Raw genomic sequence first — 114,734 nt, 5'->3', positions numbered from 1 at the left:
AAGAAAAGAAAAGAAAAGAAAAGAAAAGAAAAGAAAAGAAAAGAAAAGAAAAGAAAAGAAAAGAAAAGAAAAGGAGAAAAAAAAGATCACCAATCCTGGCTTCAGCATTGATCCAGCTGATGATGTGTCCAGGGTCCTATGGGACACCTGTACCCGGATTGATGGGAGTACCCTTTAACAGATAAGTTTTCCCCACCCCAGAGGGAAATTAGTTTTCATGTGCAGTCCATTCTTTTGGACCTTCCTTGAAAAGGGTCAGAGGCTTCAGGGGTCTTGGGTAGTCTTGATCTCACCCTGCAGTCCATCCCCACTTCTTGGCCTCATTCCTGTGCTTGCACTGTGCTGTGTTGTGCTTATCTCCAGCAGCCAGAACAAGGATATTTGTCCCAAAAAGTGCTGCCTTACCTCCATATGGGCCTTCTCCAGCCACATCCTGTTCTTTCTCACAGCTTATTATTACCAACAATCCACAGCTATCCAAATATCAGTGACATACGCATTAGCCCCCTTATCTTCAAGACTTCTACAAATGTTCCCCAAACATTTGTATTGCTGAATCTGTTTAGATAAAGAATAATTTTGTTCTCTCAGTTTATACTTTTGCTAAGTTTATGTCTCTACAATGTTACCTGAGAAAATATCAGCTTTGTCACTTGAAAAGGTGAAATATATTATGTTAAATAAATCTCATTAACAGGCTTAATCCATTACACCTTCAGATAACAATTATGGAGAGTCTTTCCTATGTACCATACCATTACTATTTCCATGTGATAAGGATGTGGCACCTGGTGACTCCCAGCTATAGAGATGTACCCTTTCAGATAATTAACAAATGCCACAGTCAGAAAGGTCCGAGTCAAGGCCTAAATATCCTTCAAATGAAATCTACTTGAAATGAAGGTCTTGGGAGATCAGTGTGGCATTTCCATTTGCATGGTAGATTTCTCATCTGCCACAGAACTATCTTATGACTCTGAGCATTTCTTATCGATTTTTTCTTGCCTTTTGGTTCTCATACTACAGTAATAGCATTCTGGGGGAACATATTGGGAAACACAGACAGAATATTATCATCTCTTGCACGCTTACTGCCACTCTCTACACAGAACAAAGCACAGGAGACCATGCTGGAATCTGTGTTTATACCCTACATCGGTCTTTGAAGAACAGAAGAAAATATTCAGGCACATTCAAGGACTTCAGGTCTGCATTTACAACAGTAATACAATCTGTTGAACACGATTCTGATGACTGCTGAAGCAATCGGTGTTCAACTCAGTCAGTGACCTAACACAGAAGAAAGGGAGCAGGAAACATAGGCAAAATTTGTCAACGTTTCTATGAGGTTCATTCCAGGAGTGAAATCCTGATACCTTTACCAACTGCATGGGGTTTGTCACTAAATTCAATGTCTTGGGGCAGGTTATTCATTGTACGATAAATGGGAAAATGTGTGAGGTCAGAAGAGAAGAAGCAGAGAAAGGAGAATGTTTAACCACTTTTTCAAACACCTTTTTCAAGTTCATCTATAGATCTACTCTTGCTTTTCAGCCATTATTCAATAAAGCAGGTATGCTTCAATATAAAGCACCTCTATAGGCTTTCTTAAGCACCCACAGGTTCACAAGGATTCCATTTTTTTTAGCTATTATCCCCTATGTGCCCCCACGTACCTTACCTGCATTATGTCTTTCACAACAGCTGGCCTGCCTGGCTGTGAAGTCCCAATCACCCCATTTGCTGTTGAAGGTTCACAGGAGAGTGGGCCAGAGATACTTTGCTCACTTAGTGCCACAAAACTGGCCTGGATGAGGTTTGAACGTAGCAGAACTTGGCACTGTGGAAATAAGGCAGTTTCATTGTGTATCTTTTTGTGCTCATTTATAAACTCCTGTATAACTTAAAGATCTTTCATCAGACATTGCACCATTGCCAGCTCTCTATGTTCCAGAACACTCTTTGGAATTTTTTCTTTCCCTTGGGAAGAACAATAAAACCCACTATGTATCTTGATAAGTGGGATTTCTGTGACCATCTGTCATATTTCAGTCAATCATTACTTCTAGTAGCTTAATCACAGAGATAATGAATTTATCTCCGCATACAACCAAGCTTAAGAACACGGCCTAATGCTTGTATTTTAATTATATTAAAACATGATGTAAGGATTGAAGTTGGAGAATATTTTTTCCAATAAAAAATTTATTAATACGTGTGTAAATTCATCTGTCCATAGCAGGGTTGAGTTTTACTGAGCTTGCCTCAGTTGTCTGCAGAGCTGTACACAAGAGTCATAAATAGCATAAGACATATACACAAAAAGACATAGATGTGATACAGGAAGATTGCCAACTCAGATACTGCAGGTAGGCCACTTGCTCGTTTTAAGAACACTCATAAAGATTAGTGTTACTATCACTACCTTCATAGGTGCATAGAAATAACAGCAAATGCTGAGAAAGTTTAAAAGCTTAAGAGTGAGATATTCGCAGGCTGAAATTGTACTTTCTGGAATTCTCCATACTCTATTTTGCGTCCATGACACCACTGACTTCACAAAAGCAGAACTGGACCACTCAGCACCGAATCTTCCCACAAGCCTGTTCAGTGGTAGAATAAAAAATGGAATTCAGGTTGACAACCAGCACTGTTCTAGATATTTGTCAAATAATTTGCGGGTTTCTTGATGCACTCAAAAGCAGACAGTCAATTACACATTAAGCCAGGCTAGCTTACTAATGCTTTTTCAATTTGTTTTATTTTATTTTCACTATTATTTTTCATCTTATTCAATTTATTATTTCTTTCTGTTTTACCTGGATTTCTAAATCAGAACAGATGGAATATTTCTGTCTGAAAAGGTAAATCTTAATACTAAATAATGCACTATATAGATTAGGGATCTTTCTGCACCTTCCAGGTGTTTGATCCAAACTTCTGCAGAGTTTCACTTTTTGGACATCTAGTGCCTCTCTCTGCATCAGTTTTCTGTTGTATTTTAGGCAGACAAGAGTGTACAAAGACAAAAGAGTAATTTTCTCAAGGAAAACTATAATAATTAAAATTTTATAAACCTGTGAGTTAATTATGTGTATCAGAATGATAATGTTTCTAGATAGCCTAAGTATTTAAAATTCCCCAGTGCCTGAGAATATTTGTGCACTGGCAAAAATCTAAAAAAGCCTATTTGAAGCAATGGAAAGAGGTCAAAGAATCATTATTTTTTCCCTCAGTACTTCAACTATATGTTACAGACCATGCACATCTTAAAGAGAATTTGATTGCTTTCTTATTTTTCATCTTTGGGGGAAAATATCATTAGTCTACATTTGGTAAAGAGCTCTTAATGTGTATGGTTGGCAGACTACGTGTTCCAGAATTCACTGCAGCAGAAACTCATCACGCTTACCCTTAATTTTTCACACTGCAGTACAGAGGAAATGAAATCCCTGTTTGATATCTTTAAAATTAGAATTTTGATTACTCATTCCAGGTTTCCAATGCTTACACATTTAAAACACATTTTAAGTTACTTAATATGTTATTAAAGACATTTTAGTTATTTAAAATTTTATTGTTGCTTTCTAAAGACATGATATCGCCCATATGGTGTCTTGGTTTCTGAAATTCACTCCTTATATTAGTGCACCAGAAGTAGAATTTATAAGTCTCGTAGGTATGCTACAAATTCTCACTTTTACAAAGGGCATCAAGCAGTCAAATCAGATGGTTTGAATGTTAAGTGTGTATAACATTCATTATTGTTAATTTAGAGCTATTATCTTTAAGCAGACTGTTCTGGTGAAGCAGCTATTTGATGGTTTTGATCTTTCCTACATCTGTATTTTAATCTACCTGAGGTAAGTGGTAATACTTAAAAAAATATATATAATGAAGGGGAACTGGCCAGGCCAAGGTACTAAGAAGATACTAAATGGGGAAAATGGATTTGGAACAAACCAATTTTTTCATCATTTTTATGCTCTTTCACAGCTTAAGTCAGTTGGCTCTCTCTGTGTACTTCTGCACAAATCAGAACCTCAGCTGGCATCAAATCATGATGTTTCTGTTGGAGAAAAACAGGTCTGAACACTGAGTAATCAGAAGTGCAGCATGTGGAGCAATCCTGGGAAGGCTGTGTTAAGCATGTCTCTGCAAGGCTCTTCCTTTCAGCTCCATGTTGTCCTGCCTTTTTTTTTTTTTAATTATCCGTATCACATCTGTCTGACTCAAGAAAAGTTCCTTAAAGGAAGAGCTTGTTCTAATTATAAAGCACAAAGCACTCTATAAACTCAAACATATACTATGAAAAGGAACTACATTGGTCACTAGTTACACTTTCTTGTTTAGTTTAAAGCAGGGAAATAAAAGGATAGGAGACTTCCAAGAGATCAGAAGAAATGAATGTGTTCTGTCATTACTCCTGGATTGCTCCATGTCAGCTTAAGCAAAATAACCACAATTCTTTTGTGAATAGGCTAGAGGGAAAGAAAGGGGACATGTTGCTCACAGTCATCTGCATCACGGGATCCAGAAGCTCTGTGTGTAGAGCAGAAAGTGAAGATTAGGGACACCTGAGCTGTTACAACACAGTTACTAATAAATTTTTTTGAGCCAACCAGGCTGCTGCCTTGAGGTTCCTCGCTAGCCATGGAATAACTCTGCTACTCTATGAAAATGTCCTCTAATCCTCATGAAATTCCACTTCATCAGAGTTGTGGGTGATGTGAAAGGAAATATGAAAGGAAATCATCCAACAATGCAGCAGCAGACATGCTAAGTCAAGTGCACCATGTGGGAAAATGCATTAGCTAAAATGAAAGGAAGCTCAACTTATCCTGTTTTTTTGTAATGAAAATATTTTAAATGCAGTGCAACACCAAGAGTGTAAGATTCATGGCATAAAATTACACATATTAACAAGATAACTGGAGGATGAGCTAGAGAAATGCCAGAAAAATAAGAAATACAAGGGAAATGTCGAAGTTCCCATATTAATTGTTGTGTTCAAGTGAAACAATGTACTTCGTGTTAGAACAAATCCCTGTTGCTATCTCCATCTGTCTGAAAGATAACATGGTTAGAGAGGTGCATTGAATTTACCTTAGTGAGAGACAAGATAATTATGAGAAATAAATCGCAATACTAGAAAATTACTTTATAGGAAAAATAGCCTTTTTACTACAAGGGCCTATAAGAATCTCTAGTTATTAATAGACTACAGTTATACACCAACACCTTCATGCCACAGAGACATGTCTACATCAGAAACAAAACTAACTACAGTTGTTCCCTTAGAATGCATCTCAAGAGTGTGCTCTAATATTGCTTCTCCCATTCATTCCCCCAAGCTGTGCTTGCTTCAGATTTTTTGTTCTCATTCTATTATCTGATGGCATCACAGTTATACCTTCATAGTCCTGTTTTTTTATTACAACTTATTTATCACAATGCCTGCCTACTGAATTCTATGTTTTTGCAACTGCATCTAGGATGCACTTACAGGTTTTCAGGGGCTTGGCTTGCTGTCTTCTGTGCAGAGGAAAAAACTATTCCTCGTGCTTGAACAGTCTAAGCAGTAGTTAGAAAGACAGTGTGCCCCACAAGATGGCAGTGGCAGGGAAAGTCTGAGTAAAAGGTATCTGTTGATATCAGAGACAGACTTGGTCCTTAATGTGCATAGTCCACAGGTAGTCTGTTCTGACAAAGCCACAGGTGGGAAAAGCTTAGCTGGGAGTGGTAGGGAAGCATCAGTAGGTGACAGGAGCATCTAAGAGTAACCAAAGTGAGGAGACCATCAAGAAAGCAGTAGGGTGAGAAAGTTGTACATCTCACTACACAGCGTATGTTTATCAGCAATGAAAATGAGAAGTAGATTGGAAAACTGATTTTCCCATCAAGAACTGAGGAAAGCTGTAAAAAATTACAGAGCAGTTTTACATTCCCAAAGGCTGTCTTATTTATTAAAAAGTGTTTATAGTAAAAGTCGTGGAAGGAAGCTTTTGAAAACAAAATCCTATGGAGATAGCCATCTGGATCTCTCCAGGTTTTCAATACTTTTCCCAACAGAACAAGGGTTAGCAGAAAGGATTTCTTTATGGCAGTGTAAAGACTCAGTACTAGCCCTATTCTTTACAGGAAAAAATTCATAGCACTCTCCAGCAGTCAAGTGCACAGTTCTAGTGAGAAGATAGTAGGAAGCCCAAAAGTTCAGTTTCGCTAACGTCACAGCTTCTTGGAATTTCAAAGGAGCTAAGAAAATGGTCTGTAGTCTTAATCTGAGTCTTGGGTGAGTGTTTTAGGAGCAACAAGGTGTTTCCTGTCCACCTCCCCACTGATGCATGGTGTTATTTCTCTATCATGAGCCATGGGCAGAAAAACGATGGCTTGGATTACACTGTGGAAACAAAGACTTGCAAGAGCTGCTGTTCTCAGAAATTGAGTCTCAAATATCAACTGACACATCCAAAAGGTCCCAATACTGAATGCAATTACAAGTCTTTCTTTAACCTAAAGTTACTTTTCCCCCTTCCTAGATGAGAAAGAAAGGCTTGTAGTTAAGAAAGATCTCTGGTTCACTGAAAGGGGACAGGATGAGGGTTGGATGCGGCTACTTATTAAACATGAGATAATAACATTTTGCTGCAGATCTGATTTGGACTCTAAGGACCCTGGCAATCTGAGTGGCTTAATGTGATTTCCCAGTATGAAAATGTAAAGTAGTCCTAGGATTAGGGCCAACATTTCTGGTGTCTTGATTTTCTCTTTTTGTTTTCTTTTGCTTTCTACCTTTTAGATAGATAGATAAGAAGAAAATCATACACACTAGTAGTCAGCTAAATTTCATGTCTTTTTTACCATGGAACTTAAATAAAAAAGTAAGAGATAAATATGAAAAACTTTCTTAAGGGTAAGAGTTTATCCTTTCCATGGAGAAACTGTGTTGAGTCATCTTCATTATGGCACAACAGAACATTACTTCAGACCTAAAACAATTAGTGTTATGAGTCAGTTCATCAATTGTTTTAGATCTTAAATTCATGTTCCAGCATTGTCATGTAATGCAGTAGGCTTAGCTAGCTGGGGAACCAGGCAGAATGGTTGGACTAGGAAACAAATGTAACTGTCATGGATATTTCTTCTGAAAGAGAACAAATACCAGAGCCATGTAATTCCCAGCTCTGTGTCATACCCAAGTATCATAGCTCAAACACCTCTTTTCTTTCATGAAACAGGGACTCCTGCCTAAACACAGGACCTTAGTACAAAAACAAAATTGCAGTTCCTACCAAAAAAATATATATAACAATATTTATATAAAATATATACTTCCAATAGCTGTCTTAAATAAACCCTGGGGCAAACTTTGAAAATATGTCTTGGGAAATAATAGCTTCTAAGCAGAAAACGAGTACACAGCACCTTGTCACTGAGATGTTGCTGAGTCTAGCAAACTTCAGCAAGTATGGTAATTGAGGGTTACAACCCCATGATTAACGGCAGCTAATTTTGAAGTACAGATTAGACTCTTCAAGCATTAAGCCCTGAACAAAGCCTTGTTTCCAAGATTGCTTCCAGGTAGGAAAAGAGCTCTTATTCTCAGCTCCCTTGAAAATGTAGCCTTTTCATTTTAAAGAACACACATGGGATTCTGACCCTAGTTCTGCTATACTTGAGAAAAAGCATTATCAAATTACTCATGGAGTTTAATGTAGCTCTTTCAAACGTTTCAGAAAAAATTTGCCAAGAACTCTGCTTGAGGAAGAGAACAAAGAAATGAGCCTTTCTTAAAGAGCTTGCTACCCCAAATATGAGCCTGCAAATAAAAAAAAGGTATGAAAGAGTATAACATAAATAAAAATTTTAAAAGGCTCTGAGTTCACAGATACTACATACACAACTCTTGATAAATCAAAGTCGAGTAATCTTTTGATTATTTCAAGTTCTACTTTCAAATGAATGCATTTCTTCAAGGTGGACTACACAGATCTCTGAATTGTACCCATTTGTGATTTCCATTGCAGATGGCTGAATTAAGGCAACTTCACGCATAACAATATACACTTGTCAAACCACTCAGTGTAATATTCGGCAAAAGCAGGAGTAACTCAGTGTTCATTCATAACAAACTCCCACTCTTACTAAACCAGTAAGACTATCTTTGCAACTTAATTTCAGTCATCTGATTTTCAGCTTCAATAGTAGGGCAGAATCCATTCTCCTTGGCCCCTTTTGCATTCACTTTAAAACAGGATGTTTCAAGTTGTTTCCTCATGAGTAAATTCCACTCCTTGCCTGCAAATCTCTACATACTGGGGTGTGTCTCCAGGTGAGGCTGAAGATTAAGACAGGAATTTGCCAAAGCCCCAAGGCAGCAGGGTTGATCAAACAAGAGCATGTTCCCTTAGCTGAGATCAGAGCACCACTCTCTGGACAAATATTTACAGCATTTTCTTAACACCCCATGTAGTTATTCCTCTGCAATTATTCTTTATATACTGCATCATTTCCAGAGTTACTGATGAGGAGATGTCATATCTTCAGCACTGACTACTTTTCTCCAAGTCTGCTTTCTTTGTGTAGCAATAATCTTGAGGCACATATCAGCAGGACTAATAGAAACCACTGGCTTCAATTAGCCAAGCCTTTTCTGGATATTTAATTCTATGAGAACAATTGTATCATCTGAAAGGTTTGGCAGTTAGTGTACAAATTTAAAAGGGAAAAGAATGCTTTTCCTTCTCCCCCTTGGAGAATGACAAGTTGTCTTTAGTAGAATCAGAATATTTTTCTTTCCCAGCCTGATCGTAAGATGTATTAAAACCAGATTATTTTTGCAGCCATAGGCGTTGAATGGTATACTTCTGATGTTTTCCTACATATGTACATTTGCTGCTAAAATATCTGAAAAAAACTAAAGTTGAGTTCTCCCATGGGAAAAATTAGAAGATCAACAGTGTGGGATTGGCACAAAGTAGAGTGGAAATCAGTTCAAAATTTGGGCTGTCTACGGGATAAGATTTCTGCTGCATTGGGCACAGCTGCTGAACAATTTGTGCACAAAGAACACTGTGCAGGAAGCATTCCATCAGTACCACAGCAGTGTTTTGAAACTTTCAGGTGAGATGATGGGTAGCAACGCATTACAGCACCATGAAGAGCAGACAATATGAAACACATAAAGGAAGACATGAAAAGAGAAAAGTCAGGGAGCACATCATGGTTGAGTTCATAGATGATATGACATGGTTTGGGAACAAAAGATGGTAACAGGCCAGTTCTTTACTCACTGAAAAAATATACAATCACACTACAGTCAAGGGAAGTACAGCAGTTTTCATCCTACTCTAATGATCTCACCCAGGATGTGAACCAGATTGTATGAGGCAAAGCCTTGAATGCAAAACAAAGAGCTCAAATTTGAGCTCAGTGGATGGACAGCCAACAAGCCTACTGGAAGCAGGAGGTGGCACGTGCAGGGGACAGAGGAAAACTGTCTCTCTCTCAAGGGACAGCAGCCTTACCGCTCCGTTCTTTTGTCACACAAGATGTAGAAAACCAGAGCTGCAAGTGCTATGCATCCATGGCAGCAGAGTAACAGGAGGGATGTTTCCCATAGAGCATGGCAGGAGGCAATATTGAACAGATGTAATTTTATTTTCTCTTCTCTTGAGAACAAGAAGGATGAAAAAATCATCTTATAAACCAAGAAACATTAACACATGTTCAATAGAACAATTAGCTGTTTATTCCAGCTGTTTATGACTCCCAATCCCAAGCCCTACTGTCCCATCACCACGTAGAGTTTTACTCAACTACTTGAAAATTTACACACTCCTTTCATGGGGACACTTTTGAACTCTGACTCTGAAAAAAAGTGAACATCAACTGCCAAACCATGACTGAGCATATAAATAAACAATGAAGGAAAAGCAATCTACCTCTGAAGATTATAAATGAGGATATGAAAAGGGGACTTAAAATAACAATATGGTATTGAATTGGAAGGGAGGAGTGTTGGTATGCTGGTTTGGTTTTTGGTTTTTTGGTTTCTGGTGGGTTTTTTTGTTGGTTTTTTTTTTCTAGTTTCAACAAAATTAAAGCTTGTTCAAATCTATTTGACGGTTTATTATTCAACTCAGAAGTAATGAAAAAAATATTTATTTAAAGGTGCACCAACTGGTACGTTTCTTTTCTTTTAAACATAACAAAAAAAAGTGTGATTCAATCCTTTTGCCTCTATAATGAGTTTAGAAGTGCTAGTTTGTAATTTTTTAAATTTTTTGTTTTAGTGCTCATAAACCTACATGCTTCACTGTTCTCTTAGAGCTATTCTAATGATCTGGAGCTGTATGTGAGAGGTGACCAAATCTCTCATGATTAAGTACCCTCAGCTCCTTTTCCTCCAGGAGAAGTTAAATTCATTCATTACCATCCATATAGGTAAATAGGAACTAACCTATACGAATGAGGATCTAGCATCTAGGTATTGTCAGTGCTCAGTCCAGAACTGATGAATACTCCATCTCTACTTCCTTGGAGAACTAGCCCTGTTTCAGACTCCTGCAGTGACAGAGCAACTAAAAAACCTTCTTGGAAAGAAGGTGGTTTCGCTAACAAATTAAACCTGAGGTCTGGGAAGAAAGAAAATAAGATGGTTTACCAAGAAAACAGAGGTTTTTCCATGAGCATATGTATGGAAGCCCATGCTGCTGTGTTGTTACCTTAGCAGCCCTGCAGTCTCAATAAATGTCATGACATTGCTGCTGCAGTACAGAAATCCACTGTTGTTCCCCTTTCAGGAAGTTTAAGTGTCTGGGAAGACTTAGGGGCTCCATTTCTGCCCATGAGTGAAATTTCTCTGATGCTGCAGTTTAGATGCCAGTTCTCCCTGTCTTCTGGGAGCTCAGAAAAAGAAGGTCCCCATGCTGTTTGGTGCCTTCAGTCTTTGCACTCACTGTACATGTTCAAAGAGCATGTGTGCAATGTTTGCTTTTTCTCCACACAGCTTCCATGTAGTCTTCAGGAGAGAGCAGGGGCTGGGAACAATGGTCCAATATGCAATTTGACAACAGTCCACATGCAGCATAGTGAAAAACACTGATGCTAACTGTTTTAGGCCAGTGTTATACATACCCTTATAGACCACATGGTCTCATGAAGCACACATTGTCCCACAAAAGTCTGGATTTTGATCATTAGAAAAATACATCTGCTGTCTCTTAAAAGACATTGATATTATAGGTAGAGAAAAATAATAGAAGCAAGGTAAGTTGTTGTTTTCCTGCTCTCTCATAAATATGTTTCCTTTTTTTCCTGCCAACTAGCTAAATATACTTATTTTTGACTTAGAAACTGAGCAAAACCTGTAAGCAAATACAATTTAATTAAGTGCAATAGAACTTTCGTCTACCCATGCTACTGGTTTATTTTGAAGATTGAATCATAGCCATTAAAAAAGATTTTTAATTAATAAATTTCATTTAGTTGTCTTTATGATGATAATTCCTGAAAGTAAAGAGAAATTATTTGACATGTAATTCTGAATACTGTCTCATTAAGAGCAGTTTTTAAAATTTTTTATGTTAGGAAAAATTACTTGCTAGAAGAGCTAGCAAATTAAGTGAAACACTACAACAGGAATTCTTGCTTACAGCAATCACAGTATTGCTGTGAGTCCACACCAGCTATGGGTGCTTATGAAGCATTTTAAATCTCACAAACTGAATTCACAGAGGGCTGGCATGGGCAATATCCCATATAGGCATCTCACTCAGCCTCCTGTCCATTTTTGTCAAAATCTCATCTCATTTAAAATGCAAGTTTCTGGCTACTTTGCAAGGAAACTCCATGAGCTATGATGATGTACATAATCCTAACTCACTTAATCTGCAAACGTAATTCACACAGATCTTAGGGTGTTTATTCAGCAACATAACATTTATGTGTCAGTACTGTCTGTCCCTGTTTAGCACAGATAAAGCAGGAAAAACGGGCATGTGTGACAGGTTACACACTTGACCGTGAATATCCCTCTTTGTCAAATGGGAAGGGCAGGTGTGACTGGCAGCATCTTCCACAAAAAGAAGCCAAATCTAAGGAGCCTTATAGAACCATAGGACTATCCAATTCCCATCAAGGAGAGTCAGTGTGGGGTACTAGCCTAAGAAGAGTTCACTCAGTCTTGAAATACCTGCTAAAAAAATGAGAGCGGAAACCGTTAGTGCACATGCATGAACTGTATTTCGGGGCAAGAAATGTTTTTATTGCATTGTCAGGAGTGTTTCAGCATTTGTTCAACTCGTAACACTATACACAGCGACTGACTGGGCTTCTACAGAACTAAAAGGAAGAAGCTAAGCTGGGCACCAGCCCTCCACCCCATACAAAGGAAGCAGTACATGCCATTGGACATGCTGTAGTGTTCTAGGAAAGGCTCTGTCAGAGGATTCTCTGACATAGGACTGCTTATTTTCACAACTTACCTCAGGGAGCAGAGAGGGTTTTGTTATATCTGTGGTGTATTTCCAGTAAACACAAGGAGGTAGTTTTCTGACTGTGTTTTCAAAATCAATAAATGACACTGAGATATTTAAAGAATAACTTATTGGTTCTTTAAGAAAAAAACCCAAACAAAACAAAACAAACAAACTATAGAGTAAGAGTAAAACCTCTATGTGTTTTTCTAGTGCTCCAACTCATGAGCTCCTTTTATTATCTAATTAATTTACCAAAATGTTACAGCTAAATTAATCATAACTAAGTATATTTAGGCTCCCCCCAAAAATACAAAGCACTCCCCCCAAAAATACAAATATTCTACACTATACTTTGTGAACCTCTCATTCTAAACCAACCAGCCCCCTCTTTTGAGACACGTGCTTTGCAAGGCTGTTGGGCCATGTGCCCTCACAGAGGCAACAGGAGGGTCAGGGAGGTGTGAAGGTACCAAATACAGCTGCCAGAATCATAAAGCTCAGGTTCAAGGAAATAGAGCAGACTACCCAAATATATTGGCAGAAAACTGTATCAGAGCAAAGTAAATAAAAATAGAGGAGATGAAAATATTTTTGAAGTACAAGTCAGTAGGCTGCTAATAAGCAGCAGATAGAGAGAACCTTCTGCAACCTCTTAGTAGGTTGCAGAATATGCAGAAGTGCTACTTCTTTCTTTTGGAGAAAGGTAGACCATGGTAAGGTACCCATTTATCACTTTTATTGAGTGTTAAGCTGACATTAAACATCAGTTTTAAGCAGGTTACCTTCAGAATAAAATAAGCAATAGTAAGGGTGCAATGTCATGTCTTAGAAGGAGGAAGCAGAGCTTAAGTAAAAAGTACTGTCTCACTCTTCTCTACCTGAGGACAGGTAGTAAATATGGACTACCTTGTGCAAGTCCCAAAGCATTGACTCTGACACTGAAACTTTCCTACTTTACTTACAATCTTCTTGGAGATACTAAAAACCCGGTAGGACACAAACCTCAGCAGCATGCTCTACTTGACCCTGCTTTGAGCATGGGAGTTGGTCAACACAGTCTTTCAAAGACCTCTTATATTTCAATGATTTTTGTCATTCTGTGAAAATAATGTTTTGACAGACAATTTTCTTAAAACCTCACTACTTGGTGACATGTGGTGATACAAAATTCACTTTCTTGAATAATTTTAATTTTAATGAGTCAAAAACCTGAAAAAAATAAAATTAATCCAAAGGCAAAATTTTATGATCCAAGATCACTTGGTTTTAGACTCAAGATCTCTAAAAATCTTATGATTTGCTACGTTAGTACCAAGACAAATTTCTTTGTAACTAGTACAGACACAAATCAGAAATTTTCCTTGTGATTGAATAGGGGAAATAATTACATTTAAAAGTGTGTAGAACAGATGTAGGATGCTCCAAAGCCTAAATAGGAGCACATGTTTTAAACAATGCCTGATTATATGATATTTGTTGACTCTTATTTTAGACTGTCCTCTGTTCTTGGATAATCTGTAAACACTAGCCTTCCTTTAATACTAACTTTTAAGAAAAGGAGGAATAAATATACAAATTATTGTGGCCCAAACAATGGGAACACTTGCTTGTTGTTTGAGGATGGAAGTTCTACATCTGTTTGACAGCTGTCCTGCTCTTCTGTTTACTTGAAAAGCATGTAGGTTTGACAGTCATTCACAAACTGTTGCCTAAAGCAGAGTATTCTAGGGAACTCCGAATTGTGTCTTTATTCTGACACAAGGCTTTGCAATTCTTTACAAACAAGATACTTCATCTTAGAAGCAACTTGTAAAATGTATTATAAAGCATATCCTTCTCTTACCCTGGTACCACACTAGATAAATTCGTTACTTAGAAAAGGCTTTGGGAGAAAAATTAACCAGTTATTAAAAGCAATTAGTTCAAATCCTTAAGCATCAAAGATCTGTATCTTTAATCTCCTTGAATTAAGTAACACAGAAGCTACAAAAAGCATGACAGATAGCTAATAGAGGAGTTTCTATCTTCTCTGTGATTGGAAGCTCTGTGTTTTATCTTTAGCAGTCAGATAGAAAGCAGGAAAGTGTCAGATACCATTTGCTAATCTCAGGTGTACAAGCACCACATGACCCCAGGAAAAAAGTGCCTGACTTTCAGATTTAAGTTTCTAGTAATTACATTTTCTAGTTTCTTCCACAAGTCTTGTGATAAAGAGGACTCTGCATTTTGCTTTTGCTATTTTGATTGCAATGACCTTGTTATTCATCCCTTCTCCTTTTCTTCACTCTCAGCCATTTAATCTTGTATGCCCAAGGAACAAAACCCTTACAAAATTCATCAAGGTTGAAGGTAAGACTGTAGTGGGATAGATTCCAGTTAGTCCCACCTTCTCAAGTCCTCAACCTCTTTTTCAGCCAGAAACAATAAAATTTTTGGTGGTCACTCAGACCAAGGCAGGATAATGTCTTTTGTGCTACAGTTTGTGTGGAGTGCAGTTGACTCAATAACTACTCTATTTACAAATATGTTAAAAATAATAACATTATAAATTTTCTCTTTTTCTTTTCAAGCTAAACATTGCTTCTTCCCACAGTTTCTTTCCTATAGTACTTTACTGCTCAGTTCTCTCCATTTTCCATTTACTTTCTAGAAAGTAAGACGTTTAATTAAACTAAGAGGTGTACTAGGATCTTCTTAGCTAGTAGCATCATATGTATGGCATGTGGCATGGCCTAAATGATGCTCAAGGACAGTATCAGGACTATAATTTCAGGAATCTAAAAAGAATTCTACTATTTAGGTGTCATGTGGACCACAACTACCAGAGACAGTGGTTATCACGGTTTCTTATTTCTGTGTATGAAACATTTCTTTCTTCCAGAAGTCTCTACTTCTAGATCCAATAGACAACATCTGCTCATACAAGAGATTATGCAGACATCTCCCATTGTGGCATCACTTCTTGTTTTGAGAAAGAGGGTCTTCCAAATCAGTGTACACCTGTGAGTAAGTGGGAATGAGTTGTGGTCCAGAGACTTACCTTTATACTTATACATCTACTGATCTTGAGGAGAGTGAATCAATCAGAACTTACATTTCTCAGATTTCACTACACTTAAGCCATGCCTTTGTAGGCAGGAATACCAGATGAGCCACCTAGGTCATCAGTGTAGCAATGAGAGCACATCATGGAGAGGATAAAACATGTCTGGTAATCCAGATGGTTCACCTGACATCCCAATGAACATTCTGATTAATCAAATTAGTTTTAGAAAGTTGGTTGTATTCATTTAAATAATTATAGTTTGTGTGAATTTTGGTTAAAGTAAAAACTTCAGATAAAATGCAGGGATAAAATACATACCACACACGTATGTAGAATTACTTTTTCATAAAGTAAACAAAGTAATCATTCGGGCTTCAAATAGCTACTGGTTTGATGTAATCTCATTGCTTAAAACACTTCAAAGAGTTGCAAAACACTTCTGGTATTATCAATGAATTAATAGTTACAATAATTTCCAAATTAGAATGCTAGAAAGCTAAAGAAAATGTTAACCTTAGCTTCTTCATTCATTCCTAGAGACATAATGAATAAAGGACTTTCAAGAGTTAATAAAGAAGTCAAAGAGGGAAGCTGTAGCTCTGCAAACTATTTCACCATTTCCCCTCCCCTCCCTTCATCTGGATTGGATCGTGTTGTTGTATGAGTCAGCTAATTATGAAAGATTTCTCTGAAATGAATTAGATGAACACAGCGTCTTTAACAGAAACAGATCTTGTGACCTGGCAGAGTTCCCATCATGGTCCAAATAAAGCCCACCCAGATGTGACCACTTCCTCTATTGTAACTCAAAGAACAGAGTGAAACATCATATGAACTTCCTCAAAGAAGCATCTTCCTGGTATTCCTGGGGGATAGGAAAGTAACCATTTGCTATTCTGTTGAATCAAATCATACGTGGCACTAGATCCAGCGATAAACTAGTTTAATGCTATTGAGAACCAGGTTATGGCTCTGTAATAAGATATACCAGTTCACTGTTTTCTGCAAAAGCATGACCAGGACCTCCAGACAAAGTAGGTACTTTAAAGTGGCAGTTCTGATGAAGTTAAGGGTTGTAAGGTTGTCCAAAGGCACTACTAAATTATCCCAAAAATGCTTTCCAGCTTCAGTGTTTTTGAAATGAAGGGCAGTTGGTACACTTTGATGTTAGTTTCTTGATTTCAGTTCAATGGTGACTTCAATAACCATTGACCTGAAATTGTGCTATAGTTCACTGCTTTGAAAGAATGACTGAAAAATTGTGTAGCTTTAGTTGGTTTTGCTTCTGTCAGTGACATCAGTAAATCAAGATATTAGTTTCACAATTAATACAAGCCATGCTATAGCTCAACCACGGATTTTCAAACCTAAACCCCTGAAGCTAAGAAAGTGAGGCAATATAAGTTGTACCCTGAACCCTAAATGAACATTTAATTCACCTACCAAGTCAGATGAAAATCTTGCTGAGAAGTTCAATTTTTCATTTCCTCTTCATGTAGAGCAAATAAATGTTTTTAATGTACTGGTTTTCCAGTGGGATGCAACAGTGTGAGAATACCAAATCAATCAAACACCTTTTACTACTTGAGATTAGAAACTGACTTTCAAAGCCTGAACAATTAGCATTATTTATAGTATAAAACATGTGGCCATGTGCTAGTTAAAATCAACATATAAAGGTAGGTAAAATTTGACTTCTTATAGGACCCAAAAAATAAGATTCTATTTGAAAAGATTCTGTATATCCTTACTAGTTTGTAAAACAATAAGTATTGCCAATCAGGATTTTTCTGGTGTTTTTTTTTTAAGCATGACTCTTTAATAGTTTCCCTTATCTTTTTTTTTCCCCGTCTAGTGGCTTATCTACTCTATTTAACTTTTCCAGTAGTTTTCACACATATTTACTGAGCTTTTCAGTTACATTTGGCCTAATATGTGTATATATATCCTTTCTGTTCTTTTAAGCGATACCTCATGAGATTGACTGATGTGATGAAAGTCTATTTACTTGGCCTTGAAGCTACCCAGGAGAAAGACACATGTTCATTATTAGGTCATGATTTCTGGTAAGGACACAGAATAATATCCATCACCTATTCATTTCATTAATTTTCTGCACTAGGTCTAAACTAATGCCTGTTAGTGCTCTCCAAAGGGTAATTAGAACCAGGTAATGCTTTCTCATTAAATGTTTAATTTTCAATATGCTCAATCAATTTATTGCTGCACATATTTTTAAGATGAAAAATTCTGTTTATCCTCTCTATCTTTATTATAGCAAGTTCCTGTGAGGAAATATTCACTGATAAACCACACCAAAGCTAGCTGGAATTAAGCTGGTACAAATTTGATTATACCTATCACTTTCACCTTTAAGTGTTGTGAGCCTTGTAAACAATTTATTGCTTTTCATTTTCTTTTGTTGCTACAATGTTCTTATTCAGCCTAAAACTATTGTCTTCCAAAAATTGTGAGAGGGGAAAAAAAAAAAAAAGGAAGGTTTTTGATAGAATGTAATATTCGTAATGAGGAGTCCAAATTCAGGATTTTTCTGAGTGAAATTTCAGTTTCCCAGTGGGCCTGTGAAGGATTTATCGACTGTACTGAGTACATGCTAAATAGCCCAGGGGTTACAGCATTTTCTGACCAATAGGATATATCATTTTCAAGCCCTCTCTGATTCAGAGGCTTTGAATGAGTTCTCTTAGAGACCAAACTCAGGACATTGTTAACCACAAGCATTCTAGAGCACAAGGTTGCGTGTAAGAACCACGTTCTCTCTGCCAGTTTTGTCAGCAGTAATAAACCTTCTTTAGTAGCTGAGTATCAAGAATCTAAACAGAAGAAAACTGTTTCTGGAATGCTGAAACTTCAGGGTGGTTGTTTGGGCAAAAATACTACTCAATACCAATTGAAGTGGGTAAATAATGTTAGTAAAGTAAAACTGCATTTTTCTATAAAGCGTTCTCAGAAGAATCCTGCTGATCCTGACAAACATCTCTGCCTCTGCACCATGTCATCCATTCAGATAAACATCATTCTGCACTTCAGTGTCTTTTTTACCTGAATTATCAGGTTCTTGTACAGAATGGAGATGGTACAAAAATCATTGCATGAAGCTATTTAGAAAAAGAAAGGCTTCCCTTTTCAAATAAAGTTAATATTATAGAAATTAAGTTACTTTGTGCGAGCAATAAAAAAGGAAAGTCTTTTTTGCATTTTGGCAATGGTTTATTTTCTGTTTAATCCAGCTTCTACTAGTTTCACACAGCATTTCTTCCTCTTACATGATTTATTATTCTTTTCAAATCCCTCTTCTTGTTTAAAAAGAATCTTCCCAAGTCCTCTGTAATTCTGCTATTTGAACTATATCACGAAGTGGTCAAGCTTGCTTAACACTCTTAAACAGTGTTAGCAGTTTTTAAAATTGAACTTATTTGAAAGTCAACCCTTTTGGCTAAAACATTCCATTAAGCAATCACCACAGAGACAATAATGATTTTAATCTGATCGTATTTATGCTTGTATCCAGATTTGTCCCAGCATCCCACTACAATTTCATTATCAGGGCACAAAGAGCTGGAGACTGCCCTGCACAGCACACTGCGATGTACAACATGTTAACAACTCCATATGCACATGTCCAGGTGTCCATCCTGACCAGCTGCCAACCTGCACAGCCCCTGTTCCTGCTCTTCTTGCCAGACAGAGGAACTTGTAGCATTTTTCATCTCCCAGAAGAGACAGTAGCTGTCTTCTGCAAGGTAAGGGTAGGATAAATAAGTTTGGTTCTCTCGGTTTTCCCTCCAGCTCTGTCCTAGACCAGTCCTCTCTCCTATTCCCCCAAAACAGTAGGAAGACCTGCTGGAGGAAGAATAGGTGAATATAGGCAGTTGTGAGCTGCTCGAAAATGGCAAATACAAGGTGAATGAGAAGGTGGGCAGTGAAGCAGCAGAAGAAATAGATTCCCAGCAAAGAGAGAGAATATACACCCCTATCCTTCCTCATATGGATCTTTCAAACCACACAGTATATTCTGGATTTACAGTAATAGCCTTAATAGTCCTTTTACCCAGTCTCATCAGTCCCTTCAACAAAACCTACCATGTCACAAGCACAGAATCATAGAATTGTTAAGGTTAGGAAAGACCTCTGAGATCATCAAGCCAAACTGTTTGCCATTAAACCATGCCCTCAAGTGCCATATCCATACATTTTTTTAAACACTTCCAGGGATGCTGACTCTACCACATCCCTGGGCAGCCTGTTCCAATGCTTGGCAAACTTTTCTATGAAGGAATTTTTCCTAGTCTCCGACCTAAACCTTCACTGGCACAACTTGAGACCATTTCCTCTCATCCTGTCACTTATTTTCCTGGGAGAAAAACCTTAACCCCACCTTACTACAACCTCCTTTCAGGTAGTTGCAGAGAGCGATATGGTCTCCCTTGAACCTCCTTTTCTCCTGGCTAAACAACCCCAGCTCACTCAGCTGCTCCTCATTAGACTGGTGCTCCAGACCCTTCACCAGGTCTGGACATGTTCCAGTGTCTTTCTTGTAGTGAAGGGCTCAGAACTGAACACAGCGATCAATATGTGGCCTCACCAGTGCCCAGTGCAGGGGGACAGTCACTGCCCTGGTCCTGCTGGCCACACTGGCTTGCTGATACAAGCCAGAATGCCATTGCCCTTCTTGGCCACCTGGGCACACTGCCGCCTCGCGTTCAGCTGCTGTCAGCCAGCTCCTCCAATTCCTTTTCCACTGATCCACTTTCCAGCCACTCTCCCCCCAGCCTGCCCAGGGTTGCTGTGACCGAAATGTAGGACTCAGCACTTGGCCTCAGACCATTGTCCTTACCTCATCAGTCCAGCCTGTCCATATCCCTCTGTAGAGCCTTCCTGTGCTCCAGGAGGTCAACATTCAGTTTTGATTGATTTTGCCTGCTGAGAAGTTTTGAGCCAGCTCCAAGCTCGAAAAAGGACATCATGTTGCTTGATTCTGTCTTGATAAAAACAATATTGACCATAGCCATTACAGGATCTTGACCCCTCATTTGTAAAGGAGAATCATTCAGTCTTCAGAAGAAGCAGCAATAACATGGGTCCCAAAGAAGATTGTCACTAAGAATCTGTTCTAAAGATAAAAGTGTGGCACAAGAAATAGCTCCAATACTTCTATTCATAGTCTACCGTACTCTCACCAAGCATGTCTTATCTGCAGGACAACACTTGCAAACCTCATTTAATACTGTAAATGTGGATACTAATAATCCTTCCAGAAGAGACAGCATTTGCTTATGCTAGGTTTGTTTGTTCTAACAAGAAAACCATAACAGTTTTAAATTTTCATTTTCTTAAATGCAAAATAGGGTCTTGATGTAATTCAGGTAAGAATTCCAAACGTAGCTAATAATTACACATGAATCCAAAGTAATTTCTGTGCTTGTTTCTGGAAATGAGCTTCTCCTCAAGCTTACATGATACAAAAGAATGTTAAGGCTCCAACTGGGTTTTTGGCATAAGAACATTTAACTATGCAGCTAACATCTGCACTGTACTAGTCATTTCTTGTCCACTTTCTCATGGATGAGACATTAGAAACATACATAACTATCTAAGGGTGATTATAATGTGGTGTCATGGCCACCTTCAAAACAAATAGTTGTGCAGCCAAAAACACATATAACGTTGAGGTTTGCCATAATGGATCATAATCCAGCAATCTGTTCATCTGTGGCCTCCAGGCTCCCTTCTTCTAAACAGCATGTGCTTCTGCTGTAAAATGAAGATCAAATTCAGGCATGTACATAAAGGCAGGTTTAACCTCAGTTTTAGAACCCATGTCTAAAGTTTCAATCCACAGGCTTACCATGTAGCTGACATTCACTCTGGAAAGAACCTAAATTACCTGAACAGTTATTCCCCTGCCACAAAAACATCCTTATTTAAATGTAAAGATTCAGGTAATGTATCAAATCCTGAGGTCAACAAGCTACTCAGGGGGCAATAATATACCCAACTATGTCTCTTGCAAATACTGACTTTTTAATGGAAAAAATAATGGATATAGTCCATCTTTTACTCAACAGCAGAGTAGTTCCTGTGATCATGTCTGTAGGAAAGACAGATATTCAAATTATCCTTTCCTAAGTAGAATAGGCATTTGACCTTAATTTTCCCCACAAACAGGAAAAGTGAGCTAGCTTTTATGAAAGCTAGTGTTCAGATGGGGTCAGTCTCTCCCTGTCATGTTGTTCCATTTTACATAAAGCTCGTAAGTTATCTACTGAAGAAATAAGACTCCATAGAATCTTGATTAGGGCATACATCTACTGATTAGGGCATACATCTGCTGTTAACTGGAAGATGTGGAAGTCAACATGAAGCAAAGAGATTTTATCTTGGACTATCATTTCCAAAATATGGACATAAAGAAATGAGCCCAGTGGAGGACTAGGATGGACAAGGGCTGAAGCACAGAAAATACAAGAAGTGGAGAGAACTGTGTTTATTCAGCCTTCAGAGGGGAAGGCAAAGGGGAGACAGCATCACTATCTATAAATGCCTGATCAGAAGACATGAAGACAGAGCCACAGTCTTCTCAGAGTAGCACAGTGATAGCACAAAAGACCACAAACTCAGGCTGGAGCATGGGAAATTCCAGCCAGATGTAATGATTTATTTTTTGTTTAAGCCACGGGGTTTGTCAAACACTACATCATGGCCCAGAGAGGCTGAATCTCCATTCCTAGAGATGTCCAGGACAGAACTGGACACAGCCAAGGACACTGGTGATGCCAAGAGCTGGGGCTGATTCTCTGATCTCCAGCTCCCTGACTGGATGGGACAGGTCCCAACTGCCAGGCCCTAGCTTGCCACCCTGAGGAACCCAGCAGTTCTCTGGGATATTCTAATCCCTGCAGTGCAATGGCAAATAGCAAAGAACCATTTGCAGAAGTAGATTACTAGACAAAGACAAATATTATAAACCCTATATAATATATAAACCATGAACTACACATAAACTCCAAAGCATATTAGCTCCATGCTTTGAATGCCACCACAAAGTCCAAACTGCAGCATATGCCTCAATATGTTATTACTACTTTACACATTCAGACTTTAATATTACTCCATTAAGTGACTCTGACTACTTCTTTCTCTTGTTGACCATGACACAATACTGGACTTTCCTCCTACAGCCAGCACCAAGTGTCACAGGATGTAAATTACAGAATTTGCTCCTCTAGAAATCTTTGCTTCTTTAAAATTACCATCTAAACACAATTTGCTCACTGTTGAGACTCATTGAAACAGAATTTACTTGAAATTAATTTCTTTATCAGATTTCATAGAAAGATAAAATAACCAGATTATTTAAAACTGTTTAAACAGGCTAAAATATCAATCTAGTGAGTGGAGTGCACTGGGCTATTGGGAATGCTCAGCAGATTATTAATGTTCATCATAGCAGTTTTCCACTATTTATAATATCCTGCACTCTTCATGTAGCATCTTCACCTGTTTCTTACAGTCTTTCTTGAAAGCAAATTACATCAAGCCCGAAGCTTAGACTGACATTTAGAAATTCAGACACGGAGAACAGAGTTTTTCCCATCAAATAAAGAATTACTGTAAAGCCCAACTTGAAGCCAGAGCAAAGAGCAAACATCTTTAACCAACATTCCCTAAGACAAAGCACTACGCACAACACAATGTTCCCAAACAAAACTGCCACAATAAGTCTCGTCCCTGGAGGATGGCAGAAAGAACAGAGCATGTATAACAGACTTTTCTTAGTTTGATTAAAGCACAGGTTGGTGATCAACAATACAAAGAGAACTTCTGAAAAGCCACACGTGATCCATGCTCACAGCCCGGGGCTTCAGTGTGACTCTCCAATTGCTGTCTTCTGCTTTCCTCACTTTTTAACTTTGGTTCTCACAGTAGAGGGACAGGAATCCAAAACCCCAGTTTCAACATAAGACAGCACCTTGATTAACTCCCATTTTACATACCAGGCAAGAGATAATTCTTGTATTCTGCCATTAAAAAAGCTGGGAGAAAGAAGATCAGCAGCCTGAGCTTCCCATCAATACTATTTCTCAACTCTCATTTGGCTTTGCATACCTTGTGTATGTGCGTATGTCTATGCATTTTAATTTTAAGTAAATTATGGATTTTTACATGTGCAACAATAATATTTTCCCACACACACCTTAAGGGAAGTTGAATGAATGGTTCAAGCCAAATCATTGTCACCTAAGACAAACTATTACTTCATTGAGTATTATCCAACGGGTGAACAACTAGACAGAATTCTAGAAAGAAATAATAGATTATTGTACAAATAAGAAACTAATGTAACCATCTGCCAGTTATACAAAATCTTCCTTCACATAACTTCTAGCTAATCCACACAATCCAATATCAGATGATAGGACTCTTTCATCAAAAACTTCAATTGGAAACTGATGGACATGGGACCAGGAGAGACAAAAGTAAATTGTTGTCCTTATTTCACTTAAGCAAAATAAGGGTTCAGGGAAGGAAAAAGTGGAGAGTTTTCCATCAGCTGTCAAAATAAAGCCAGGCAAGAGCAGAGATCAGAAATGGAAAAAGTTTCTGCCAACATAGTTAAATTTTGGCAATATAAAAGCAGCTAAAATAAAAGCTTCATACTTTTATTAGGAATTATTACATACAAACATCCACTACAAGCAATCTGACAGCAATCTCTTATTATGCACATATAACTAATAATGTCCCTTTGCATGATCATAGAAGAGTCAGTTTTGGATGGGAAATGATGAGACTAAAGAGAGTTGACCTTGAAGAGGAAAATGGACTAAATTTAAATATTTTTCCTTGTTCACAATGGAAAAAACATGAAGTGATAGGAAAAGCATTTAATTCTCAGAGTCCACTTGAAGGTCTACCAAGAAATAAATCACTGGGACCCATCAGAATGTCTCTCAAGCCATATCTTTTGGGAAAACTCCGGGGGGAATAATATACTTGAGCAAAGACATCCATAAATGTCAAGGACATTCAGATAAGTTAAGCTGATTAGACATAAGATAACGCAGCAAATTACACCACCATCATTCAACTCAATCAAGGAATTGAGCACAAGACAGTTATTGTCAAATTGGACAAATTAGTTAATGTTAGAACAATCCAAACCTCTCAGTCATAATACTTCATCTCTGATTAAATTTGAATGATTTCAGTTTTCAGTGTTGAGCAGCTTATCTTCAATTGCACAGGGATGTAGTTAGCCTCTCTGAAGAGCATATAAAGAGCCAACTGGCGTAAGAAAAATTACTGTGAAAAAATTCCCCTGATTAGCCATTTCATACAATGACATTCTGGTGTTTCTGATTTGGTAAGACTCCAGCAATCACCATAAAACTGCTTTAGATAAAAAAGAAGCTGTATATCAGGTATTCAGAAACATTTTCAATTTCTTCATCCATGCCTAAGTGTTAATGTAAAATACTTTCTTATCTAGAAAATAGATACACTAAATAAAGAAAGGAATGAAGCGTCATTTGTGTGTAATAAGAGACTTTATCCCAGCTTTATGGCCAAACCACAAGTAGGCTAATAAATTATGTTCATCTATAATTCCCGTGCAGCTTTGAGATGATAATTTTATTCTTTATCTCCTTCTCTACATAGCTGAATAAGTGTTCAGTCAAATTGCTACTCTACAATCACAAGAATCCCCAGGCACTAAAGATCACTTAGATGGACAAACATGAATACTTCTTCAGATAAGCCACTTCTCAAAACTCATGTTCAAAGGATAGACAGCTAAGCAAGTTAATTGTCAGAAGGAACTGATTAGCAGTGTGGAAAAGGGGGCCAGAAGGTAAAGGAGAATGAATTCAACCATTTCATAGAGTGCAGAAAGCATGTCCACACTACAGGAAAAAAATCACTACAGCTTTATTAACAAGCTCAAGAAGGAACTTTGGATTAGGTTGACTTTTGGAAAAGCATCATTCTTACACAAAAATGAGGTAGAACTTACAGTGCAAGATGAAGATTCTAAACCGGCCTAGACAGATTACTTTATCAAAAAGTTTTAATGTTGTGACACACATTCCAGCTTATTTTAAACCCTTTACTGAAAAGCACACATATGCTAGGACAGGGACCTATTAGGAGAAGAAAGTGAGGTCATTGCAAAGAGCAGATGATCCTTGGCTGAAAACCATTGCCAGTGATGGGTTGAATCTGAATGTTTGTGTCCAAAGACAGACAACAAAGCTGATGGAGGGTCTAGAAAAAAGTCTTTAGAGGAGTAGCTGAGGGAACCGAGTTTATTAGGCCTGGAGAAGAGGAGGCTCAAGGGGTACCTCATTACTCCCTACAATTACCTGAAAGGAAATTGCAATATACTGGGGGTTGGCCTCTTCTGACATGTCTCAAGTAAAAGAATGAGAGGAAAGGGCCTTAAATTACACCAGGGGAGGTTCAGATTGGACATTAGAAAAAAAAAATTCACTGAAAGGGTGGTCAGTCATTTGAGTAAGGTGGTCAGGTTAAGTAAAACTATTCTGAGTTTTACTACCCTCTCTGCTGTGTCAAAGTAAGTATCCTTTGATATACTGACTTAAAAATGTAAGTCAGCTGAAAGCTTTGTAGCAGTGTAGATATATTGCAACACAAGACTTTAATTTATTCTTGCCACAAGAGGAATACTGAAGCAGGGAAACAAGGGTAGACAGAATGAATAAAGGCAACACAGAGCACCCTCAGAACTTCCTGAAGGCAACCATGGAGCCATGGACTGCCACCCAATGTCGCTTTGTGCTGAGCTGTACCAGAACAAGCATCCTCCTGATCAAACCTGCTGTGTCCTGCTGGGGGAAATGGCCGGACTGGCAAAGGTGAGCAAAGGTCCCTTGTTGTGGTAGGGCACATGGCAGGGAATGTTTTAGTCAAAAGACTGTGAGAAAAAGCTTAGCAAGAATCTCTATAAAAAGTTCTGCAATCTGGTACACATCTTGTACATGTGTTATGCCAATGTAGTGGACTGAGAAGATATATTTTACATAATATTTGTTAGTGTTCTTTGCTTCCAGAAGTGATTTTTTAATTTTTTTTTTTTTAACTGGCATGAATTATGCATGAATAGAGGATCTATTCAGGCACATTGTCATTCATTATCAATTTCTCAGGATCCCAGTGACAGACTGAAGGGTACAGTAGTCACAGAACTACAACTGTTTTGATACATTTACATAATCACAGATAATCAAGGTAGGGGGCACAGATTATTTTTGAAGGAAATGTTGACATAAACTAGTGTTAATAATTTAAGTTCTACTTTCTCTCTGTGTAAGAATGATACCTTTTCAAAAGTCACTGAAATCCAGATTCTAATCTATTTTCACATATATCTATTCTGAGACCTTGTTTTTTATGCAAATTATATAGCAAGGCATATCTAACTTTTTTTTTTAACAAGTAAAGGGCTGCTCTTATGTGTTTTCTGAATAAAGCTATCACTGCAAATCACTGCAAACATGCATGACCCCAAGAACTCAAAGTGCATTTGTACTGCAAAGAAGAAAGTTTTTTATACTTTTTTTCTTTTTTGCCTTGGTGATTGTGGATGACACTTCCTTTGCAGGGAAGATATGAAAATATGAGGTTTAATATCAGCTAGTGGTTAGTTCAAAGTAATAGAGGACTTTGGGTGAAACTAAATTTGGCTGTTGCCTCTGTGTGCAAGTTTGAGCAAGCTTGAAATGAGAACTCCTCCCTTCACTTTTCTCTGACATTTCCAATTATATCAATATCCCCAAATTGTTATATAGATGTCTGACAGTCTCCAAGGGATTTAGGTCTACACCGTCCTCAGGTTTTTTCCAGTAACTCTTACTCCATATGACTAAAAAGAAAATACTAAAATTATGAGATGAATGAGCTATTATGAAATTATAGAACCAAAATGCAGATCTCATCGTCTGCAATGATTGTGGTACCATCTAGTGGAACAACAGTAGTTGTACAAGCGGTAACTGCACACTATATTTCAAATGGTAGAAGGAGAGTTTGAATCTATAACTGTGTGCATGTATCCATCCAGCAAAGGAAACTACATAGCACATGAATATTTTGGAAACTCCATGAGATCTTCAACAGCAGCCATGTTACAGCAGTAAATTGGTGGGACCTTAGAGAAGGACGGTTTCCATGCCAAAATGGTGTTAAATACTAATGCAATTTCAAGAAAGTGAGGGGTGCCCTTCAATCATTGCCACTCCCCTAAAAAACTATTTGTTTAAAAATGCTGCTGAAAAAATCAAGTAGCTTATGCATGCCAGGCAATGTATTACAAAATGGTAAACTGCTCTGCTGGCTCAATATCAGAAGTTTTAAGAGCTGTATATCACTCTTTGAAAGAAAAGCTTGTAGATAACTGAAAACTGGAATAGAATTCCATGTGGAGTGCTTGGAAGAGGATTGTACCAAATTGATCTGGTAACTGGACTTCCAGGGAAAAAAAAAATCTGCATAAAACCAGAATCATCAACTAGGATTGACCAAGAACAAATGTAAAGAAAATGCACTGAAATACATTAAGTTAAAGGATGATTAAACCACAATTTTGGGTGCAACCCCAGCAAGAAAATGGCAAATTTTTTTTACAGAGAGTGGAGAACTGTGTACAATTCTGAGCACTGTCTAAGAAAACACCAATTTAATCTGAAGCAGTTTCTACTAGGATGATGTCAGAAGCAGAAGTAAAAAGTAGTATCAAAAAATAACAGTATAGTGTACATATATATAGAGAGAGAGTATATAAACGCGTTATACGTAGCATACATAAAAATACTATATACACATATATGTACATAGTAGAGTATAGCTCTTTAGGAACATAGCTCTTTAGGAGGCATAAAAACTCAGATGGAAGAAAAGCTGCTAAAGAGTGAAGTACAATGATGGCAAGTAACCAAATCGCTATGAATCACTCACGAGTGCATTATAAGCCGCAAATGTGCCTAACCCTCCGAGGGCTGGGGCTGAGGACAGTCTGTAGAGTGGAATGAGAAACAATCTAACTAGCTCTAAAATGTAGCTGGAAATGCTCTTATAGCTGTCCACAACAGATGGAGGTTGGAACTGATGTCCAGGAAGTCTCTTCTCTTCGTGTTGTATTTCCAGATCCTTCATTTTATCCCAGATTTGCAATCAATCTCTAAGCAACACCCTGGAAGGAATAATTCCAACTGTAGATCCTGCATCTGAACTGGTCCTACAGTGAACATATTAAATCCCAGCTTCTGCTTATCAACTTTCAGGCGACCAATGATTTTTATAATGCGTTTGATTTTTCTCTCTGCTGCAATTGCTTTAGTGATGTAGTATCTGTTCACACATTCAACTTCCAAATGGTGACGAAACTTCCCAGTCACTCTGGGACCACTGGGAGGCACTCCGGCGGTCACACTCGCACCACCAGAGACTTTTAACGCTGAGACCGAAGCCTCATCACCGCGGGCAGCTCCAGTGACCTGACGGGTCCCCGCTTGACTCCCTACACACCCCACTCACACAGTCAGACCAGGTTTCCTTGCCGACTCGACCCCAAGTTTTCCATAAAGGAGCGTCAGACGTCTGGATGCTTAAAATTATTTAATCGCGATGCAACAACACAACAACAGCTCGAGCTGGTGCCTCCGGGAGGGGCGACGAACAAGGAACCGCCCGGGCTTTTATATCCTCAGAGGCTGTGCATGTCCAGGGTCTTCCTGCTGAGTCCTCGACTCCTGCCAGGTCTCTCAGTGTCCGGTGCCCTGGCCGGGCCACAGATCCCCCCGCCCTTTGTTATGGAAAGGGTGGGCAGTTCACGGCCCCTTACCTGAGAGTTTCACCACCCAGATCTCAACCTGCAGCTGCACACCTAGCTGCAGCTGCCCGCACCAAATGTGTTCCTCAACACAGAGGGACCGGATTCATAACTTACATACTTAAATGGGCCTTTAACCAACTACTTTGATCTTCCCTATCTGGAGCTTTATGCATTATGCACATGTTTTCATTATTAAAGAATGCTCTAAAGGACAGCAACTTCCTAACCTCTGGAGCCCTGACAAGACAGGTTTGTACAAAAGAAGACAGAAAAATGTCTCCTTTTCTAATCTCCTACAAAGATCAGTTATGCAGCCTGAAATGAAGTATTTGTACTTCTCACTACAAGAGGTTGATTTATAAAATACTCTAATAAAAGTGTATAGGTTTGAACACTAAAGGATTCTTCTTTTTTATGCATAAATTGACTGCAATAAAGGGGAATGGAATTATGTTTTCTATCTGTATCTGGAAAATTTAGCTACAAATTTATGCTAATAACTAGATGGTTACATTTGGAAAGAACTTTTAATTATTAGGAGATTTAAAGAGTATGCACCCATTTTTTTTTCTAATTATAAGATTGTTTTACCAGGTGGAAACTAACTGGCTTTCATTATCTATAATTTTTTTTTTCACTGAGTAAATGTGAATACTCACTTCTACAAAACAGACTTAATCTTTTATAAACACAGATAAAGAAACTAAATACCACTGAGTATTTTGACTTCTGAATCAAGAAAAACAACTCATTCATCACATGTTTTTTCCTCCCCTTTATCATGTGCAAAGAACGCAAAGAGCCCTTCAGGAGTATCTTTTCCACGTGTTGTGGGGCACCCAATGCCACATTTATTTGTATTCTGGGAGACAAACTGAAGCAACGTGTTGCAAAAAGATCTGGAATTTTTTTCCTGTGAAATACCACATGCCTCTCCCAATAGAAAGAGAGCTCAGTTGAGCTGGTTTTGTATTTCTAATGGAACTAGAAGCAGAAATAATAGAATAAATTACAGGAGAGGGTGATTTATTTCCCAGAGGATGGGGGGGGTTTGCCTCCCCAGCTCAAGAGATTCTGTGACCCAAACATTCAAACAGATCAGTACCTTAGTTTTTTTCAGCAGTAGCAAATGGAGAGAAGTGGGACTGGACAGCCTCTGTTCGAAGGTGTAAAAGGTCAAAACGTGCCTCCCAGCCCTTCACTGGAGAGCATTGTTTGATCCTATAGGATAAGGCATAGACAATCACCTGTCAGAGCTGCAGGGTTGTACTTGTTTGTGGTGCTTTTCCATGAGTACTGCTCACCGTGGCTGGCTTTGCAATTACACAGTGATACCCACAGAGGGTACTCACGGATAACCCAGGATAACTCCATACCAGAACTGGGATGCTGCTTCTTACCTACCTGTAGAAGCTGCAGTAATTTCACTGCAGTTTACAGTCTGTAAATCTGCTTTGAGGCACATGAAACAGACATATCAGTACTTGTAAGGGTTTTAATTCTAGATTTAGAATAGTCTACCCTAATTCAAATACTTAGATTGGAAACATTGTTGCTGTAACTTACTTACACAGAACTGAATGGATGGAGACTTGCTCGTGCTACACGTATCCCCTCCACCTCCTTGCATTCCCTTCTCCAAAAGAGCCACGTGCCAAACCTTTCCAGTTCAGAAACTGAGCCGCTTACATCTCAGAGTATTAAATAGACACCTCTTAGAAAAGAAACTTCATGAAATACAGTGCCAAGCCGAAGACCTGTGTTTAACCTCCCACTTTCTCCAGAACCTCCACAGTACAAACTTTATTTCAATCTCCAAACCTACCAAGTAACCATAACTGGGACACACACACACACACACACACACACACACACACACGCACGCACGCACGCACGCACACACGCACACACACGCGTGTGTTTCCTTGTTTTTATTTATTTTAATCTGGTTCTTTGAACAGCAACAAAACCTCCTGACTCTCAGCCCTTTGGCATTTGGTTGATTCACTCAGGATACCAGAATCTCTTTTCTGTTTTTCTGCACAGTCTGTAGGTTCTCTTTCCCTGTTTCTGCAAGGAAAGCTTTCTATAGCCTGCTACAAACAGCTTGCAAAGCAATTTCTGCTACTCTGGAGTAATTTAATGGAGATTATATGAAATAGTAAGTTCTTTTAGCTCAAGTACTCTGTCCAGAAAACACACTTGCCAATTCATGTCACCACACTGCCTTTCCTCAGGCATGCCCTCTGCATGGAATTGCTGGGGCTTCTGCTTCTGGGTGACACATCCCATCCCTTCCTTTTGCTGCAGATGAATAGATGTCAAAATGAAATCGAAACAAGATATTTACATAATTATTCAAAACCCAACTTCTTGAATTAGTAACATCCTACCTTCAGCATAACATAATCTCATTATTTCTGAGACATCAGCAATACAGACCAGAAACTTTACTATCCTTGAAAATCAGGATCTCAATCTGCATGTAAGGCTCTTGAATTTAATCAGCTGGGGAAAGAGCAAGCTTAGTGGAGCCTTTGCCTTTTTATTGCAGGAATAAAAAAAAACTATCTGCAGCAGATAGAATCTGTAAATTAATTGTTACACAGGTGCCAAAGTGGGCCAGACCTGTAAGAATATTAAGGAACCATGAGAAAAATATCCTTCAAAGTCACAGAAACCATTGCAATTGCCTAAAGGTATAAACAATGAGACGTACCAGGACGCTCCCAAACCTTCAGATAACTGAACACCCCCCTACACCATTCTCACAGGCATTCTCATATGGCTGCCAAAGTGGGGGATCAAATAGAGAAGTAGTATATCTTAGTCTTCCCAAGCAAGCAGGGAGAAAAAAACATCGCAGAGTATCTCTGGCCTTCAAACAATCATGTTTGGGCTGGAAAGGACTGATAGGGGTAGCAGGCAGGACCTTTCCCACATACTCCTTCACACAGGGCTGGAGGAACTAGAAGTACTGAGGCAACGTGGCACTTGCTGGTTTGAAGGCCTAACAAAATTGAAGTACAGAAGTTTATGTGGACATGGGGGCTACAGGCACACCATGCAGGTCCACTTGTCTTCTACAGAACTATGCAGCTATCAGAGGTTTCAGGGTTTCTAGTCTACTTTCCACAGGGACTTTTGTGGTCAGCACCATTTAACCGCAAAGAGAAGGACAGAGAGTGATGCCTGAACATAGCCTGAGCACAAGCATACAGTTTACCCCATCATTAGTACAGTGGAAACAGAGCTGAAGTGTCCCATTTGGTGAAGAGTGCCTGCTGCTGAGAAACTGGCTATCCCCTAATTCAAAGGTTTGAAGTGCTCAGTAAACATGTTAGAGCAGGCAGCTGGAGCTTGTAGACAGGAGGGTAATGTGGGTGTAAAGACAGGTGCTTACCTTTAAAGGTCAGCTGCAAGTTGACAAGCTCAGCAAGCCACACTCTTGTCTGAAAATAAAACAGCAGAAAAAAGAAAGCTATTCTTGTTCTGTCAGCACTGATTTCTAGTGCAATAGTGAAACACTTTAATTTTATAACTGGATTACTTGACTTTTGATGTTCTCAGGAGATCCCACATCTTGCAGCTGGCTGTGTCTAGGTAAATGCATTATGAAGAGTTCCAAAGTAACTCCTGTATCCACACAGGACATAGTAGCCTGACTTCGACTTCCATGTATTTTGCAGGTTCTTTGCTGTTTAAGCACCTGAGTTAACAGAATGAGGGTCAGCTAATAAAGAAACTACTATTTATTTTCAAGCCTAGACTCCTTTAAAATTAAAGCAAATCCACCGTTACTGCAAGAAGTTGAAGGTTCTTGCAAGTCATCCACAAAGATAACATTGAGGATGTTTTTGCAATCCTAAGCAAAGACTGGGGATTTGGAGCTTGGATAGACCAAATCCTCAGCGATGTCTCTTTTCGGGACAGAACCAGCCTCTGTTAGGATCAAGCTGAGGTCTTCAAATTTGGGCTAGCTCACAGGTGCAATACATCACTGAAAAATCTGACTTTAGCCCTAACCATGTCCTAGGTGAGCAGCCAGCAGCTGAGCCAGTGATCACAGGCACTGACTAAAAATTTGGGAATAAGCACTTAACTCAAGCTCTTCCTACAGACCTGATAAAGCCAGAGGCCGGACATAGTCTTCTTCTCTCTCATGGTCCATGAATAACACAAATGGTCCAGTTAGAAACATAGTCATGAGATCCACACATCTAAAATATGTACAGAAACAGAGTGGTAGGGACTTCCAAAATATGCTGGTACTGCATATCTGTGTGTAATGGCACACAAACTGTTGAGATACAGTTTGGATAAGTGGAGAGTAAGGGGAGTTAGCAGCTGGCTGCATTGTTGAGGCCAAAGGGCTAGGGGTGTCATCAGCAATACAAACTGGTGGCCAGTTAGAAGCTGAGTTCCTCAGGGGTTGATATGGTTCAGCATTTTCCTTAATGAGCTGGTCAGTGGGATAAAAAGCAGTTTCAGCAAGGTTTACAGTGTTTTGGGCAGCATTTACATATTGGAGGAAGGAATTGCTATTCAGAGGGATCTTGACAGATAGAAGAGAGCAGCTGACAGAAACCTCATGAAGTTCAACAAAGTGAAATGCGAAGTCCTGCAGGAAGGGTGCAATAGCCCACACAGTGGTACAGGCTAGGAACTCACTGGACTGAAAAGAGTTTCTCAGAGTGTTGGTAGACAAAGGGCAGAACATGAGTGAGTGGTGTGCCCTGGCAGCAAGGAAGGTCAACTGCAGACTGGGCTGTCTGAGCAAGTGTACAGTCAGTAGGCTAAGGAAGAGACTAGACTCCTCATTCAGGCCACACTTGCAGTACTGTGAATTCTGTATTTATATTACATATAAGGTACTAGTACTTTTACTCTCTTTGGGAGCAAGTTTTCTAGTTATATTTCTTCAATATTAGCAACAATGTATTATGAAGATGCCACTCAGCAAAAGTAAGGCAACCAGAACCTGATCCTTGACTTAAGAATGCTATTTATTGTAACTGCAGTTAGCTTAATTTTTTTTATAAAGCATGAAATAAAGGAATAGAAATTTCATGCAAGCTCATGATGACATTCACATAGGAAAGACAACTCAGTCCAGTTGGATTTATGAAGTTATCACATTTTAATTAAGCTCTGGTCAAATATAACTATTATTCAACTAAATTAAAGAGTAAATCTAAAATAATTTTTTCCTAAAAATTATACATTCCATCTGCAAGAGGCCTTGTTAAACAATAATGGGCTCATGTATAGCAATTACATCTGTATCACAAGGATGCTATTACTTTGTGAAACAAAGCAGAAAAGCCTGCTTTTAAAGCCATATCACTTATGAACACAGAACAAAGAAGTGATGACCTTTAATATGTCTCTGTTCAAAAATAACCTCCAAGACCAAGAAAACACTGATGAACTGTCTTACTAGGGGGTCCTATGAACTCTCTCTCCATTGACAAGAAAACAGAAATGACATCTACAAATGCTTTGGCTCTCTTGATAACTATACATATGTCTGGCATACCCCTGGCCCATAATGAAATGATGTTTATCCTCAGCACTAGCTCTAAGCATGGTTTCTCTAATATCCTGTCTATATGATCCATTACAGCTCCATTTTTCTCCCTCACAGCTAATACATGCCCCAGAGAGCTTCCTCCTGAAAATGTCTTTCCATTCAGCAACAGAGAAGTGTGTTGTACTTCTGTATTATATAAATATCTTCCTTAAATGCTGTTATATGCACAAGGTGTTTCACATCCAGTTCCTTCCCCTTTCCATTTATGCAGGAGCAGTGAACAAGACACCAACCATGTGGTCTGTGCTGCTGACCAGAAAGACATTTTTGTTTTGCTGCTACTGGCTGCTTCAGTTACAGTGCTTCAGAATTTCTGCATAGTGTTCCAGAAAAGACAAAGCACATGTCATTGTCTTCCCCACCATGCATATACACATATTCTGCCTCCCTGGGTCTGCAGAGAGCCTGCACAATATCACTACAGGAGCATCTCTTCCCTCTGTTCATCACTAACTTCAGAATCCCTGCTGCAGGGTAGTATGAGTTTTGTCTTTGCATGTATCTCTTAATTTTTAATGTAAATGTGATTTTTGTGCATCATTTCAAACATTATTCCCTTTATGAGTAGGTTTGAATGCAGACTTTAAGTTCTCTTGTAGCATTGCTTATACCTACATTCATAACACGTCTAGAAAGAGTTCTGAGTTCAACACCAGCCCCTATGAAATGAACTTTTGGAGGAAACCCAAGAGCCCAAGAGCTTTGAATGACTGCACCTACCAACAGGAAGAGATTAAGTCCTCTTCCCCAAAGTCTTAAACCTCCTCAGAACAGAGCATATCCCATATGTGATGTTCTTTGCTCAATAAAGGAATGATGTGATTCTGCAAAAAGCAGCCTTTTTATTCATCGGTAAGGAGTGTGGAGCATAGCTAGGTTTTCTGATGAAGCAAATCTATAAAATTTACTACTTTATGAAATTTGCTCACTGGGCTATCAAAGAAAATGCAGTAATTGGTGCCCTCCACCAGCTCCCTATGATGAAGTCAGCTTCTCACACTCTGGTTTATTCGAAATTAGTAATTTCTGAGTTCTTTTTTGGAGAAAAATTTTAAAATATCCGCTTAACAGGCAAGAGACCCGAAACATGGCTGAGCAGGCCAGAGGGACGCATTTGAACCTAACTTCTCTGAAATTTGGGTGGGAAAAGACTATTACTGATGCCAAGTCATCAGTCTGGTTATTTTAAGACATGTTTGTCTCCTCGTTACTATAACAAAACTTTCGTTCTGCAAGAGGTCTCTGCTTCATCCACTCCAGGCACAAACTGGAAGTTTTATTTACCATATATCCAGGAGGCAAGGTTCATCTTTGTACCAAGAGAATAGTGCCCACCATAAATGAAAACATACTCACTCAGAGGTTAGGCATAAACATATGTAGCTTCCCTACCTGTGTTTAATACTCTTATGGAGTTATCCATGCAACAGGATCATTTCTAGCTATAACATAAACTAGGAGAACTATACTTATTTCAGGGAAACAACTCCAGAAAAGCATCAATACCAGGGATGCTTTTTCTAGGAAGGTAGAACGGGTGGTTTTTGAGCTATTTCCACCTTTGTACAAAAGAAAGAACATCTAGTTTATGCAGAAGAACTTGCAAGTATATATGAACAAATGTAAAAGGACTGAAGAACCAGAAGGAGAAAAATAATCTGTTCCTAAAACCGCTCTGAGAATCAGGGGAATTGAAAATACAAATTTAGAAAAGAAATTTAAGCTAGATGGTATTACTCAACTGCAGTGGTATGACTCACATGACTGGATATTAAACTCATTGGTTACTATTAGGACTATTTAAGAAAGACAGTGGGGATATTGCATGGTCTAGAGTTGCAAACGATTCAGAAAGACAGAACCTTGATTTTATACTAATTCACGTCTTAAATTATAAATCACAAAATGGGATAGTGCTAAGACAATGTAATAGGTTATTGAATAGGCTGAGGAAATAGAAATAGCAATCCCCCTGTTTTCTAAAAGATTCAGGAAAAATGTATCCATCCACAGAATGTCAGTTTAGGTGCTGTGTAAGTAAAAATAGATCAAGTAGATGTAATTATACTGATAATTTCCCCATGTGGAAATAGAATACAGAATAGTTATGACTTATATACATACTAGGTTCTTTAAAAGATCCAGTCTCTCAAATCTGAAGACAAAAACTGAACAGAAAAATATATTTAAGTAGAAAGAACGGTTAGCAATTACCTCTGCTGCTGCATGATCTTTCCAGCATCACAGCAACCAAGGACTTGAATTAGCTGAGCATGCTTCACCTACTCCATATGTTACAGGCTTCAAAAAAATACAGTGGTTTCTGCCAATCTGATATGTATGGAAATTCTTTCTTAACTTATCACCTGGAGGATAAATTGATTTTGAGTACTTGAGAATATACTAAGCATCTATAAGGTCTGTAGTACTAACTGCATCTTGTCACATATACCTCCTGTATTTGTAGTCACTTACCAAGTCTTTATAGGAACGCGCCATTTACCTTTCTCTGCAGCTCATATACAATGAATAAAGAAAGAAAAAAATATCTCCTGCAGCATAGAATGATCAGTAGAAACCCTGAGATTCATATAATTTGGTTTAACAACCAGAACAAATACTGATCAGGGATCCTTCAAACCTTCTTTGTGATACCAAAAAAAATTTTAAAGGCAATTGGAAATCTGTAAAATGAGGCTTTCCTAGGTGCTCAAAACTGATAATCATTACTAAAGGTGGCTAAATTACATAAAATAATATCAAGAGGAACAAATATATTTTTAACAGCTTAGTATGTATTTGAGTGTGGAAAATACTGTGCCACCAGAAAGTATAATATTGGATAAAAACACAGATAAAGAAAAGAGGAAGTTAAAGAAATCGCTGAAACTTCACAGCCATTAGAATTAAAGAGAAAAGGAGAGAATTACTTTAACTTGCTACAGAAAAAATATTTAGCCAATAGTTATTAATATGGTAAAACTATTGAGCACATTAAATTGTGATAGTAACAGAATAATATATACATCAGTGTTTTGTATTGAGCTTGGAGTATTGTATTGAGCTTGAATTCGGAATAAGTGCATCTTTCAGTAAAATTATATCATTTTTGTTCCAAAAAAATGTATTGAAAGGATCTTAAACACTCTGTAAATTGCATTTTTATAAACTTTGAAATTGGGAATCTACTAGCAACCACAGGCAAGATCATGGAAAGACTGTTCCTTCAGAAAAGTATTGTGATGTAACACAATGAATATAACACAAAAAATCTTGGTTTACAAAAGACCTGGTTGACTGATACACCAGAAGAAGTATTAGAGCAAGGGAAATGGGTATTAGTTCTTATTTATGGAAATATATAAATTAGTTCTTATTGATGAAAATATATAAATTTCTAGCAATACATGCACTTATCAGAATAATTCACTGGAGAGGTAACTGAGATGTGAACTGATCAGTTATATAGGTTGGCCTGGGTCACTTCTTAAGATATATTTGTTTCAGCAGCATCACTTTAACACAGCTAAATGCTATGCCAGATGCCTAGAAACATAGCTGCAAGGTACACTTAGGGTAGAAGGTTGCATCCTGGAAAGCAGCAACACTGAAAAGTATATCTGAACATAGCTGTCTGTGCAAGAAGCTAAATGCAATCCACAGATGCATCAGCAGGAAACCTGAAGGTGGGAGTAGGGAAGTAATTTCATACAGAAATTACAGAACCTGTCACTGCAATAATCTTACCAGAGCTGGTATCAACAGTTTCTTTTAGTAAGGAATGACTTTGAAAATTTACAGAGATCTGCAATAGTGATTCAAGGAATTACGATGAAAAATTGAGGAAGCTCAATTTATTTTGTTTGTTCGAAAGATGTTGTAAAATTGGCGGGATGGAAAACTTTCCAGTAACCTCAGAGTGTGTGAGAGCATCGTATGTCATGAAAGATACAATCCATCCAGGTCTGTAGTGCATGGAAAAATTACTTGAACTTGTGAAAACAGGATTTTAAACCATTTATTGCTTTCTAAATTTCTGTTGGAAAATCAAAACTCTTACGAATTTTTGACTGGAACTAGTCAAGAGACAAATTCTTCATATTCTACAGAAGTATCAAATGAAGATCCTTCTGACAGACAGTGATTCTGTAGTTCAGAAAAAATAAAAAAGCTATGCTTTGATTTAAAAAAAATATTTTTTGTTTTTGGTCTAGTTTTGAAAACACAGGAAATTTCACCAGTCCCCTATGTTTTGAAAAGTTCCTTGTCACACACCTTGAGAAATGGAGGAGAATTTTAGTCAACAGTTGGTGTATAACTAATCAATTTATACCCTGATAGTGTATCATCTTTATATCATATTCAGAACTTTTACTTGTAAAGATAAAGCTCTATATTACCTGAGTTAAAGGAGTAGTTACTAGTGTTCTTCTTCTGATCATTCAGAACAGGTCATTAGTAGCTGAAAAAAGCACATTTGCATATCAAATGGGTCCTATTTCCTTTCCTGTAATGACAAAACTGTCCCATCCCACCTGTATCATTATACCACTGAGTTTTGGTGAGTTAAGTTTACTCCAGTTTTTAAAAACGTCTTAATTTTCCCTGGAGCAGAATTAGAACGTCTATAGCAAAAGAATTGCAAAAGCCTGCAGGAAGAATATGAAGTCACTCAGTTTAGGACTTGTAAAAGAGCCCTAGGATCTTGGATTTGTAGTCAGATGCCTGGAAACATAAGTAATCATAATCCACAGGGGGAAAACAGGAGAAAGCAGCCTTTTGTGGATATCACAAAGGAAAATCTTGTAAGAAACACTTCCTTTCATGATTTTTCCACTCTCAGGATCTGAAAGCTAAGACAGGAATTAATTTGCTTATGTATGTCAGCTGCTACTCATTTAATAATCACTTTCACAAGCAATGAAAGAGCAGTGAATACGTGTTCTCAGACTATCAAATTAGCTTAAACCAGAATTTTTATTTATTGGAGGCCTTTGTCATTCACTACAGAAATATTTGACTCATATGATTGGTTGTTTTTCCACAAAAAGGAAGATGCGCTTGTTTATAAAAATCATGCAAAGTCATTTAAAGGTATATGTTATGTATGATGAATGGACCCTGTCTCTGCATATAAAATATCCATAGTTTTTTCAGACAGACTAGGAATTGACACTGTCACCGATTTTTTTCAACAGTAAGGCAGCCTGCTTCATATAGTACAGCACCTGTGAGTGATGGTGAGTCTTTTATCAAGTACAGCAGCAGAAATTCTGGATTACTTCAGTTACAAACCAGAGTAACTGGGTGTAGTATTCAGTTTATCATACTTTTGTTTTTGAGAATTTTCTGTATCTCACGAGCCCTTGAAAACCTCCTTGAATTGTTTTCTTAAGAAAATGTCACTGCAGAAATGTAAGATAGCAGCCTAGGAAGGCATGTTAGCTGTGTCCTTGTGAGGGATTGCACAAACAAAAGGACATAAAGCCTTCCTGAAATGTTTATCTTGTTGAAATTCAGAGTCTGAGACTACAGACATTTTCTGTGATGACTTTAAACTCTGAGTTATTTCTATTTTGGTGGGAAATTACAAATTTACTGTTTAGCTATTTTTCATTCTATATTATAGTGAATTTTCTTATTATATTTATCACTGCTTATTTTCTGTCCTGTGGGGAAAAAAATACATCTGTGATCCTGTCTTATTTCTTCTAAAGCATATGGGTTTAAATAAGCAATGAAAGGGAAGGAGACATATATTTAAAAAAAAACCCAACAAAAACCAAAAAACATAAAAATGCTCGTTAGTTTACTATCTTTTAAAGTGAGATAACAGGATGGTTTTCCTCTGTAGGAAATAGCATAAAAGAATCCGTGAAAAATTATCTGCTGAGAGTGCAATCACATGATTCCTGTGGGGAAGGAAAAAGCCTGGTTGTTTTAGGTCACAGTTCAAGGGACAGACCAGTTGATGTCTGTATCCCATCAAAGCTGAGAGCGCTTATAAGACATTTTAAATTTATACCACAATGATAAGGTGTGACTGCATGGTTGGGCCACAAGGCTAAGATAAAAACTGAAACATTTTGTATGTCAGTTTGCTTCTGGGGAAAGCAAATTATTAATAATATAGCTCTTTTTTTTCAAATTTTAGCTGAAATGTATTACTGTAAGGAGTAAGATTTGTGCAACTGGCTGTGATAGCATTCTCAGAGACATGCACCTCCACTTTTTCTCCTATATAAGAAAACAATTTCAAGTGGCAGCTCTACAACAGCTTGAAGAACTCTTTAAATAACAGGAGTCTCTAAAAGAAACTAATTGGGAAAAAATATGGAGGTTATGTCACCTAATTCCCTCCATAGGTATTTTGGATGACACTGAAGCTTCATTTAATCATATATTATAAAATTAAAATTGAGGACAATGTGGTGGTATCATCAGTTGTTTAATAATATTGTACTTCCACTTGAACAACAAAGTAAAATTATGATACTTCCTTATGAACTTTGTTAAGCTAGAAATAATATTTCCACTGAAAATACACCAACTGATCATGTTCAGTAGATCTGTTGCTGGTGGGCAGGACCACAATTCTATAGAGGTCTCTGGCGCACATTTTCCTGGACCACAGACCCATGACCATTATTTTTGGAACTCTTCAAAGAAAAGGCAAAGGCCTGGGGCGACCTCTGTTCCCTGAGATGCCTCTTTTCTAATCTCACAGCACTGATTATCTCAAAGCATTGCTGCCTCTGAAAGCTGAAGTTCAATTCATGCTTATTCTCTTAACCTGATATAAATTCCTCCTAATCCAGAAGAAAAACTGATTTATTGTGTTGCAGTCCCTTTCTTGGTGCTGTAAAATATTTATCAAAGACTCTCAGAGCAAAGAGGGAAAATCAGAGTAACCAGTGAAATGAGATGGTCCATGCAGCAATAGTTTGAGATCAGCCAACGTCTCTCAGCCACTAAGTGCCTGCCTCCAAAGATTTAGCTCTGCTGAGAGCTGTGTCCTTTGCCATGGACTCTCACCCCACTTCCATCTCCTGAGCATAAGGAGTTAATGAAAAGAGAAAACGGTAAAAGACACAACCACAACACTATTGCCTGGAATGAAGGACGTTGAAGAGTCAGTTTGTGATACACTGAAAAGGTGAATATCCTCCAACTCCTCTGTTCTTGCAGAAGACTCCGTTGTCACCAGTGCATGGTGACAACTGACACCTGTGCACTCAAATGGATAACTGATGAGCTGACCTAGTGAGCACAAGGGGAAAGAGACAATAAGGCAGGGAAAGAATGGTGTATAGAAGATGGTCAATGAAGACCATCTTAATTCCTTCTCTTCAACATCTGGATCTGGTCTTTAAGCTCAGTGGTACCTCTAGCTCTGCCTCTAACCTTTGAGACTCAAATCTCAACTGCTTAACTGTAGGAAAGAGAAAATCATTAAGAGAAAATATTTTTAACAGTGATCCAAGGAACACACAACACTAACGAGGAAGGACTTAACTAAAAATAAGATAATCAAGTGTCCTAGAATAACTTTCAGATTATTTCATTTTATAAATGAGGACTGCTGGCACAATGTCTGTATCTCAAGGCATATTGTCTAATACATACAACTAAATAAACATTGATAACCTCTAGCCTGACAGAACATGAATAGGAAAGCGTATGCTGCAACACTAATTTGATATATTGTTCTACCTTTTTTTTTCCCTTCAAGTGCTATTTGCAGCTTCTCCTATTCTGAAAGGAAAATTTCCAAAAGTCATTTTTGCCCTGTTTATATTCATGCTACAACTTGTTGGCATATAATACTGAGTACTGGGAATGATTATGCATGATTAAATTTTTTCTTAATGAATGGGGTACATTCACAGAGGATTAATACTAGTCTTTAATTCATGTCCCAAAGTTATTTTTAATTTTATTTGTGCAAAATATAGGAAATTTATTTTTTTCAGCAGGATTCTCCTTAATTAATATTAGCCATCTCAAATTAGAAGTTTAGTATAAACCATGTATATAGCTTCCCTTTATTATCAGTGATCTATCCATCTAAAAAGGCATGTGAGGTGACTTTTCTTCCAACAGCTCCCACCAACAGTTTTGGTAGAGGAAACAACTGTTTCTGCGTACCCATTCTAAACTGCTAAAGCTATGTGAGACCCATCCCAGCTAGCAAATGGGATCTGTCTCACCCAGTTTTAGCAGTTTTGAATGGGTTCTCAGAAATGGTTGCAAATGGTAATGGGGTAATATATAACAATATACATAATATATTAGGGGGTAATATATAACAAGAGAAAGCTGTAACAACATACAAATTATATTCATTACCTCAGGATAAGACTGATTTTCTTTCTTGAGGTTCATCAGTCTTTGTCTGGTAAATTCCTACAGCGTGCTAGAAATTAAATGAGAAAAAACCCTATTTGAGTTCATTGAACAGATCCTCCCAAATTCAGCTTCTTTTTCAACAAACCAAAGAAGCGATGACCAGCAGAATGATTTTTCCTGAAATACAACCACCAAAGTATTAGCATTATATAGAATGAAATAACCTCTACAGTGTTTTGGCACCTAGCAACAAAGACAGTATTTCCATCATTTAATTTGCGGAAATACATTATCTTAGAAAACACATTGCTAGTTTGGATTCTTTAGGTCTATAAATTACATGAGAGGAATGGGCAGTGCTGATTGTCTGATTCTCTAGTGGCAGTTCCCCACAAGAAGTGATACTGCAGGGGAAACTAGAGTACTTGAGGAATAATTCATGTCTACATGAACACAGGCAAAGAAAGTAGCCAATGGTGTCCATGCTGTGCTCTTCCCATTTAACTGTCTGAGTTGAAAAAGGCATTTGGATATGAAAACATGAATGTATAGAACCAACTGGCACCATTCATGTTCACAGATACTTGCACTAAGCCACCATGTATTTCCTGATAGCTGGAGCCCTTTCCACTGTCATGCACTGTTCCTTTACAACCCAACAGAAGTTGATGACATAAACATATCCTTTTCCCAAACACTTGGGTTGTGTGTGATTTAACCTTTAACTCCCACTTGTTGTTATAGGTTAGATGTCAAATATTTCTTGAGAGCCTTTGGCAAAGGTTTGAAAATGTTTTCGTCACTCTTCCCCTAAGTAATGTAGGTTGCTGTTGGAGAACCATCACAGCAAGGTTTCCCTTCCCCCCATCCCTCTGGCCACTTCCTCCAAGCTCAAACAGGAAAGCAGGGACAATGCAGAGGGACCAGCCATGGGCTCACAGTAAATCTGCAATTACTTGAAGTGTCACTTCCTGTTTTTGCAGCCTACAGAAGAATAAATACCCCTCTGGGCTGGGCTGTGAAGCCAAGGGGCCCTGGCGTGTGTGCTTCTGGCGCTGCTGGGGCGGGAGGCAGCAGGAACACAGGGATGTGCCGTTCAGCCAAACACTCCAGCACTTCCAGGGGTGACAATCAATCTTCCTCTAGGGACACATAAATGCTATTTGACCTGTGTAAATGGGATTTTATTCCCACTAAGACTGCTACTTTTGCCCTAGAAAACAGGGCATTGACATGGCAGTGGTTTTACATGTATTAGAGGCCAATTCTCACTGCTAATTTGTATGGAGTTTAATACATCAGGAGTCTTGGGCCACGTCAGTCCCTGCCCCTTCCTCCCTTAGAAACAACTGTATAACTGTTTTCATAGGTCTTGATGCAAAATACCCTACCACACAGTATTCCCCCTAATGTTTGGGGCAAATTTTTCCCAGCTGTATGCAGTCTTCAGTCAAGTTTATCACAATGATAGCCCAAAAGTGGGCTTGAACATAGGCTATGGAAGTGGCAGGAATGGGTTAAGTCATTCTAGCTTAATAGAAAGCTACTTATAGAACTGTGGTGTTAGTGTAAAGGATATTTCAACCCTGTAAGCAGTATTCAAGCTGTTGAATAAGAATTTACAGTGAGTTTTGGCATCACATGAATGCTTTCCCAACTCTATGTGTTTGTAGACCAAGTTCTGTTCTTTTGGAGAACGCAGAAGAAAGCTCTGTGAAAATGCTTCACACCTCTAAGAAACATGGCAAGGTGCACTTCCATGTCTAGCTAATCATGTTTTGCCAGATTGAAATACACTTAATTCACAAAGCAATACATATACATGTTTAATTTCAACCCATGGCCTGAGAACAGCAGATCAGGCATAAAAAGGAAGCCAGAGCTGCTAGTTGTGAAAGGCTGACAATGGAAAACATGTTGCCAAAGTGAGCAGATGCTGCATAAAGTCAGAAACTGTTCTGTGAAGTAAGCATGTGTCACTCACTGCCTAAACTCTTTCCAGAGAAACAGTACTTCAAGAGAATTGCTTGTAGTTCTTCAGAAGTATTTAAAAATGCTTTCTGGATGTTGTTCCTGAAGGACACTAGTGAACTCAGAAATTCACCAGAATTTGTAATTTCTTGCTGTTTTCTGCATTTGTATTTGCTATTTTTTCTTGCTGCTTTTGTCTAAATAGTCATTAAAGGAGAAAAAAACCACAGGGATTATATGAAAACTCTCAGTGATTTTGGGTTTTTTGCTGTTGTTGGTTTTAGAATGTGATTGTTTTTCTGATATCAAAATTGCACAGGGAAGAAGATCTGTGAAGCTGTCCGACAGAGAAGGACCTGGGGGAGCGGGTTGACAGTGGCTGAACGTGAGCCAGTAGTGTGCCCAGGTGGCCAAGAAGGCCAGAGGCATCCTGGTTTGTATCAGCAATAGTGTGGCCAGCAGGACCAGGGCAGTGACTGTCCCCCTGCACTGGGCACTGGTGAGGCCTCATCTTGAACACTGTGTTCAGTTCTGGGCCCTCATAAGAAAGACATTGAGGTGCTGGAATGAGTCCAGAGAGGGGCAACAGACCTTGTGAAGGGTCTGGGAACACAAGTGTTATGAGAAATAGCTGAGAGAACTGGGGTTGTTTAGCCAGGAGAAATGAAGGTTCAGGGGAGACCCTATTGTTCTCTAACTACCTGAAAGCAGGTTGTAGGGAGGTGTGAAACAGGCTCAAGTTGTACCAGGAGATGTTTAGATTGGATATTAGGAAAAATTTCCTCATGGAAAGGTTTGTCAACTACTGGAACAGACTGCCGAGGGAAGTGGTGGAGTCACCATTCCTGGAGGTATTTAAAAGACGTGGATATGGTGCTTAGGGACGTGGTTTGGTGGTGAACCTGGCAGTGCTGGGTTAATGGTTGGATTTGATGATCTTTACCAACCTAAATGATTTTATGATTTTGTGATTGTATAAAAGGTGCTACAAACCCAGTTTGATTCCTGTTCCAAGGGAACCCAAATAGGAACATAAGAGATTCCTTCCCTTAGGGCAAACACTGGAGCACCCCATTACTCCTTCCAGGTCATCTGCCTGCTCCACCCAGCAAAATACTTGGTGGGGCCTCATAGCTGCCAAATTCTAAAAAAAGTTTCCTGAGTCTCTGGGAGCAGCCTGGACAGGCTGTGGGAGGGTGAGATGGGAATTGAAGCAGGACCATGGTCTTGCAACAACAGTCTCATCCCACAGCAACCAAACAAGATAAGCAGGGAAGGCACCTGTGTATTTAGGAAACTGAGGCCTTCAAACAACATTTTCCCATAACACTGTTTCCCTCAGCTGACCTGCCTTGCAGTTGACCAAGGTAAACAATTGAGTCTTCCCAGGCTCAGCTGGGTCAGTAAGGTGGGACTTGCTTCACTGACTGCTTCAGCATTTTGGGATTTTACCCCCTGCTTGAAAGAAAACCAAATTTCAAAATACTAAATCCTCCACACCACAAATATTCTTACAGAAAACTCTAAATTATATAACACTGTAGAAATGCAGCTGGCACTGCTTGGAAAGGGAGCCACACACCATGTTAGGCATTCACATTTTCATTTCATATATTCTACCCTACAATCATGTTTTATTCCACATTTTCCAGATAGACAGTTAATTCACTCTACCTGTACTCCTCTGATACTCTTAAGACTAAGGCTTATCCCTGTAGGATAGATTTTCATGTCTTGGGTATATCAATGCTGAGAATTCAGGGTGAATAAAGCTTTGCTTGTATGCTTGCTCAGCTTGTGACCACAACCATAATAAGAGCAGAGGTGATCCTATCAGCAAAATCCTCAATACTGTGTGCTTCTGCAGCTAAAACCAGTCATTTAGAAATACAAATTAAAGTCTTGGATATATACTAATGGCTCTTTTTTTTTTCCACAAATGGCATAATTTTTCATGAACCAGTACTTCTGCCAAAAATGTTGGAAAGGGCTTTTTTCAAGTCTATTTTGTTTCCTGCTAGCTCACCTGCTGTCTCTGGAGGCTCTTTGTTCTGAGGCAAACTTATAACCAAGGTCACATCAATGTTAGGATTGCCAAGGTTTTGATATTCCTCATCAGGGAGCAAGAGCCACAGTTCTACTGAAGGCTCTCAGGGCCCACACTCAGCCTTAACCCTTTGACAGAGTTGAAAGTAGGGATCCTAGGGTTTTGACACTTTCCACACCTTAGCTGCCAACCTAGAAAACCATATGATCCATAAACTAAATTTGAACCCTTATCATGTTACAAACTTCTGCTTCCCATTGCAAGACTCTTCATCTCTGGCCCTTCAGTTTTAAGGGCCCTTAGTCAGCTAGGACTCTAAAGCAGTGGGAGAGCTGGTGAAGGACACCAGTTCGTTCTGGTTTCTTTTGGGAAAAAAAAAATACAAAAAAGTTTTACATTCTTCTATAATTATAAAACTCAGAAATTTCCTTTCTGAAGAGAATATAACAATTTCAAGAAAATTATACATATACATTTCTTATTACAATAATATCCTAAGGATGAGAAATGCTAATTGACTTCTTCATGGCTTATATATTTTAGACTTCAAGGAAATCTTCAGGTTTTTTGTGGTTTTGTTTATTTGAGGTTTTGTTGTTTGTGGGTTTTTTTGGAGAGGAGTTGTTGTTAGTTTTTTTGTTTTGGCTTTGGTTTGATTTTTTATTTATTTGTTTGTTTATTTTGCTATTGAGTAAAAATTTTAAATTAGCCAAACCTATAAAAGCAGATGCACTGACACCCATAGGTACCCAGTATGGACCTGCTGAGACCTAGAGGGTTCCAGTCATTTTAGGCTGGAATCACTCATGTTGTTCCACAAAACAAAATAGACCACTTGACAATCAGATTCAAAACTAAAATTAATGACTGGAGAGCTCACAGGAGATATCTTTGGGCTAAGCACAAACTATCTGCTTTAGAGAAGGACATGGATTTTTAAGAAAAAATTGATTAACTAAAAAAGTGTGTACATTAGGTAGAAAAGCAAGGTGGTATCTTTTCCCTCTAATTCTTACTATTTTTAACACATTAAAGTCTACCTGTCTGATACAGATTATAATCATTTACATAAGTGTCTTTGGAAGACTTTTTATATTTTATTTCATTGTTCATTTTTGGCTTTTTCAGGCTCAGTAGGCTAACCTACAATATATATAACCAGGAGTAAGTGCAGAGATTTATATTTAGCCAGCCATTCATTTCTGGGGATTTGGTTAAACCAGAGTTCATACTTTCAGACGCTCCCTTAAGACTATAATATGATCACCCTTCAAAACCAGAGGATTTAGGAGATTTGGTGATTCAAGAGGCTTACTGCTAGTTTATAGGAATACAATTAGCATGTGCAAGGAATGCTAATTTTACTGAATACTTCCATGCTAAGAATTTGTAAGACCTAATTCACTGCAATAATCACTATATTTTTTGCAGTAGTTCTAACTAATGGATTTAAAACTGTTCCTTTCTAATACTCTGCTTTAAGCGTTGTCTAAATCAACAGTGAGTTTCAGTACAGACTCACAGTAATGTTCAGTTTTCCTCTTATTTCCTCTAATTTAGGGAAATATCTTCATTCAGGGAGTCATTGACATAATTAACTTTATTTAGAAGCACTCACCTAAACAGAGGTCTCGGCTCCTGCTGGGAACTGATCCATAAAAAAAAAAAAATTAAATTTGTCATTTAATCTCAGATTTTATCAATTCAGTCTGGAAAGTCTGTACAAAGATTTATTTCAGATGGAAATACATTCCTTTGTCCTCACTGCTCTGACTACATTAGACTTTCCTATTATTAATGTAATACCATGCCATAGTTAGCCAATATCTCCCAGGTAACAGGTATCCCTACCTTGATATTAAGTAGATTTAATTTCTTTGTGGAGGCACTAAGGTTAGTAGTATTTTTGTACTGTTTTGTATTGTTTTCAAATGGATGGGGGTGGCTTCTCAGATTTCAACATATTCTGGAGAATATCCAAGGCCAGGCATAAACTAGCAGATTATATGAATTCCATAAATTATTAAAGGTCATCAGTGGCCAACCTTTCTCCTCATTTCCATTTTCTTTTGTCAGGAATAATGACTTTGTTATGAAAAACTTTCAAAAGTATAGGAATGTGAAAAAAAAGGCAGCCCAAATCTGTTTAATAAACAGAGATTAAAATCCAGTTACACTGTAGTTTATGGGACAGACTGAACAGTATCAGATAAGCATTTTAAAAAATAGACAAGCGTAGCAAGTAACATAATTTCTGGAAATTTCAATTTGTTTTTCACTAGTACATATTTGTGTTGAACATGAAGTACCTCAAAAGTGTAAAAGCAATATAAAGTGATACCTAAACCAATCTAACCAAACTTCTGCAAGTCAATATTGGCCTCTTAAGAGTATGGCTTGTCTATTTTGCACTACCTTTCACAAAAAAAAATTAAAAAGAAAACTCCAACCAAAACTCTCTATAAGAAGTAACTGGCCTTCTGACTTAATTGGGCTGCTGACTGTGTGATCCAGTACTTCTTAATTCACATAACAACTCACTTCTATGGACAAAGCAGACAGTAAAATAGGAATTATCAGCAAAGACAAAAGTTTGAAAAGTTCCTGGCAAGAGAAAGAAGGAGGAAGCCCTCATGTGATGTAACTCAATATGGCTCAGTTGAAATCACCAGTCGAGAAACTTTACAGCTTGACAAGGATTTAAAACAAATGTCTCAGAACACGTACAGCCTTTATGAAGACTCTAATAACGTAACTTTTCAAATTAAACCCTCACATGAGTCTGTATAAAACTGCTTAGCTCTTATTCATGGAGTTGCATGTTTTTTTCAGGCATGACAAACAGATGCTGGGCTTTCGTGGTCACTTGAAAGTGGTGAAGTTTACCCCATCATAATTGTGAGGTTGCTGTTGTTACTCTATGCTTATATCTTTAAAAGGAGACACATTGTAGACTTTGCCATTGTTTCAGTTCAGTCCTGTCTTGCCAGATCTCATTTCATCAATGTAACATGTAAGTTACCATGGCTTGTAGTCTGCTGCTAGCAGTGTGTGTGAAAGTCTGTGTGAAGTGAATGAGGTTTCCTGGGATTTGAAGGGATGGCAGAGCAGTAAGGAGAGGTGTCCTACTGAAAAAGAAAATAAAAAAAGGTTTAAAAATACATGTTCTATTTATTGTAGATTTTATTTCCTCAGTTCTGACATTGGTAATATTCTTCAGGAAACTAAGTGATGTCATTTCCTTTCTACAGACAAGTTACATAAATCCTGGAATACAGCCACTTTAAACAGCCTTCAAACAGATGGCTGTGTGTATAAGTGCCAGAAAGTGAGAGCAACCATTTGCAGTAAAAAATGTTACCCCACACATGGTATAATGTTTATTTTATAACCTCTCTCATGGACTTACATGGCTCATTCTTCTAATTTTTCCAGGCACAAATCCCTTAGGAAATAATTGCAGAATACCAATTTAAAAATAAATTAAAATTGTATAAATAAAATAACTTGAGTAGAACAAAGCTTAATGGCTCAATAGATATCAGCCACAACAGAGAACAGAATACAGACAGATCTCAATATCAAATATTTTATTTGTTTAGTTACTCCAGGACTGAATTTTGAGTAGTAAACCAGTGAGACTTAAGAAAATCCAATTTGGTTCAAAGTCTTCATAAAGCTTGGTAAGGGACTTTAACTGGAGGTGTGACAGCCAAGTCTCTTGAACATGAACCCATATTTACTGTAACGAAAGAAAACCTGTCCATAAGGCAATGACCTAAAACCAGATGCTGTACTCACCACACACGGTGAGGAGGAGCACACAGAGCAACTTGGTTCTTAAAAACCCATCCATAAGGATAAAATCCAATACTCTATGACTAACCATCCCAGGAAAGCTCATGCACAGGAGTGGTACACATCAGAAAGGAGAAAGCAGATAGCACAAAGGAAGTGACCATCCTACAGGACACACTGATAACCCACCCCAGGAGACCCACAAACAGTGCAGCTCCTGGAGGCAATTCTGCTTCTGCCTTTCTTTCATGTGTTCCTTCTCACATTTTTCCATAGTGAGAGTGAGAAGCAGGCAATACCAGTGCGTCAGCTGCAGCATCTTACAATTTCAGGGAGAAAATCAAGGGCACCCCGAAAGTACAGGGCTAACATGAAGAAATGCCACCTCCTGGAATTATAAAATTCTATAATGCTTTCCAGCACTATAATCTCCCGGCTTGATAAAACCATGCACAGAAAATAGTGGGTAAGATTTTTTTTTAAAGGAGTTTGGAATTGTTCTGACTCTGTTAAGACCTAATACAATGGGAGAAGGATCTGACTTCAAAAGGAGTGGCAGAAGGCCAAAGCATAACACTTCTGAAGTTTCTGTTCAGGTAGCTTTTAGGATACTTTCTTTCATGTCTGCATTACAGGCAAAAGCATTGTCCTGGCTCCAGACCTGTGTCTTCAGTGTCATGCTTCTGTCATGTTAAAATTCAATTCTTGAATGTACCAAACTGATTTTTCTCAGTTGAGAAAATCAGTGGCAAAGGGGGCTGGGAATGTATCTTCAGTTTAATTTGATTTGCTTATTCACTGCAACCCAATAAAGGAGGCAACTGCAAAATCATTACAGGTAATTTCGTTTTTCAAATGTTTTCTACTCATACAGAAGTGTCCAGTTCTCAGGAAGCTTTTCTGTCCCAGGAGTCTCTTTCAAATGCAGGGAATAAAGTAAAGAATAAAGTTCTTCTGGATGCCGCAGCTTGTTTCAAGGACCTTTGCATAACAAAACAATACAACGTATCTTCAGAGAAGATAGGGGCACTGCCATTTGAATTCCTGGTAGCAATAACAAATAAAGTCTTATGATATTGCCAAGTATCATATTAAGCTTGTTGGACAAGGGTCACTGAGCTGTGACAAGGGAGCTGTGATTAAAGGCAGAGATGTTTCATTCTCCCTCCTTGCTCCCTCTTCCCCATCCATTGCAATGTCTCAGGGCCAAGACTTCTTTTCAGGGATGCGTTAGTCTACTGTAGAGGTTGTTAAAAAAGCAGCATTTGTAACATCAGAATCCTTCCCCACAGATCCTACATGACTTGCTAGCACAGTACTTCTACAGCAGGGTTATTGTCCATCGAGTGTCCTACACTGGTCCCAAACTTGCTAACCTGCTAAGAACATAATTGTGAGATTCTTAATAAAGCCCCACAGCTGTCACAGCCTGCTATGTAACTCAGTTCATCATTCAAACACTACAGTAACAAAGTCTACTCCATACCAGAGCAGCGAATGTCACCAGCCTTACTTTAAATTCTAACAATTCATTTTTAATATTTCAGTATAACTTTTTGTCTCCTTATACTACAGGCATACAGAAAGAGAAATATCTGTGAGTACAGATACATCAACAAAACAAAACCCCAGACTTTCAGTCTTTTTATGGGACGGAAAAAGATGATCAGATGTCCACAAATGCCACTTTGGCCTGTAACACCCAATTGTGTGAAAGAGACTACAAAAGAACAGGATGTCCTTTTAATTATTTGCAGTAGTGATCAAAGTTAGCAGGTGATGTAAGAGCATGCATAGGCCACAGTTTCATACTCAGAGGAGTGTCAAAGCAGATGAAAGAGTGGGAGACAGTTTAGGGGTTGCACGGAGTCCTCCATCCTCCTATAATTCTGTTCCCAGAGGACTCTGTGTAACAGTCTGCTCTAGGGCTACCCATGGGACAGCAAAACCCAGTGCTTTCTCTTGCCATAGCTGCCAAAGCCAAAACTTAATCTGAGTAATTTGTGTAATCTGCCTTTGCGTTCAACACTGAGAAGAAAGATCTGCTCACTCTGGGGTCATTCTATGCTCACTTTGCGACAGGGACGAGGAATTACTTGGAAGAAGGTAAAAGCAGGTGCTGGAAAATGGCAGCTCATTAGTGTTTCTCAGCAGCACCACTGTCTTTTTTCATCTCCAAGGAGACTGATTGACCCTCATTGCCAATGCACCAAAGACACAGAAATCCACTGCAGCAAAATCATGAGTCAGAACTCCTTGATACAACTTGAACTGTTAAAGAGCCAAGGATCAATACACTCTGCTGAGGAAACAGGTTTGCTGCAATCAAACCAACGTTTTTTACTACTGTTACAAGTTCTTTACTTAAGGTCTTGTGACCGTTTGGAATGTAAAATGTTCTCCATTCAGGATGTTTCTCCTCTGTATTTTGTATTTATTTGATTGCAAAAGAACAGTTTAGAGATCCTATTACCTTAAGGTAGAATTGTGTCCTCAAATGTTTTTATGCTTCTCTTGGGCTCTGCTGCCTGAACTCCACCAAATAGTCTAATAAATTCCATATGCCCATTTTTTTGAAGAACACATTTTCAAAGCAGCAAATGTTTTGACGGATTGGCTCACAGAGAGCCTGAATGCTGTTATACACATCGTTTAGCATTCCACAAGGCCCCCACTGTTAAATTCTGGGAATGTGGCCAGAGTGACCTACCTAATACTGCACTAACTAGCTTTAAAAAAAAAAAAAAAAAAAAAGAAGGAGAAAAAGAAAAAAAAAAGAAAATAAGACATTCTTAACCATTGTGCTGCACTAAAGCATATTTGGAATTTGAACGTGTATTTGCTGCCCTGGTGATTTGTGTTTGAGGTGTGTGGGAGTTAGGCTGACACATAACTGGACTCACAGAAAGAATTTTTGCATAACACTAAAAATATATTTTAAAAGTAGCTCACACATGTCATGTAAAGCAGAAGCTGGGGCCCCTGTCTTGCTAGAAGTTAAACACCACCTGAGTGGTTGAGCTTCCCTCACACACTGGGTCCAGGCAAACACAAGCATGTCCAACACCATCTAGAGAAAAAACCAATTCATTAGAGAGCTTGACACTTAATTCAGAGCATAGAAAAAATATTTAAGAGAATGTATCAAACAGATACTGCCTGTAATTAAACTATGAATGCATCCATGATTTGAAAAAATTGCTTACATATTTATTTTGGTTAAGGAAAAGTTCTAATATTATTTCAAAGACTTCAACCCCAGTTCTGATTTTTCCATCTTCTTTTTCTGGTGGAAATTTATTATTTCTCTCTTTGTATACTACTATCAGGTCAAAACATTCTGGAAAGCAGATGCAGTTTTGCCACTTTCTTTTTATGTTGAAGAAAAATGAATTGAGCAAACTGGGAAACAAATGATCAGTTTAGTGCTTCAGCCTCATATCCCCCATGGTGAAACAAAATGATGCTTTCTTTTTGTTTTGACAGAAGGAAATAAAGAAAGAAATTACAATGCATTTGTTTATTTAGAAGGGGGAAACCCCCTGACCTAACACACTTATTCTGTGTATAAAACCCACACAAAATTCAATATCTAACATTAGCCCAAAGAGAGAAAGCAGTGAGGAGAATATGTGGGTGCTAGGATATTCTGTGTCTCTGCACACATCATGAAAGGCAAGGTAGGGTTCCAGACTCAGGAGGATCCATCAAGATCTAGATTTGGGAATGGTAGTTATTAGGTATGTTCAGTAGCTGGTGTGTTGAAATCACATATGTAGTTACCACAGGCCATATATGACATGATTTCTTTCACCCAAGCCGCTTAGTCTGAAAATACAGTAAGAATACAGTGTATGCATGTATTTACATGCATGTATGTTTGTAGGTAAAAGCAGCTGTTTAATGCAAGAATATATGTGCCTGCAATAGTAAACTGGGTTTACAAATCTATGCCACTGTTGCATTACTATATTAGTGTCACCCTCTAGGCTTACTTATTGACAGTTTTCACTAATGTGATGTTTGGTCCCACAAGGTGTGTTTTAGGAAGGAAATAATACCTTGTAGACTGAACGGCTTACACAAAATCTGGGAACATTTTATGGGCTGAACATAATACCTGCTCCATTTCAAATTCAGGCTACAGATTTCTGTTGTCACCACCAGCTATGCTGACCTGTCACCCCAGAGTATGGAATGCTGATGGTTGTGCCTGTCATCAAGATGCAGAAGGAGTGGAAAAAAATGAGACCTTTGCAAGCTCCTAGAAGTCTATAATGACAAATAGAACTTGTCTGGGACATGCTGTCAAAAATAAGACATCAGCTCTGGACAAAGATCAGTGGGGGATGTAAGTATTTCTGCTAAAGTACAAAGGTATAAATGATGTTGAAATGATATATTTAAATACACACAACAACAACAAACTGAAAGAGTCAAAATTAGCAAAACCAGTTAATCTATAGTCCAAGAGCTTTTCTTTGTAAGATCATCTCTACATTCTGCATACTACCTTGCAGTGCCTTGTACAATTTACTATGTGGTTATAAAGGACAAAGTCAAACTTTTATCTGTTAAAAGACAAAACCTTTACCATCATTGCTGATGTAACATACTGTATCTTTCCCATGCATTTCTCATTCCCATACTTCGCCACTTTCCTCAGTTGTGCTGGCATACCTTTTTGTGCAGCAGTGCCATAAGGCACTATGAACCAGCTAGTAAACAGATCTCATTTTTAGAAACACTCCCAAAAAATGTGTTTTCTGAAGCTGATGATTTCCTCAGTCTGATTCATCAACAGTTGTGTTGGAACATCTGAAGGGGTGATGCATTAACTGGTATAATTAAACTAGCGTAATTGCTAAAGACTTCATCTTCTGAAGTCATAACCTGCTTTCTATGTGTATTTTAATTTTTTTCTCCAAAGAAAATGCTTAGTATTTCTTCTCTGAGAACTCTCTGGGAATTATTAAATCAAAATATAAGGGGCTCTACGTGTATGAAACAACCCATTTACTGTCATGTGTTACTCTCTAGAAAGGCTTGAAAAGACACAACTGTTGCAGCATAAACCTGGTATTTAGAAAGGATGTCTCTTCTGAATCACTGATCCCCAAGGAAAGCAATGTAGAACAAGTTTTGCAAGGTCAAAAAAAATAAATGTAGAGATTTTTCCAGAATTAAATTCAGGGATGGAACAATGGTACAAGATTGCTCTGACCTCATTAAGCCAAATGAGTAGCATAATACTGAGTTGCAGTTGATTCTGCTGCTCCTGCTGCCCTCCCCTCTTCGAGACTGCTCTGTTAAGAAAATTTTAAGGCATAACTTTGAAATTATTACATCTGTTCTGTATTTTGTCAGAATACTTGTTTCCAGAAGAAAATCTCAAGAGTACATTGGAACAATCCACATTTCAAAAGCAAGCATTGCCACAAGAAAATTTTTATTTATCCAAATGGTGATGTGATCCCAAATTGTTTGGATTTATGGTATTCCAGTGTTAGACATAGTGGAAAGAAGCTTAATCACATGTTTTTTTAGTTCAGCCATCTACTCACCCATGTACAGTAATGAGCATTTTTTCAGATCATCCCTTAAAAGACAGTTTTCTGTGGAGAGAACATCAAAACAAAATTATTCTTATGATTCCTATGTAATTAGAGAAAAGACTTAGAACATTGCTTTCATGACTACGGACTGTATACACAAAGCTTTGTATTTCTGATTCTGAATACTGCAGAATCACAGAATATTCAGGGTTGAGAGGGACCCATAAGGATCAAGTCCAACTCTTAAGTGAATGGCCCATACAGAAGACTGAACTCATGACCTTGGCGTTATCAGCACCAAGTTTTAACCAACTGAGCTAGTCTCAGGGTCATGGATTTAGTTGATCTCTCACTTTAAAATACTTGTTTGTTTATTTGAAGTCCTACATGGTGTTTTCTGATGGTTTTTTTGCTGTATTTTAGTTAATAAGAAAGGTAGTAAGCAGTCCTTAATCACTGAGAAATCATGAAGAGTCACAGATTGCGGACTATGACAGCCCTGGAATTCACAGACTGGCTCAAAATTAAAAACTTGTGGATGTCACACTATACCAGGTCTTAGTGGGGTTTGGGATTTTCACCATGGCCTCATCTAAAGCCACAGCCAAAGATAAAAGTCTTTCCCAGTACCAAGTCAGAGCAGAAAGAAAAGAAGACAGTTCCCCATTGAATGTCACATAACATAGTTTAGGGAGCAGTTTGTCACATAACATAGTTTAGGGAGCAGTTTGTCACAATACACTATGCAGTCCAATATTCTGTAACAAAATCTTCAACATGGAATATACTTTAAGAGTCCAGTTCTGATTTTTTCAGCCTGGTCCTCAAGTTAATCCTCTACAACAGCTCCTCCTAAGAGGTAGGAGAGAGAGCATGGAATACATACATATTGCTGTCCATCAGGGTTCTGTCAGTGAATGCTCAGCTAAAACCCACACGTAGCTCAGCGGTGCTCTAACTTGCAACTGAGATTTGGACTTCAAGCAGGTCCATGTTATGTGGTTGGCACTGGCCCTTCTACAGTCCATGCTCTCGGTTTTGCTCAACACAGATGAAACTATGGCACAAGTTTAGTAGCAATGCATGAAAGAGTGCAAGATTAAATATTCCTTTTTAAAGAACTAAATTTACCTATAGTGCAAAATGTAGTTAAGATACATTTGATTATTAGCTCAAGCCATGCATGGAGCAATTTTCTGTGTAAAGAAAAGAATTTAAAAAGGCATTTAGTTGCAAAATCTACAGGACTTAATTTTGCCACAAGAAGGCCCATCATTCCTTCAGTAACTGTTGTTGCTGATTCAGGAATCTCTCATCATCTTTGCTGTTGTTACTTGCAGTTATTTGGAATAAGTCATAACTCTTATTAACAGCCAATATTCTACTGAGAAGTAACACATAAATCTCCACAATCTCCTCTGTCTGATACTAAATATTTCCTCTTAAAAGAGTTTCAGACATTAATTTGAACTTGTTGGGGTGTTATAAATGCTATTTACATGTAGAAAGAATAGTATATTTGTAAATATCTTTTACAGCAAAGAATAGGACCTGCAAGGAAAAACCAAACAGAATCTGTATCCTCTGTGACCTGGTTTATCAGGGCATTCATTTGGTCAAAATTTAATGTAAATAATGACGGCTTCCTCTTGCTGACTGTCTGAGTTGTTTTGCTTGATCAGCACTGATATGGAAAAGGGTAAAAGAAAGATTAAATGATCAGGCTGCAAAGGAAAGCTATCTGTGATACTGCAGAGTAGCAAGCACCTATCAGGATAAGATTGGTTTAGTTCTTGAGCCTATTTAGCACTGATATGATCTTGGAAACAAAAGCACATGGCGTTACATGCACTTCATTCAACTACCAGCACATTATATTGCCACATGATGACTCCAAGTGGGAAATAATTTTAAAGTGCAGGGAACAGGGAAGAGATGAGGAACACACTCACCAAGTCTTGCTGGAAGGCCTCAGGGGGATCTGTGGCTGAAGGGGCTGGGATAGCAGAACAAGCTGGTGGACTCATGAGAGGAGGCTGATATCTTGTTGTACATCTGCCTGGAAACCCAGAACTTCAAAGAGGAACAGCAAGGAAAGCCATGTTCCTCTGTGCACCAGGCTGGAATCTCACCTGAGAGGAGTCAGGTTAGAAAGGCTTACCCACATGCAGTCACGCAAACTTCATCTGAGAGGCTCTGATTTTTATAGGATGCAGACATTGGTCTCAAGCCAGTTTCAGGTGCAGCATCATATTTCTTTGCCCTACTTAAGGGTAATGGTCAATCTCAGTACCTAAATTTGTGCAAGTCTGAATTACTCACAATTCGCATTTATACCAGTGGCGATAGTGTTTAATTTTGCTGTAGTAGCAAGACACATCCAGATAGCAAGGGAGCTTTGGCGTGGAAGGACAAGAAGTTTGTGGTAAGTTCAGATGAGAAAAATGGTGTAAAAGGGATCAATATTATTGCAGAGGCTGTCAAATCTGAAGCCCCTTCCCCTGCCTATGACATCCTTATGGCTACATGCTAGTGCTTTTGCTTCTAAATTATAAAGTATACTAAGATAATAAAGGGAAACTAGGAAATGGAGGAAAATATTTTCTCAGACATAGGAAAAGTAGTACACTTATTCAAAAAATCTGCTCAGATCTACCTAAACAAATATGAACATGTTCTATTTCAGGTGTTAAATACATGTCTATCAGAACTTTGTAGACCAAGGCAAGAAGTGTGCCAAGGCACCAGGGTCAAAATATAACAATCTTGTGACAGAGCCTGAGAAACCCATCCCCAGAACCCAGGTGGCCTGAGAGCACTAACCATGCATATCCAGCCAAGAAAAGCTTTGCACACAGGAAGCCAGGACAGAGAGAGGAGCAGGCTGCTGCCTGCTTATGCAAGGAATGTGGTGAGAGAGAATAGGAATGTGAGACTGCTTTCAGAGCTTAAGTTCCCTTGCAGCTCCTTTTCCCTGTGCACCCCATGTTCCTTCCAGGCTCCTATGTCTTCTGGGGTCCTTGCAGCCCCTGCAAACTCTCCTACTGCCCAAAAACCACCAGTCATCTGACTTAATCCTTCCAGACACCACTCCCATAGGCCTACCAGCCCCTCACCTATGATGATGGGAGTGAAAATAGACAGGTCAGATAGATTTTTCTGATGTTCATCACCTCCCTCCCTTACAACATGGCTATTTTTGCTGAACTCAAATACTGAATACCTAATGATAGGGCTACCACTTTCCCATTCTTTCCTCCTTCTTTATCTTTCTCTTACTGAGAACATCACAGCCCTCTCTGATTCCAGCCCACAAGACAAGTCCTATCTGTCAGAGAGACCCTTGGTGAGAAAAAAATATTGGTATATTTTTAGTATTTCATCTGCATTTCCCATCTGGCCATCCAGCAACCATACACCCTTCACGCTAATAATTAAACCCCTGTATTCTTACAGCCTGCCAGTAAATGCCATGGGACCTGAACAACAGAGCCAGTCACACAGCTCTAGCAAAACTTAGCAAGAATATTCAGCTGGCTCTCTTGCTTGTCTTTTCCTCCTCCACTTTCCTGCCTGACTCCTCTTTTGTTAGTTTTGGAGGCACTCATTGACATAAGTGAACATGTCACAGAAAATGATACTGAAATTCCACAGGGTTGGAGGAGCTGGAAAGAACTCGTAGTGGTGCTAAGATGGGCAATGTTGCCCAATCCCACCCCTCTAGTGCTAATTGCAGCAAAATAAAAAGTCAGCTCCATCCAAAGAATGAGGCTTGAGCCACAGCCATCTTTCTCACTCCTCACCAGTTCCACTGTCCAATCCACCCCCAACACTGAGTCATCAAACTCACCTTTAGCCTTCTTCACTGCTGGCAAACAGGCCAGATGTAGGCAGGCTGCAACACCAGGATGTTGCAACACTTCCGGGTCTTCATACTTTAGTCATTCAATCAGTGGAAAATGTCAGGAATGAAGAGGCAATCATATTTCTTTGTTGCTAAATAAGACTGTCATTTAAAGTGACAGACACAGAAAGCAGATACTGGTACTACCTAGTGCTGTAAAAGATTTTGAGGTTACTACAGTGGTCTGGAACATTTCACAGAATCACAGAATATACCAAGTTGGAAGAGACCCACAAGGATCGTTGAGTCCAACTCCTGGCCCTGCACAGGACCAAGAGTCACAATGTGTGGTGCCCAACCACCCTCTGGAGGAGGAATCTTTTTCTAATATCCAACCTAATCTCCCTGACACAACTTCAGGCCACTCCCTCAGGTCCTGTCACTGGTCATCACAGAGATCAGTGCCTGCCCGTCCTCTTCTCCTCACAAGGAAGTTGTAACTGCAGTGAGGTGTCCCCTCAGTCTCCTCTTCTCCAGGCTGAACACACCAAGTGACCTCAGTGGCTCCTCAATGCCCTTCACCATCTTTGCTGTCCTCCTTTGGACACTCTCTAAGAGCTTAATGTCTTTCTTACATTGTAGTTCCCCAAACTGCACAAGGCATTCAAGGTGAGGTTGCCCCAGTGCAGAGCAGAGCGGGACAATCCCTTCCCTCAACTGGCTGTCGATGCTGTGGCTGATGCCCCCCAGGACACGGTTGGCCCTCCTGGCTGCCAGGGCACTGCTGACTCAGATTCAACTTGCAGTCAACCAGGACCCCCAGGTCCCTTTCCATGGCACTGCTTTCCAACATCTCATTCCCCAGTCTGTACCAACATCCAGGGTTGCCCCATCCCAGGTGCAGAATCCGGCACTTTCCCTTGTTGAACTTCATGTGGTTGGTGATTGCCCAGTCCTCTAATTTGTGGAGGTCTCTTTCCAGGGCTTCCCTGCCTTCAAGGGAATCAACAGCTTCTCCAAGTTTTCTGTCATCTGCAAACTTGCTTAGTATCCCTTCCAGTCCTGCATCCAAGTAATTTATGAAGATGTTGAAGAGCACAGGGCCTAAGACGGAGCCCTGTGGAACCCCACTAGTGACAGGGCTCCAGTTTGATGTTACCCCATCTACTATTTGTTAGTAGGAGGAAAAATAACTGGCCAAATAACAAAAGAGAAGTGCAGGAAGAAAGTTATCAGCCAAAGCCTCCTCTCCCTTAAATTGACAGAAAGGTTTACACTGGTTTCGGCAAGAGGAATGCTATTACAACAGGTATGAAATGTCTAAAACATCCTTAGATTTCATAAAACAAAAAAGGAGGTTCACCATTATGATGATCCAGAATAAATTGTGAATCATGAAAAACAGAGAGCAGAAAGTATAAAGACTTTCCATTTTGTGCCTGCAAAGTGAAGCATGAGAGCAGCCCAGGAGCTAGAAGATCTGCCCTGATGCAGACAGTATGAGGGAGTGTTGTTCAGTTTGGCAGCATATAATCATCCTTGAGCACTCCGTACTGTCCCAGCACCCTGCAAGGCACAAAAGGAGAGCAAGTGCTCTGGTCCTCTTCCTTCCTGGCAAGAGCAGGATACAGACATTACCTCAAGAGATGTCTCTCACAGCAGGGTGAGATTCCAGTTTAGCATGGCACTGAGGCAACAGAAGATAAAGCTGGAATGCAGGCTGGATGGTCTACAACCAGGAATAAATCTGTAGATGTTTGCAGGGAGCATCATAATTTAATCATACATTGGTTTTAGAAAACTCAGGTTTCAAAAGTTCACCTGTAGCAGTGTAAATTAACAGTAGAGAACAGCTACTGAGAGACTTAAACAGGTATTTTATTAAGGACAATATCATTAGTAGTTTGTTCTAACATTTAAATAAATTTGGATTGATATTTCTAGTCATTTCCTCTCAAAAATGGCAGTTTGCAAGTTGTTATTTTGCTGGTTTTTTATGTTTGCAAGTTCTGCAAATAACTTTTAACTTTTTGTACAGAATCCTTAAGAATTAATAAACTGCTAAGCTTAGAATGAACTTCTGGACTATCGAATAGTCACCTGCTACAGATGCTATTTTGACAGAGTAAAAGGATTTTTATAAAATGCTTTTGCTGTCATGAAAAGGATCCTGTGACTCAGCCAAAGGCGTGCAGGACAAGGATATTTATCTCACTTCATTTGATGTTATTCAACCACATCATTATGCTGGCTGCTGAAAAATAACAAGGAATGTCTTTAGAAGAGCTGGCACAACATGCCCTGTAGACAGTGTTCTTCCTCCTGTCTACTGGAAAGAATCCCTGTTTAAATATTTAGATGAACAAATCTTGTATTATTAACAGCTGTACTTATGCTAGCCTCAAGAGAGAAGGAGAGAAGGAAAAAGGGAAGAGACAAAGAGATGGATAGAAAAAAAGGTAAAATCTTAAAACTTAAACTAAGAAACAATAAAAAAGAGAGAAACGTAAAAAGAAGATTACCCAAATGCATGGTATTTGTTTCCCATTTCACAATGCTTCTCACTGACTTTATGGTGAAACAGACACCTTGGAATACCTTTAGGACACAAATCATTCACATCTCAGTAGAAATAATTTAAAAATAGGAGAGAAATTGTTCAACACCTGAGAAAAACAATGCTGGTGCCTCAAACAACAACATCATTACAGTAATGTTATGCGACTATGCTGGGATTTGGGTCTGTACATGGAAGGCAGGAAATGCTATCAGTGATGTGCTCATGTGACAATTTGGGTAATCTAATCGATTTCCCTCTATTTTCCCATTTGTAAAATGGAAATAATTATACTTGTCTCCTTTCAAGTGTCATTTTGGATTTTAAAGATGAAAACTTTGTGCCTGATTTGAAGAGGACCATGGTTTCTTCTCTGCAGCATTAATAAAAATACAATTTTCACAAGGGCAGAAATTACAGCAGATTTTATGGAAATCAGTGGCTCAATGAAATGGAGCTGATTGACACTGCAAGTGTGGCCTCAGATGTTTCCATCAGTACTGTCAGCAAGTAAACCCTTTCCAGCCTTATCTGTGGTTGAACAAATATTTATGATATCTATGGGTACAATACATTTCATTAAAACACATTTTGTATTTGTTCCCATCCATACAAGGCCAAATGGTGGTCACCTATATAAAATGTGAAACGATACAACCTTGAGTTAGCTTTTCATTCTGTTCTTAAGAGAAAGATACACATATCCCAAAGGAGATAAAGAGTTAAAGCAGAATGGATTCTAAAGGCTACATTTCTGTGCAACTCTCCAACCAGTTCTCTTTCATATTTACATTCCTACAAATACATTCCTATAGTTCCTGTTGCATTTATCTATGTCCTGCTATTAACCTAAATTGCGACTCCCTTCTTAATGCTTTTCTTTTGTAAACTATTTTTTTTTTTTTCTGCATATAGTTAAGGGCAACATGGCTGATGCTTGAATGCAGAGCTGCTTACACAAGTGATGCAAGAAAGCGTATGTTTTGCAGTCTTGGGCCCTCGTTTGACGGGTAGTGGTATCAGAATTGGTATCCATCATGAACTAGGGTGCCTGAAAGGAGGGAATGTTTGCCTGAAATGCTGAGCTCCCATGGTGCACTCCATATCAACAAGTCAGAACAAAGCTGCAGTGGTTACATCTAAGTTCCTTGGTCAGAGTTCATCTCTCTATTTAAAGGAGCATCTGCCTCCACAGGCCAGAGGAAGCTTAAGGAGGCTACTGACACTAAGCTGCGAAAGAGAGTGGCCCTCTGGGAGCCAGATGGAGCTGTCAAACCTGGCCACTCCTACAGCACAGCAAGAGTCCTCTTTATGTATCTTTACGTCATGTGCCATCACTTGTGGAAAAGTAAAGCTGACAGACCAAAATCACATTCCTAATGAAGCCTACTTATAAATTTGCATGCACTTGGAGAGCAATTGTAAATAAGTTCCCCAAATATTTGTTAACATCACAGAAAGACACCTCACCACAGCATTTCAATAAAAAGGAGATTTAAAATTTACTCTTGTTGGTAATGGTATGTTGTATGAGGTACTGAACAGACACTACTTAACAGGAATGATTAAACATTAAGGTTTATAGATATAAAAAGTAAATATTGTTGCAGGATGAAGGCTAGATTAATATTTGCCTCAAGGGACAATAAATTTTGGTGACTGAAAAAATTTCAAGTTAGACAAGGCATCTAATACCTCTCAGGTTAGTGGTATTATTCGGGAACCAGTCTGTGAGTTAAATGCAGTTGTGGCAGTTCAAAAAGAAAATTGTGTTAGTCTTAATATATTTTCTCTTTTTCCTCAAAATAATAGCCTGATATCATAGGTATAATTTTTAAAGACTCTTTCAAGCATTAGTCTTACAGCAGTTATCACTAAATAGAAAGAAAAAATGTGGAAGTAGGTATACTACAGTGTGACATGACTGAAAAATCAGTACAACGAAATTTCTTTTTAAATTCTGAGGTGGAAGAGGAAAAAAAAGTAAAATAAGTTAATCCATAACCCAAATGAAATAAAAAGTTTGAATTGTTTGAATAGGCATTAGTTGTAATGGTCATCGTGTTAGAAATCAATAGGTAGCTTCTGAAAAGGTTAAAACCAAAACCACTTGCATTGAATTTTGAGCCTCTGATTCTGCCTTGAGAATAATTCCCCCAAACTCATGTAGAATTCTAATTTTAAAGAGTATTCCATCTGTCCTTTTCCATCTCTTCACTAGTGATAATTTTACTTGCATTGTAGTATTAATCTAGATCTCTTACCCAATCCGATTAGTTATTTTGTTACTTCAATGCCATATGAATGATTTCGACAGAATTAAACCAACAAAACAATGGAAAAATGCCGTTGCAAATGAAGCAGGCTCATCGCTTTTCTGAAGTTTGCCTTTTCTGCCAGAGATGTTCTGCAGGTCATATGACCTAAACTAATTTCACAAAACAAAAAAAGAAAATCCAACCCAAACACTTGAAATGTCCTTCCAAGACTTTCTCAGAAGCAAGGATTTCCCATCATCAATAATACATCAGGTTCTTGTGCAAAGGGCAGCCACGAAGGATTCTTGCAACATCAAAAACAAATCCATCCTTGAGGGATTTTTAAAGCATTTCAAAACATGTTCTCATCAAAACAAGCAGCTCACACATGGTAGAAACATTTTATTGTCACTTCTCAGCCATTAGACATTTCTGTGTGTAAATGATTTCTTACACTGTTATTCTATTACCTGAATGTTATGGTGTTCTTCTCAGTTCCTGAAAAGATGAGAAAGAGGGTTTATTATGTCCCTTTCTTTACCTGTGAGACTGATAACTTGATAAAGCTTTTGCAATCGCTCTTCCAAGGACAAACAAGGAAGAAAAAACATCCAAATTCAAATTATCAATGTGTATGGGGGACTTTGACACCAAACTGGCTTGCCCGATGTGACCTCAAAAGGCACAGCAAAAGAATGAGAAAAACATAGTTTGGAAAGTATATGATGTTGGCGTTGGCAATGAGTACTGCTGAACTGCAGAGAAACACAGGATGCTTCTGCTGTTTCCGTTTTGCAGAATACATTTGCTTTTGGAAGGGTTTTTAAGGCATTTTCTGCAAATATAAACTGCCTGATGTAAATCAGTCCTTTACTAACTTGATCACTTGTTACAAATAATTTATTTTTGCTGAATCAGGAATAATTGTGTCTGACAACGGGCACATTCGCAGCTGCAAACAATAGTGACAGGGATTGGATTTTTTAAAATTACAAGAGTTGAAGTAGTTTGTATTGTACATAGAGATTCAGGCATTTTGGTACATGTATCCATGTCACCTTAAATTAATTTTTATTTACCCTAATAGACATGAAATATTCTAAGTTTAATTCAGAATTCATGGTTTTGCTTTCAGGAGGAATTTGCTCAGTACAAACCCTCAGAATTGATCCAGAAGTCATGAATTATATTTTATTAATGACACTAGGAATTGCAAGGAATGAGTACCTCATGCGATGTTCTAATTCTTGGGGTTTTTTTAGTAGTTAGGGTCCAACAACAAGTCTTAAAATAGCTTGGTAGTGCATTTCTCCATGGAATAACTTGAATGGGAAATGGCATGAAATCGTGTACTGAAGTGAACTTAAGCTTTGCCAAAGACAAGATTGTTAGTTCACGACAACTCCAAACGTTTGTAGCTTTGTAGCACCTTTGTTCCAAACTGAACTTAGAAAGTCTTAATTACCTCTGCAGCTGGCAGATTGACTGACAGAATCTGCAGAATTTTCACATTTGCCTCAGCTGCCTGGAGTGTCAGACCTGGATGCATGTACACAGCTCATGGAGACCAGCTAGGCTGTAAGCAAGCAGTATATCTGACATCTGAGTTGCCTCTCACACTTGAGCAATAGCCCTGCATATGTGCCTGTCTTCCAGGAAGTACCAGACTATCTCTGTACCTGCCACACAACTGGCATGACTCTATCTCCTAAGACAAGGGCAGCAACAAGAGAAGTTTGTCAGGAATCAGTCACGCTTGCCAACAGTGCTAAAAAGTGCCACTTCCCCTTCCCTTTTCTGTGGTTTTACAAGGGTTCTCACAAAATGTGCACATTCTGCTGTGCCCATGAACAACAACTGATTTGGGAACTCCCAGAGAGACTGTGGCTGCCCTTATAAATTTGAGTCAGCTTACAATCTGTCAGCTGGATCTATCTGAGAAGTCAGAGTGGAGCCACTAGCTAGAGTGCAAGAAATCTACTTTGCACTGTCTTCTCTGCAGAGAGAAGCTCCAGTGCCAAATCCAGTTTCCTCAAAATCCATACTTGGTTGCTGCCAAATGAAGAATCATGTAAAATCTGCAGTTAATCTACTTTCTCACACTGATACACTCCAGGCAATTAAACTTCTGTTTTTCAGCATGGCTGAAAACATTTATCTCAACCAGTTTGAGTCATTCAGCACTCTACATTTCCCTTGAGCATAGATTTCTTTCATGTGCAGGCCCTAACCTAGCCATGATCTGAACACAGCAGAAAATCAGTCTGCATAAAACATGGTCAGAAAGAGATGGGACAAGCTTCACTTTCAGCCAGAAGCTCCAATGATAGAGCACATGGGCAGGAGCCTGTTCCCAGATTCCTCCTCTGAACCTGGGAAATCAAAACATCAAGCCCACATTTTCCACAACAGGTGGAACCCCTTTCTGCTAATCCAGAGATTCAAGTGCCCCCAGTTCTCTCTGGAATTTCATGTTTCCATAGAAAGTGGAAGACCCCTGTTAGAAGACATTAAACCTGATCTCTCCCTTTCTCCCCATTGAACAGTTCCCTGTCCTCTACTCAAAACTTATTCCTGCAGCCAGAGAGGTGACTCTCATCCCTCTCAACCGATGGAGCTAGTACCTGGATGTTTAGCATCTGGGTGAAAGCCCTGCCTGATTACAGGGAATGTCTGGTGTTATCTCCTCTCCTGGAGACATTTTTATAAGAAAGAAAGGAAAAAAAACAACAAAACAACCAACAAAAGCAGCAAACAAACAAACAAATAAACAAGCAAAAGAACAGTTATGCATCTTCTCTGAACAAAACTGTAGGCAAGTAATTTTTGGGATGGGAATCCCAAGGCAATTTCAAGTGAAGGGAGATGCTTTGTTGCACCAGCACAAGTTAACTATACCCTGAAAAAAAGTGGCATTCAGTTCTCCTTGAAGATTTTAGTCCCAAGTCACTTCCTGAAAAATCACTTAATATATTTTAACCTTGTTAGAGGAATTAAGGCCGCTTTCAGGGGGAAAAGCAAGTTTACACAAAAGAGCGCTGAAAAGACAAACTCATGAGGAACCCTGAAGGAGCCCAGAAGCACCAGGGCTTTCAGAGCAATTCACTTTGTCTAAATGTCACCCTGGGAACACTATTCTATCCCTGGTTGAGGACAGTTGTCTCAGGAACTTCTGCGCTGTCTCTGATTCCAACAATGAATTTTTTGCAAAACATGAATTGCAACCCCAAATTTGACTTTTGTTTACCTAAAATACCTGTCAATGGAAATATGACACTAATTTCAATTTGTCTTTTACTTTCCCAGTCTGAATAACCTCCAAACAGAGGAATAAGCTACACACAGAAATTTAATATTTTAAACAGTCTCAGTTTAGTCAAATGAGAGTTGAGGCATTTATGAAAAATAAATATAGAGACAAATATGACAATTTCATTTCTAAAACTAGAGATAGTTTCATTTTCTATAAATGATTGTTTGTTATATTATATATCTGATATACCTATTTATAATTTTATCTTGTCAAAATCAACTCTGTAGAAGAAGAACTTACTATTTCCAAACCCCTAAAGCCTTTTATAAGTCAGTCCTGTATGCATAAGCATTTCTATTAGAAATGATAACAAGATTTCTCTAATACACACTAGCCCAGTGAGTAACGGTGTAATACCAAGTTCTCGGGGTAGATTCTGCCATTAAGACATGGTTTTACCTTGCTGCATTATGGACATGCCTGATCCATCCCAGACGTATCCGAAAGTGCACAGGTGCACCCAGACAGATAGATTTATGGCATATATTCTGACTGAAATGAAACTGCTGTGTCAAAACAAATCAGGGACAATGGTGTCCATAAAAAACCAATTATCTTAATTGAGCTTTTAAGCTTTTATAATTTATATTCTCATCTATGAGTACTCTAATTCTACTTGGATACTGGAACTCAAAGCAGGGTTTTGGTTTACAGAGCCATAGGAACCTGAGTCTGTAGTTAACATAAGCTAGTCATTTACAATGCAAACAGACAATTAACTAATTACAGGATGGTACAAACTACTGGAGAGATACTTGTATCTTTCTTAATCTTAACTAGAGAGGAGTTTTTTGGTATCTCAGCTCTGGTGGATGGCCATTATTTTCCACCATCTGAAAATGAAGAGATATGACACGAGGTAGATACAGGGAGTTGGTGTTCTATGAAAATAATCGTATACATTGTGTCTGTGACCTCTATCATAACAAAAAAGACCCTGAAACACATCCCTTCTCGTCTTATTGTCATCATGTATTTTTGTTCATCATTACATTAATTTTCGCAAGAGGATAAAAAGGTCTTTATTTTTTATCACCATTTAATGGTGTACCCACATTAGCTGAAGCATTAAATCCTTACTATCTAAGGATTGCTGGTTCTTTATGTGATTGTGTGTTTGATGGATTTTATTCATGTGATACCCTGGCCAACTGTTTTGTGTTGCCTAACTAGCCATAATGTAAAGATCTCAGCTTCATGAAAAATATGAGCTTTTGATAGTTTGAAGGTTTTTGTTTCTGCAGTGAAAAAAATCTAGGAGTTTTGAAAATGGTCTGTGGGAGAGCTAGGAAAGAAAAGTTCTACAAGGGATCTATACCTAGAAGAAGCTGGTAAGTTTTCTAGCTCAGCTGTAGGGGGACATTTGGGAGGAGCAAGAGGCTGGCTTATGTTTTCTGTTTCCCATTCCCTCCTCTATCTGCCTTTCGCAATCATCTGTCCCTAGTGAGGTGGTCGTTTCTGGTCTATCAGACCCTTGTACATAACATGGTTTAATCAGTAGTCTGAGTTACTCTTTTACTGTAGCAATGAAAGAAAAGCAAATAGTTAACAAGTGACTAGAAGTCTTTATAATTGCTGACCTTCAGTAGTCTATATAATGTGACTTTAGGCCACTGAGTAATAAACAGACTAGTGTAATATTTACAGACATGTCTGGAATGCAGCAAGTTCCCCTCTTCTCTTTCACGAAGTCATTAATGGCTTTGCGAGGAATCAGGCTGCTGCCGTTCATGTTCCCCCAAAAACACTCTTTATCTCTTGACAGTTTATGCTGACCTTTCTATTTTGTTTTGGTTTGTTGTTCACAGATCCATTTCCCAAGTCCTGGGGTTTACAAACTTTTGTAAGGGGTTAAACATTTTCAGGAAATCATTCTGTTAACTCAGTCCTAACCATGGATTCTCCAGCCCAGTGATCAGAAGACCTCTTAAAGATAATGTTTCTCAATCAGTTCTTTTCAGGTGGAAAAGACCATGTTGTTTATACGGGTAGGATTTTTCCTGCTAAAAGCACACAACTCTCCCTCTTTCCCACACCAGTAGCCAGTTTCCACTGCTTTGAAATTCTGAATGCTGAAACAAACCTAGAAAAACAAGAAATGTGTATGGAGAGAGGAAATGAAAACATATGAGGGAACAGTTTCTTGCTTCCCTTCTTTCTTTACCTCCAAGACAAAATCTGAATGTAATGGTGGCTTCTGACAAACTGGTCTTTGGTCTCTGAGCAAGTCAGGTACACAGGATTTACTTAGAAGAAGAAGGAAGGCATTTTCCAAATAACAAAAATCAGTGCTTTTGAAGAAGCAGAACAGACTCATAACATTGTAGAGTTCCATTAAAAAGTTTAGTAATTGTTTGCAGCTGCCCGTTAAAGCTATTTCCTTTAAATCCCATGGCACTGAAGGCAAAAAGAAAGAGCCTTTATGCCAATTTTAATGCATCCTAGTGTTGGATATAAACCCATCTACTGTGGTCTCCAAACCATTTTTGGTTTGTTTCTGTTTTATTCCAAATACAAACAATGCTCACAGGCACTTCATCTTGCAAACCAAAAATAAAATCATGAAGATTTAAAGGAATGTACAGAAAATATATTCAAATTTTTACAAAACAACAAAGAAATACTCTTGGAAGTGCTGAGTATTGGACAGTCCATTAAATATTTAATCTGTGTCTGCATCAGTCATGCCTAGGTAGAACTAAGCTTAGAAAGACTCCTTGACACAAAATACCACAGTCAGAGTCAAATCTGAGGTTTAGTGTTCACAGAGTTGTTCATTCCAGCTTTTAATTTGCTTTGGTTTTAAATGTACATTATGTTGTACTATGACTCAGCAATGAATTTGTCCCATGGGTATATTAAAGAAATCTTGCCCTCAGCTAAACTCATTTACCTTGCAATATTTACACTGTAGACGTAGGTTTGTCTTTCAACACAATGCTTTTAAATTTCACGTAACTACTCCATGGCATAATTACCCGTATGGATCTCACTTCATTGGAAAACAACATCATTAATTATGTAAAAATCTAAGACATTTTGAACACAGCTCAGAGATGATGGACCCAAACAACATCTATTTTCAAGTACCGTGTGGAATGAAGAGTGAATGGAAAATTTTTTTAAGGAATTTCTCTGTGAGGTCAGTACAAAGTCGATTATCAACACATGGTTATTTTTGCACAATAGCAAATAAGGAAATGCGAGAAATCTGTCTCATGTTATCATCTTCCTCTGATATTGGACTAACTATTCTTGGATTAGTTCAGCAATGTCTTTCCTTTCCATTCCCACCCCCTCTGTTTCTGCACAGATGCAAAACACATCTGTGTTGAGGCAATGACACATTTCTCACTTCGGACCCATTCCTTTCCCTTCTTAGGGAGAGCTGCTCTCCAGAGAACTCAAAAAGTTGCAGTGTGATAGTACTTATTTGCACTTATTATAGAAAAGACAATTTTTCAGCACTGTAACATCACTGTTTGGACAAGAGTGTGAGATACAAAGAGAACTCAGACTACAACTAAAGGTAGTTTTAATTCTGCCTAAATTAAATCCACTTTGACCAATATTTCTATCTGACAGAACCAGTATAGATGATACAAATAAGGAGGAAAAGAGCAAGTAGATATATCGGCTACAAAGACATCTTCAGTAAAGGAAGGGAACAAGCTGGAGTCTTAAAACTGCTGTGCTGTCTGTTGGGCTAGTCAAGGCACTTCAAGCACATTCCACTGATGTTGTGATTAGGGTGACACAAAAAATCAACAGTAGAGATTGAGTTAAATAAATTTTTCACAGGAAGAATTTGTCATTATGTCCCATACAATCTGTGCAATCTTGTTTGATAACTGCTCCAGTCGTGCCCAATAAGGAACAATCCTTTCATTTCAGGTTATCTTATGGGGTGCTCTCATTTCCCTGCCATATTTTATTGCAATATCCCAAAGAAAATACCAGCACAGGCATTTCTAAACCAGAAGCACTTACAATCCAGCTTCTGCCTCCCACAGACAAAGAGGTCACTTTTGCTACACAGCTTAGTGTTTCCCCCTGAAATATTTTTACTTCCTTTACTACAAATACTACTATAAAAATAAAAAGTACTCTCTTCTAAAATATAAGCAAGGAAATGAGTACTGCACAATGTAAGTGCTTGCACAATCTGAAGAAACACAGCCCATGAGACAGAAAAGCCACGTAAACAATAAAAGTAGAGGAATAGAAGAATAATTATGGGAAACTGACAAAAGGAGAAGCAAAATGTAAGCTGAGGATTACATGGCTTCCAGTGTATTTCTGCTTCGCAAAATGTATTTGCTTCTCTCTTTAACCATTTTTTTTCTCAGTAGGTTTTTCTTTGCTACTCTCTTTCTCTTTCGCAAGACAAAGAGCTCTGCTGCAGCCTGTGCCATTTCCTTGTGGTAAATGTCTGCCCATGTGCTGAAAGTATCCTTGTTGTGTGCACAAATGGCTGGAGCTGCACCTCCATTTCCCTGTCATAATCCTACAACAGCTGATTTTTCCATTGCAATCTGTAAGGCTTTTTTTTTATTTTTTTTTTTATTTTTTATTTTTTTTTTATTTGTTTGTGTATCCTCCTTTTATCTGCATCATCTGCAGCAGAGAAAGGACTTCCTACCAGAGCTGGTTTGCTGGGACTTCGTTCTGTTCATCTTCAAATTGGACTGTTGCTTTTGCATCATGACATAGCTTTGAATACTTTTATTGATTAATACTTGGCTGTCTTGTAGTCTTTCTCTTCAAACTACAGTGAAGTAATACTTGATGCACAAATGCAGAAGTACACCCAAAATCAACAGATGACTGTCTTTAGTCTAGTCCAGACATTTCATATCCTGTCAATTCAGTTGACAGGATATGAAATGTCAAATTGGGATAATGTGAGATCAGTTTAAGAAGGCTGGCTTGCGAATTTTTACTATTTCACTGTTCACAGTGACAGCTGAAGAGTATCTGTATTTCTCAGTCTGCTATCCCTTATTTTTCCCTCTTTTTTCTTTTTTTTTTTAGTACTTGTAATCAGAAATAGAGTCTTTAGTTGATTCTCCTAAATTTTCTGCCATTTTTCTCTTTTTGAAAAGAGCTTTTGAACACTCTGGCTAAAATTCCTTCCTCTTTCAGTTATTTGGCTTAGGAGACACCACAATGGCACCAGTACAAGTCTTCAAGTAGAGGGAAAAATTTTATTTGTTACATTTTTATTTCAATTTTATTGCAATAAATTACTTATCAGACTCCCAGGATTCTTTTTATCACTATATTAGCCACTCCACAAACCAATTACCCCATTATCATCATCATCAGAATCACAGTTCTGAATAATGAGCTCAAAGGTCTCACTATCCTATCTTCAACAGTATTATTAAGGCTATGGCTGAGGAAGAGTAGAAAAGAAAAGCAAGTGTACAGTATTACCCTAGACAACTCTCTTAGCTTCCCATACTTTTCGTATCAGGATCTTCCTAAACTGGATGTAGTTTCCACATAACTTAGTTATGCTTACTGTATCATTTCCCCAAATTTTTAGTCATACCTTGAGCCCAGGTGAGCTCCTACCTACCATACTATCCTTTGGTGGGGTGCTCTGTGTTGTAAAGAGGCACCATCTCTCGTCTGAGCCTACTTCTGACGTTCTCACTTAAAATTCTCTAATTCTTTTACTGATAGAAAGAGTGGGCCCTTTACACCCTTCCCATGACTTTCATGATTTTATAGACCACTGCCATATTCTACACAAGCATTTCTTTTCTACAATAAAGGATATTAGATTACTAAGAAATCCTCATAGTCGTATGACAAGAGATGCACACTTTTAAGCATAGAGTAGCTACATGACTGGGAATGGTGTTTGTCCATGTAAGTGCTTCCCAACTACCTGGCGAAGTTCATCCCTTTTGCCCTCTGACACCACCATGTTTATATTCAATTTTCTCAATGCAATGTGAACAACTTAGAGTTGTTCTATAAGCATCAGTGTTTGCTTCTAAAGCCTTACTGAATAATAAATACATCTACAGTTTTCTAGCAAGCAAATACAAGCTCTGTTCTGTGGTCTCAGTGTACATTACCTTTATTTACAATTAAGAATTTAATGGTTGAAAGGAAGTAATCTCACCAACGATTTCCAGAATGATAGCGCACAGTATCTCCTGATTCACATTAGCTCACAGTGCTCTCATATGCACAGGCAGATTAATTTGACACTATCTAGAAAACCAATACCCCAAAATCACATCACTACAACCTCACAAATTGCATTCTAGCTGAGGACAAAATTTCTACTCTATTCAAGTGGTGGGTATTCTCGTTGAAGAAAGCTACACTCAGATGTAGAAGGGCTGAATTTGACATTACTTGTCTGCAGGCAGCAAACTGGACCCCACAGTAGTCCTGCAGCTACGCTTGCCAACGCCTTCGCAAGCAAACAGCTTTTTAGCATCAGGAAGTACTGAGTTGCAAATTTTTTTCTTATCATATTTTCTTTATTTAGCTAGGTAATTGCATGTAGTAGTCTAACCCAGATTCATGGGAAGCACAGAATTATCTGTTCCATTTGTGCACTACACCCTAGATGACACATTTTTATCTAGCTATAGAGACACGTAACTGAAAGCTTTGGAATCGTTCCAAGTATTATCTGATCCACCCAGTTGCATTCATCAGGATTTATTTCTACTCTTATCTCACAAAGACTTTCTCTCACCTACTTTTGAATGGCACTTAGATGATGCTTGGTACCATCCTGGCTACATGGCACTTGCAGACAAATCTGATAGTATTTCAGAGATGCCTGCAAAGAAAATGTCACCTATAGCATGTGATACCTGTCTCCTTACACTGTAGAAATACTGGCAGTCTTAAAAAGACTCATTACTGTCTTTTTCAACATAATCCTGACATCAAGAGAGATGTGTAGGATGGGATGCAGCTATTAACTCATGGTGCTGCTATTACATGGGACACTTTCCTGCCTGCCATTGCTCATAGAGGGTTGATGCATGGGCTGTGACACTTATAACTGCAAACAACTCAGAAAGCTGAGAGATTCAGCCTTGCAAACTGTAGACCATGAAGCAGCAATGACCCTACAGTTCTGCTATTCAAGGCAGAAGGCCTTTTTATTGTATCCATAGGGGCTCCCTGATGCAAAAGCAGGTGGATTTTCTGGAAGAAAAAAGTTCCAAAAGATCTCCAACTTGTCAAGAAAACCTAAATATTTGCAGCTTTCCTGTCATATCAACCTCTGTTGCAAATCTTGACTAGCTGTGAAGAAGGGTCCAACAGCTTCCACAGGTGTGCAAAGCGCAGAACTAGCCACACGTAAGCAGGTATCATGCTAATGTTGCTTGACTGTGCACATGACAGATAAACAGGTCTGCCTTTCCTCTAGGGAGTACAGCTCAGTTAGGCACACTCTCCAGCTGAAAGTCTACCTTCTGTAGACTGCAATAGGACCCCCTGCTCTCCCCAGGCTACAGATGGCTTTAATCCTTCCTTTACCAATAATATGCAATTTTTCTTTGATCTTTAATTGCAAAGATTTTGTAGGCAGACACTGAAACAGTTGAACCACGTCTCTGGAAAAGAGAAGCTGTAGACATGAGACTTTCATAAATATAACTTGTGCTTAAACATTGAGGATCAGAAGCATATTGGCAGAGAAGTGGACAAGGTGCAAATGAATAACCATATCTGTCCAATTCTACTGACTATCAAGTACATCTTCCTTGTATATCTATACTAATTTGTCTTTGTTGTCTGTGTAGGTGTACTATAGTTCTCTACATTCATATAAACACGTGTGCTTGCACTTAATCAGTAATATGAGTTTCCAAGCATATCGCTACTTTCTTTGGGCCCTTTTTCCTGTTAAGAATGCACTTTTACACAAGCAGAAAAGCAGCTGAAATGGGGTTTGCAACAGACTGAAAATAGCCAATCTGCAATCAATATAGTCTAAGTCAGTTCTCCTTGAAGAAAAGAAAAATATTAACAAATTAGATGAGTCACAAATTCAAAACACTCATTTTCCCATAAAATTCAGTTGGAATACTGAGTTTTTAATGAACAAATATCCTCCTGTCATCGTTGTCTTACTCAACTTGCACTTCTCCATGAACCAACTTTAGTCTCAGTCCTGGAAATGGTGTGTGAGTCACTCTGCATTTTCCAGGGCTAGTCACATTCATAAAGCTGCAATTTAAGAGTGGGATCTAAGTAGCTTGGACCAAATTCTGCAGTCTGTCCTCACTGGTCCAGGGAAACATTCAAGCGGGACCTTGAATGTAGCTCCTCCACTCTAGGAATAGGGTGGCAAAGGTCTAACAGGAGGTAACCCACCTCTATTACCTTATCTGGTAGAAATCCTCATCAATAGAGACATTCTGACATGCACATACTATCTACGAAGACCAGAAGAAGGGATAGGACAAGGAGAAAGGGGTGTTGAGAAGGTTTTAGGGGTAAGGCAGGGGCACGCAATCCCAGAAACCAGAGAAACAGATAGTGGAGTTCCGCATAGCAAATTTTGCTCTCTCAACAAAATCAGATGATTTGAAAACATGGAAGTGATGTATAATAAGTTAAATATTGGAAAAAATCCTCTTTGTCCCTACCCACCGCCTTCCCTCACCCCAAGTATAGCCAGTTAATGGTTTCACAATACTTTGTGGTATTACAATATTTTTTGGTGTTGGTTTTGAAAAGAATTCAAGTATATCACTCATCATGACTATGTACTGATTTAGCAGAAAATCAACAGTCTTACTTAACTTCAACTTTGTCACACAGACAAACTATGGGATCTCTCAGTTTGTCTTGTACCCCTGATGCAATTAATTATTAAATAATTGAACAGCAGTGGAGGAGTGCAAATATTTGTCTCAAAACAGTAGACTGGAAAGAAATAAGCAGAAGTAGTAAATGGAATCACACTTTACTCACCATTTCTCTTTTCCCTTTACTTCTGACATGGGCTACAGTAGCCGCAGAATCACCTGGCCTGTGTAGTAAAGGACCTTGCTTTTCCAACCTGACACCCAAGTAGAAGTCAGCAGGGGTGCAAGAGTTAGGCTGGTCCTGAGTCAGTTCCACTGTGTGAATTTGCAATCTAGATAGATAACAGACTTCCCTCCTTACCCTTTATTATATTTCTGGACTTATATATGAAACAGGAATCATGTCAGCTTCATAGAACTTCATAGAATATGCTGAGCTGGAAGGGACTCGTCAGGATTTTTGAGTTCTCCATTTAAGTTTCAGAGGTTGGTGATTGGCTTCCAGGATATTTTTACTGAACTGAACTTGGATGATCTTTCCAGAAAGCTGGAAGGGAACTTGTTCGTTTTTGTCACCTCATGCAAGAAGGTAACAAATAAACTGAAATTTTCTAATACTCTTTGAAAAACATTTTTTTGCCTGGACTTCATGCTTCTGTAAGTGTCAAAATGATAAAAGCAAACAGCAGTGAGTGCATTATTTACATAACAGATACACTGAGGTCTTTTGGCACAACCTGCAAATGTACATCACCCCTCACCAGGGAGAGCAATGCTGTCATCATGGTCCTCCTGCAGTGCCATCTCTTCAGGAACTACAGCTCACTAGCACTAATTCTGATAGAAATTTGGAGTGTACCACTAGGAATTAGACTGAGATCAGTCACAGTATTTCACTTCTAGACTACACAGCTGACGGCAGCAGTGACAGCTTTCACGAAGGACCTCTTGCCAACTGAGTCCGTGCTGCAGTGTAGCTCTGGTTCTGTTTTCAGCTTGTCCCAACATCCTTGGCCACCACAAAATTTCCAGATGTGAACATGCACGCAAGCTGCAAATTTTGCTGAATTTGAATGTCAGGTGAATTCAGCGCAAGTCCGTTTTGAGCTCATGTAGCTATATCATGTACTATATGATGGAGTTTATAACTACCTATTTTGCAAAGGTACAATTAAGTTACTGTACCACTTAACAGCAGCTCTGACAGTCTATGTCTTGTCTTCTCTCATCACATTTCCATGGCTTTCCAAATGTCATCATACGTATTGTGGATTTTAGCTTTCTCTGTGCCTCCTAATTGTTCCAGTTTTCCCTCTGTTACTGACCTTATATTGGCTGAAATTTTTCTTTCCTATCTGAAGACCATTCATATACTATTTCTGCTGTCCAGAATTTGTACAACCTGCTCTACCTGTCCATGTCTTATTCAGTTTTGCATAATGAAATTTTGGGGGTCCTGCTCTAGGTTTTGGTCACAATTAGCTGTATTGTTAAAGACAATGCAGGAAACTGGGGCACTTTGCCAGTGATGGATAGGAGCAAATGACAAAGCTTTTTGCAACATTTTATCCTGCCTACAACAAGGGGTCCCAAATTTGCTCAAATTTTGCTCAACTCTCTAATCCCTACCAAAACAACGCAGTGAGTAGGTAGCTAGGCCACTGCCTACCTGTATTTTGAATTGTTAGTGAAAGTAATCACAAAAAAATCACAATCCACCTATGCAAATCCAAACATCATAACACCCTTGGGCGTCGTTTAACTAGGGACATGAAACAATATGGCTGCTCTGTGAGTGAGGGTGGGCAGGTTGCTGAGGGAATGGCAAGGCAGGAGGAATCATGGCCTTCAGAGCAGCCATCTGAATCCAGATTCTTGAACGTACTGTGAAACTTAAGGACATACTTAGAGAAGGTTAGAAAGAGGAGGGAAAAACATGGGATAGGTGAAGACAGGGCATTATGGTACATAACTGCTGCCTCTTTTGGAGCAGTGAACAATGAAGTGTGTATGGGCCCTGGCCAAATACCTCCCTCCAGCACAGGATATACAGGTTCAAAAGGGGGGTAATAAGTTCAACTGAAGACATTGTTTGCATCAACCATTATCACTCCTGCAAGAAATTCCATGCTTGTAGAAAGTGGACATGCTTAAAAGTGTTTGTCCTGTCACTAAAAAAAGATGTGTTCTATGCAGGACACTGCTGCAGCAGACTCTTTGTGCCCTTCATCACTTCCTGTGCTCTGATTCACAAGACATTGAGTCTGCAAGATCTTGAGAACAGGGACTTCGGGTATTTGTACCTGGCTCAGATGGTATAATGTAAGATGATGGCTCAATGTAAATCAGTGGAAGACAAGTCCTTGTTTACAAAATTTTTATGTGTATTTGAATTTTGTGGAATTTGAATTTTTAAATATTATGGGTCTGTCCCTTTAAAAAGAAATTTAAAAATAGAGTTATTTAAAATCAGAAAACGCATATTTTAGCCCAGAACCAAGGCTGAACACAATCACAGAATATACTGAATTGGAAGGCACCCGAAAGGATCGTTGACCCCGCACAAGATCCTCCGTAACAGTCACACCACGTGGCCAGCTTTTACCTTCCACATTTGGGGAGTCTCGAAGGCTAAAGTGGCACAACCCCTACATGGAGTCTTGTGAAATGCCAGTGCAACACCAGAAAAACTAATGGCCACCTGTATTTACAAGAGTCCCCACATAGCAACCTCTGCAGGGCAACACAATTCACTCTTGAGATCAACTCTGTTGAAAATGAAAATCACAAGTGCTGGAGAGGACCATGAGGCCAGGCTCCTACAGTCACAACTATGACAACTTTTTGATAACTATGTCAAAAAGCTCTTTAGTCCAGAAGGGTCCCCACAGACCACAAAATACTTCCCAACACCCAGTAACAAGCCTACGACCTATGGTGCAAAAGACCAAAATCCACAAAGACTCCAGTGTGGCACAGGAAGAGGGAAGGAAAGCTCCAGCTCACCACCATCACCTTTGGCCTGGACAAAAACAAATAATGCTCCTTGGAGAAGAATATTTTGTGAACTTATCTTTAGTAATGTTTTTTCAATCTGAAAATTGTTAGTCAAATACATTTCCAATTGTGCTGTAAAACAAGCCCAAATAATATTCAGTTAGGAAGACAAAACTAAATAGCCATGAGTCCCTAAAACTATTTTTCTTTCAACTCAGTTTTATTAACTGCTGCTCTGTTGCTTTCCACAGGAACTGTGCATTAGTGAACACTAAATACAGGACAGGTTATACTGAAGCGTCCTTCCTTGTCCTTCCCTGTCCTTCCCAGCATTCCTCAGCCTTCTTTACCAACTGTATTTGTGAAAACCAATCAGAAAATGTATTCAAGACACAAACCTGTGATTTTCCTTATTCTATTTTAAAGCTCTCAGATTTGGAGTGAAGCCCAAATTTGGATTTTACGCCCTCAAAATATCCTGTGAGCATCTGGCTGGGTTGGTGGTTGGTTTGTTTCTATGCTTCCTACATGGTAAGTTATATTCAAGGTCGCTTGTAACCTAACACATATTTTTATTGCATCTGCAAAAGAAAGGCAACAACAATAGCAGCAAAAGTTTGATTTCAGAGAGATGTAGAGCCAGTTTGGATTTGGCAGGCAAATGTTGCTTTAAACGTGGCTTGACAGACCTCCCAAAACATAACGAATATGGCATCAGAATATGCTGAAGTGGGAATTTTGGTTTGTTGCAAAATTAGACTGTATTATTTTCCCTTCATTGCAGTTTTGCTGTCTAGTATATAGACTATTTTCTTCAAAAACTCAGAATCCTGCTGTTCTCAGTAGGAGTTGCATATTATGGCAGTGCTGTTGGAAGTCTTACTTAGAATGACTGTAATGTTTTTGCAGGGTGTCAACTTCCAAGTCATCATTAATGTTTACAGTCTCAATAGCAGCTTGTATTGTTATAGCAATCCTTAAAGGAGTATTCCTTACAGAAAATTAAAAGAAAAGGAAGTTACATTTTTACTAAATGCTCAGAACACAGGGATTGTTCCTGGGATATTTCAGTAACTTTTATTTTAAACAAATGTGACCTAAAGAAAAAGAGGGCCTCGCATATTAACAAATTATTTTTTTATACTGCCAAATGATGGGATGAGACAGAACTTGGATAGATGCCCTCTCTTAAAAAATATAACCTCTGCCAGCTCTGACTGAAGCAAGTAGGGAAAAGGGGTTAAGAAAATTTAGGCTTCTTGCCAGCAATTTTTTTTATGAGGAATTCTGTGCTTATTAATGCAAAAAGAAAAGTAAGAATCCTACCATGATTTTTCTATTTACCTCTAGGCTAACTTACAGAAAATCAAGCTGTTTTCTGAGTAATTAGTGTCATACACTGTAGAGGGATCATTGATATAGTAGTTTATAGCCTATAACGTCACTTCCTGAGAGTGAGCTACAGTATATGCAGTAATAATTTTCCCAAGCAGAAGCAAATTGTGTTCAACTCCATACATTTGTATAGTTGGATTTATGTAGATGAATCTGTGCCATGTTTCTCTAATATTTCACACAATCAAAAATTCAAATTTCTTTCATAAAGCAATAACCTAGTAATTTGCATTTATTACGAAAGCCTTGAACCATTTTGCAAAGCATTTGCCTTCTAATAGTGACAATGTGTTCTTATCTTCCAGACTGCTTGGAATGCTATAGCTGGGGAGAGGCAGTCAGACTTGAATGTTCTCAAATTTGTCAAATCATAAGCATTTTATGACATTGCAAATGTTTTTCAACAGTGTTTTACATCAGTTGTGAAAAAGGGAAGCACAAAGTTTAATTTGACCTGTAAAAATATCAAACTCTGAAAAGCAGCAAGAGAAAGCTTTTCAAGAAAAAACTTTTGCAAACAGGAAGTTTAGAGGAATGAGCAAATTCTGAGAAGTAAGAGTCATATCCTAACGCTGATCTTACAAGTACCCTACAAACTTTATTTAGTTTAAACTCAGAAATGACTTTGTCCTAACTTTCCTACTAATCTGAGTAAAGCAAGCTAAAACTGATGTGGTCAGAGCCACAAAGTAAGTGTCAAAGCTCCAAGACCTTGGTTGCCTAAGATGAAAACATTTCAGATTAAACAGGAATCATCTTAGTCTGTTAAAGCTCAGTAGCCCAAAGAAAAGTGATAAAAGATCTGTTCAGACTATGAACAGCTCAGATCACCATTGTTCCTTCATAGGCTGAGCCTGGTATAGGTTAGAAATACGTAATAGCAGTTTGCATAATCATCCTCTGTGTCCTTTTCTGTAAACTAAACCCACAAATATTAACTCTTGGTGAAATACAAAAATTTTTATATGGAAGTAAGGATGGGTCAAACTGAACAAAATATTATTAGCCAAACTTCATAAACTTTAGAATAAATGAGAAGACACAGAGATGGTCTCCAAATGTCATTGAACTGGAGATTTGTCAACTCACAAAGGTTGATATAAAGCTCACATTTGATGAGCTGAGGCCAGAGACTGACAAACTAAAAAAGAACAAAAAGGAAGGGGCAGCAGTTTTACTTTCCTCATGATGCATTATTTACAAGGTAGAAAAGGAAGATGCAAAAACAGGGGTTGACAATAAGACAGCAAGGCTACCAAGAATAAGCTATTCTAGAAAATCTGGATGTAAGACAATCGGACAATCCTAGCTGAAAATGTAGTTCCAGAGAACTAGGGAAACAAGGACCAGGGAACAAGCTAAGGTAGCATACACTGTCTTATGTGAAAAGTGTAGAAGTAGTTCTAAGAAATGCCGACACAAACAAAATGAGAAGAAAAGCTTAATGAAAAGTAAAGGACAGAAAGGATTGATTCTTCTGCATAGAGAACATATCACATAACCAACATCTAAATACCATAAATGTATGGTTAATTTTCTAGAAGTTATCACCTCTGTTACCTCAAGGATGTTAAATGGGACTAAAAGTATGGAAGAACAAAGTTTGTGCCAGGTACTGTTAGCAAATAAGTGAAAGCCTTTACTCAAGCAGATTATTTTTAGTACTTGCACAGGAGACCTGAGCTCTAAGTCCATTTTTTTGTGAAGTTACTCTGCAGCATAAACTACACCACTCTATCTAATCCCAGGCAATAAAAACAACTACTTACAGAGGGCTCTGTGAATACAAAATACAAAAGTTATGTTCTATGTTCAGACGGAATTGGAGGTTCACAAAAATCACCCAAAATATATTTCATAACATTATATGCTTCTAACTTAGAGGAAAAAGTTAGCTGGACTAAGAGAAAGATGTACAGACAAACAAAGCTGTTTAAATGAAAACTTTTCACGTCTGCATTGCATATTTTCACCCAAAAAAGTTTTTTTAAACTATTTATACCACCTTTTGAGTATTGAGAAATATTCCAGGGCTGGCCTTCCAGAGCAGTATGTTACTCTAGGATGCACTGACTGAATCAGGATGACTTAACCTGTATAGTAAACGCCATTTGAGGAAGATTTTGGACAGCACATGATCTCAGAAAGGCTGTGACCAAAGTAGCTTCTTTACAGACAACAGAAGAAAGAACCATATGTGTTTCTTCTTTCGGATGACTGATCCCAACAGTGTGGTTTCCTGGTTTTGACTATTTATGAGATAAACACAAAAATAATCACAGTCTCACATAAATGTAGCTGACACCTTTCAGGTACTAGTTTGTACTTGTTTGGGCTCCTTAGTTACATACTCATTTACTTGGACAAAGTGAAAGGTGAGCTTTAGTTCCTGAAATTTCAGATAAATTTATTTTATCTTAGGTTCCCTTTTGCTCAATCTATCTACTTTATAACTACAGAGACAGTCTTTGAGAAATGCAATAGAAACCATATTGGCAAGGGTGTCTACATCTGATTATGTTACACCAAACAAGATTCTGTGGGCTTTAATACATTTTTCTAGATTTCCTTAGATCTAAATTGTGTACAATGTCTAATTTATGCAACTTTGCTTTGCATATCACAAGGGTTAAGGACAAGCTTTCACAATGACACATACAGACAGGGAATTGTGAAGGGCACCAGACAGGTTTCAGACTGTCAGGAGTAAGACTAAGTTTGTAAAATTATTTAGATTATTAAAAATCAAGGCATTTTAACCAGAATTCGCAAACACAGCTAAGCAAGTCAACTGTCAAACTCCATTTAACAGGTTCAGAAAGATGAGCCAGACCCCAGAAGAGGCTTACATGTTTGGACGCTAAATATTATGAAGCTCAAAAGTCAGCACCAGCTGTGGACTCAAAAAACAGGGCCAGAATATATAACACACACAAACAGAAGGAGCTACAGCCATCCAACATGAATCACTGCCAAGAGGGATGAGCCTGAAATTCTCCCTCTTTTCTGGACATAACACCTCTCCAGGGAAGAAGCACACTGTGGCCAAAATCCCTTCCTGAATCCAGGAATGTATGTGCACACGTACTGTTGTCCAGGTCACGGCGTCTGGCCATTTTTTTTTCCAAGACAGAAAGCAGTCACCTCCCACTATTCACAGAGCGTCACAGCAGAGAACATGGATTAGGTATGGCCTTTCTTGATCTTGATGGCTGCCAAACAAAATACTGTGTTTATTTATCTAACATGGGTGGAGGTAGTGCACTCTTTCAAATGAGATGATATTGCCTACCAGCATATTTTTTGTCCGGACTGATTCATGGTCCTGGTTGACCATACCAGTGATCAAGCACTGGGTTTTAGTAATGGAAATGTCATTTCTACCTCAACTAAAATAAGCTGGCCATTGAGCCAGGCACAGCTATGCTAGAAACAGAGGCACTACTTGGCTGTACGCCATGTCCGTGTTGTGCATGTAAAAGGATACTTACCCTCCATGTTGGCACACATCCACAGACAGGTCTGATGAAAACCATGGCTGCAGATGTGAGGATATATGAAAAACTGCTGAATAACTCAATATTTCTCTTGTTTTGGAAAAGCTGGAGAGCTGCAATGCTGTAATGGCAAGGCATGTGCTTCCAGACCCAAACTTCACCATCTCCTCCTGAAGTATCCCTGCGTGGAGCATGGCAGACAGTAAAGCACTATTGGAAATCATCCATTCTCAGCCATATATGAGTAGCCATCAGCTGAGAGAGAGGTTCGCTTTACCTGTTAGCAAATACCACTGAAGGCAGTTTAAAATAATTGGGCTTACCTCACTGGTTAAGACACAGACTGAGAGTGCTGTTGTACTTCATTTGAGGCTCAACAGCTCTCACAGTTCTCCTACTCAATCACTTCTGAGTGGCTGAATGTATTACAAATTTAAATCCCTATGGAAGTCTAAGTCTGAGATACCCAAACTTGGGCCTCAACAAACAAAGCTTTGATTAAATAATTATTCAAGTCTATTCCTTATTCCAGGATAAAATATTTTCAAGACAAGTTTGAGGTCTGTTGATGAACCAGCATTTGGGTACTGAGGCTATCATTGTGCATTTCCTAGAGTCATACTGAAATAAATTATAGATTGTAATTTAAGATTTTAAAACAGCAAGGATGCTTTTTGCTTCAGATATTCTGTGGACTTCAACTGAATTTATAAAAAGAAGTGGTCAGCAAATCCAAGTCACATGAGAAACTTGGCTGAGAAGTCCAAAGGCTGAAGTACAAATTCTTCTTTTGTGTTTCCTTTGTCATACTTCGCCTTTTCCAGCTGTCAGCAGTGAAGCTTCACTGAAAATGTACTTTCTAGGGCAGTTTTCCATTAATTTTTATTCCCATGTATTCCAAAGTGAGAATACTCTACAGACAACATGACAGTCTGAATAACTACTTCATTCCTGTCAGCCTTTTTTTAACTGTAAGACACAAGTTTGCAGGTCCTCTTACATCCATTCACTTATTGTGTCTGCAACATCTGTAGCAGTGCAGGAAAGCCTATAGGAGCAGACAGTTTACCTTATGGCAAATTCCAAGGCAGTATTTAAAGTTCAAATGAAATTCCAGCTTTCAAAGTGGGAGGTTTAAGGAAAAAAAAGTCCCAGGTCTGTCAGTGAAAAGTTTAATTATGGACAAGATGACATACATGTAAGTACAGCCCACAAAGGCAGAAACACCACTGTGGAAGCACATTCCAATAAAATCTTAAAAGACTACTTTAATAATAAACCATGCATTCCTGAGCAAGCCATCGCAAGATTAGCTACCAGATTGCTTTGCTGCAAGCAGATTTTGCACAAACTGTTATTGATACCGCTTTCGAGGCATTCATGAAAGTTGATGTCTTCCAAAGGTCTCTGCACTTTGGTGGTTTTTTTTCATGCTGTTACCCCTGCTTCTACCCAGACTGGAATCCCAGTGATCTTAATGACAGTCTGTGGTTTGGGCAGTGTTAATGTCCAGAAAAGCTATAGAAAAACTCACTGAGGTGAAGGTTTCCAGCTGCAACTTCAAGATAATTTTAGACCTGCTGAAAAAAGGCTTGTGTTTGGGAGTGCTGATACTGATACTGTTCTGTACAAAAAGCAGTTAACTTCAACAAAAAAAATCCTTGGGTAGAGACTGAGCCTGTGCCAGCAATAGTAAAATCAGACACAAAAAATATAAGAAAAAAGTCATCACTCTGGGAACCATAGCACTTTCTACTATAATGTTTTAATAGTCAGTTTTAGAATCATAACAGCCATTGTCCACTTGATTCTGGGTTTACTGTAGAGAAATAGAAATGCTTTTACTTTTCATAAACTGCAAAGCATGTCCTCTAATTACTGCTCTGCAGCATAGATGAAATAATTGAATTTCTGTGGGGCTTTCTGACTGGATTCCTCCTGCATTTGGTAGGCAATCCTATTACATATGTTTAATGTAACAGTTCTGAATTTTAGCACGTAGCTTAACAATGAATGACATCACTGAGCTGTTCTAAGTTGATTTACTAAATAGATAGTGCATTCCTTCAAGCCTTGAGATTTTTTATTTTCTAAGAAAACTTTAATTTTCAAGTTAGTTATGAAATACTTTTCAGTAAAAAAAGTTTTCCTGTGAGGTTCTTAATGATGTCCTAACTGTGGGTACACAGTGAAGGACCTCTTGCTATTTCTGTAGTAGATGTAATTTCATTGCTCTTCAAAAGGGTTCTTGAAAAGCATTTTCATCTCTTCCATATTCAACAACAAATAGTATGAATCATATTTGTAATCATTAGTTAAACTAGTGAAGGTTATTTCAGTGAAATGCGCCTGGGGATTGCGTTGGGCAAAGCACAAACGATAATCCTGCTTATGCCAGTATCAGGCTGGACTGTTTCATAGAAGTTGCTTTGTTACTGCACCATGTTTAAACTAGTCACAACGTCATCTTTCATGTGAGGCAGTCTGTGTGACTCCCGTAAAGCACGCTGAGCAAAGTATTATTCTTTAAAATACACACTGCCCCAGGACCACAAAACTCCAGTCCTGCTGTGGGTGTTTAGCACAAGTTGTTCAAAACAATGTACAGTGGAGTGCAAGCTGTACAAAACCAACATTGTTAAACATGAACATGACTGCGTCCCAAGGAATTCAGATCTAATCCTGCAAATACCGATGTGTGTGTAGCCAGCAACCTGTTAATTTTAGCAAATGCCTCCTTACTTACGCGGCATGCACTTCCTACCGTGAACACTAGGCTAGTACATAAAAACACGTCCCTCGTGTCCTTTTTGGTTAAAATAAGCACTTCTCAAATGAAAGACAGATACAGGCAAGTGAGACACAACTACTATCTTTTCATCGCCTCAGGTACAGGGAGGAATAGCACACTTCTGTTATTCATAAAAAATGATAGATACCATGCCTTATCTAGGAAAGTGGAGTATCACTTAGGAGCTTTGGATGAGGATGATTGCCAAATGCATTCACCAGTTTTGAACCCCAAACTACTCGGTGGTAAAATAATTCTGTGTTAAATATTTCCTCTTTTGAAAAACTTCAAAATACCTATCAAATGTATTCAACCTGCAGAAAAATGAATATTGCAATATAGGGAAATGTCATAATTTTAAACAGAAATATTTTACACTGTTCTGAGAAAATAAATTTAAAGTTAAATTTACAGTCTTGAGAACGAAAAAAAAAAAGAAAGTTCTGCTACAAGGACAAAAATGTGATTTTTTTACCAGAGTGTCTTTCATACAAGTTGGAAAGCAACTGTACTGCTCTGGGAAACAAAATATGATACATGTTGAAATAAAGATGAGTGAGAAGTACAAAGCTCAGGTCTGGATGTGACCCGCAAACTGAATTGCACTGACCCAATATTTCAGTTCGGTTAGCCACAGATTCGGGGATGATGGAGGAGGGAGAGGGTGGTATTTTGGTTTTGTGGGTGTCAGAGAAAAAAAATGGGGGGAGAAAAAGGGAAAAAAAAAAAAAAAAAAAAAAAAAAGAAAAGCGCTGTTGGTTTGGGCTTTGAATTTTTAGCACCATCACCGCATCCACGTTCGTGAAGGGGACCCGTTTTCTAGAAAAGCGTGCTGGGCCCATTGCTGCCTGAGAAGGACAAGTACCTGTGCCCTGCAAATTGTGGGTGTCACAGGATTCCCTGACACCGCGGAGTCCACCGTTTTCCCACTGCACCCTGCTTCCCTCCCCGCGTGTCCCTCCTGGGGCTCCCGCCCCTCCGTGCCGGGGTTGTGCGGGCCCCGCTGCCTCCCTCTCCCGCAGCAGGGGCAGGAGCCGGCGGCTCGCAAGGAGTTAATGTTGTGAGAACCGACACGTTGAGGGGGAGTAGCCAAGACCAAGCAGCAAAAACATCATAGCGCATTCCTGGGTAGTCCTCAGCTGCCAGCATCTGATTAAAACCATATCGCTCGCTGTGAGTGGCTAACTAATCTGAAGGCGATAGTGCAACAGAATATTTAACCAGGCCCGCGGTCCCAGTCAGGCTACCGGCTACGGTCACTGGATCATGCTCGGAGCGGCACGGATCTAACCCGTAAGAAGCTTTGTGAGCTGGGCTCGGCTCTAGCACAGCCCGGGGAGGCAGAGGGAGGGGAAGAGGGGGGGTGTTGAGAGGGAGAAGGAGCTGTCACAGGGGAAAGAGGGGGCACAGCTTTTCCCAGGAGGACGTGACAGCTGGCGGCTGTGGTAGGGCGGGGATGATACCCTGAGGGGTGAGCGCTAACATGGATGAGGCGCCGGAGGGGCTGCGTGCGGCCGGGCCGGGGCTCGGTTCATCCCCGCTCGCTGCCCGCATCCCGCATCTCCCGCAGGAAGAGGCGCCGGAGGACTCCGCTGCCGGAGAGGCGGCGGCAATGGGGCTGCCCCAGTCTCGGCCCCACTGAGGGTCCGGGGCTGCGCGGGAACGTGTCCCGGCCGAGGCGGGGTGGAAACCGCACGTATCGTGCTCCCGGCTCCGGCAGGACTGGCGGCTGGGGGGAGGCAGGAGCGCAAAGCAAAATAAACGTGCAGTTTCGGTTCTGTGTGTAGAGAAGGAGGAGGATTCAAATCATTAAATATAGTAAAAATTAAATGTATAAACACTAAATTTCACATAAACACCTTTTATGAAAGAATCTCTCTAGCAGCAGAGATTAGCACAGGATGCTGTGAATATAGAATTAGGTTTTGTTTTGGTTTTGCATGGAGTGTCTTTGGTGCGCACCCTCTGTCTGCTGATGAATTTCAGGATGCTACTTCTGCCTATGGTAAATGGGTATAGCTATAGATGTCGTGGATTATCTAGAATGAATCTTCTACCTGGACTGAGAAACTGACTTCTCAGGTGGTGTGCCATGAAGTTAATCATATGGTGGCACTTAAATTGGTGTAGTGTCTGTGCACCGGGTGATGGGATTAATGCAAGTGTTGCTAATACAGCTCATCTTCAGCTGGGTGTCCCTGTAGCAGAGCTTTTACCCCACAGAAAAGTTGAGTCTGATTACCTGAACATTTAGTAGGAAAGCATGCAAATCCACCGGTAAGGTAGGATTAACTTGGTTTTTCTCTTCTTCTTTTGTGAATGGGAAATTGTTTAAATCTTCTCTTAATGAAGCTAGTTTGCCTTAAAAGGCTATATTTTTGCTTCAGAAGTCTTCTAAAAGGCTGCCCAAAATGAACCAAATCTGAGAGCATGCAGGTTTAGATTTACCCACTGTATGCTAAAGAATGGGCATAAGCATGCTTGGGGATGGCAACACCTGTGTAAGTTGACAAAATAGAGATGCAGATTCAATTACAGAAAATTAATTATGAAGCTGTGTATTCCAGTTGGCTGTGAAGTCTTACCAGGCGATGTTAAATTGAAAATATGTCATTGTGTCTGGTAGTGACCTGCTCTGCAGTTATAATGCTAGTGATAGTCCTGTGACTTATGGTACTTCTCATCTCTTGTGCTCTTACATTAAACAAAGCTGTTGGATGAGCACCAGGGGTTGTGCTCAGAACTGTGGGTTGGAAGGATGGGCCAAATGCCAAAAATCTGGCATCAGTTTCTTTTTGCGAAGGTAGAGATGACTGTCAATCTCACATAGGCTTTCTGCTACATTGTTAAGAATTTCTATCAAACTGCAGTACACAATTCACTTGTTCTGAGTAGAGTATTGCTCATCAAAGTACCTGCATAACACTGCAGACCAGTAGCTGCTATGGATATACTTTTATAATTCTTACTTAAGGTCTTTATTTCACAAGCAGATATAAAAAGAAACAGTCTAAGTATAATATATGCAAAGGGTAGATTTTTTGTCTCTGAGGGAAAGCAAATAAATGCAATTAGTGTCAAGGAAGGATGACTCAAGGGCTAATGCTTAAAGAATTAAAGGATGTTTAGAATAAAAACTATAGCTTGAGATACGAAGTAATGAAAGTGCACAATATACAGTGGTCATTGAGTGTTGTTGCCAAACACATAGATTTTTCTCTCCCGTTGATGCTTTCCTTTCCTGGTAAACTTTATACTGCTAGGACATTTGTGTGACCTGCTAGATTAACCCAGTCCTTGGGAATGCCTGTGGACTTTATTCAGCAAGGCTAGCAATATTCTGAGTACTACAGAAGCATGAATTTGCTTGTACAATGAGGCAATAAATTCCACATCCAGAGAAAGCTTCTTCTAGAAACAATGCTGATGGTGCAGATTCTGCTTACTGGATAGACTCTGACAAAATAAATTAAGAGATAGCATGGATGTAAGTTGTAATCTGCAAGAATTTTGGAGAAAAATCTTAGATCTTGCATGTAGACTAATGGATTGTTAGTAGAATCATGATGCTGCCACAGGAGATGGATGGGGGAGATGCTAAGAGGTCTTAGTGAGCTTCTGCTCTGAAACACAACCAGACATAAACTACTACTCCACAGCCTCAGCATGGACTCCACAGAAGCAGAACTTGAGGTTGTGTTAGGAAGATCAAATAGCATAAGGTATCTACGTATCGTAAGCGACAAGACAAACTGACTTTAGAAACCTTATTTTGAGCATTTGGGTTCAAGGGTCTCAGGGCTATAAAGAAGTTGGATGAAGCACAGTGGAAGGTCTAGTCAATAAACAAGAGGTACCAGTTTCAACAGGATTACCTTGTTTACACAAACTGGGCAGCTGAGTGCTGAACAAAGCATCTTCTCCCAGTTAGCGCTTCTCAGCCCTGATTGATGGGGACATAGACCATTCTAGTCTCCCTCACCTGAAAGACTTGTCTTGCATATGCTCTGGAGTGCTTGACGAAGTGTCTCAGCTGAAATGCCTTGCAGATCTTTAATCCCAAATACCTGCAGGAATTTTTAATTAGTTTTGAAAGTTTTTCATACAGCTTCATAGCTGGTGTATGTACACTTAAATCTCAAAGTTCAGACATTACAGGGCCAGTTAAGGACAGATTACTGGCCTTAAAGCTGAATTTCCTGCTGCTCTGTCAGTTCATGTTGCATCCTGAAGCAATAAAATGAGAGGTGAAATACTTGATGAGGATTATCTCTTCAACAGAGCAAGTAAGCCTATGGGTGAAATTTTCTTCCTGGGAAGGGACAAGAGTACTTGGGAGCACTAAGGATGTAGTGCTAGTATTGTAACTTGTGTTTCTACCTTATAGATCTCTTCTGTGTTTTCTCAGAACATGGTTGTTTGTGCTTTGGGGGAAGGCACGAAGGTCACTCTATGAGTAAGGACTAGTTTTCTAGTAGCTTGAATCATAGATCTGTCTGCAAACAACATCTAACCTGTTTGATGGAAGGCAAACTCTTGATCTGACACTTGTTCTTCCATGTTTCTCATGAATGGCGCATTCCTATAACATGCTTTCAAGATCATCATAGAGATGTGAAATTAGAGAAATCCTGGTCAGGATTACTTTATAGGCTGGTTTTAGGAGCAGTAATGTCACTTCTAATAAAGTACTTCTTCTAACATCTATTGTAAGTATGTGTAACTACAATTACCAATAGGGAAACTTACCGCAGAACAGTCATCTGTGAAACTTTACTAGCTGTTTAGTAGGACATCTACTGAAGAAGCTGCAGTGGAGCTCTGAAAATCCTGAGTAATCCTTTCTAATGTCTGATATAAATCTTTCTGTACCACCCTTTTAGATCGGAGACTTGATTAGTCATTCATTGCCTTTCTTTCTGCATATACAAAGGAGAGCTGATGGCCTTTGTAATGACTAACCTTGAAGGCAAGAGTAACCCCTATACTAAGCAGTATGCTTCATAATACCTAACAGGGCTGAAACTGCTGTAGAAGAGCCTATCCTCATTAGGTGCAAGCGGAATTTTCATCAGTCTTCTCATAACACATAATGAACATAATTTGCATCTCTTACAAGAGGCAGCATGGAGTGACTCTTGTGACAGTTACTGTTACTACAATTTATGGAATGAGAGGTACACTCTCTGAGGGCTAGGTGGAGTGTTTTTCAAATACTGCTGAAATGAATATTTAATGATGGGCTTCTTATAGAATAATCAGGCTGGGTAGCAAACTGCAGCACTCAATGGTGTGGCCATGACCACCTAGTTTTAGGTTGCGTGAATACAAGAATAACACAGGAAAATCCTATTTGTCATACAGATACATTTATGAACAGGTAAGAAAACACAGTTCAGCATAAACTGTGCAGAACATATGTAATCTGTCTCAGTACAGCTTGCACACACCCAGACTGTGAAGGGGGATAACTGTGCCAGCAGTGGACAGTTAACAGCATGCAGCTGAAATAACCTATGATAACATCTTCAATATGTGTCAAGTTCCTGCTCTGAGAAGGAGGGGTGAAAAGCATGGCTGTTGGCAAGAGTCCTTTACTATACTAACTAACAAGAAGATCAGAAACAGGCCTTCCAGGCAGGAGGGCCTTAGAAGTGCAGTTGGAAATGAAGTGTTTGATTTGTTGTCCAGTTCAAACTCAGTTGCATCTGAGTAAACACTAGCTGCCTTGAATAACAACTTCTTTGCTTCCAGGTTGTTTGGTATCTTCAGTGAGTCTCAACAAGGAGTATTGATAGAAGATTGAGCTGTAGGCACTGCAGCTACATGGCTTGAGATTCCTCATTCTGTGGGTAGTCAGGTGATACTTTCTTTAGCCATGGCTAGAACAGACTGATGAGCTCTGGCTCAGGTGCACTGATTTATGAGGCTTCAAAACAGGGAATTGGAAAGAATGGTATAGAAGGGTGGCCCCTTAGCATATTGTAAAACATTCTGCCTTTCTGTAAGACTTATAGGAAGAAAACTTTTGTGGATAATACCAGTATATAATTTAATAATAATCTGTGTTACCAAATTAATCACTCTCTATCAAGAAAAGGTATACTGGGATACCTGTCAATTTCTTTCTAAAGGAAGGATCTGGAGTTGAGATGCTGTTATTGCTCATACTAAAAGTGAAGGGGGTCCTTAATCCAAAAAATTAATAGGTTGGAATGCTAGACAGTGAACAGAGATTGGAAAGGTTGGTATCAAGACTCATCGCAAGATGCTGTCTTATTCCTGGAACAACTCGTAATTTGAGATGGTCTAGCTAGATGACTAGACACTACCTTTGGACGCTGAACTTTTTGGCTGAAAAATAACTCAGATTATGACAGTGCTAGTTTCCTTCATCTTGACATCAAGTCTTCAGGGAACCAGGTAGTACTAGCTCATTAAATGCTTTTCACTTGCTAATTTATATTGTTCTAAATTTTTCATCAGCTACAGCTTATTTAAACTGGTCAATACTTCCCCTGAGCCCCCTGTTTTAATATTCCTGCAACAGTTGTATTTACTCCCATGACAAGTGGAAATAAAATCCAAAATAGAGCTACTGTGTTAGCTGGGTTGAGAATTGATTATCTTATCAAAAATCATGTGCTTAAAAGCATAGTAGAATGACAGAAAGTACCAGTCCAGTTGCACCACTTGAACTAAGCAACCTGTTCAGTTCCAGCTGCTAACTTAGTGATATTCTCTTGGCTGTGATTCAAGTGTGCAGAAAACACTTCCGGGAACTAAGTTTAAATCTCTGCATTCTTGCTAAAAACCAAAGAGCTCAGAATAGACTTATGCAGTGATATGATGAGAACAGACTGTTCTGTTCAACTGATGAAACAGCAGTTGGCAAGTTGGCTGAATGGTAAAATGTCTGTGTAGCTTCACAGACATGATCCTGCACCAGCAATGGTACATCTGTAGCTGACATGACTAATTAGTGTACTAAGTCTTTATCAGCTTTGCACTTGGTAATAGGAAAGGGAGCAGAATGAAAGAGGTATTCCCTAATGTGTCCAAGATCATACTTCTGTCTTACCAAGCAGATGAATGCCACCCTTCCCTGTTTCTCATTACTGGTTGTATGTGATGAAGACGGATGGACTATGTTCTGTATCCTGCAATATGTAAGTACTGTTGTAGCTTATTTCAAACAGGTATTCCTGTTGACAGAGGAAGTCCTTAGCAAAAGTCTGCCTTTACACCTCAGCAAAGCGTCAGTGCGCTCTTTTAGGTAAGAAGACAGGGCATAAAGCAAGTTGCACAAAAGATGTTCCCTAAAATAAAATCCTGCTATTCTACTATATTTGTCCAGCAGGTGAGTGCCTAACTTAACTGATATCAAGCAAATTATCTCAGCCATAAATCATGTTTCTACCTACCTACAGCCTAAATAGGACAGTTAAACAGGCTCTTTGAACCAAGGGATGGGTGCATTGCTAATCTAGACCTTACTGAATTGTGGGAATGACAGATAGCTTCGCTTGCCAGGCAGTGAAGTTCAATATCCTTTTCATTATCTCTCTTACAAGACTAACCACAGGACCTTGGGTTAGCCTCTGCAGTGTAAGAACCTGTATTCAGTCACCTTTCTAGCAAGTAATGCTGCTCTTGCATTCCAGACATGAAAAAAACTGGAGGGAAACAGTTCCCAAGCTGTCTGTGAACTTACTTCTACCACTAGCCTTCAAGAAGGTACTTTTTATGTGTAAGTGTGAACATGTCAGATATAACCCACCTGTAGATAAGCCTGTTACTTCTCCTGTATATTAGTTGTTGGGTGTGCTGGTTCCTAAGAGAAAAATTTGATTGTTGTAGTAGAGAAAACAGAGTAATGGTAGTGCTTGCATCAGAACAAACATCTGGAATTTTCCATCAAAATCACTATAATCTCTTGTCACATTACAGAACATTTATTTAACTTGAACTCTTTACACACTGTCAGATACTAGAGCAATGGGTGTTCTAGTAATGAAACAAAACATTTAAGATTATATTTTGACTCCTCAGGATGAATGACCCTGTTTAGAAAGCAAAAGTCAGATTAGCACATTAATGTTTTTGATTTAATAATGCATGCCTAGTGCTTCTCAAGGCTAGTTGGGGTACTATCATTGCAGCAGGAACTAGGCAGAAAATATAGCAGTTGGGAAGTTGTTAGATGCAAATGTCAGTCACTCATACTGGAGCTCTACATAAATACACTGTTATACTTCTAACATGGGGAGAACTCTGCCAGTCAAAATGGTCCATTATTAGTAAATTATCTGGCTTTACATCTTTGACTCTTGCTAGTCATTTTATGTACTGCTGTGTAGCCTTTAGTCTGTTTTCTTAGACTGAAAACTAAAGTTTTGAATTTGCTCAAGTGGAAAGCTTGTCTATATGTCTTCTGAAAATGGGTTTACTGAAATGAGTTTACTATTTATTGAAAACAGGTTTACTTGATGGTTAGAGATATTTCTAAGAATACCTTGTGAAGGTCCTGATACAACCTTCTAACAAGAAGAACTTAACTAACCCTCCAAGAGTGCATGGGGGAGGGAACAACCTGCCTCAGAATCATGTTCAGCACTTGAACTATTGCTGTGCTTCCTCTTAGTACTTCATTCTAACAGGCTGTATCGCACTTGGCAGTAAAAGCTTTTCTTGTCCTCTCCTGGCCTTGCAGATTCTGATTTGAGGTTAATATTTACATGCAATAACTCTTTAAGCTGAATCATGTACTTGCAGGGACAAAGAAGGAGCACAAGCTGTGAAAAGGACAAAGTATGAGCAGATGTTTAGCTTATCTGGCTCTGACTTTTTAGGTGTCCCTAACCTCTTCTCAGATAATCTCTCATCAACATTGAGACATTTGTCTTTGTCTGCTGAGGGGAAAAAATCCTGTCTGTTGAGGTTACTGTTCAGTCCTTACTCCCATGACAGACTACAGCCATAATTAAGATTCTCAATTCCCTTGTGCACAGGACAAAAACATAATCATTAAGGGTATCCACAGTGTTTGCCACCCCTTGCTCAAATAGAGGATATCGGTAAAAGCATCACTAAGGGAAACTAAATGTTGCTCAACAAAATTGTTTGGCATGTTCTTCCAAGTCTTGCTAAGAAACAGGTATTTCAAGGATGACTTGTCATTTCTTACAGCTCTCCCTGTAGAGAGTTCAAAGAAAACACCAAAAGCACGGTATGCCAAAAGTCATAAGACCAGGCTTTCCTAAGGTAGACGTGTGGAAATGAAGTACAGTGCTTGAATTGAGAGTAGCCTGACTTGAGGCAGTATGTAACAGTCATGCTTCAAGCACTGTGTATTAAGGGCCTGACATGGTCTTTCCCTAAGGAGGGATCCTCTCATACTTCAAAGGAGCATCCCTGTAGGAAAGGAGGAAGATTCTACTAGTGGTCTCTTAATAAGACTTTTCTGGAGTAAACTGAAAAGTGGGTGAGAAAAATGCATATGGTGCGTACCTACTGATACAGCTGTGAGTTTGGGGCACTTCTCCCAAGGTGTAAATCTGTAGTCTTTAGGCTTTTGAAACAGTGCATTTAGCATAGTAGTTAAGATGGATCATACAGTTGCATAGTGAGTAATTAAGGTGTGATAGCAATGGACTCATCTACGTGGAGCAGATTCAAACTTCTTTAATTCAACAGTGCTGACATAGTTGCTGTGGAAATGATCTTGTTCTTTACTGTGGCAATATGTCTGAAGGCATGACTGCCCTTGGATCCTTGCATAAAAGCACATGCGTCTCTAATCTTGTTATATTTGCTGGCTGACTCTTTTGAGATGAACTCAAAATTGAAGTGTAATAGAATAATGCTTTACACGTGCAGCCGGAATAAGAAAATACTAAGAAACTGAGTACTTTGAAAGGAAGTCTCTAAGCAATAACAAAATCTACAAACAGAAGATTTTAACTTCATTTTAGTTACTTGCATGTAGAGCACACCAGAACTTCCTGTTAAGACAAACTGAAGTGTTCTTCAGATCTTGCTAAGCTTTGGCTTAGGTCTGAAGCACAGAATCCATATTTAGTTGTGATTGAGACTCCTTTATGGTCAGCAGACTAGAATACTGCTAGCTTAAGCTATGTAATGTTGCCCTCCCTATTCCAGTGAAATTTTAAGGTAAAGCCTGAGGCAGTTTTGTGCTAATCTTGTGGCTTAACTCCCATGTCACGAAGTAGGTATTTAAAATATGACCAGATATTAAGATCAGTTTTGTCTATCCTTGCATTCTTTATTTTCACTAATTCTTTTGCTCCTGAGATGATTCTCAGAGACATTGAGCTCTCCAGAGGTACAACAAATAACTGTCATGTACTGTGAACTCTCACCAGGGGAGATGAACTGTGCCAGATCTCAAATATGAAAGTTTGTCCTGTAAACTGGTCAGAAGGCTCTCACTAATCTAAAATTGAATTTCTAACACTGAAAATGACCTTCGTAGTAAGACGAGGTATTTGCAAGGGTTCAGCCAGACTTGTGTGTAATCCTGCCTGTCTTCTTCCATCTTAGGGTATTTTGCTGTGTGGTTCTAAGTGGTCTGGCTTCCCTAGGAAGGAGGTAGATGCCAATGATGACTAGAGATGCCTAGAGCTTAAAGATGGCAGCTGACCACCTTACAGGTGCCAAAGTAAGGTCTTGCTTGTGCATATTTGCTCCTTCCTAGGTTATTTACTTGTTAATACCTCTTAACTTTGCTTCAGCATGAGATACTGTAGTTGTGTAACACCAGAACTGGGTGTAGCTCTACTTAATTAAATTGAGGAAGCAGGATCACTGGCAGTCAGGACTCATTGCCTCAAGATTGCTGTTTCTTCTTTTCCAGCATAGAGGTGGGCAAAATATCCTGAAGCTATAACTCAGCTTCTTGACAGCAAGTCCTGGCTCTGTCTCTTCTGGGCCCTTTCCTTCTACTCTCTAAACAGTAACTTTCCAAATGGTAGTGGTTAGTTGACTACTGATCCAACCTTAACACTCTTTCCTTTATCTCTATTTCTGAAGGACTTGATAAATCTAGGGAGAGGCTCCCTATGCTTATGTCTAAAGGCCATCTCCACCCAGAACTATACTATCAGGCAAGCTAGTCTAGTTGTAGAGTAGGCTTCATTTTACCTGATTAAAATGCAGTTTTTCAGTAGGTACAATCCGTTTTAGCACTGTTGCGAGTATCCTGCAAAATCCCTGTTGGCTTTATTAAGCCCCTTGATCCTTTGTCAGAATGGGCACACAAGCCACTCTTTCAGTGATAACATTTCTTAAATAACCATGGCTTGCTATATAAACTCTTCCTCTGACACTTATTACTACTCAGAACCACTTGAAACTTTCACAACAACACCTTTGTTCCCTTGCATCAAATGTACCCTAGCTGTGGCCAGATAAGTTGGTTACAGAGAAGAACAGGTATAGCTGACAGATCTTGGCCATATGAGTGCTTTTATCTCTGTTGATTTACTTGAGCAATGCTAAATGCAATTCACAAACTATCTGTTAAGCAGCTAGATCTAATTTTGCTTATATTAACAGCCTAAAGGCCTCTCTCCTGGTTAAATGAAAATGGAGGCTTTCAGAGTGAAATTCTCTCTTTAACATATTGGAATCTGTGTACTTCCTAGTTTAAGAATCAGTTAAGCATTGATATCCATTACTCAGTTAGTGGCAAGCTGGGTGAGTCAGTCTGTAGCTATTGACTTAGTAGTGAATTGAGGAAGAGTGGAAGGCAGGAGTGAGAACAAAACCCTGAAAGTGAATTTCAAGTAATGCATAAAGCACCAACTGTAACTAAGGCAAATGAGAAATAGGCTGTTGAGAATAACAAACTTCTAATGCAAGATGATATACAATGCTCCTGCACTTGTATCTGCAAACACAGTGTGTCTCAAATGCTGGAGAAAAGCAGTGGCTTGATCTGTGGCTTCTTGCCTGGATATAAGGGGAATTAGAGGGTAGCCCAACTACTTAATCAAATAAAAAATTTCTTGACTTCATTCATTACCCTGAAAGTCAAGAGACTAACTGAAGCCATTGCAATATCCCAGACAGAAGATTGATAGCATGGTTTCTGTAGCAGATCTGAATGTCTAGTTCTTTCTGGTTGGTATAGATGATCTTCATAACTCTACAAAGCCACTCTGGATAGTAAGTCAAAGCCAATCTGTTGGTAAGTGTGAATCAGTGCTTCAGCTGTGTAGGAACAAAACATGGTGACGGCAGATTATTTTCTAAATTTGTGTCTCAGAGGCAAAAGGGTTGCGTGGTGTAGAGTGGAGTTCTAAACATCCATAGTTTCTTGTCAACTTGCATGATTTTTTGAAAACTTGAAGGTTACTTGATTAGTGTTAAGATAAGTGTGTGGGGGGGGGTGGTTTGCGGTTTTGTTGTGTTTTTCCTGGAAGAGTCTGTCTACAACCTAAGGAAATTATTTGGTTTTACCTGTTGGGTGGTATAACCTCAGACTTCTGCTAGTTATAGAAAAATGAATAATATCTGCTTGCTTCTTTTGGGTGTTTTGGTGTCATCTTCATGGATGTTTGGAACAGATCCTAGCAAATGTTTCTTGCATTCTCAAATACCCTGCTTCAGAGATGTAGCTGAAGAATAGAGTGGTGTTGAACAAGAATAGAGCAAAATATCTGAGACTCTATAAATAGCTTTAAAGGGTAAAAAAGCTAAATGTTGACAGATTAAACAGGTAGATGCAAATACAGCCTGAATACAGCCTGTTGATGTAGGTCTGTGTGATCCACTGTCTAGGTATTACTGAGGTGAGGGTTCATCACCTAGTGGCCGTAACTTCGTGATCTCTGTAGCCTGCCATGTCAAGGCTTCCTATATGATCACCATAATGCTTTCAGGTCTTAGCAAGCAAATTAAGCTAGACTGATAGGTCTAATAAGAATATTTATTCTTCAAGGTAAAATATAATGTCTGCCTTTTAATAGTTAGTTGCATTTTTTAAAACTACAGAAAACATAACTGGCCACCATTTCATCATGTCTACTGAAGCTGAAACAACTACCACCACCACCACCACCAGCCAGCCTGAACAACAGGCTCCACCAAAAGCACAATCTTCAAAGAAGGAAAAAAAGAAAGGTAAGTAATGCTTACCTCTTGAAAATCTCCTCTATTTAGTGTCCTTAATCTTTTACACTTGCCTAAACCAAGATCACTCTATCACTATAGCTAAATTCACTCTGAGGTTTCAAGCTGACTAGAACAGTGAGTAAATAAGCTAGTATAATGAACCTAACCAGAAGGTAGGCTTTTAGTTTTAAAAGTTTTTTTCTAACCTTAAGTTCTAAAGCTTTCAGTTCCATTTGTTAAATGAGTAATTTGCTGAGCCTGGAAAGTTAGCAAAAGCCCAGAGTCATGAAAGCCTCCTGGGGAGGTGACCAGACCCTGGACCATCAAGGTAGTTATTAATCTGAATCTGAACTTGACTCTTCCACTCCCTCCAGAGAGAGGAGTTTGTGCTGGACACAGATTCTAGTCCAGAGAAGATAGAAAACTCATTCCATGAAAATTATTGTAGATCAGATAATATATTTTCAATAGATTAGATCGTGCAAAGATAATTACCTCCCATAAAAATACATACCTAGGTTCACACTTAAAATATATTGGGCATACAGAGAAGAAAAGCAAGCAGTTCCTACTAGCAGGAACAGCAGAAATAACAAATTAGCTAAAATCCCAAGTGATTAGATTGACAGGAGTATCAGGACTTGTAGACAAATGATGGTACTGATAGAAAGTTCTAGTGTGGGAACTAGGAGATTGTTCTTGCACACCAAGGAGAAATCTGCCTACACCAGAACAAGGAGATAACACCTGAAGGCCTTCTTGAACATCCTGTATGGTCATGGGAAGAACCACTTCTGCTTGTTGTTCTTCCTTAACACCTGTATCTACTTGGCTGTTGCCTACAAATATTTTAGTCTTTTAAACGATGAACAGTTGTTCTGAACCTCCCAGATATTAAGCACTGGGGGCTTTGAACTGAGCCACATTCTGCAAGAGCACTGTGACCTTAAAGGAATAACCATCTTGCAGTGCACACAGGACCGAAAGAGGTAAGGATTGTTAGTCAGCTCTACTCAAGAGAATGTTTTACCATGTACTTATATGGTATATATTTTTTAAAGATCTCAAATCCACAACATAGACATATCCCTTAACAAAGATAAAAAACAACTTTAAAACAAACAAACAGACCCACTAGACCTCTTCTCTGTCTCCAGGGCCAGAAAAGACAGATGAATCTCTCCTGGCTAGATTCAAAGGTGATGGTGTAAGATACAAAGCTAAACTGATTGGCATTGATGATGTCCCAGAGGCAAGAGGAGACAAAATGAGTCAGGATTCAATGATGAAACTGAAGGTAAGGGCTTGAGCTGTCACGTAAGGAATCTGCTCCAGTTAGCTTTCAAAAGGCTAAGGTCACTTTGGCACAGTTTCAAACACAGTTTAATGGTAACATAGTAAGAACAGCGCCATCCTAGATGGATGTTACTTCTAAAGCTGTAATCCCTGTCTCAAAGGACAATGTTTCTCCTATAGCTTGGGAACACTCCTTTGGGTCTGTAGGCATCCAATGTGAATGCTAGTAGCATGGATTTGATCACAAATGGTGAGCTTGGGTTTTGGATGGGGAGAAGGGGAATGCTGTGCAATTTAACACTGACCTCGAAGCACAAATTGACATTCTGTGTCAATGGTGACACCAAGAGATACAGATAAACCAAAAAATAAATGAAACCCTACAGCAACAAAGACTATTACTTGTAGAGTATGGAACACTCACATACCTTCAAAGCAGGCCAGAAAAGCAGGTAAAGATGCTGCCACTGCAGCAGTTTTGTGAACTAAAATAAGTTTTAAAGCTCTAAAATGCTTATAAAGGAGACTAGTTCTGAGTATCACTTCAAACCTATGCAGGCATATGTTGCATGAGGAATGCTGTTCTAACTCTACAGTTGCATGGGAATAACTGAATTAGCACTAATAAGGTCACAGCCATAGGCCCATGAGGAATACAAGGGAACAAGTTAAAGCTCCATCTACAGAAGTCTCATCGGTATTTTGATACTCATCCTCTTTAGGGAATGGCAGTGGCAGCTCGTTCCCAGGGTCAACACAAACAGAAGATCTGGGTAAACATCTCCCTCTCTGGTATCAAGATAATAGATGAGAAAACTGGGGTAAGATATAACACATTTTCTTAATGTGATTCTTAAAACAAGTGAGATACTTGGAAGTTAGACCAATCTGAACTAGATTCCTTGGTGACACTGTGCCCCACTTCCACATATAAAAATTGGCTTGCAAAGTGGGTTGTAATGCTAAAACCTCCTGCCAGAAAGAAAGCTACATCCTATTGTGGTTAGTTAAAGGGTGGGAAATCTGGGACTTGAACTGAAGCCTTTTGACAGAGAATAGCAGCTGTTGTATCTCCTGCAATTTAAACCAATAGTTATTTCTTTCCCAATTCTAGGTTATAGAGCATGAGCATCCAGTAAACAAAATCTCCTTTATTGCTCGGGATGTAACAGACAATCGTGCCTTTGGTTATATATGTGGAGGAGAAGGCCAGCACCAATTTTTTGCCATAAAAACAGCACAGCAGGTATGGATCAGACACCCTCTTCCATTTGCTATGAAAAATGGTATTGTGTAAACATTTAATATGTGATAAGGGCGTAGTGTTTTGCTGGTAATCCTACAAAATTCCTATGGGGAATACCAGCACAGATGGGGAGGAGGACCATAGGAATTGATTGTATCATCACCGGCTTCTGTCTTGTACAGCTTCTTTTTAGTCCAAAATAAAAATGCTCAAGTAGTCTTGCTTACCCTGACTAACAATGCTTAATATGTCCATGTACCATGCAAGTCATTAGTGAGATGAACAGAGCCATTATCATGGGCATCTCTCAGTGAGAATGTGAATTCTTGAGTAAAAGAGACATAGCTTCAATCAGAATTAACAGGAATATAGAACTGCACTAGTCTAGCTCTTGTAGTGCTTTGTCTTGTGCAGAGAAATCACTTACTCAATGGCAAGAGTGATTCTGCGGCCAGTGAATGGCAGGCCTGGTCCTCCTAGAGTTGCATCCGTGAGGGATTCAGATCCTTCTGTGATAGGTTCCTCCCATGCAAAATTCCTGTGTGCAAGGTTTCTCTTGAAAGAAGAGTAGGAGATTCTGTACATAAAGAGTAGTGCAGACAAGCTACTTAAATACTCCTGAGAATCATGTAATATCATAAACAACCTGAGGTTAGGCATCTATTGTTTATTAGCTTGTCATTATATTGTTTTTATAACAGTCACTATAATGATGAATCAAGACTTCAAAGCTAGAAATTTCTTTTACGCATCCCTGCCTGCCCTCCTGGAGAACCTGTTGGCAGCTTCAGACCCACTATAGGTGGGACTGAGTGGCTCTTTTCTGTAGCATGTTATTATTTCACTAGCAAATATAGAAGACCTTCTCCTAAGCCTGTTTCATTAGTTTATAAATGTTCTGTGTTGTACTGGTTTCACTGGAATTGTAGATTAAGTACAAAAGCCTTTTGTATGTACTCTGTAGTCTATTCCCTTATTTCATCATGGCATGCTGCTTACCAGCCTCTAAGCTCAGTCAACCTGTAGACAGCTCTCAACTTGCTTCTAGTTGTTTTTGACACAAGCTTTTCTAGCTGAGAAGGGCTTCTGGAGCTCTAGTCTGCTGCAGCTGTACTCTTTGTTAAAGCTGATAACTTTTTAGATAGCTCTTCCTGCAGTTGCATGTCTAAAACCCTTGATTTAGGAGAGGATGATGTGCAGATGTAAACAGTGAGATCTGTTCAATGGATTCTCTGCTTCAGCCAGTGGTAGTGGCTGAAGAGGGGGACCTGTCCTACTGTAGATGTTGACACAGCTACTGCATACCTAAAGCAAAAGTTCCAAAGCAGTACAGCTGAACCTGCCACCCTCTCAGCAACAACATTCTTATTAATGGATGTGCAGGAAAATCCATACTTTCTAACTCACATTAAACTGTCATCATGACACAGATCCCATTTAAAGCTGGTCTCGGCTTTACACATTTGAGGTGACAATAATCTTGCCTTATGCTGACCTTGCTCATTTGCTATTTGTATGCTTTTTTAAAATAAATGTAGTGTTATCTGTAGAACCTTTCTCTAGATTCAGTGCTAGAGTTTGTAAAAAAAAGACAAGTGCAAAATGTTTTTCCTCTCAGGAGACTGCCAGAAGACTTGGATAAATTTTTGCATTTCTAGGACTTGCCATGAACTTTTGAAGTATTGCACTCCAAGCTTTTTAGCAAAAACATAGCAGGCTTAGCACAAATACAGCCACTTTTCTTGTGGAGTTAACAACTGTTCTAAACTGATTGTACTCCATTTCCCTTAGATTCTGCATAAGCTCTCTTGTATAAAGACTAAAGAGGCCTTTAAACTCTTGGTTTTCCTGCTATCTCAACATAACTCTTGCATCATTTAGGAAAGTTTGACTTGCAGCACAGATTTATTCAGTAGAAGTACAGGGGAAAGTAGTACATGGCCTAAAATCTACATTTTTTTCAGGCTGAGCCTCTAGTTGTTGATCTTAAGGATCTCTTCCAACTAATATATAATATGAAGAAGAAAGAAGAAGAAAATAAAAAGGTGAGTAAAAATATAGCACTGGCATTACTCTGAATAGAAATAAAACTTTCTTCAATTTTTCTGAGTTTTGGGCTCTTCTAAGATTTGACACTGAGGTCTGTCTAAACCCAGGAATACTTGAATTTATTCGTTGCTAGTTGTGCCAGCAGTCTGATTACCTGGGTTTGGTAACCTCCTCCAAAGTGAGAGACTTTTGGTATTCTACATGATATCTTGGTACTAAAAACCTTCTTTTTTTCTTTAGAGTGAAGAAGCAAGTAAGACTGAGGTAAGTCACTCCAACTCAGCCTCTCTTGATTAGGTATGCTGCTACACCACAACTAGCTTTGACTTTCTTTACACTATCAGCATTACGGAGGCAATATCAGAATGCCTAATTACACTGAAATGGGACTAAAAGGGTTGTATGGAACTGAGTAGTCATCTCCTTCGTGCTTCCTCTTTCCATCACTTGCTCTTTAAAACCTGCAAGTCCTTTGCTTGGGGCTAGTTTTGATATTCTAGTTATTGCTGACACGTATATCCCTCTATTACAGAACGGTGGCGAAGCTGATCAAGCTGAAAAAATGAAACTGGTAGGTTAAATTATAGAACTTTATGCTGATGCCGTTAAGGAGTTCTTTACTGGCTGTCTCCATATTGCATGGGAAATGCAGTATTTTTAGATGCATTTACAGTAAATATGCATAATGTTTGATTCTTGCTCTTATAAGAGCTCTAACAGATACCAATTCTTTCAATATTTCTGGCCTCAGGTAGTTGACCAGATGGACTTGTTCGGGGATATGTCAACACCTCCTGATATGAGCAGTCCCACAGTAAGTAGAGTCTAGAATTACTGTCTTGGCTTTTGCTTTGAAAGCAAACTTAGTGCTAGTAATAGGTAATGTTTACTGAGACATCTCTCTAATGATCATTAGTGTATTAGGGGGTAGGGCTATAGAAGTACTCACTTACTAACTAGAGTAACTAACATTATTCTTGTAGGTCTAGCTCAGAATTTGGCCTAATTGCACAAAAGTTTGCATAAACCTTGTCATACCACAGTATGGCCCAAAAATCCTATCACTTTCAATCCTGCACTGTAAGCCACCATCAGCCATGACACAATTGGTGCTGTCAAACCAGCTATAGAGACCAAGTCTTACCCTTCTATTGCGTGCTTGGTGGAGAATTAACATATTTCACTGGCAAGTAGCTCTACAATCTTATTCTGAAATTGAGACTGCAACTTGAAGTCACACTAAGACTGTGTGATTTGACAACTCATCAAAACTAAGAACTAGAATTCAAACAGGGGTTCTTGACTCAAGTGAAAGCCTAGGCATAATTAGTGCTTAATGACACTACATTCACTAGACTGAAGAACAAGTATCTGATATTTAACTATGGGATCTGTAAAAAGGTGCTTTCAGTACTGAGTTTCAGAAAGCAAGTAGCAAGACAGCAGTGCCTGCCTGTGTGGCTTTGAATATTTACTAGTATAATTTATTGGATGCTAGAATGTCTTCTTTTGCAGCTATTTTCCTTGAGCTTTTGCATCGTGCAGCAAATCCTACGTAAAACTAACCTTATTTTTCTCTCTGAACAAATAGGAAGCTAAAGAGATTCTGTTAGTGGATCTTAATTCTGAAATTGAGACCAAACAAACTTTTGCAAAAGAGGATCTCTTCTCGAATGGCATCACAGCCTCTCTTCCACAACCAAAGGCACAGCCACCCTTCTTGCCTGAGAGTTCTTTCTCTGCCAGTCTCAGCTTCTTTCCCACACCTAATCCAGACCCTTTCAGTGATGACCCTTTCACACAACCAGACCAATCTGCACCACCTTCGTTTGATTCTCTAATACCTGATCAGAAGAAGGAAAGTCTGAGTCCCTTGACATCAGTGGGTAATGGTGCTTCAAATGGTAATGCTGACTACTTTGGTAAACAGTTTGACCAGATTTCTAATAGAACTGGCAAACGAGAAGCACTAACAAGCCAGTGGCCACTTGAGAATAAGTCTGCAGCAAGAACTCCAGATGAGGTACCAGACAGAGAACCAGATTTTAAGAAAGTCCCATCAAACCAGTTTATGAACTGTCCTTCTGAAAGATTATCTCTGCAGAATGGAGTAAAGCTGGATTCTGAAAACAATATCCATTTCATGACACATGAGTCTATAACAATTAGCCCACCACCACAGAGTACCAAACCAGGAAGAGGAAGGAGATCTGTCAAGGTGAACAATGTTCAAGTAATTTATGGTGATATGCATGCTTTTACTTGGAGAAGCTGGGTGAAGGAAGCTTTTCTTTCTTCATACTGTTTTACTGGCTAAATAGCTTCACAGCTCATCTGTTTCTTTTCTGCCTGCCACGCTTACTCAAACCTCTCTGCAGCCGTAGTACCTTTTAATATTCATGAATGCTTCATAGTACCTATGGTCACTAAATTCTATACTTTCTTCCTTAATGCTGCCATACTTCCATAAAGGTCTGGTAAGTATGCTGTTAAGCATATTGGCACTTAATATAATGCCTGAACCCTTTATGACAGCAGTATGCCCATTAACCTATGGTTTCATAACAGTGAGCTACTAGTATCAACTTACAGATCAATATACTTTCTGAGTATTTGCCTCTTGAGGGCAATCTCAATGACCTGTCCAATTAGACACAGGGTAGCTCTGGGTCAGCTTTGTTTGTCTTGTACTAAAATGATGCCAAACTCAGTTGCTGGCCTTGCCACAATTGTAGGGGTCACTGCAGACTGAGCAATAGTGTTTAAAGGGGTGGGATGCAGAGGGGAGCTTATTACGATAGCAAATAATTCAGTCATTTCAAGTCCTACTCTTCTGCTGTGACTTGTGACTACTATATATTATACCTAATTAATGCCATGTATCTCCATAGGCATGAACAAAATAGTGATGTTTGAAACTCTTATACTTGGTGTCTAAATGATACATCAAAGCTCCCTGCTCTGCTTTAGATGAAATAAAAGCTTGTAGCTCTGGGCTAGGAAGCCTTGATCGTGCTACATATGTTCTGCCATGGCATCTCACAAAAACTTTTTTTCTTCCTAGACTGCACCGAATGACTTATTTAGCCCAGACTTGTTTCTGCCAACTACAGAGAGGCTTAGCTTGAGCTCAATGCCGCAAACAGGACCTGCACTAACTAGTCCACTGGACTTCTTCACAGCACATTCATTGGCTTGTCTAGGTTAGTTTACAAAGTGAAGGTCTTGCTTCAGTCTGAGCTATCTGTTAACATCAAAACAGGGGTTCTAGTTTTTACTTTATTTCTTGTATAGAGCTGTATCCTCTAATCCTTTAATCTGGCCTAAACTATTTACTTCTGTGAATAGAGGCCTAAACTCTGAATTCTTAACTGGATTGGGGGTTTTTGCTTTAACTCTGACAGTAATTTGCTGCTTCAGGTACCCAAGGCTCAACTGAGCCAAGCAAAACTTGTAAGGCCGGGTAATATTGCTGTAGAGCCTTAATAATCATTTACACAGAAGTAACTATACGGCAAATGCACCTGTCACTTCTGTGCTAGTACTAAGTATGTTCCTCCTTCTGTTATGTCAACCTCAATTTTGTTCTTCCAGCATTGAAATGCAGCAAAGTAAAAAGTTAACCCTCTTCTCCCACCCCTACTTATCCCCAAATGGTTTGATTTGTAAGTGTAAACCAAGAGATTTTTGCAAACAGTACATGAAAATGTTTTGCTGGTACCCTCTGTGGAATTCACACTCCTGCTTGTCGTCTTCAGATGATTGAATTTTTGTGTAACAACAATCTCCCCCCAGGTGGCTTGCCAGTAAATTCATCAGCATGGACTACACAGACACCTTCCTTCACTCAGACTACATCATCAGTCTTTCCTGGGTCTATGATAAGTGCTCAGTCTACAGGATTTACTCAACCACTTGCCTTCGGTACTCAAGCAGTCTCAGGCTGGAACCAATCTGCATCTTTTGGTCCAGCAGCCACTCAATCTTCTGGTCTCTGGCCACAGCCAGCACAAATCCCATCTAGTTCTTGGTCACAGCCATCCAGTGCTGCAAATCCCTTCCAGAGCGGTATGTTTGCATCTTCAACACTACCTACTCCATCACCATCTGTACTGCCCTCCCTGTCAACAACAACCAGCCCACCTCAGCCACCACCCAGAACTCCACCACTGAAGGAGCCATCCAAGAAAGAGAGTGATGCTTTCATTGCTCTGGATCCACTTGGAGATAAAGAGATGAAGGATATCAAGGAAATGTTCAAAGACTTCCAGCTGACAAAGCCACCTGCAGTACCAGCAAGGAGAGGAGAGCAGCAAAGCCTTTCAGGTGCTTCTGGAGCTTTCAGCAATTACTTTAGTTGTAAAGTAGGTATTCCTCAAGATAGTACAGATCATAATGATATGGAAGCTAGTGAGTTGTCTGCTAAAATGCCTGGTAACATTTTTACTTTTTTTTTTCCTTTTCTCCTCTTCTCATTGGGTGGCTGCTCATAGAACCAAACATTTGAGTTAATGGTTAGTGAAGCAGAGGGTTGAAGGACTGTCTCTACTAACAAATTGAAGAATTGATCAACTGCACTGGCTAAACACTGTCTCCTAGTGCCTAAACTACTTGACTAGAACGAGGTGCACTTAAGTGTGTACACTGTTAGAATTTCCCTCTAGCCTAAGTTTAGTGAGTGACAAGCAGGAGTTAAAACTGTGAGGTCACTCAAAGCAAATTCAATATAAGTTTTTTTGTGTTTCTAATTATATGAATTTTGTTGTTGCTATACAAACAGAGCTGAGTACTGGCTAAAGCTGTTAAGTGATTTTAGGAGTCTCTCTGTCTTTCTTAGAACCACCAAAGCCTGTTCCTCGGCGAAGTGCGCTGCCGGCTGATGGTCTGTTTGAAAGTCAAGCTAAAAGAGATCTTTTCAGTCCCTCATCTGTAAGTAGTAAAAAAAAAAACCAGCACCACCACCACAAAAACTCACCCAGAACCTTTCTTCCTCTTAATTACAGGGGTACCTATATTTGAACACTGGCTTAGTTCTGGCTTTAGCAGCCTTACAACAAAAACATTTTGCATGTTTGAGGCTAATATGTAATCTAATAGGAAGCATTTGTTGCAAGGAGGCTAACAAAGTATTATTCCATTTGGCTTGGCTCAATAACCAGTTCCCCAAGCTGCAAGCACTAGCAGAAAGTTCTTCAGTATTGGGAGCTTCTACAAAAATATATAAAATAACGTAGCTGCAGACATATTCCACTTCAATTGTACTTACCTCTTTTTAGAGTAGACTGAGCAGTGTGGATTGTGCAACTCTCTAGCTGAACGTATGGGAGATTCCATGTTCAGTACTCCTTGGGTGAGGAAGTGGCTTCACCACATTATTCCATTTGGGACACAGCACTTGAAGCCCCTGGTGGAAATTCTGAACCAACTCCAGAATCCTGACTATAGACTTCTAGCATTAGAAAGAGATCTCAAGGTGACTCCCCTGTCTCAGCTCTAAAGGACTGTTCAGTAACCACATATGGCTTTTCTGAAAGATATTTTGTCTTTTACTGGGTTAACTGCTAAGACAGCTTAGAGCCCTCTTCTCTTGTTAAAGCAGTACAGTTAATGTCCATTTAACAGAGACTCTAAGGTATTCTTTCCAGGTGTTTGTAACCTGATAAAGCCATGCATAGTAATCTGGTGAAACCTGGAAATCCACTAACAGCTTATTTCTCTTTCCTTAAAAGGAATCTCAGAAACTACATTCTGATCCTTTTGGTGATAATTTTGGCAACCCGTTTGCATAGATCAGGTAAGTCTTCCACTAATAAAACAACTTACATCATTCTCTGAAATTGATTGAGGAAATCTTTGGTAAAGAACTGGCTAAAACTACAGTACTTTAATGGTCTCCAAAGTATGACAAATGGTCCCTGAAAGAATAAGTCTGCTAGAGTGCCTCTGCTCAGACTTGTACACAGCTGCATTTTATCTAAGGCTGGACAGCTTTACTTTCTTAGAAATAAAGACTTTTTTCTTCCACAGACTTAAATCTCAATGCCACAGTAGATCTAGATTTCCTTTCCTTGAGGAAAGTTAATGAGTAAATATGTGCTGTAGATCTCAAAGAGGCTAACTTACTATTTTCAGATATCTGTAGGAGCATGTTAGCATACATGTTAGCATTGCCCTATACATCTTCCTGAAGTTCAGTCACCTAAATAATTGCAGGTTTGGACTCCGGGTGAATCAGAGTAAAATTAGAATAAGGCTGTTATAGGCTTACTCTGATTTTAATCAAAAGCTGTTAGAAGAGCTTTTGTTACTAGAAACTAACATAATTCTAGCTTTTACACCATTGGCTAGAGAACATGTACTGTTGATCCAACAAATCTATTACTCTTCCATACTCTGTCTTCCCCTGAAATACTGTCTAGCTTTTGACAAAAGACAAATGTTGGTATTTATTACTTTAGTTTTGTTCTCAGTGGGTCTAAGCCAGTTTAAAGAATAAGGCTATAGCTTACAGCCATCCTAACACTAATTATTTTCCATCATGCTAGGTGTAACCAGAAAAGGACAAATGGAATAACTGGACCTCTTCTCAGCATGATTTTTCTACATGTTTCACTTTGCTGTCTGTCACTCTTGCTGCTGTTCCATGATGTCTGCAATCTAAAGCATATCCAGGGGGATTAAAGCATGAACACTCAAAGAACATGCTGTGAAGATGATAATTCAGGGCAAAGCAAATGGGGATATTGACTCACGCTGGAAACCCAAATTCATATTGGTGGATGTTAACTTTACTTTAATTCTTTGCAATCTTCTATAGAAGAGTTTAACAGCACTAAGTTGTGTCTTGTAAATATGATCATCATTTTTCTTTTATGTAGCACTTACTGTCCCAAAATATAGGAACTTAATGTACCTGGGGAAGAGGTGTTACCTTCAGCTAAGTGAATTGAATTAGTAGCTAAAACTCCACACCTTAAACAGCTAGGTCTGTTGCCTGTTATCACAGCAGCATCCAGCTGTAAAGTTGAGTGGATGCTACTCATTTCTAATTGGTGACTGGGCACATTGCTTGGTCTCTGAGCCACAAAAATTTAACTGTAGGTAGAGGAAAAGAGTCTAAAACTAGTCTATTTCACTAAAAGTAAAATTATCATTCTGCCATAAATGTTTAATAAAGGGACTGCGGGGTCTGTGACAGCACTGCTCAAGCCCTGAGTACTAGAGGCCTACACTGTAGAGTCAGATAAGCAGAAAAACTTCTTGCAGAACTTTGAGGTAGTTGTGGACACTAACAGTTGTCTTGGTGCTAATATGGCATTTTTCAGGGAGGGAAATCTACTAAGATTACTTTACTATTAAGGTGGCTTGGCAGACAAATGGAACAAGCAGGTAGGCTTCTTGCTTATGTCTCAGTGAATGTTGTTGATGTTGCTCAGTTTGAGTTGTCGCATGGTGTAGTGTAGCATGTTTCCATTATGTTAGAAAGCAAAAAGACAATAATGGCTTCACTCCATGCCTAGACTCCTTGAGAACAGGTGCACCACCTCTTGCCATTAATGTGCGGTAATACTCTTGAAAAACATGTCTTTCCTCAAGAACCTCTTTACTTACAGATTTTTAAATCAGTTAGTTACAACTGACTGTAACAGTTACATTCTTGGCCAGTGGTGATGTATCAGAGGTTTTCTGTTAATACAAAGTATAAACTTGAAATGTTATTGTTAAATCAAATGCCTAAGCAGTTGCTGAACTGCAGAGCTAAGTCAACTTGAATACAGCCTTAGTACCCAATTCAGCCATTCACTCAATTAGTCTTTTATATAAACCTCTCTTGCACTTTCAGCAAATGGAAAAAAAAAAAAAAAAAAAAAAAAAAAAAAAAAAAAAAAGGCAAAATTTTAAGTGTTTGTCTCAAACTGGAAATGTAGAAACTTATGGATGTTACATCATTATATAAAACTGTAGTATCGCAAGTGATGTTACCTAATGACATTAAACAGAAGCAACTCTTCATACCAAATGAACGTGTAGCTCTTTATTCTGTCCTCTATAGCTCTATAGCTTGTGGTGTATTTGACACTGGGAGTTCAGAGCCTGCTAAGAACTGTTCCTCACAGGTTCAAAGGCTGTCTGATGGCAGTGTCTTTCTCCAACTTCCTGCATTGGACTTGTTCAACAAATGCCATGCCACATTAAAAAATGAAATCTCCAACTGATTTAGTAAACTGTCACTAGAACCTTGTCCCATTAGCTGCTCAGCCCGAGCAGCCTGCTACTAAAGATGCTTTCTTGCTCCTTTCTTTAGGACCATGGAATCTGGGTAATTAAATTGCATTGCGTTCAGAAGTTTTATTAATTCAGCCTGTGTTATCCAACTTTGCAGAAGATCTAAACTGATGCTGGGAAAATTTAATTAGAACATGTAACTTATGTTCAAATTATATAACTCCTTTAATAGAAATGGTGATAAAAAGATAAATCCACTAGGAAGCCATTGTTTTAGACTAACTTTCTTATTTTTAATACTATTTGATGGTTAAGGGTTGAAAATAACTCATTGCGAGGGAGTTGGTGTCCAACTTGAAATATAGGTCTTAAGGGGTTTTACACAGAATCAGATTTTTAATTATTATCATTTTTTTCCTTGACCGCATGGCAACATGTAATTTAGTTCCATTAGAAATAAAAAGACAATTGGCTGTCTTAGTGTCTGTGTGAAGGAGTATGTTTACAAGCAGTTGAGTTAAAATTCTAAATCACTGTTTGCTGGTCAAGGAAAAGTTTACAGTCCTACTATGCTGGAATTTTGAAATGGCTGCCAGGATGATCACTCAGA

At 38.9% G+C, this 114,734-nt stretch overlaps 1 protein-coding gene and 1 long non-coding RNA gene across 3 annotated transcripts; one reads left to right on the top strand and one right to left on the bottom strand.

Annotated features, from left to right (window-relative positions):
- Positions 1-49,115: 49,115 nt before the first annotated feature.
- Positions 49,116-78,229, bottom strand: LOC127463189 (uncharacterized). The gene is made up of 4 exons (XR_007900690.1): positions 77,657-78,229; positions 58,670-58,849; positions 56,727-56,777; positions 49,116-51,106 (listed from the first exon to the last, which is right to left on the bottom strand). It is a non-coding gene; the product is annotated as an uncharacterized LOC127463189 (long non-coding RNA).
- An 11,029-nt stretch (positions 78,230-89,258) lies between these two features.
- On the top strand, positions 89,259-113,918 carry DAB2 (DAB adaptor protein 2). Of its 2 annotated transcripts, none has more exons than XM_051772356.1 (15): positions 89,259-89,463; positions 101,188-101,316; positions 102,465-102,604; positions 103,326-103,424; positions 103,718-103,849; positions 105,814-105,894; positions 106,139-106,162; positions 106,431-106,473; positions 106,654-106,712; positions 107,490-108,116; positions 108,963-109,101; positions 109,694-110,262; positions 110,736-110,827; positions 111,628-111,692; positions 112,444-113,918. In XM_051772356.1, the coding sequence occupies exons 2-15, from the start codon at positions 101,214-101,216 to the stop codon at positions 112,470-112,472; spliced, it is 2,202 nt and encodes a 733-aa protein (XP_051628316.1). In that variant the 5' UTR covers positions 89,259-89,463; positions 101,188-101,213; the 3' UTR covers positions 112,473-113,918. The 2 variants fall into 2 exon arrangements, with proteins under 2 accessions (XP_051628316.1, XP_051628317.1); XM_051772357.1 differs by having other exon boundaries at positions 89,260-89,463; positions 109,694-110,224.
- The last annotated feature ends 816 nt before the right edge of the window (positions 113,919-114,734 follow it).

Source organism: Manacus candei, unplaced genomic scaffold (genome assembly GCF_025592945.1).
Source record: "Manacus candei isolate 608988 ecotype Guabito, Panama unplaced genomic scaffold, ASM2559294v1 h1tg000152l, whole genome shotgun sequence".
Taxonomy (NCBI): Eukaryota; Metazoa; Chordata; class Aves; order Passeriformes; family Pipridae; genus Manacus; species Manacus candei.
This window is presented reverse-complemented; position numbering and strand designations above follow the sequence as displayed.

Coding starts and splice junctions, on each gene's coding strand:
- DAB2 (XM_051772356.1), top strand. CDS start 101,214: ATGTCTACTGAAGCTGAAACAACTACCACCACCACCACCACCAGCCAG. Junction 101,317..102,464: donor AAAGAAGGAAAAAAAGAAAG/GTAAGTAATGCT, acceptor CTCTGTCTCCAG/GGCCAGAAAAGACAGATGAA. Junction 106,163..106,430: donor AAGAAGCAAGTAAGACTGAG/GTAAGTCACTCC, acceptor CCTCTATTACAG/AACGGTGGCGAAGCTGATCA.